The sequence below is a fragment of the Choloepus didactylus genome, chromosome 20 (assembly GCF_015220235.1).
Source record: "Choloepus didactylus isolate mChoDid1 chromosome 20, mChoDid1.pri, whole genome shotgun sequence".
Classification (NCBI taxonomy): Eukaryota; Metazoa; Chordata; class Mammalia; order Pilosa; family Megalonychidae; genus Choloepus; species Choloepus didactylus.
The window spans coordinates 14,554,336-14,698,514 of NC_051326.1; the positions used below are offsets into that span (position 1 = coordinate 14,554,336).

Consider the following 144,179-nt stretch of genomic DNA (forward strand, 5'->3'; position numbering starts at 1 on the left):
ACAACCCAGGGACCTTTACAATAAGGCTTCCCCTGATAACCTGTGCTCTAAAATTAAATTCTCAGAGTTTACACATTATAGTTAGTCCCTATTAGTGGGGCATTTGTTCTGGTTTGCTAGTGCTACCATTATGCAAAATACCAGAAATGAATTGGCTTTTATAAAGGGGGTTTATTTGGCTACACAGTTACAGTCCCAAGGCATTAAAGTGTCCAACCTAAGGCACCAACAAGAGGACACCTTCACTGAAGAAAGGCTGATGTCATCTGGAACACGTCTATTGGCTGGGAAGGTTCGTGTCTGTGTCCCAGGTTGTGTTTCAGCTCCTCTCTCTTTCAGCTCCTGTGTGTCCTTCTGTCTCAGCCTCTCTAGGGCAAACTCTGGGCTTCATCTCTTAGCTTAGCATCTCCAAACATCCTTCTATCTGCATCTCCAAGCATCTCTAAGTGTCAGCTTTCAATAGCTGTTTCCAAAATGTCTCTGTCAGCTTCTCTTGAGGTGTTTTGTCCTCTCTGCTCTCTGTGTGAGCTCCCTTGAAAGGATTCCAGTGATCTACTTGAGACCAACCCTGAATGGGTGAGATCCACACCTCCATGGAAAAAACCCAATCGAATGTCTCACCCACAGTTGGGTGAGTCAAATCACCATGGAAACAATCAAAAGTTTCTACTCAACAAGATTGGATTAAAAGATCATGGCTCTTCTGGGGTCCATAATAGTCTCAAACCAACACAATTTTACTATTATCTCTACTTTTGTTTACATTTAGAATTTCCTGAAATAAAAAGTTAAATACATATTCCCTAGAATTCTCAGTGGTGTTAACCCTGTAACCCAAATGTGCCCTGGGCTCTCCCATCACCTGTCGTTTAGACAGGGTGGGTCAGGGTTCTCTCACACATAACCCAAGCTGCTGTGGCAGCTTTCACCATCTTTCCTCTCCACTGATCACTCCGTCCCACTCATGGGCAGCTTGGCCAACCCCACTGCAGCCAACCGCTGGGCCACCCATGGCCTCAGCCAGGGCTTTGACCCCTCCCTGTCTTTTCCTTTGGATATTGGCCTCTCTTGTCTCCTCCTGCCCGGGCAGTAAGGAACTACCTCCTATATATCACCACCCACCCTGTCAGAGGTTGAACCAGCCACAGAGCAGCTGGGCTCCCAGTGAGCCATGTCCCAGTTCGCTAGAGCTGCCATTATACTGGGAAGGCACATGCCTGGCATCTGCTGGTCCTTTGCTCCCGGATTCTGGTTTCAAAATGGCTTTCTCCAAAATGTCTCTGGGCTTCTGTTTCTCTTACCTTCTCTCCCTCAGCTCCTGTGCATCTTTGCTTGTTCTCCCAGGGCATTTCTCTCTAAGCATCTGGGGGTCCTCCCTTAGCTTCTCTGGGGCAAACTCTGGGCTTCATCTCTTAGCATCTCCAAATGTCTTTCTGTCTGCCCCTCCAAGCATCTGGGTCTGTGTCAGTCCTTAGCTTCTCCCAGGGGCAAACTCGGGATTACATATCTTAGCTTCTCTCCAAAATGTGTCTCTTAGCTTCTCTGAGCTGTCTCTGTATGTGAGCTCTCTTAAGACTCCAGTGAACTAATCAAGACACACCCTCAATGAGCAGGGTCACACCTCCATGGAAATCATCTAATCAAAAGGTCTCGCCCACAGTTGGGTGGGTCACATCTCCAGGGAAACAACCTAATCAAAAGATCCCACCCATAATAAGTCTGCCCCCCACAAGATTGCATTAAAGAACATGGCTTTTCTGGGGGACACAATAGATTCAAACCAGCACAACCCAGCTCTTTCCTCTGCTCCCCAGACCTCCCTTTCCCCCCATGTGCTGTCAGAGTGCTGAGCTCAGACGCAGCCCCACACACCACTTCAGCCCACTGGCTCTCTCACTTCCACACCCAGCTGCTGAGTTCGGCCTCTCTGCAGACCATCTTCCTCCCTCCCAGTGCTCGCCGGGCTCTCCTTCCTGCCAGCCTTCTTCCAGCAATCTCAAGGAAAGATCAAAGCATTTCTTACTCCCATCGAAGCCGAGTTCCTTCCTACAGGGCTCCTGAGTCCTCAACAAATCAAGGGATGTGTCTGGGCACTTGTGTCAGGTCCCAGGGGATTCACCAACAGTTTAAGAAGCCTTGGGAAGGCTTCTGGAACATTCCACAAGAGTTAGGAGTTGAGTCTGTCTAGTTAGGCAGATCTACCTTCCACATGTGTTGCCCCTGACTCAGCTGAAACCCAGGATTCCAGGGCTCTGGATACAAAATATGAAGCTTGGCCTGGAGGAAGGAGGATATGATGGGGAACTGAAGCAGGGCTGGGGCATCCACATGACACATGGTGGAAAAAGAATTGCCAGGACTTGGGGCTAGTTGGGTGTAAGGGTCAGAGAGAAGATTCCCAGGTTGGGGGACCAGGTGAAAGGTGATGTCCTCAGCTGGGATAGAAAATACAGGAAGTCCAAGCTTAGTTGTGACAAGTGATGGTGCAATGGAAGTGTCTGTGGATGCCTTGGGGGAGGGTCACACAGCTGGAAGTTGAGATCCAGAGCTGAGAGTAGCTGGCAGTGCTGAGCTGGAGAAGCCAGCGTCAACGTGGTGGGCGAGGAGGTGAGGGTGCTGGGCCGGCGAGGGGAGCTAGCACTGCCTTCTCGTCCTGGCTCCCCTTCTTTCCTGCTCTGTGACCTTCGACCATGTCTTGTCTTGAGGTCTCAGTTTCTTCCTCTGAAAAAGATGGGGAAATGATCTGAAATGTTCCCACTTCTTATCTTGTGCCACTTCTCTTGGAGGAGGGGAGTTCAGATCGGATGACGCCAGAAGTGAGTCACCGAGGAAGGGCGGGTTTGGGGTGTATATGTGTGCAGGCCCCTCGGGGTACCGAGGCTGAGGCTAAGGCCAAACTGGAGCCCTTTAAGGCTGAGGCCACCGCGCCCTCCCCTGGCCGCGACAGCCCTGCACCAGCCCCTGGTCACCTGCAGAGGGCGAGACACACACACACACACACACACACACACACACACACACACACACACTCTGAGGGCGAAGCGGGGGACGAGGCCGGGTTCCGACACACACACACACACACACACACACACACACACTCTGAGGGCGAAGCGGGGGACGAGGCCGGGTTCGGGGCGACGCGGCCGAGGACCCCGCAGCTTCCAAAGCTTCAGCGGAGGGTTTCCCAAAGGGAACACGGGAGCCGACAGCGGTTGGAAGAAGGAGCAGTCAAGGAGAGCAGAAAGGGAAAAGGTGAGAAGGGACCCGGGCTCGGGTAAAGCGTCTGAGAGAAGGACCCCACCGCGGGTCCGTACAAAACGGGAGCCATGGCCCCCGTTAGCCGGGTCACTGCTGCAGCTCTCGGGTTCCTAGGAGTGTTGCCCAAAACCCAGTAAGAAGGCGCTGGAACGCGGTTAAAGGGCTCCACAATAGGGTTGCGGGCGGGGCGGGGTCGTGCTGGCTTGCGGCGACCCGGGCTCGAGCACTGCCTGCCCCTCGACCTCCCGGGCCTCAGTTTGCACATCAGTGAAGTGGGGCGCCCTGCCCGCCCAGAGGCTGGATCCCCGGCGGGAGCTTGGGGGAAGCCGAGCCGGAACCCGGGGCGGGTGGGCGGTGGCTCCGAGGGGCGCGCAGGGGCCGGGACACACTCGGCGGGGAAGAGGCGGCTGCCCCCACCCCACCCCACCCCACGACCCCGCAGATGCGCCCCGGGTCCTCGTTTCCCTCCCACCGGCTGTCACCTGGACCCTCGGGGAGAGGGAGGCCGGCGGGAGGCGGGACTTGGCGGCGGCGGGCCGCGCGGGCCGGGGGTGGGGCGTGGGGCGGGGGCGGGCGGAGGGGGCGGGGGCGCGCCCCGCGGCCGAGCCGGCCCACGTGACGCCCGCAGCCCGGACCCGGCGGCACCAGGAGGAGGCGCGCGGGCGCGGGAGCCCGGGCCGCGCGGGACTGGCCCGTCGGGGCCCGCGCCGGCGGCCCCGGGGGCGCCCATGCCATGGAGAAGCTGGCGGCCGGACTGGCGGGCTTGCGCTGGAGCATGGGCGCCTTCCCGCTCGACCTCATCGTCAGCCGCTGCCGCCTGCCCACGCTCGCCTGCCTCGGGCCAGGTACCCGGGGTGCTGGGGAGGGGAGCTGGGGGGCGCTCAGTGGGGAAATCGAGGACTCTCCAAGCAGGTGCTGGCGGGACCGTGAGGATGCGGCTCCCGCCTCCCCACTCTCCCTCGCTGCTCCCAGCGCGCTTCCCGGGGAGAGCCGGGGCCCACGAGCCCGGGTTCGTCTCCTCCTGGGCCCCGCACACCGGCACAGGGACAGAAACCGGGGACCGGGCCGGGGCTGGGCCCGAGACGGAGTTTTACCGGCCCCTACCGGAGCCCGGAGCACAACCGAGCCAGCGCCCGCCCCGTCGGCGCACCCCTGTCCCCGGCGCCCCAAAGGCCATTCGCCGCGGCCGCGCCCCCCATGCCGTCCCTTTGTCTCCGGCCTTTCACCTCGATCCTCCCGCATCCCTTGGGCATCAGACTGTGTCTTCCCGCCGCCGCCACCCCCAGTCCCCGCTCCAGCTCCTCTTGAGACCCTCCCAACACCCTCCCTTCGCGTCCCGGGTTGCAACTCCGGGTCCTCGGGGGCGGGCAGGGCCACCTCCGGAAGAGGCCCGAATGAGAGCCCCCTGCCGCCGGGGCGCGCCCCCCCGCGGTTCCCCGGCCCTCTCTCACGCCTCTCTCCACTTCTTGGGCCCCCTGGTCCCGGCCGCTGTGCTGAGGGGACAGTGCATGGGGGCCCAAGAGAGGACTCCTGGGGGCCGAACGGGGAGAGGGGACCGTTTGGGGAAAGGGGGGTGCTGCTCAGCTGGGGGAGGGGCAGGAGCCAGGGCTGGCAGCCAGGCCGGGGGTTTTTGTGTTGAGAGAAGAATAGGGGTTTGGGCCCGCGTTGGCACACTCGCTTCCCGGAATGCTTAATGGGGGCCGGCGGTTCCTCTCCGCTCATCTCTGCTGCGCAGGGCCCGGCAGCCCCTCCTCCGACCCGCGGCCTTGCGGCAGAGGAGTGGGCAGCAGCGGGCTCCGGCGTGTCCCGGGAGCGGGTCCGTGGGAACGTCCAGGTCCCGGCCGTGCGGCAGGGGTCCCCGGCGGCCCCACGACTCGCATCCCGGGGCGTCACCGCGTCGTCAGCGTGTGGTGCGGTGCCTGTCGGTGTCAGCAGCAGGCTGTGTGTGTCTGAGTGTGCCTGGCCACTTCCCACGCCTCCTCTTTGGCGCCTGCCCCTCTCGGGGGTCCTTGGGCCCCCTTGACTCCCGCCTCCCCCCCATGGCTCCTCTGGCTTGTCTTCTACTCTGTGCCCCCTTGTAATGGTCAGTTTATTGTCTTCCCCCTGGGCCGCAGGCAAAGATGGATGGATTGAAGGAAGGAAGGAATGAGTGAAGGAAGGAAGAAAGGAATGAGTGAATGAGCGGCTGGTTTGATACCCTGGCTGTCTGTCTATGACAGTGCATGGCTATGACTGTGGTCACCATCAGAGTGGGAGTGTGGTCAAAAGTGGAGGTCCCTCTGTGGCTGTGCATTTGGGAGGAGATCCTTGGTAGGTCTGAGCTGTGTCCGTGGGGGTGACAAGGAGTGTCACGGTGGGCCAGATGGCTGTGGTGGCTCAACTGTTAGTGACCATGACCCCTGCCTGTTGAAGTGTGCCAGTGTGGCTGTGTCTTGTGCTCCCGTGGAAGGGTGGGCTGAGGCTTAGGTGAGCTCTACGAGGAGGTGGCAGAGTTGGTGGAGCTTTGCTTGTCTGCTCCAGGAAGTGGGGGGCTCAGATATCCCACCACCACCAGAGCCCCAGGGGGAGCCAGGGCCCCCCAGCAGGCGCTGAACCCCCCCCCACACACACACACACTATGCACACACACAGACACACACTCCCCACATACACAGACACAACAGACACAGAAGCTGTCAGGGTGAAAAACCGTTTCCCATTTGGTTGGGGCAGGAATCTAGTGATTTGTGTCTGAGGGGGCTGGGAAGGAGGTGTCCCCACCCCCACCCTGTCCACCAGCTGCAGCTAGGAGCCGGCCCCACCAGCCTCTGAAGCCAACCCTTACTGCTCCCCTGGAAACCGTTGCTGTGGCTGGGGTTGGAGCCTCCAGGGCGCAGGGCCCCTCCCGACACAACCTCTGCCCCAGCGCAGCTTCCCCCAGGACCCGGCTCCCCGCTCCTGCGTTCTCCAGACTCCCCCCCCCTCTCCAGCCATCATGGCTGTGTTTGTTTCCAGAGGCTGGGAGGATGGGGAGAGAGAGCCAGGAAGCAGCTTTTTCCCAGATGGGGGTGGGAGGTTTCAAGGCATCTCCCCGTCCTTTGAGGTCCCCTGAATGCAGGAGGTACTGTCACATGGCACTATGGTGACACGGAAGAAGCCACCCCGGGAGAGAGCTGAGCATCAGCGCCTTCTGAGCCCTGCCGTCCCCCTTACCCAAGAGTGGTCTGGGGGAGCCTTCACCCCTGGCCACCCACAATGGGTGCCCTTCACCACTCTCCCAGCAGGGCCCTCTTTGCTTGGCCTGGCACTGGCCTGGGGGCTGAGAATTCTGCTGGTGTGAGTTTCTGCTGGGCCTTTGGCCAGCCTAGGTGTCCCCTGCTCAGAAAAAGCCTCCCTGCCTCACCTCAGCCCTGGCCAGAGTCCACTGCTTCCCTCTGTGACTGGCCCACAGCCACCGTCCATCCCCAGACTTGCCCCGTATCCCCCGTCCCTGTCTCTCTCCACCTCGCCATGGGCCCAAGTGCTCACCTGAGAGCCCCTGCCCAGGAAAGAGGGGCTGCGGCAGGTGGAGCCGAGGCCACAGCTGGCAGCCCGCCTGCCCCCAGCAGTGCCCACTCGGGCAGGTTTCATGGGGAGCTTTCCCCGGGCAGGATCTCGGTGAGGAGATGAGGAGGTCACCCACCCCTTCTTTTGGCCCATCCTAACATCCTCCCTTCCTCTCCCAGGGGAATACGCCGAGGGCGTCAGCGAGCGGGACATCCTGCTCATCCACTCCTGCCGCCAGTGGACAACGGTGACAGCCCACACCCTGGAGGAGGGCCACTACGTCATCGGGCCCAAGATCGACATCCCCCTGCAGTACCCAGGTGGGGCAGAGAGCCTGAGGCCTGTGGGGGTGGGGGCGGGGAAGGCTGGGGGGGGGCTTTCGGGGCGCAGGCTTTTCTCACAGCCATGGGGATGAAGAGAACCAACTTGGCTCTGGAGCCCTGGGTTTCTGCAGAGGTGGCTCACCTTTGGTTCATGTTTTATTTTAAAGTAGATTAAAACTAATGATTTAAAAAAACCAAAACACCCACTCTCTCCAACAGCTACAAATCAAACCTTAACCCTAGTTAGAGACCTTCGGTGGCGGCCTTGGGGTGCCTCGTTAACCTGTTCCAGACACACCCTCAGGCGGAAGGCCCCTGCGAGGCACTCACCCAAACCAGAGCGGGCCAGAAACAAATGGAGGCTCAGGCTGTTTTGTATGGCTGCGCCTGACAGCTCTAATCCTCTTTTTCCCAATTTTTTTGTTAATCAAAAGGGTTCATTGTTTTCATTGATTGACTTTTAAAATTTCAGCCTTTTAAATAAGATTCTGCTTGAACATCTGTTTTGATCTGTTTTATGTATGATGTTGACATCTTACATAAGATTTTGTTTGAAGAAAGGATTCTCCTGCCCAAAAAGCAAGTTCAGATTTTGATTTTACAGATGGTCAAGCAGGGCCTGAGGAGGACAGTGACTTGCCTCCCAGGGCCTCCAGCTGGTAAGTGGCAGAGCCGGGGCCAGAACCCAGGTGTCCAGGAGTGCAGTGGCCACAGGGCTGGTGACCCTTGGGTGGGATGTATGGGAGCTTGGTGGCCCCTGTCCCAGAGATGCTGCCCTGTGACCCCAGGATCCCACAGCCACTGCACAGGGACACGTGCTGAATTCCAGCCTCTGGGCTGAGCCTTTTCCTCATTTCATCCTCATGGCAACCCTGTGAGAAAGTCTGATCGACTGCATTTAACTCACAAGGAATGGGAGGCTCCAGGGCCTCCAGTCGCTTGCTCAGTCTGGGTTCTTGCCTGCTGTAAACACTGTCCGCCCACCGCCAGGGCACACCACAAAAGCTAGGGACTCGGAAGTCTCCCTGTCCTGTACCAGCCAGTGAGAGAGGACTAAGCCTTTACTCAGGTCTCCTTTCTCTTCCACTCTTTACAACCTGGGAGGTTGGTACCACCTCATGCCCCCTGCCCTGGCCCCCCAATTTAAAAGATGAGGAAACAAGTGTCTTTCGGACCTGGGGACCTGTCTGGGCCTGGGAGTCTTGGGAGGATCTGCCCAGCCTGGGAGTCTGGCATGGGTCCAGGGACAGAAAAGTCCCTTTTTTAGAGAGGGAAACCAAGGCACGGGATCTCCTGGGGAACTAGGGGTCCGGAGGGCTTTTTAGCCCTTTACCTCCATCTCTTTTGGGCCCCCTGAGTGCCTGTGTATGTGGTGGTAATGTGGTGACAGCTGGTCTGCAGGGGCGTCGCGGGCCCAGCCCCGTCTTTGCGGGGGGCGGCCCCGGGCGGCCGGGGTGGGGGCGGGGCGGGGCCCGGCGGGTTAACGAGGCTCCGAGTGCAGCGCCCGGCGCCGCTTCCTCCTAATGAATTAATAATGGGGCTGGGCGGGAGCGGCGGCCGGTGCGGACCGCGGAGAGAGCCGCCGCGAAGGCAGGGGCAGGGGGAGGGGAGGGCGGTGCCCCGCGCCGAGAGGGGGGTGGGGGCGCCGCCCGAGGACCCGGGTCTCCAGGCTGCGACCCACCGCCCAGCCTCCCTCGGGGCATCGGGGAGACCCGGCTGCCCTGAGACCGTCCCCTGGCTTCTTCCCTTTGCGCAGTGCCGGAGCGTTGGCTCTGGGCCCCGGGAGCTAAGCACTAGGTCTCCATTTTGCAGATGGGCAAACTGAAGCCCAGAGAGGCCAAGTAATTTACCCAAGGCCACACAGCTGGTTGGTGGCAGAGCTGGCATTCGACCAGGTCTGTCCGGCTTCAAAGCCTGTGCTCTTACCCTCCCTTATTCACTGAGCGTCTCTTGTGGGCCAGGTGCTAGGAGAAGGGGGTGGGAATAAACAAGACCCTGCTCCTGCCTTCAAGGGCAGAAGGTGCAAGGGACGGCAGGGAAGCGCCCGTGCGTTCCCCCGGGGCCAGCTCAGGGAGGAGGGGCGGGTACCTGGAGCTGAAGGGCCTCGGGGTCGCCCAGAGCTGTTCCCGGCTGGACTGCGGGGCTGGGGGGAGGGAGGGGCTTCCAGGGCCCCGAGCATGGCTCCCGGGAGGGCTCCCTTCCTTCCTCCCTGCAGTGATGGCCGGCGCTGGGCTCCGGCTGCCGCGGAGGGGGGGTGGGTGCCATGGTTACATCGATCCTCCCGCCACATCCTCCCGGGGCTCCATCCCTGACCCGGCTCCCACTCTCCCCACAGGGGCAGGGGCATCTCTCCCCGCCTGGCTGCTGGTGGCCGGGGCCCCGCTCCTCTGCCTTCCCAGCCCATCTGGGAGGTGCTGGGGGTTTGTGTGTGGAGGGGGAGGAAGATGGGCCAGGAAGCGGGAGTACTGGTTGGCTGATGATGGCAGACCCCAAACTCCTATTTTCTGACTCCCAGCCCCCCTCTCCATTTTGGACGCACTGCCCCCTAGGGTGTGGCACCTCTGAGGCCTCTTCCCACGGGGATTCCAGGGTTCAGGGCAGGACTGGGGGCTCCCCGCTCAGCTTTCTCTGGGTGTTTCCCTACATATTTTCCCTTAGGTGTTGTGGCTCTTGTCTCACCTCTTGCTCCTAGATATTGATGCTGTTAGCTACCTTGCCCCATCTGGGTCCTGAGTTGGCCTTTGGGGGCTCCAGGAACCTCCAACATGTTCATGCTACCAGTACAGTGCCAACATATTGCTGGGAAGAGGGTTCCCAAAGGGTTAAGACCCTCTGCACTTCCCTTCCCTGAGCCAGCTTACCTGCAGCCAGCACCTGTGGGCAGGTGACTGTCTCTTCCTCCCACAGGCTCACCTGCCCCAGCACACGCCACCTCCCTGGGCCTCCCTGGGGTTTGCCCCACAGCTCATGTCTCCCGGGGGCCCAGTTTTGGTCCCATTTATCTCCATCCCTGACCAGGCTGGGAGCCTGAGCACATCATCCTCAGTCCGTTCCTTCCCCACCCAGGTCTGCTGAGTCTCCCTTCCAAGTCACTCTTGGTCTGTTCAGTTTGGCTCCTCCCTCCGTCACTGTCCTCTGTCTCCTCCAGGGATTATTTCCCTGGCTGGCCTCCCAGTCATCTTTATGGACATCAGCCTGAATCACGACATTTCCTTGCTCAGAACACTCCAGTGGGTCCCACTTCCTACAGAATCAAGTCCTCTGCCCTGGCACGGCATTCCAAGCCCTTCCTAACCCAGTTGCAGGCTGCTTCATGTACCTGTCATCCCTCTTTTTGACCCCATCCAGGAACTCACGGTCCTGTGTGTGCCGTCATCTGTCACAGCTCGTGGCCCTTCCCCGTGGGAGGCCCGCTCTGTAAAATCCCTTTCCTTCTTAAGGCGCAGCTCACCCATCCACTCTGGCTCCCCCAGGCAGGTTTCCTCCTCCTCAGCCATCCTCCAGCTCTTTTCCAGGAGGCTGTGGTAGCACCTGGGATGTCCTGTTGTCGTTGGGTACTCGCTGCCTCACCCACTGTATCTTGATTTCCTTGAGGACAGACTGTATTTTATTCCCTGGGGGGTCCTTGTGGGGTATCTGGCACATAGTAGGTGCTCCATAAATGTTTGTGGAATAAACAAGTGAATAAACTGTGACTGAAGCAACCCCAAGGATGACTACAGAAACTGGAGTCACATTCTCATGACCTGTTAGGCCCTCACCTACCCTAGACTCTCTTCCTTCTGTGCAAACCCTGAGAGGAGGCCACGCAGATGCCAGGGCAGTTCACAGCCTCGTGCGTGTGCTCGTGTCACGGGCACGTAAAAGGTGTGCAGAGGCTGGGTTGGGACCAGCATCCCCAACACCACACTGATACCTGTGGCCGAGTTTCAGAGGCCAGCTCTGTGCCCCAGTGTTTGGGGCCGGTGAGCAGTTGGGTTTCTCTGGGTAGGCAGCCACTAAGCTCGTCGCATACTCACAAGCTTTCCGGGGGTAGCAAGGGCTGGGCTCCAGTTACTGGGGATCTGTGTTCACCCCTGGGCTGAGCTTTAAGCCAGATGACCCCTCCACCCTGTGCTATTGCACACCTGCCTGCTGCCCACCTGAGTTCCAGAGGGGCCTGCTGAGGGGAGGGGAACAAGAAGGAGGAACCATGAAGGTGCCTGGGATGCAGACCAGGCTCCCAGCAGGCACGTCCATCCCAGCAGCTGGCGTTCCCACCTCTACAGGGAAGTTCAAGCTCCTGGAGCAGGCCCGAGATGTGCGGGAGCCAGTGAGGTACTTCAGCAGCGTGGAGGAGGTGGCCAGCGTCTTCCCGGACCGCATCTTTGTGATGGAAGCCATCACCTTCAGTGTCAAGGTCAGTCCTTCCTGCCCTGCTGCTCCCACCCCACCCCTTCCCTCAGGGCACCCTGACTCTGCTTGGAGGGGGGCCCTCAGGGTGCAGGAGGGGGAGAAGTGTGGCTCCTTGAAGGCCTTGGGCACAATCAGAGCAGGTCACAAGAGATGGGCATGTGGTCCAGTGGTCCAAGGAACTTCCACGAGAGGTGGTAAAGCAGGAGGAAGTGTGTGTGTATTTGTGTGCCTGATTCCGAGCCCTTTCAGCGCAGCCTGTACCAGTAGCACTGAGGACACAGTACAAACAACTCCCAGCGTGGGTACAGACAGCTCTTTGATGCTTGCAAACCTTGTTCTAATCTATCAATTCATTTCCCTCCACAGTAGCCTTGTAGGATGGGTGGGGCATGTAATTACATCATCCCAATTTTGAAGCCACTGATAATAAAAGTTGCCATTTATTGCATAATCACAAAGTATGTTACTTTACTGTATATTCAGCAATTTAATCCTTACAGCACCTCTTCCGTGTCAGAGTTTTCACGTGAGGTAACCAAGGCCCAGAAAGGCTGCCAATTTAAGGTGCCACGACTACCCTGCGACCTCTAGGGGATGGAACGTGGGTCCCCTGACCCCCGGTCCGTGCTCTGGGTCTGGTCTCCACCGGGAGAGGGGGGCTGCCCCCCCGGACGACCCCGGAGGTCCCGCCGAGCCGGCCGTGTGGCTCCTCAGGTCCCGCCCTGTTTCTGGGATCCCCAGGTGGTGTCGGGCGAGTTCAGCGAGGACAGCGAGGTGTACAACTTCACGCTGCACGCGGGCGACGAGCTCACGCTCATGGGCCAGGCGGAGATCCTGTGCGCCAAGACCACGAAGGAGCGCTCGCGCTTCACCACCCTCCTGCGCAAGCTGGGCCGGGCCGGGGCGCTGGCCGGGGCGGGCGGCGGGGCGGCGGGCGGCGGCGGCAGCGGGGGCGCCGGGCCCGGCCGGGGCAAGATGCCCTGCCTCATCTGCATGAACCACCGCACCAACGAGAGCCTGAGCCTGCCCTTCCAGTGCCAGGGCCGCTTCAGCACGCGCAGCCCGCTGGAGCTGCAGATGCAGGAGGGCGAGCACACGGTGCGCGCCATCATCGAGCGCGTGCGGCTCCCGGTGAACGTGCTGGTGCCCAGCCGGCCGCCGCGCAACCCCTACGACCTGCACCCGGTGCGCGAGGGCCACCGCTACCAGCTGGTCAGCATCATCTCCAAGACCGTGGTGCTGGGGCTGGCGCTGCGCCGCGAGGGCCCCGCGCCGCTGCACTTCCTGCTGCTCCCCGACACGCCGCGCTTCGCGCTACCGCAGGGGCTGCTGGCCGGCGACCCGCGCGTCGAGCGCCTGCTGCGCGACAGCGCCGCCTACTGCCGCGAGCGCTTCGACCCGGACGAGTACTCCACGGCCGTGCGCGAGGCGCCCGCCGAGCTCGCCGACGACGGCGCCAGCCCGCGCCGCGCGCGCCTCTGCCTGCCCGCGCCGCGCGCCCCCCGCGCCCCGCCCCGCTCGGCCAGGCCCCGGCGGCCGGCGACGGCGACCAGGAGTACGTGAGCCCCGACTGGGCCGGCGCGCCCGCCGACCTCCCCTACGAGGAGCTGTGGGCGCGCCCGGCGGCCGAGGGCCTCGCCGAGGCCAGGGCCAGGCCGCTCCCCGGGCCCGACCTCCTCTCCTTCGGGGCCGCCGGGCCGTCCCGTCCGGAGCCCGAGGCGCCGCCGCCCCCCGTGCCCCCCAAATCCGAGGCGGTGAGTGAGAGCGGTGGCGGCGGAGGAGGGCGGCGGCCGGGGGGCTGGGCTTCCCCGGCTCTCTATCCTCCAGGGGGGCTGCCCGTTCCCGGGGACCCGGCCTTGCACCCGGTCTGCAGACCCTGGGGCGCGTGCCAGAGCGGAGGAGGGGACGGGGCGGAGGAGCACAAAGGGGGCTGCGGAGACCAGGACGCCAGGGAACTCGAGCTGAGCCTGGAGCAGTGCTGCTCGGGAGGGTCCGCAGAACCGCTGGAGAGAGGCTCATGGCGAAAGGCGTTTGGAAAATGCGCAGGGTTGCCAGCCCTCTCCTTTCGCTTCCCTTTGGAGTCACAAAGCACTGGTGCCTTAAAGGCTCCCAGAAGTCCTGCCCGGGTGACACTTGGTGATCTCTGCAGAATTCCCCGAACTTATTTGTCCACAGGGTATTTCCTCTGCCACGTGCCACCTGTAACATTCCCTGGGAGAATTTTGACCTGTAAGGAAGGGATCCAAAATGACACTTTTCCTTGCCTTTTCTCCTTCTGTCACACCCTTTCCCTCTTCTTTCCTCTCCCTTACCTTGAGGAGTGACTACGTCTACTTGTCTGGTTGTTTCGGATCCACTTCTGTATTCTTTTTCTAACATCCCATCATGACTTCCCAAGGGAAGAGAAATGTGTGGGTGAGGCGGGCTCTTGGTGAGTGGAATAGGCTGGAAGGCTAGAAGGGGTGGGGGCAGCTGGGTGAGTTGTTGGGGTGTAGGGCAAGGCAGCCTCCTGGCACTGTGGGGTAAAATGTCAGCTGCAGACCTGCCGCCCCCCCCCCCAGCTGTGTGGGAAGGGGGAGCTCAGGAGTGCCAGCTGCCACCCTCTGCCTGCGTCACTGATCCCCCCTGCCCTCTGCATGCAGGTGAAGGAGGAGTGCCGCCTGCTCAATGCCCCACCTGTGCCACCCCGCGGGGGCAGTGGCAACGGCTGGCTCTCGGGCAGCCCCCCAGTGCCCCCACGCTTCCCCAAGCTGCAGACTGTGCACTCCCCTAGCTCCAGCCTTTCCTTCTACTCCTCTGGCCTCCAGGATGGGTGAGTGCCTTCCTTCTCTTGGTCCTGGATCCTTCTAGGGCAGGCTGGGGGTGGGGGTGAGGGTGGGGGCGGGGGGGGGCAGTGCTGAGGAAGAGGGAGGTGCAGGCCTGAGTGTCTGAGGGTGTCCCTGTGCAGCAGTCTCCAGGAGTACACGGCCCAGTGCCCTGCTCTGCCACCATCCTGCTTTAATCTACTTTTTTCTCTAAATGGGGAGGATTGGATGGGAACATTGCTCTGGTTCTCTGCAGACGGAGACTGTGTATGAGGGCAGGATGAGGTGTCCCTTACATTTTTATTTAATTCAGTTTAGTTTAATTTTTCCTCTGTGTTTTCTGACATGGGTTGGGGAATGCTGGAAAAAAGAAGAGAGTAAATCAGAGGGTCTCAGGCCTGGGGGGCTGGGGTAGGGCCAGTGGCGCTGAGAGCGAGCAGTGGCCCGACAGGGTGGTGGTTTGCTGTGTCGTGTGTGTGACCCTGTCCTGTTTCCGTCTTGCTCTGCCTGACCTCCTTGGCCCGTGTCTGTCTCTGCGCACAGGGCAGGCTCCCGCAGTGGCAGTGGCTCCCCGTCGCCGGATGCCTACTCCCTCTACTGCTATCCGTGCACCTGGGGGGACTGCAAGGCAGGCGAGTCCTCCAGCCGCCCGCCCCCAGGGCCCCTGCCCTCAACCACGCAGCCCGCCCAGGCCTCCCGGACCCACGCAGAGTCCTTGAGCAGTCGAGCTGCCTCCCTCTTGGGGGCCGACACCCCTGTCAAGACTTACCAGAGCTGCCCACCTCTGTTCAAGCCCTCGCACCCCCAGAAACGCTTTGCTCCGTTTGGAGCTCTCAACCCCTTTTCTGGGCCGGCCTACCCCTCGGGCCCTTCCACAGCCTCGTCTTCGGGGCCCGTGAGCACGGCGGGTCCCCTGGCTACTACCTCCTGCCCGGCGTATTCCCCTGGCCCAGCCTCCCCAGGCCAGGCCTACCCAGCTGCACCCACCTCCTCCTGCCCCACCTCTTCTTCCTCCTCCTCTGAGTGGCAGGAACCAGCCCCCGAGTCCTTTGATCCCTTCGAGCTGGGGCAGGGCAGCTCTCCAGAGCCGGAGCTGCTGCGCTACCAGGAGCCCAGAGCCGCAGGGGGGCCTGGGTCCAGAGCCTGCCTCTCACCACTCGGGCCCCGCAAGGTGTTTGAGCCTGAAGGTCTGCTCCTGCGGCAGGTCTCCACCCCACTGTCACCAGGAGCCCTGCAGGGGCCGGAGGCAGGTGGGACCTGCCTCTTCCTCACCCAGGGGCGCCCAGAAGGGCCTCCTGCCAGCCCCCGCGATGGGGCCACAGGCTGGGGTGGCCGGGACGCTTCCTGGCAGCCCCCCGCTGACCTGTCTGCGCTCTCCCTGGAGGAGGTCTCTCGCAGTCTGCGCTTCATCGGGCTCTCAGAGGACGTGGTGCGCTTCTTTGCCCGAGAACGCATTGACGGCAGCATCTTTGTGCAGCTCAGCGAGGACATCCTGGCAGATGACTTCCGTCTCACCAAGCTGCAGGTCAAGAAGATCATGCAGTTCATCAAAGGCTGGCGGCCCAAGATCTGAACTTCCTGGCTTGGACTGCCCAGCTGGGGTGCTGGCACGGAGCCTCTGGGGACCGGCCGTGGCTCTGCTGGGGGACAGCACTTCTTGAGAGGCGGGAACTCCTGCCCACAGGAAGTCTGTGCCAAGAGGAGGCGCCAGGCGGCCACTCAGAGCAAAGCCATGGGAGACTTGGAGATGTGGTCCTCTGGGATCAGACCTCAGCCTGAGAACGTCTTGCCTTCTGAGTGGGCAGAGCATGTGGAGAAGCGGCTGGAGGCCCCATGGGCCTGGTGAGGCACCAGCTGTGATTCCTGGAGGGGTCAGAAGCTGGCCTTCATGGGGCCCTGACACCTCCATGCCCTGCTGCAGAACTTCACAGACATCTTTGCTTCTCAGATTTGGAGGTTCAAGTTAAAGACAAAGTAAGGATGGTCCATAATTTAAGCACAAATTCCTCAAGTGTCCTCTCCTTTGTGCTCTGTGGGCTTTTGGCCTAAGCAGCCCTGGAGTCACAGGTGCCGATTTCTGTACCTCTCGGATGCCCCCTTGACCTTCCCTGCCTGGCCCTGAGCACAGTTCAGTCAGCACAGGTATCGCCTCTGGGTTCCGGTTTGTGGGTGATGAGTTTGGGAAGATGCAGCTCTGCCACTGACCCACCTATCTAGTGAGAGAGGCAGTTGTGCCCCAGATGTCCACGACGCCTTGGCTTCAGGGCTGAGCTCACTGTATCTTTTCATTCCTCCTGACAGCTTGGGTTCAGAGCCTTCAAAGAGTGACTCCATGGAAGAGCAGGTGGCCTTAGCGAAGCTGCAACTTGATTCTAGGGGGAGGTGGCTTTCAGTCACTCCCACCTTTGCCAGTTCCCTGCCCCCATCATGGTGGCCTTTCCTGTGTTTTTGTCACAGGGTATGTATGGTTGGGAGAGGGAGAACACAGTGGCTTGGGAAAACCCCTCTTTTCCCTTCCTTGTGGTGCTCAGTCCTTTGCATTTAGTCACAGGCTTCAAAGCAGGTCTTGGTGCCCCTGCCTCTTGAGGATGGGGCTCTATTGTGAACCCCAACCCCTGCCCCTGTGCCATTCCCCATCTCAGCTAACCAGGAGCACACCAAATTGCACTCCCATGTCTACTAGTGTTGGGGCCCAGGGCTGCCAGCCTTCTCTCTGCCTTATTTGCCTACCTATTTATTTCCTCAGTGTTTATATTCAGTAGCCAAGCCATGCTGGAAGCAGGCTGCCTCAGCTCAGAGGGGAGGGAAGCCAGGACGTGGGACACAGAAACAGTGTAGCTGTGACATCTGGGTTTCTTACAGATCGTTTAATGAATCCACATGGACTAGTGAAATAAATGCTAGCCCACTGAAAAAGAGTGCAAGTGGCATTCTGGGTTTCCTGCTGCTCTTTCTGCTTTTGGAGGGATGGGCGCGATGGGCACAGTGTACCTGCCCGTGGGCAGGGGAAGACTTGGGAATGGTGTGTGCATGCAGCCCGATCCCGTGTCCCAAGAAGCAGCTGGCAGTGCCAGCCCTCATTCCCCTCTGAAAGCCCCTCACCCTCCCCTAACCTTCAAGAACTCTCCAACTCCCACTAATATTTCAATATAGCCCACACCTGCCTAGGCTTGCTGAGTGGAAAGACCTGGACTTTAAAGCTCACTGCCACCAGCCAGGGCCAAAGGTAACTTCCTGGAACTGCCAGCATGCTGCCATGAGGTTCTCTGGCCTGCACATTAGGAGACTGCTAGCAGCCTTGATGCAGAGGATAGTTCTCTGCCTTCAACTGGCCATTTGAAAACCTCAGCTCAGAGATAACTTGGTTTTAGGTTCTGGTTTCCTAGCAACCAACTGTTAAGCAGAGCCAGAGCCAAGCTCCCTGCCTGCCAGTCCCAACAGCACAGCTGGGACCAGGAAACTATTATTTGAAGTACTGGCACTGGCACACAGGCAGGAGTAACTGGTAATATCTGCAAGTTTAGAATGCACCAAGTGTGACGGGACTTGACTTAGGATTCTGCACACATTCAGTGTGGATCCATCTGTCAGACCCAGTTAGGAGCTCTGACACTGTTTACTCAGACTGGGCCCTGCTTCTGCCAGAATGTGAGTATAGGAACTTTCTGCACCAGGGGAGGTGAGAAGAAGGGGCAGGTCACAGTATCCTTGTACTATTCACAGGCGTCATGGAGGCAGAGGTAGTAGGCCCATCTTCTGTGCTTCCAGGCAGCTGAGAGGTGTGGGGCATACCGAACAGCAGGGTAGGATCAATCTCCTCAGCTCTACTCCAGGGCACCCACAAACACCCCAGGTGCGTGCATACGTCAACTGTGAGTCGCATCAAGGAAAGAACTGGGTAAAATCATGCAATGAGGAAATCCAGTTAGGGGAAAGCAGTGTCTTTCACCTCTTGGCTTGCCATACCTGTTACATTCCTGCTGCTCTAGCTAACTGGGGCCACCGCCCCTCTGCAGGCAGAATGGGAATTAAACATGGCTTTAAGTGACTTTAGGCTCATAACGTTTCACTTTCTTTAACCACAGTCCCTCTCCTAACGGCTCTCCCAGCACAGTCTTACTCCAAAATCACAGGGCTTTATTCCAACTCGCTTCTCAAAGGAAAGGTTTAAACCAGAAGGGTAAAGACAGAAGAAAAAGGAACAGAGCAGGCAGAGAGGCTTGTAGAGCTTGGCTTTATTGTTACCAGGTGTTTGGCTGGATGCAGAATTGCCCTCGCTGCCAATGGCCTCCTGGGAAGGAACAGGCAGCGAAGATGGCCCCAGAGATGCCGCCACTTTGGCCTTGGGACTCATGATACCACGAGCACAGTGGGTTCCACCTTCCAAGATGAAGTGCAAAATCTGATTCACAGTCAGACTTCACCAGGATGGAAAGATGGTCATGGCTGAAGGCACTTTAATCAAGGAGCAAACCTGATGCCAGTGTTGGTTTTCCTTCTGGTGACTCAGAGATAACTAGATGCCACTATGATGGAGGCCCAGCGCTGTCTGCAGCCAGGGGTTAGTGCGCTTACTGAGCAAGGCACAAGGCCCGCTCACTGGTAAAACTTCTTGTTAGGGCTGTTAGCATGGTCAATTAGCAGCTGGCACGGGGTGAATTGGTTCCCATAGGCAGCCTCGTACTTCCTGAGCCGGTCCACAACCTTCTGAGCACCGTACAGATCCACAAAGCGGAAGGGCCCTAAATGGAGAAAGAGAACTTTGTGAAGGAGACAGCAACAAGAGTGCCAGGATGAAGCGAGCCAACTTCCCAATTTGCAAGACCAACCTCCAAGACAAGGGGGGAAGCCGAGCCCAAAGACTGCGCCAATGTCTCCTTCTGCAGGCGTGGCCAGGATCCCTTCCTGCAGGCACATGACTGCCTCGTTTACAAATCTTGTCACCAGGCGGAACTGGATGTCTTCATCAGAGGAGCTGCCGCCAGCAAGAGACATTAGGTAGAGGAAGAGTAAAACGGGAGGGACGTGGGGGCTGCAGGTGCAGCGTGTGTAGTGAGGGTTGGGGCTGATGGAGCTCCGAGGGGCAGTCTGTCCTGAACATCAGCTCTGCAGAAAAGCAGCTGCCTGGGAGTCCCAGCCTTTCCCTTGCAAGAAGATAGAGGGTACGTGCCCTAATTAACATGAAAATGAGCACCCAGAACAGAGCCTGGCACACAGTGCGTCATCATATATTTCTTGACTTTAGCGACGGTTACTCACAAATGATCATCTATCTGGGAGGGGGAGGGGGCAAGGACAATCTGTCTTCCCAGCTGTGAATCTGGACCCCTTGGTGCAGGCTGGAGTGGGGGTCTTGATGAGGCTGGGCCATGGTGCTCACCTGATGCCCGCCAGAGAGCGAGGTGGCACAGGGAAGGGCTCAAAAGTTAAAGTGCCACACCAGAAAATGGAAGAGGGGCTGAGAAGCTTTGAGCTACCAGAGAAATATGCTTCCAAGACACTAGCTACCCAAACTGACTTACACCTCAGACTTAGGAGGCATCTTCAGACTTGACAAAATACCATCCATTTCAGAATTCAAATTCCTTTTCTTCGTACCCTCTTGGTAGATATAAAAGCCCTTCCCAGACTTGCGACCTAAAAGAAGCAATAATAGGAAGTAACAAATATGCAGAGCCCAGTCAGAATTCTCTTCTCTGCTGGTCTGCTGTAAAGCTGTAGCCTCTCTTTCTATTCTTGAATCTGTATGTCTAGCTAACTCTAGAACTTTAGTCTTTGTCTTCAGAAGAGTGGTGGCAGAGATGGAGAAAAGAGCTGGTGCTTCCTGGAGCCTGGAAATCTGTATATCTGGATGAGAAAGGCAGCACTTGGGTGAGTTTTAATGTCCAGATACGCCACACCAGGCCCCAGGATGCCCAGGTCCTCTTTTTTTTTTTTTTTTTTTTGCTGCTACTTTCCCAAGAGCAAAAGCCATCTCCCTGGCGGGCCTCATTCTCTATATATACAGGTTTTACTCGGGCCACACAGGTAGCCAGACAACATGGTAAAGCTTGGACGCAGAGCTTGCACCTGCAGTATCACGAATGTATTAAAAGTCTTGGGCAGGATGAAAATGCCTGTAGTCTGGCACGACTTGGGCCAGGTGATGGCAGAGCCCAAGGTCAGAATTCTGCCTTTCGCCCAATCTAAGAGGAGGTTCTCATGAAATCATTTTGGAAATTCTCCATGACAGTGGCCTCTATGTCTAGGAAGTGTTGTCTTTCATACGGGCCTTCCATTGCTGTTTGGTCTCAGGAAATGGCTCAGAACTTTGTAACTAAGGGTGCTAGTTAGGCTTACTCACCCAGGAAGCCCTTGGATACCATCTGATGCAGCAGTTCTAGGCTTCCACCTCCAAACCGCTCCCCAAAGGCTTTGCCTAGATCTTCAGCTACATGTTTAGCTACATCCACACCAACTTCATCCACCAGGGTGGCAGCACCCACAGGAAACCCAAAACTTGTGGTGAGGAAATCCAGTTTCTTTGCGTCAGCTCCTTCCTGAATGGGGAGTGAAGTGGGGAGCTCAGAGGAGGCCACCCCAGATCCTGCCCACAAGGGCACACAGTGCTGCCCTTCTCACAGCCTTGTGCAAAACCCATTTCCTTTCTAGGTGTCAATTGGCCAGGCCCAGGACTGGGGACTGTTTCACTCAGGGAAGCCCAGAGGTTTAGGAATGACAAGTAATGCCTGATCCTTCCCTAGTTTACATCAGTTTAGAGATGAGCAGATTATTCATTTCCTTCTTGTTTTCCATTTTGAATCTCCTCATAACTTGGCTCTGTGGCCAATGGGCTCAGTTCCCATGGTTCAGAGTAGAAACACCAGCAAGGGGCTGTGGTGTAGAGCCCCATGACCCATGTGTCTGGCTCACCCCCTTTTCTGCCAGCAAGTGACCTGGATGGCACCAGGTCTGCGGGCGGCAGAAGCAGGTACAGCCCCAGTCAGACTACGTGGGCCCTGTTCTGGATGGTCTCTGCCTCAAAGCAGATGCAGAAACAACATTGAAAAGCATGTGAAGAGGCCTCTGGCTTAAGGGAGCAGAGTTTTTCTCCATTTCAGTGCAGCATCAGCCCCAGGACTTCCCACTACTGTGTGGAAATGGGAGGGCACCAAAGGGCCTTCCTGGAGAGAGTCAGGAGTTAATATTATTGAGAAGGAAGCTTGTTCCCCATCTTGCCATGAGAAGTTTGGTGGACTGATTTCAGGAGTGGAAAATGCCTCCAACATTCCAGAGCAATACCAACCTGGAGAATCCGGATGACTTCAGACATCATGGGGGCAAGACACCTGGTGGTATAGAAGCCAGGGCCGTCCTGCCAAGGGAGAGAACATGAGCTCATGGGGCCCTTCTGTCACTGGTACTACTCATGCCTGAAACCAGTCTCCCTTTCCCAGACATCACTTCAAAATTTAAGGTGACTTATAATCTCAATCAGAATCCTTGGCATTAAATTGCAGGGAAGTCATGCCTAGGGGCAGGATAGCTTGAATCAAACAGCACAGCATTGAGTTTCCTGGTGACCTGAGGTCTGGGAAGGCAAGGGGGTCCCTGCCATACCCAGACCCTCCCACGCCTATCCTGATTTGTTGCACGGGATTGACCCACTGTCTCTATTATAGACAACCTGGGGGGAAAGTCATATCAAAAGGTAGTATATATTTATCCCAGAATAGTTACACAGAACAGCTGTGAACGAGTCTGGTGGCATAAGGAGTCTTAATAGAACTTTTCAAAATCTGCCCATTATATAGCGCTTTACCTTAACCACAATGATGACCTTCCCCTGCTTGAGACCAACTGCTACAGCTGAAGCCGTTGTGTCCTTAGAAGTCTTTTCGGTTGTGATAATTTCCAGCAGCTGCATCTTGTCCACAGGAGAGAAGTAGTGCATGCCAATCACCTGGCAAGGGGAACAACAAGCCAATAGACTCGGGAATGGGAGGAAGAAAGCATTCCTTTTTGGCTAGGGAAAATGTTGGAGAGAAAGGCAGTTGTGATATAGAAACACTGCTTGATATATATAGTACAGTGGCTTGGTCCCATGGTTCTTTGATAAAAAGTTCAGTGTGTTCCGGGAGAGCTTATTAGAATCCTCCTCTTCCACATGCTTCCAGGGCTTTACACTAAGGGCCTCTGATCCTATTGACAGTTAAGTGTCAAAATCACAGGGAAAGGCCAACTAAGACTTGTCAGGGAAGAATGAATGAATGTTCCACTTATATTAATGATACTGGTGCTTAGGCAAGAGGGTCCACTATTTTGGGGGCAGTTTAGGTGGAGCAGGCAAAAGAATAAGTTAATATTCTGGACTGTCAGATGCATGGATTTTACTCAGATGGGTCTCACCACTAGGAAGCTTGGATACTTGGTCTAAATCACTCTTTCCAACACTCGGATACATTGAAGACTCATTAAACCAGTGATTCTCAAAGTGTGGTCCCTGCACCAGCAGCAGCTTCACCTGGCGATGTTAGAACTGCAAATTCTCAAGTCCACCCCAGATCTGCTGAATTGGGGCCTCAGGGTGGAGCCGAAAACTGTGTTTTAATCACCCCCATGTGATTCTGAGGCATGCTGAAGTTTGAGAACCACTTCATTAAAATAACAGTCTTTCTTCACAATAGAATTGTGAAAGAAGTCAAATGCATGAATTTGTAGTTTTGTTTTTTTTCTCCCCACTTTGGCTAAAGGGATAGCTGGTAATACCAACCATTTATTGAATTCTAACTATCTACCAGTTCCTTGGTAGACTTATCATTTATTCTTTACATTTAATCCATTATGCCCTGTGTACTGGTCTAATTATCCAGATGAGGAACAAAGGGATCAACAAGTTCAAATGAGTAGCTCACAGCCAGTTAGTAAATGACAGAGTGAGATTCCATCACAGGTCTCCCTGTCTCCAAAACCTTTCCACTTACCATTATGTAATTCACAAGTCACTTAAATATCACATAAACTTATCAATCCAAAAGTTGCCTCTGAACCCCCAATTTTTCTTTTACTCATGTCTAAAATATTTAAAAGGCAGGACCTGATTCAGACTCAGTACTCCCGAGCAGAAGGAATAAGGTTTTATTGACATAATTTATGTATAATAACATACTCAGATCTCAAACTGTTTAGTTTGATGAGTTCTGACAGTTGTACACACACCCATGTAATCACTGCACTAAATAAAGATTACATCATGCAAAGAAGTTACACCTGAGGTGTAACTCATCCTGGATTGCCTGGAACTTTCCCAGTTGCAGTACTGAAGGTCCCGTGTCCCAGGAAATCCCTTAGTTTTGGGCAAACAGAGATGGCTGGCCACCCTACTTGTGCCCCTTTGGTGTTCCTTCTTCTCTTTTGCCTTACTTTTACATGAATGACATAAGGCAAGCAGGTGACAAAAGCTACCCAAGACACCTGGAGACTTGTAACTCCAGCCTGATGCTTGGTCCACTCCACTGCGGCGACTTGAGAGGTCAGCGTCAAATGAACAACAGATTCCCCTTTACTGATTTTAAATGCTGCACCGTCAGCTGCCACTGCTCCCTAAGATCCTTTTCCTGCCATCATTGAGCCTGCCTCCATCAGGTCCCACATCACTTCTAATCTGCTATGTGCCAGGAAAGTAGATTACCCTGTATTAGCAAACCTGGATGAACAAAGAAGAATACATAGACTTCTGTGTTTTTTAACACATAAAGGTATTTTATATTTCTTGCTTGCCTTTAGCTGTGTTAATCAGTATCCTCCAAAGAAGTGAGGTGTTTTATTCTTCCTGGAATGATTGCACTTCCCCTAATTACTCTGGTAGATACCAGAAGCCCACAGACAAATTTCTAGGCATCATTCCAAATACTCACTGAAATTTCTTCTGCATCCACCCCTTTCATGTCCTCCAAGGAAAGTCTAAGTGAACCCTTGGGTGGAAACTTCCCACCACACCCCCTTGAGCCTCTGTTCTGGATGTGAAGTTGGACCATCTCAGACACTCACTAGAGTCTGCTGTGCAGCAGAAGCCATCTTCTGGAACATCCTTTCTTATTTTAGGGCTTATCTTTCAATGCCTGGTTATAGGACAAAGGTAGGTTTTACAGTCTGAACCTGAAAAATAACACCCATTAGGGGTGCAAATTCCTCTAAAGGTACGTGGTAGTTGTTCTTCCTAATTCCTACATCTCATGCTGGGCTTTTCTGTGCCTAGTTTTTGGGAATGCATCATCACCCCATCCACCTCACTTCATAATCCACACCAGCCCTTCACCACCATTCATGTTCTAAGCCTTCAGGAAGAGCCTGAGGAGTAGTAAGACCTTCCAGGATTTCCCTGTGTTCAGAATTTACCTTCTCAGGTCTTTTGCTGACAGCAGCAATTTCTCTGATTGGGAGAGCAGATGTGTTACTGGCAAAGATACAGTGATCTGGAATCACCTGCAGGGGTAAAACAAACAAACAAATAAAAACAAACATTTAAGAATGTGGCATGCAGGCCTAGGAGATGACCATAGGCTCAGTCCACCCTCAGATCTGCAGGTCACCCAGGGGTCTGGTGGTGAGTGCAATGTCTGACCCTGTCCTCTCTCCTGCTCCCTGGGCTCCTCTGGTTAGGGCCTATCTTAAGGTCACCTAAGGCTGACCTGGAGGCCTCAGCTCAGTGATTAAGATAAACACTGAAAAGTCGGCCTCTAGAGAGAATCAATAAAACCAAGAATTCGTTCACAACTGCCGAAAGATGGAAGCAACCCAAGTGTCCATCAACCAATGAATGGATAAACAAAATGTATATACACACAGTGGAATATTATTCAACTGTAAAAACAAATGGAAGTTCTGATAAATGCCACAACTTGGATGAACCATGAAGACAGCATGTTTTGAATGAAATAAGCCAGACACAAGAGGATAAATATTGTATGATCTCACCAATATGAAATAATGATGATAAGCAAACTCATGATGGAGTCAGAAACTAGAATATAGGTTACCAGGGCCAGGGTGAGGGTAGGAAATGGGGAGTTTATGCTTAATTGGTACAGAGTTTCGATTTGGGGTGATGAAAAAATTTTGGTAATGGATGGTGGTGATGGTAGCACAACACTGTGAATGTAATTAATAGCACTAATTATATATTTGACTATGCTCTATTCTTAGGCTGTATATATGTTACTAGAATAAAAATTCAAAAACCAGAACCAAAACCAAAAAACCATAGGATTGTAAACAGAAACAGGAAAGCCCAATGTAAACTATGGACTATTGTTAATAGTACAATTATAATAATATTCTTTCATCAATTGTAACAAAGGTACCACATTAATGAAAGGTATTAATGAGGGTGAATATGGGAACTCTGTATTTTTCTGTGAACGTACAACTTTTCTGAAAAAAAAAAATATATATACATATACACATATATACATATATATAAATACACACACGAACAGAATTTTAAATGTCTCAGTAATTTTTTATACTGATTACATGTTAAATAAAATATACTGTTAGAAAAAGGAAGACTCCCTCTTTTTACAGTGTTTCTAAAAAATTGTATAAACCCACATTACATCTATAGTACATGAATACTATCAACTATTAGCTTTATCAACCTGTAGGACAGTGTCTAATGCAGACTGTCTCAGCATTTTGACCAGGGTCCCAATTTATTCATGTTTCTATTCAGTTGTTTGGAGGAAAAATGTAGAAGGCACACTTGTTGAATCTGCACACATCTGGAACAATCTTAACATCAGAGAAAAGAATCAAGGTCAAGATACACTCAACACACTGAAAAGCTGAGTGTAAAATAAAATCAATAAAGATAAAGTACTGCATTAAGATTAAAAAATAAAGAAAGGGGGGAAGAAGAGAGCTGCATAGGCATGTGATGGGCAAGACCTGCCTGGCAGTACACTTGTGACAAAGATCACGTGATTTTAGTTAGTCAGAAGTGTCATGTGAGTCGACAGTACCACACGACTGTAAGAAGCTACCGCAGCCTCGAGTTGCACACACAGTGGTAGGGTGTCTAATGCTGGTGGCAAAACTCTAAGAGGGGCAAGACCAACGTCTCCATTTCTTTCCTTGTACATGCACGTCTTTCCGCCTATGCAGAGATGGAGTCTACTTCCCCTCCCCCTGAATCTGGGCTGGCTTTTGACTTGCTTTGACGAACAGAATGCAGCAGAAGTGACTCTGCCAGTTCTAGGCTCAGCCTTATGAAGCCTGGTAGCTTCTGTTTCTGCTCTTTTGGAAGTCAGGAGCCACAGTGCAGAGAAACTCCAGCTAGACTTCTGAGTGCCAATGGCTTCGTATGGAAGGAGGTCACATGGCGGAGCACTGAGGGGCCCCAATCAAGCTCCCAGCTGAGGGCAGTCACATGAGTGACCCCAGACTACGCCACAAGCCGTTCTCTGCTGAGGTCTGCCCAAACTGCCAGACGGTGAAAAAAATAAAGAGCTGTAGTATTAAGCCACTAAGTTTTATGATGGTAACAGAACACTGAGACATGACAAAGATATTGAAGAGGGCAACCACAACAGCGAGGGATCTAGAAACTGTGTCTTGTGAAGAGTGTCAAAGGAATGAGGTTTTCTTTAGTTCTGTGGAGAATAAGGGATGATTATTTTTAATCCTTGAAGGACTGTCATGTCAGATTCAACTTTAAACTCTTCTTATAAAGAAAGCAAAGGCCAGAGACTATCGAAGGAATTTATCACTAATGGAAGATGGACTTCAGGACGATAGACATCCCGAAGGTCTTTCAACTAAAATTCCCTTGGGACTTAGATTTGACCTTTATAAATACACAGTGGGTGTGGGCTCAAAGAAAAACTTGTGTTTGGAAATAGCTCTATAAAAATAACTATGAGTTCCTATCGCTCCTTTGAAAGCGCTCTGTCTCAGCATCTTCACTCACTGTGTTGGGATTCAGGCCAGGGAGGCCCCTTACTTACCGCTTCTACCTCCTTTAGCACTCGGTGCTTGAGGCTGAGATCCTCAAACACAGCTTCAATCACCATGTCTGCCTTTTCAAAACCCTGGTAATCGAGCTGTCCAGTCAAGTTGCTGAAATTGGAGTCCCTTTCAAATGATGTCAGCACTTTTTTCTTCACCTTATCATTCAATCTAGGTAAAACAAAACAAAACAAAACACACATACACTCTACTAGTCAGAGAAGAATAGGAAGCTAACATTTATTGAGCACCATGGGCCAGATGGTGTGCTACAAGGAAGTTTATTACCCCATTCGGAGGGAGCTGAGTTGCTCAGCTGGTCAAATAGCAAGCTGAGCTTATACAAGCTCCATCAACTCATAAAACACTTGAATTTGTCAAGAGAAGTAAATGACATGAGTACTAGAATGGCATAATAAGAGAGCAGCTCTAGTAATTCTCTTTCTACAATAGGGGAAACAGCCAATGGGTATCCTTGACCACAGGATTTAATACCTGCTTACATTCTGTAATTGTAATCTTCTAGAGATAGAGACCAAGTATTGCTTCTTATATTCTTAATCCACTTCCCACTCAGCACCTAGTAGCACACTGTACTGATTACATAAAATATTAACTTCAGGTTTCTTCTTTCCTTAGGGAGCTAAGGATTCCTGCTACTCTGAAATTTAACTGATTATTTTTTATTGCTAAGAAAAACAGGCTTTCTTAGGTTTCAATCAGATCACACATTCAGAATCAATGACCTAGAGATTTCCTCTGAATGAAGAATGATGCTAAACCCCATTCACTAATCTCCTTAATTGAAAGAAAAATTAAAGCCAACAAGGTAAGTTCAAAGAACCATTCAATTAAGGCCTTAAAAGTAAAGGTTCAAATTACTTGGTTTCAGATGACCATGTCAGCCATCAGCAAGCAAGATGCTTGTCAGAACTTAAAACATTTTTAATTGCTCTAATTCTCATGTCTAATTCAACAATTTCCAAGAGAGGATAGGAAACATGTTTGTCTCAAGTCAGCAGTATGGGAGGGGTATTTGAAGAGACTGATGTTTCTCAGGTGAAAAAGGGAAACCTGGCACAGCTGTATCCAAAGGAAGTCAAGGGGAGGAGGCTATTCCAGAGCAGCAATTTCTCATTTTGATGACTATGAAACGCTGTTTTGTGACACTTGGATGCTGGGCTCAGGGCAATGCCATTATTTAGCAACCAGCCTGTCCATTTATATTTGAACAGAGAACTTTCTGAAACCAATTCTCACTCCTTGCAAGGTTAAGATACAGAGGACTGCTGTTTTAGCATACCAAAACAATACCACAACTAAATGGAAGCTGTATCAAAATTCACAAACTTGAGAGGTCTAGTCTGATACCAAATGTAAGGTAAACAGCATTTTAAAATATGTAATAGATCAAGTTTCCCCTTTGTACTCAAAGACTATAAAGACTTCACAGATGTTGATGGTCTACAACATCTACAACAAAATGAGGTGAAAGAAGCAATTATTGTTTCTAAAAATCAAGAGAAACTTGGCTTAACTACAGAGTGTGGTTCAGGAAAAAGGAGCCTGTGAGGGTAAAATCAACAAAAACATTCTAACTCCTGGCAAAGGAGAGACAAGGCAGAGAGCAGGCTTACCCTTTGAACACCTGCTGCTGTCCTCGGCCCAGCGCGGCTAGTGTAGTATCCTTCAGGATGGTTGTTAACCCCTTATCCACGGAGACTTGGGCAATGCCGGCTCCCATCAGCCCTGCACCAAGAACAGCCAGATGTCTGAAAGGAAAAAGGATGGGACAACTTTTGGTAAACAACTCTTACCCATTTCAGGAAAAGCGGGAGATTGCCAAGCAATCATCCAATAAACCAACGAAAGCAAGCACAACAATAAGGTGTTTCAAAAGAATCTTTACCTATAAAAACACACCTTTAATGAATATTCATTTTCAAGTTAAATGCAAAAATCCATTAGGTCTAAAAGAACTGGTCTACCAAGATGACAGAATTATACTGCTCTTCAATCATGTCTGGAGATCACCAAAAACAAACCAGTTTATGCTTAAGTCAATACAACTATTTTTAATGTTCCAAACAAAAACTAACTTGCAGTAATATGCACAAAGACTAACCTCACCTCTCCCAACAGCTTATTTATTAGTGATTCTAACATTTTCTAGTCATCTTCGATTTCTACTGAAATGTGCTCTTTTCTTTTCTCCATCCTCTCAGTCACCAATCTAATCTGTACCTTTTATCAGCTCTCACTTGGATCAGTTCAAAAGCCTCTTGGATAGTCTTTGCTTCCAGACTTTAACCCTCCCTCAAATACCCCCCATATATACACCCACATTCCTAAGAATGCAAGGCACTGACCACCTTCTCATTTTATCTTCTACTTTGGACTATACTCTTATTAAAGGTGACGGGAAGGAGATGATGGAAACATTAACTGCTTCTCTTGAATCCCTCACAATGATTCAGCCAGAACAGGGATTCTCTGCCCCAGCACTACTGCCATTTTAGGCTGGACAGTTTTTGCCTGTGCCTTGCAGCACGCTTAGCACCTTCCCTGGCCTCTGTACTCACTAGATGCCAGTGGTATCTCCCCCTCTCCAGTTGTGACAACGAAAAATATATCCAGACAATGCCAGATGTCCCCTGGGGTGAGGCATGGGTGGCAGAATCTCCCAGGTTGAGAACCACTAAGCTAGAAGGTGAGTTTAAGGTCATTATTAAACTTAGGATGTGACAGAGCCATTTAGGCAGCATAACACTGAAAGGCTGGCTGAAGAGAACAGACATAAAACAGGCAAGAGGAATCTCAAAGGCTTAGGTTGTAAGCTAAAAGAAGGACAAGACTTAACAATTACAATTTGGCTTTATGTTATTTAATGAGGAAGAAGTGTGAATACCCAGGGATGGTATCTCATGTCACAGGGCTAGATAATGTCATTAAATGGTGCATACTTGTGTGTATTTATTTTAGGAAAACGGGGCTTAAACCAGACTTCTAAGACAGTGAGACAAGAAACAGCTTCTTTAGGATTAAGGGAATGGTCAGAATAGAAGAAATTCAGGGCAAGACTGAATTATTATTAATCTAGCCTTGTAGGTCTTCAAAAGCATCTATAAGCTACGCCACACTGTAAAATTCACAAGGGCTTCCCGGGTAGGTTTAACTTACTTAACATCCTTCTGAGGAGCTCCAAATTTATTCTTCTTGCACAGGACCTGGCCATAGTAAAGTCCCATCAAAGCCTTGGATTCTTTGGTCATTGCAAGCTCTCCAAATTGCTGAAAAGTAGAGGGGAACAAGAAAAGGCTGACCCTCCCCGTCTAGAAGAGGCAGACGGCTTTGGTTCTGTCTCTCTGCAGGGCACGGGCAACTCTGCGAAGGCTCGGCTGCTCCAAGGGCAGGGGTTGCCGGTGCTGCAGAAGCCTGTCCCCTGCTGACGGGCCTTTCCTTCTCCCAACTGCATCTGCAGCACTTTCAGACTACTGTTTTGGAACAGGTTCTGGATATAACTGAGCTCTCGGCTTCTCTACACGAAAAAAGGATCTGGGTTCCAAAGGTTCGTCTCTAGGCCCCAACAAGTAAGGAACATACTTTCCTACCAATCTATTTATTTTATCACAATGAAATCAGCCCATCTGCAGGACAAAAACATCCCCAAGTGAGTTCATTTTGAATTATAACTGCTCCAGTGATTTCTAGTTCTATCCTCATTATCATAAATGGCTATTTTCACTATTTGTCTTAACTGGGTCAAGATAAAATTTTTATACACAGTATTAGATCTTTGGTTCTCCAGTAATATAACTAATAATAAAAAATCAAAAGGAAATAACTTCACCTGAGATTCAGAGAGATAGCCAGCCTCATTTCCTTGTTCAATTCCAGTCTTTACGACCTAAAAGACATATAAAGCCCTTGTTCAATGTTGGAATAGGTTGGCAAAATGTACAATAATGCTGAATAAAATTGCTAGTGTTATTGACCTTTGAAGTGTTACGTCAAAAGTCTAGGCTGCAGTAAAAAAGAAAAGAGGACTGAGTGCCTGGTTGTTAAAACTGACTTAATTCTCCGACTCGGGGGATACTGCTAAACCCAGCAAACACTGGAAGTAGCAGGAGAACAGGAAAAGAACACAGAGGTTCCATAGCTCAAACACTATCTCCATATCCAATTCTGAATACTCTTTATATTGTCAGAGAAAGAGGGGTCATCACCCCTTTCGGAGCCTAACAGGTTTACCCTTTCCTCGTAAACACTTACCCTTCTGTGTAAATTACTCCTCCAGCTTCCCTTCTGTACTCCAAATGTAGGCAATCCCAGCCATTTACTCTCTCTATGCATTCTTCCTGGGACATATCTCGTAGTTTATCACACTAATCATTAGCTCTATGAAATTCAATTTATTTTTTGGAGTAAGTACTATCTTATGTACAATGGGAAATGTAAAAGACAAAGAAATGACCTTGCACTCAATCATCATAACTTCAGAGTATGACAAACAAAAACAAAAACAAACAAAAAGAATATACAGCTCTGTGTTCCTAATGTTGACTTCACTATTGTAACTACTGTTTCTTGAATTTCCTACAAAACCAAAACTCAACACTTCTGAAACTTAACATGTAATCTCTCTTTGGCAAATATCTTACTACCTCATATTTTCACTTTTATTATTACATCTCAGGTCTTATTCAAATTTCAAGCCTGAATTAGGAAAACAGCTTCCTAATTCATTGGTCAATGTTGTCTCTCTATCTAATCCATTTTTACACACTAACATGAAAACAACTCTCTATCATCTATACAGGACAAAGGTCAAAATCTCAATTCACTACTGACTGTCTTCTAAATCTAGCTTTGATATGCCTTTTTGCTGACTGACATTTCATTATTCCTCTACCAACACAGGGCTTGCTAAATGTTCCTTGAAGAAGCTTCCTGTTTTCCTGCTTCTGTGACTTTGCTCAAAATATCCACCTTACCTGGAACTATTTCCCCTTCCTCTAGTCTGTCCACATTCTTCAGGGCTCAGGTCAAATCCCTTGAGGCTCTTCCCGATCTCTTTGGCTCTTTGCAATTGTTTCCTCCTCTGAGCACTCAGCAAGTTTCCTCTGTCCCAATTATCTGCTCATTAATACTATGCTGCCTTATAATGTCTCTTATACTGTTGTCTGCCTTGCCATACATACATATGTATGGCAGATAGGGGAACACATTTCATATTTTATTTATTGTGGTATCTTCTACTCAAAAAATATATGACTTTTTGGTGATGAGCGCACAACTATATAATGGCACTGTGAACAACTGAATGTACGCTTTGTATGACTACATGGTATGTGAATATATCTCAATAAAAATGAATTAAAAAAATATATTTATGACTGACCCGTTCTCAATTTTGAAGTCTTTGATTCTATGCTTTCTTAATCTTGGACTTTCCAGACTGAAGAATTTTCAGTTTTAAAGTCTTACTTTTAGACAAGTTTCTTTGACCCTGTGATCATTTTAATTATTCTTCTTGATCTTTTTTAGAACTTCCCCATATCCATTACAGCTTTTTAATAATTAGATCAATGGAAAGTCCATGAGACACTGTAGCACTGACAATGGATTTGACTAAGGGCAGAAAACAGCCATAAGTTTTGTTTCAACTATCTCTTACCACCTAACATTTTACTGGCCTTGTTATACTGATATGACTTAGGTTACTTCCCTGGTTTATAACTGATAACCTTTGAACCCATCAACCAGTGAGTATGTCTATCATTAATTTTCCCCAAATATATCACTTTATATGACCTCTTATAATCTGCTATGCTTTTCTCATATTTTTTGATAAGTATTTTAATAAAATCAAGAACTTTAATACTGACATACATGGTCCAGAATAGCAACAAGGAATATTGCTCCATAGGAAGAGAAGAACTATGAGAAATGTGGGAATATGGGGTAAAGACTCACATCAATTATTTTCAGAGGTGCAGGATAAAGGCCTTTGGTCTGCTTTCGTACTTTTTCTTCCACCTTTTTGTAAATCTGTTGCCTGATAAATGGAATAGTCATCGCATACGATGTCAGTTCTGTAAAGTAAAATGCTTTCAGACACTGACTGGAAAGAGCCTAGCCTCCCTTGTTAACTTGTTCTGTAAACATCCTAAGATACAGTAATTCGAGCTATCTGAAAGAAGTGTTCTTTACTCTGATATACACAACTTAAATGTCAACCTAAACACTTCTTTAAACATGGTTTCCTTACTTGATAAATGTTAAAGCTACATAATAGGCATAAATGAGTGCTTATTACACTATTATATTATCAGACTTTTGAATTAATATTTAGAATTTTCTAAAACAAAAAGTTTTAAGATGATGGCTTTACCTCACCAGACTTAAGGTTCAGGACTTAACCCTAGAGCAGAGTTGTTATGCCTCTAAGGCTGACTTTAAGCACAGAGTAAGTAATGTATTTCTCTCTTCCTCATTTCCAATCTATAGCAAAAAAAATTAAATTCCCAGGAAAGAAGATTTGCCTTTGTTCTTTAAAGACGAGACTTACTTTCCATCAGTCCCTTGTCTCTCTTGGGAGAAATCTTCTTATCAGCTAGATCTTTCGCAAATGTAACTGCAACTTCTTCTAGGTATTCAATTGTCCGCTCCTCTGGAGGTTTTACTCCTGGTCCTGCACAAATGAACACAACAGAATGGAATGCTCATCAGGCTTAGATCAGTACCAGGTAGGTAAAAACAGGCACCCACTTTCAGCACAGCTTTCCATTTCAAACTAGAGACTGGAGGTGGACGAGTCAAGAATTATGGATTCAATCTTTTTTATTATTGCTAAAACAAACAAACAATTTTTCTTGTAGTAATCAATATGTTCAAGTGCTGATTGTGGTGATAAATGTACAACTTTATGATGATACCATGAACAACTGATTATACACTGTGGATAAATGTATGGTATATGAATATAACTCTATAAAATTGTAGGAAAAAAATATATAGGAGTAAAAGTGCTGGGGAAAGCATGGTGAGATGGATGTACCTATCTACTGTTGATGAGCAGGTAGAACAGTGTAGTCTTTCTGAAGGTCAGTGTGGTGGTTCCACAAAAAGTTAAGTATGTGGGGACCATAAGGTCCTGCAACCTCATTATGGGGTATGTCATTTGAAGATCTGAGAGCAGAGACATGAATGGACATTTGCAAACTGGTGTTCATGGGGGCAGTGATCATGATTTGCAATGGGTGGAGGTGACCTAAGGGTCCATAGACTGAGGAACAGAATGGTGAACCGTGGCGTATGCATACAATGGAATATTGAGCAACTACGAGAAGGAGTGAAGCTGTGAGACACATAACGAGGTGAATGGATCCTGTCCACAGTATGTGAGTGAAGTATGCCAGAAAAAAAGGCAAACACTATAATGCCTCACCAGTACAATGTGTAAACTCAGAATTGAATCTTAGAACATAGCCTAACGTGGAAATGATTATTGTAATGGTCCCCAGACTGTAAACTCTTACAGCAGTCAACTCTACTCCTGAATTGTAATGCCTATCTCTAAACTTTGAGATGCTGATCCCTTAGTGTATGACCTGATTGGTCTCTGGAACAATGCATATCTCTGAGACACCTGAGGCTCCGAGCTACAGCTCAGCAGATATGAATGTCAGTGTTAGTGCATACAGCAACTGTTAAAAAAAAAAAGCTGAAAAAGAGCCCAGATTTCAATTAGTGATATGAATGAAGTAGATCTGGTTAAGACTAGGGCAAACCAGGCCAAAGGGTAAAGGTCAAAACTGTGTTTTAAAACTTCAGCTTCCGTGTGAGACCAAGGGAAGAGATGTCTATTTGGTGCAGGGTCTATATTTTCTAAACAGTATAACTCTACAGGCGGTTTGTTCAAACACCACAATTACATGAAACTTTGAATAGGAAGTGAGATACGGTGGGTTAGTATAGGTTAGAGTGAAATAGTGACACATCCCAAAGTAGTTTGGGCAGAGAATAAAAAATATATTTACAGCCCTCCCCTCCCCCCGCCCCCGGCCCGAGGAGCTGGGGGAAGGTGCAGAAGTGTTAACTTCCTCACCTGGACTGCTATTGATGTTGTCACAAACATTGGGACTGGCGGTTTGATGTGCTGAGCCCTCTATCATGGGACCTGCCCTTATGAAGCTCGTTACTGCAAAGGAGAGGCTAAACTTGCATGTGGTTGTGCCTGGAAGTCTCCCCCTGGGTGCCTCTTTGTTGCTCGGATGTGGCTCTCTCTCTCTCTCTCTAACTGGGTCGCCTTGGCGGGTGGGCTTACTGCCCTCCCCCCTGCATGGGACCCGACTCCCAGGGGTGTGGATCTCCCTGGCAATGCAGGATGTGGCTCCCGGGGATGAGTCTGGACCCGGCATCATCAGATTGGGAATATCTTCTTGACCAAAGTGGGGATGCAAAATTAGACGGGGTAGTTTCAGTGGCTGGGCGATTTCAGGTGGAGTTGAGGGGTAGCTCTGGTGGACATTCTTATGCACCATATAGATAACACCTCTTGGGTTTTGGTGAGTTGTTGTAGCTGGAAGTAAATGTCTGAGGCTGCCGGGCTCCAGCCCAGTGGTCTGGACTCCTGAAGGTGACTGTGTGATAGTGTGAACTGCGGGGTGTGGTGGTGTGATTGTGGAGGGCTTGTGGGTCACGCTCCCTCTGTCTAGTGTGTGGGTGGGTAGGTAGAGGGATGGGGACAAAGAGTGGGTGACAGGTGGGGTGGGATGGGGGGGTGGTTTGGGTGTTCTTTTTTTGCTTTTGTTTTTTATTCTTATTCTGATTCTTTCTGGTGTGTGGAGGGTGTTTGGAGGTGGATTGTGGTGGTGAGTGCATGGCTATATGGTCGTGCTGTGGGCGGTTGGTTGTATACTGATGGATGATTGTGTGGTGTGTGAATGTATTTCAATAAAACTGAATTAAAAAAAAAAGAATTATGGATTCAAAGAAGGGGATAACACTGCATAAAGGTGCAACAACAGGCTCTAAGCAGAAAACAAGGTCTTAACCCATCTCAGTCTGGCTTCCACTTTTGAGTAGGTTATAGTGTATCTCATGAGGCCTGTACTCTAGCTGTAAAACTGGAAATAAATGAATAAATTCCAGAAATCACATTTTTAAAGGCACTGAAGAGCTGTGGAAGCAACAAGGACTAGATGAACTAAGATTCCAGAGTCAGAACAGCCTATGTGATGTGAACTGATGATTGCTGGTCATAGTTTCTTCCCTGGACATGCATACGTGATACTTTTGAGTGTGGGCTGAAGATTGGACTTGGCTCAAGTAGAAGGGGAAAGTGAAGCCATCGAAGCTTTTAGTGGTCGTGTATCAACAAATCAGAAGCTAGAAGAAACCAAACACAAGGCCAGTTTTCCCCACGGGACACCGTGGAGTTCCAAGGCAGTACAGAAGGCTAGAGGGGCTAGGCCAGAAAGGCAGAGGGAAATCTCTCCCAGTATCATATCTAGGACACACAGCACTTCTATAGAGGGGGGCATCGGCAACAATTAGCAACTGACTTCCAGCTCAAGGTATCTGCCATATTTAGAATCTGCTTGAGGTAGTAGACTAAAGAGCTAGACTCAAAAATACTAAAGAGCAGAATATGCAGGGCTGACCGGGCTCTCAGCCAAGTCTTGGAGGAGCCACAGAGAAGCGGAGGTAGCCGGGGTCAGAAAGGCCATCTTGCGGAGTCTTGCGGCGCTTAGGAGACAAAACTCCCATAGAGCGAGGTGCCTGCTACAAATACAAAACCAATCTCCCCCTTTAAAAATGTGCCCTATTTTGAACCTGTTGGGGTAGGAAGTCAAAGAACTAAGCCTGAAATCTCTGAATGGCAAAAGTGGAGAGGACCTATGAAAGTCATGATGCAGGTTTGCAGAAAGGCCAAAGCAACTGGACTTTGTGAGCTAGGAAACCAGAGGACAGTTTCTACATAGAGAGAGTGCCAGCAGTTTATAGAGGGGCCCTTCTAATTCTGGCTGAGTATTGCTTGGCACATGTATGAGTGAAAGCTACCTGAGGCCAGGGAAAGAACCACTATACAGGAGTAGGCTAGATACTTCCTAGGGATCACATATGTGGCAGCAGGAAGAAAAAGAGAATAAACAGATGAGACAAATAGAAAACAAGTAGCATGGTAGATCTAAACATAACTACATAGATATACATTGTGATGCTATTTTTTTTTCCCAATTTTTTTTTACTGGCTTTTTTGAAAACATAATTTTATTGAGATATATTCACACAGCATACAATCCATCCAAAGTACACAATCAATAGTTCACAGCATCATCACAAATTGTGTATTCAACACCATGATCATCTTTAGAACATTTGCATTACTCCAGAAAAAGAAATGAAAAAAGACCAGACCCCAAACATCCCATACCCCTCCCTCTTATTAATCACTAGTATGCACTCTACCCAATTTTAAGACTTACAATAGAGGCAGGTTAACTGAGATAGTGTAGTATTGTCAGAGATAGATATATAAATCAGTAGAACAGAACAAAACATTCAGAATTAGATCCATACAAACACAGGCATCTGTTTTTTCTTTTTTTTGCTCTATAGTTATATAATCATTATCAAAGATCAAGGCTGCTGGATTATAGTTCAACAACCTCAGGCGTTTCCTTCTGACTATTCTAAAACATTATACACTAAAAAAACTACTAGTCAGTATCTGCAGTCATTTGTTAAATCCTAATTTCTCAGTTACACCTCCTTCCTCTTATTTGATCTTTCTCTCAGTCTTCAGGGATATCTGGGCAATGACCATTTTAACTTCATGCTGGAAAGGGGTGTTGACCTTATGGGGTAGAGCCATGAAGCTGGCTGATGTTCTTGGAGAGACTGGTACCTTCAGACTTCAAAGGCTTATCTGGCATAGGATCGACATGATGGTATTTTGATGTGTAATCTTGGCCAAGTTACAGTCCCCAGTTATTCAATAAACACTAATCTAGGTGTCACTGGGAAGGTATTTTGGAGACATGATTAAAGTCCATAGTCAGTTGACTTTAAATAAGAGAGATTATCCTAGAAAATCTGGGTGGGTCTGATTTAATCAATTGAAAGTCCCTAACAGCAGAGCTGAGGCTTCCCTGATGAAGAAGAAATCCCACCCGTGGATAGCAGATTTCATCCATGCCTAAGAGTTCCATTTCTCCACATCTTCTCCAACTGTCTCTTACAATTTTTCTTTTTTTTTTAAATAGTGGCCATTCTAGTAGATGTGAAATGATACCTCATTGTGATTTTGATTTGTATTTCTCTAACACCTGGTGAAGCTGAGCATCTTTTCAGTGCTAATTTTTAGCCATATGTATTTCCTCTTTGGAAAAATGTCTATTCATGTCTTTTGTCCATTTTTAAATTGGGTTGTTTATCTTTTTATTGTTGAGTTGTAGGATTTCTTATATATTCTGGATATTAAACCCTTATTGGATATGTGGTTTCCAAATATTTTCTCCCATTGAGTACAGGCTGCCTTTTCATCTTCTTGACAAAGTCCTTTGAAGCACAAAAGTATTCCATTTTGAGAAGGTTTCATTTATCTATTTTTAATTTTGTTGCTTGTGCTTTGGGTGTAAAGTCTAAGAAACCACTGCCTACGCACAAGATCTTGAAGATGCTTCCTTAACATTTTCTTCTAGGAGTTTCATGGTCCTGGCTTTTATATTTAGGTCTTTGATCCATTTTGAATTAATTTTTGTATAAGGTGTGAAACAGGGGTTCTCTTTCATTGTTTTTTTATGGATATCCAGTTTTCCCAGCAGCATCTGTTGAAGAGATGGTTCGATCTCAGTTGAGTGGACTTGGTAGTCTTGTCAAAAATTAATTGACCATAAACGTGAGGATGTATTTCTGAACCCTCAGTTTGATTCCACTGACCAATCTGTCTATTCTTATACTAATACCATACTGTTTTGTAGCTTTGTAATATGCTTTGAAGTCAGGAAGTGTGAGTCCTCCAACTTTATTCTTCTTTTTCAAGATGTTTTTGGCTACTTGTGGCCCCTGATCTTTCCAAATAAATCTGATCAACTGGCTTTTCCATTCTGCAAAGTAGGCTGTTGGAATTTTGATTGGGATTCCATTGAATCTGTAAATCAATTTGGGTAGAACTGACTTCTTAATGATATTTAGTCTTCCAATCCATGAACAAGGATTGTCCTTCCATTTATTTAGGTCTTCTTTGATTTCTTTTAGCAATATTTTGTAATTTTCTGTGCCCAGGTTCTTTATATCCTTGGTGTGCCTGTTTGAATGTATTATGTCCCCTAAAATGCCATTATCTTTGACGCAATCTTGTGTGGGCAGATATATTAGTGTTGATTGTAATTCTTTGATTGAGTGTTTCCATGGAGATGTGACCCACCCAACAGTAGGTGATAACTCTGAATAGATAATTTCCATGGAGGTGTGGCCCTGCCCATTCAGCATGGGCCTTGATTAGTTTCCTAGAGCACTATATAAGCTCAGACAGAAGGAGCGCGCTTGCTACAGCCAAGAGGGACACTTTGAAGAACGCACAGGAGCTGTGAGAGGGCTGCAGCTTACAGAGCAACATTTTGGAGACAGTGTTTCAAAGCAGACTTTTGCTCTGGAGAAGCGAAGAGGATAAACACCCCAAGAGCAACTGAGAGTGACAGTTTTGAGGAGCTGCAGCCTAGAGAGGAACGTCCTGGGAGAAAGCCATTTTGAAACCAGAACTCTGGAGCAGTCTCCAGCCACGTGCCTTCCCAGCTAACAGAGGTTTTCCAGGCGCCACTGGCCATTGTCCAGTGGAAGTACCCGATTGTTGATGACTTACCTTGGACACTTTATGGCCCTAAGACTGTAACTTTTTAACCAAATAAACCCCCTTTATAAAAGCCAATCCATTTCTTGTGTTTTGCATTCTGGCAGCATTAGCAAACCAGAACACTTGGTTAAATTTATTCCTGTATATTTTATTTTTTTCCATTCTGTAATAGATTTTTTTCTTGATTTCTTCCTCAGCTTGCTCATTGTAGTGTATAAAATGCTACTGATTTTTGTCTGTTGATCTTGTATCCTGCCACTTTGCTGAACTCGTTTATTAGCTCTAGTAGTTTCGTTGTAAAATTTTCTGAACTTTCTAAATATAGGATCATGTCACCTGCAAATACTGAAAGTATTACTTCTTCCTTTCTGATCTGGATGCCTCATCTCTTTTCCTTGCTTAACTGCTCTACTAGAACTTGTAGTTCTAGCACATGTTGAATAACAGTAGTGACAGTGGGCATCCTTGTCTTGTTCCAGATCTTAGAGGGAAAGCTTTCAGTCTTTCATCATCGGGTATGATGTTAGCTGTGGGATTTTCATATATGCCCTTTATCGATATGTTGAGGAAGTTTCCTTCTATTCCTATCTTTCTTTGTTTTTTTTTTAACTTTTCTTTTTTCTTTTTTTTAACTTTTTATTTCAAAACACTTTTAAACTTTCAATACAGTTACAAAAATAATGCCCGTCCCATATAGATAACTCCAACATATTTCTAGATCCCCTGATACCCAGAATCCACCAGTTTTACATTTTGCCTCATTTGCTGTATCATCCTATCAATGAATATCTATTTGATATTTAATTATCATGAATATTTCCAAAGTAAAAGGATATTCACTTACGTAACCACCTTGAGTAATCAAGTTCAGGTTAACGTTTGTAGCAGGTTTATTTGGAATAACCCCAAACTAGAAACAACTAAAATGTCCATCATTTGGTAAATGGATAAACAAATTATGATACATCAACACATGGAATAACACTCAGCAATAAGAAGGAACAAATTGTTGATATATGCAGCAAAGTGGATGAATCTCAAAAGCATTATGCTAAATGAAAGAAGAAACAAAAAGCTACATAATGGAAATGTGCTATTTTATGATTGTGGTGGTATTTATACAACTATAAACGTTAGTCAAAACTCAAACTGTACATTTAAAATTGGTGTACTTATTATTATGTAAATGATATCTCAATAATGCCGATTTTTTTAAAATGCAAGAGTGATTAACACGTGATTCTGAATGTTGGTCTCCCTGATGTGGGGAGGCAAGGAAATTGTATAGGGGAAGTGGCAAATCAGTAGATGTCAATTATTAAGGTTTTAGTTCTTAAGTTGGTTGTTTCATACATGTTTATTATATTACCAAACTAGACACAGAAAACTGAAGTAGGTTTATGCATGGATAATGATATGGGTAAGTTAAGAACCAAGATTCAATTCTGTACTCCTGATATCCAAATTATAAATAAAATAAAATACAAATTAAGGTAACATTGAAAGTAGTTTAACATAAGCTATTTTAGAAAGTGTCACTTCCTAAATGGATTATAACTCATTTTTTAGAGTTCAAGTTTCACTCTATCCAATATTCCAGAGAATAACTCTTTAAGAAAATAAATAACTTTATATAGCCCAATTCCGAGCTTACACTTACCCAAGGGTTCCACCAATTGGTCAACTAGCCCCATTTTCTTTGCTCTGTCTGCACGAATATTTCTACCAGTCAGCATCATGTCAAAAGCAGCAGGCACACCCAACTAACATGCAAGCAAGGATCAGAGGATAGAGAAAAAAATCAGTGACAACTACAGTTTATAAATAATTAAAATGAGCAAAATAAATATTGAGACAAGCCAAAACAGATTTTTATGTTATTTATCAATAAGCCAAATTTTATATACCAATACACATATAAGTAAATTCTGGGATTGGAAACTTCCAACTGAAACGAAAATGTCTTTACCTCTTTTAATTCAATATATTGAACTTGTGTCTTAAAGAACTGATAAAGTGGAGAATTATTTTGATAAACTTCCTAAAATTGAACATTTATATCATTCTGAGTTTCCTCTCTATCATTTATAGAATATTTAAAATTCCTACATTGGAATGAACCACTGGAGACTTGGAGACACCTGAAACTTTTTTTTTAAACAGTAAATTTATTTATTTCGAGAGACAGGAATTGACCACCATTTGGGTCCTATAAACATCAGTTACATTATTCTTCTATGTACTTAGCAAACACCAGCTGTCACTGCTTTGACAGGAAAGGACATGACTGCTCAGAGCAGACTGTCAGGGAGCTACAGGGATTTTGGATGAATAGTCTTGACAGGGACATGATTTGCTGGATATTTTTAATATTTAAATCACTTTTAAAACAAGATAAATAGATATTACATATCTGGACCTACATAAGTCAATAATTAATAAAGTTTAAAGCACAACTAACAAAAATACACTATTGTGAGAGTTATATATTGCATAAGAAGCATAAGTCACATAATTTTCAGGACCAATAAACACAATGTGCTTTAAATAAAAAATAAATATTATTTTAATTGCACACTCATGGCCGAAATAAAATTTTGTACACCTGTCAATAAAATGCTAAATTGATGTATAAATTCTGTCTAGGCACAGCACAGTAAAAATGATATACCTTGGGTGTCTGGCGAAAACAGAATGCTTTATCAGGCATTGAGAAATGATCCACCCCAGAGCTTTGGAATCCCTGTCTAGGGAATGTTGCACAGAACCTTCTAGGGATCTCAGGCTGCAACTGACAATCTCCAAAGGTGTCCAGGTCTAGCCCATATCATCATGTAGGGCAAAAGTGACCAATATTTTGAAATCTCAGAGAAACACCAAGGAATAAGGGCCCAGTTTGGGCACCAATAGGCAACTTAAAAGGCTCTAAAATCTAGACATGTCTAATTACTAAAATCCTGCCTTATTTGGTCAAATGAGCAATTTAACATGAATAAAAAATTCTGATTTTAAATAGGTTCCTTGATTTAAAAAAATTCTTAAAGGATTTAACCTAAATTACCCCTACATACACAACAGGGTGGGTGGATTTCAAGACAGGTGTCTTCTACTCTACATGAGGGTCATTAATCCTTGACAATGTCTTTATACCACTTGGCCACCAGATGACACTATTGTATTATGTGGTTTTAAAATTTCACAGCACTGGAAAATTTTAACAAATCATATTACTTTCTAACTTAGGCCAATTCTTTCAACTAAAAAGAGTATGCCTTTTGAATAAGAAACCCAAAATGTGAACGTGTGAATAGAAAGAATCAACATTGACTCGACCACATTTACCATGTGGGCATTTCTAATATGAAGTCACTCCTAGTATGCTGCCCAAAGCCATGCCTACTTCTCAACAGCTTGCAGTGCCTTGATCTCAAGGACTTCTTTTCTTAATGCTTAAGGTGATCCAACGTGGTTAAGCTTACAGGAAGAAATCAAAACCGTCAAATTATGATGGCAAAAATCTGCTCCTGAAGGCAAACCAAGGTTTACTCTGTGGCTACTTCAAAATTAATACTAATGAAATACAAAGTTAGTGTTTCACTTAGAAACAGGACTAAAGAAACAAAAATGTTCACTACCTCATTTTTTTTTTTTTAAATAAAATTCATTGTTCAAGGAACTTCATATAATCACATGCGCTACTCTCCAGGTTGGTATTTTCAGGAATCATTCGGTTCCTGAAACAGCTACTGCTTCTTCTTTTGCAGTACTGCCCATTGGTCTTTTCAGGTTGACTGCTTTTTGTTTCTAGTTGTGCAAAGTTCTAACCCACTGGACTGAGAAGTTGCTGAGTCTTCTTATGGGTCCAATATGGATTAACTATTAGTGCAAGCAGGGCCAGTCCAACAAAGAAGAGTGTAAAATGAAACAGATACAGACCATCAATCAAACCATCCCAGTGCCAAAAACACACCCACCACATGTGGTAGGTCAGGATCATGCAGAAATGTAACATGTAAGTCATGAGCCACTGATTTAGCTTCCAAAACAGAGAATCTGTCCAGCCAGCCTTTAAGAACATCCAGGAAATGCAGGTAAAAAGGCTCATCTCTAAAAGCAATGTGGTGGTTATAGCTAGATAGTGGCCAGCTTTGGTAATGATCACTGAACCAAGAAATCCAAGAAAGGCAAAGAGATGGTGGACAACTGAAAACAAATCAGGTGAACGGCTACATTTTCAAAGAAAAAGAATCTAGTTGCTGTTGCGATGCTGAACCAATACCAGTTCTGCTGGTTGTGTAGTTTATCAGCATGAAGAACAGGGTCCACCAGCAGAGCCCAGACCTGCAACTGTACTCTGAACACCAAAGATTCCATAAAACCTTTTCTTTGGCCACCAAAGAACAGTATGTGGTGATCAGGGAGAAAGACAGCTGGTGGCAGACAACAAAAACACCCAGGTAAAAGAAAAAAACAGCTATCAATAATGTTAAGCAAATTTCCCACAAATCACAGTCCAAATCAAAAATGCTCTGATGTTGATCCACCACTTTCAGGATTCACTGTCCTAAATTTTATATCAAAGGAATCTCAGGGTAAACACAAGGCTTCTGGGACCTATACAGCATCTTCTCCAAGAAAACAAAGTCAGTGCAATTGTCCCTATGATCACATATCTGTCTTGAATAAGAACTCTACAAAGGATCTGGTGTCAGAGCTGGTTCTTTGCCATTTATACTCCCACAACGCCCCAATCCTGGGCAGCTGTTATCAGGGTGTAGTGACATGGCCCAGTGCCTTATCACTTCCTACTATCCCTTTCTAATCCCAGTGACCCCGTCATGGGCAACGGCCCTATCTGTAAAACCACACTGGGCTATGAAAAAAGGGCTCAGATGCTCATTCTGGATCTGAACAAGCCTTCTCTGTTCTGAGTCTTAGAAGCCACATCTCGGTCTGCATGCTTCCTAGCTCCTGGGCACACATCGTCCCACCCCTCGGGTCTCCCTGGGCCACAAACTGCAGGCCTACACACAGGCAGTCATCAAACTGCAGAACTGCAAGCTCATGATTTCACCCTGCACATCGGCAAAACACCAAAACGTGAAACTTCTGACAAAATCTTTAGAGAGAATTTTAGGCTTAACAAAAATAAGGGCATCTCATGAGGGGTATTAGAGGAATGACTTCTAGCAACATTCAAATACCAACTAGAGCAAAAAACCTCAGCAGATATTTTCTGCACATATATGTATTCATTCGCTTAATTTATTGATATTCCAATGAAAGCAAATAATTTATTATGAGAAAACTAACACCATAAACCTTCTTATTTTTCTGTGCCCAGGTCATATCAACTTCCCTTCAAAGAGTATTTCCACTGAACCTTGTTTTCACTGAGAAGTCCATAGCACTAGAAGCGATGGGGTTCAGTGGGCCCTTAAGCATGATAATAATATTGCTCTAAAGCCTCCCAGTCTGAAGTCCTCCCCTTCTCCTTAAGAATTCAAAAGGCTGATGGGCTTCTTTTTGCTCTGGATAAAACAGCAATGAGATGGTCCAAATCAGATAATGGGGGAAAGGGTCTGTTTCTGATATTTATCATGAACTATGACCCACAGATTTGAAAAACTGGTAAGATGGTACTGTGCAGAGAAGGAACAAATTAAACTATAAGCTTCAGAAGGGCAAGACATGTACCTTATCTTAATCCTTCTTCAACATCTGACAAAGGACCCTGGACAACAATTTTGTGGAATTGAAGAAACAAACAAATACCAGGAATAGATATGTCACTGATCCTATATACTTACAATATTATTTGGTTTCCAAATTCTACAATGAATACCCATTAAATACAAAAGAAATGGCTCTAAAGAGGCATACAGGTACAGTTCAAAAGGAGGTCTTAAACTCACCATTTTGGGGAGCCTTTGTGTGCCTCCTGCTCCTGGTAATATCCCCAGCAGAACTTCAGGAGAACCTAATACTGTTTTTCTATCTTTTGTTGCTATTCTGTATTGGCATGAAATGGCAAGCTTCAAACAAATGAAAGAAAATTAGAATGTTAGAAAATGTAACTTGGTAACACTTTAGGATCTGTGAGGGTCTAAAGATTATTTACAAAGCAGGAATGTGTTTTTAGGCTGGCATTTGATGCTTCCTACAATTTATCTTATCAGTCTTATTTCACACCTTCCCCCTAATTTATTAAAACCTCTTTTGGGATTTCAGGTCTCCTTAAAAATCTGATGAAAGCTAGGGAAGCAAGTAACATTTTATATGGCTCCCAGGTTCAGAAACCTTGTGCTCTAGACACTTTCCTTTCCAAACAGGAAGGTCTATTTATGGTGCACTAAGGACTGCTTATCCTTGCCTTTGCTTACATCATGCCAGACGCGGAACGCTGCCCATTTTTTAAGGCCAGGCACAGGTTTCCTTAATTGTGATGGTTAATTTATGTGTCAACTTGGCCAGGTTATATAGCCTGGTTGTTTGCTCAAACACTGGCCTGTCTGTTACTGTGAAGTTAGTTTGTAGGGGATTTGCACCGACAGCAGTTGATTGCATCTATAACAACAAAGGAGACTATAATCAGGAATGTGGGTCATCTCCTCATCCAATTAGTTGGCATTCCTAAAAGTGAGGGCTGAAGATTTCAGAGGTCAGAAAAATTTGTGCCTCAGCTTCAACACTGGCTCTTGCTGGAATTTCCAGTCGGCTGGCTTCCCTGGGGAGTTCAGACTAAGGACTTCAGCCTGTGGCCTGTCCTATGGAATTCGAACTTGCAAGCCTCCATGGTCATGTGAGCCATTTCCTTCTAGTGAATCTCTTAATACAAACACACACACATATAATGAGATGTATTACAGGAATTAGCTTATGTGAGTGTAGGGATTGGCAAGGCTGAATTCTGTAGGGCAGGTCACAAATTGGGAACGCCAGTGAAGGTTTCAATGAATTCCCCAGCCAGCTGGCTGAAGTAGAGGGAGAAATTATTTCTGACTGCTGAAATTATCAGTTCTCTCTTTAAGGCTTTCAATTTATTGGATGAGATTCCTCTCATTGCTGAAGGTGATCTCCTTTGTTGAATGTAGATGTAATCAGCTACACATGCAAACAAATGACTAATGATTTAAATCTGTGAAATACCGCCAGGTAACAATCAGGCCAGTGCTTACTTGACCAAACAAATGGAAGCCATAACCTAGCCAAGTTAACACACGAAATTAACCATCACACAGTTCAATACATGATGAATGCTCAATAAATGTTATTTTCTTTTCCCCTCTTTTCTTCTCACATGCTGCAGTCTAGTATCTCTTCTGTCAAATCCTTTATTATTTATCATCATTACTATTCACAAAACACTTAAATATGTATTATTTTTTGTGTGTCCCAACTAGACTTTACCTCAAGAGCATGGATCACTTCTGAATCTCTTCTCTGCAAACCTGATTCAGGTTTTTAATAACTGAAAGGGACCTTAGAGATTTAGTTCAAACCTTCTCGATTCATAAAGGAAAATATGTTTCAGGCAACTTGGTCACTTGCTCTGTGCCATATAGCTAGTTAGCAACAGAATAAAGATTAAAACTTATCCAGAAGTTTGACCACTAAAAAGAAAGCTCGTTCTCCTCTGAGAACTTTTCTCAAGCAAAAGAGGAGTCTTCAGGTTTACTGCTGATGAGTCCCACTTTGGAATAATCTGTACCTCAAGTCCTCCTCCAAAGCAGGTTCCACTGATGGCAGCCACAATAGGCTTTGTGGACTTCTCAAGTTTCTCAAACATTTTCTGTCCTTCCTGTGATAACTGTGTTACTTCTTGAGCGGTCTTGCAAGCGGCTAACATGCTGGAGTATCCATGAAAAGTAGGGAAAAGAAAAAAGCAAAGATGAAACTACAGCCTATTTTGTTCAATACCTCATCCACTATATACCTACCCTATCACATACCAATATTTGTTAGCAAATCTTCAAATACTCAGAAGTTTAAGAATGATTTTGCCCATATCAATAAGCACTAACATCAGCAACAACACCTCTATAAAGAACCTTAAGTTTCTGGAGCCAGAGAACATAAAACAAGTGTTCCATAATTTATTTTTGCTTTTAAAAAATCATTAGATTACAAAACTCTGTGCCTGAGAAAATTATCTTCTGATAAATATTTTCACTATCAGATTAAACATTTTCACTATCAGGTAGCTATAAGTTTAACAGTGATCGAAATAACAGCAAAAAATAACATAAACATAAGAGCTAAAAGTGTAAAGCTCTTAGAAGATAACATAGGGATAAATCTTTATGACCTTGGATTTGACAGTGGATTCTTATATTTGACATCAAAAGTATGAGCAACAAAAGAAAAAAACTGACAAACTAGACTTCATCAAAATGAAGAAGTTTTCTCTATCAAAGGACATTATCAAGAATGTGAAGACAACCTTCATAGTGGGAGAAAATATTTGACAATCATATATATATGATAGGGGTTTAATATCCAGAATATATAAAGAGCTCTCAGGATAAAAAGACAGACAACCTAATTAAAAACTGGGCAAAGTACTTGAGTAGACATTTCTCCACAGAACATACACAAATGGCCAATAAGCACATTTAACATCATTAGCCACTAGAGAAATGCAGATCAAAAGCACAGTAAGACACCACTTCATACCTACTAGGATGGCTTTAACCAAAAGATGGAAAATAAGTGTTAGTGAGAATAAAGAGAAACAGAAACCCTCATACATTGCTGGTGGAAATGTAAAATAGTGCAGCTGCTGTGGAAAACAGCTTATTGGTTCCCCCCAAAACCCATAAACATTTGTCCACACAGAAATGTGTACGTGAATGTTGATAGCAGTATTATTCTTAATAGTCAAAAAAGGTGCAAACAACCTTTGTGTCCCTCGATGGATGCACGGGTAAACAAATTATGTCATATCCACAGAATGGATAATTTTCAATAACAAAAAGGAATGAAGGACTGACACAAGCTACAACTTGAATGATCCTTGAAAACATTATGCCAAGTGAAAGACATCAGACATAAAAGGACACATATTGTATGATTCCTGTTACATGATATATCCAGAATAGGAAAATCCATAGCACAGAAAGCAGATTAAAGGTTACCAGGGGGTAGAGGGCAACAGAGAATGATTACTTAATGGATGCAGAGTATTTTTATGGGGTGATGAAAAGGCTTTGAAACTAAAGAGAGAACTGGTGGATGTACAACATTGTGAATACACCAAATGCCACTGAAGTGTACATTTTTAAAATGGTTAATTGCATCTTAGGTGAATTTCACCTCAATAAATTTTGAATTTTTTTCAATTAAAAAAAAATGATAGTAAAAAAAAGGTTCTCAAGTTGTTTAGAGGGCTCTCTCTAAACCTTTAAATATATCAATTCATGATCGAAAGGATTTCATACAATAATGTTTTTAAACACATTTAAACTTTGGCTTTTCTACTTTTGACCAAGGATAACAAGTATTTTCTGTCATTTTATACACTGGGAGTTGCTCAGCTTGCCTCACAGAAGCTGCCTAAGTTTTCCCATGGACACAGGCAACCACTGCTAGAGGCACTAGGGTCTTGCTAGGCTCAAATCACTGAGTTAGAAGAAGCAAAGCAAACAATAAATAAACAGAATCTTTAATTTCTAATTACTATACATAAACAAGAAAGGATACCCAATGTGGACAGAGGTTTTAAAAAACACAAGCATGCTCAGTACAAATTATTAAGCCTGCCTATAATGCTATCATTGCCTAAAGCAGAAAGAATGACAAATACCCATATTTTCACAGAATTAACAACTGTTAACATTTTAACCTGTTAAACTAATAATGAGATGTCATTTCCCTTCATTAAACATTCTTTAAAAATTTTAAATGTTACATATGCATACATCTTACTATTAAGAGTGAAAGAAACCATTTGCTCCCTCTCTAAAATTGCCTTTGATCACCTCCTCCAGTGCTACCTCCCACTTCATTTCCCCCAAAGCAACCATTTTTATGTTTCATATATTCATATGTTCATATTCTTCCAGACTAATTATATATATTTGATCCATAAATAATATAAAAATTATTTTATGTGTGGTATAAAAATGTTTATATAAATGATATGCTGTGTGAAAATTCTGCAACTAGCTTTTTTTAACTTAACGTTATGTTTTCAAGACCCAACAGTAGGTTGTGGAGCTAGTTATTTCAACTGTTTTGTAGTATTTTATCATGTGAATATTCTATATTTTAGAATATTATCCATTTCCCTACTGACATTTAACTTGTTTTAAGTTCTTCATTATTTAAAAATACAATGAACATCCTTAGACATGAGTCTTATGAACAAAGGATGAGATTTCTCTAGTTTATTATATACCTATAAGAAGTGTTGCTAGATCATATGATATATGCATTTTCAATTTTCCTAAATGTTGCCAAATAACTCTCCACAGTGGCTGCACCAATCGGCATTCCTACTAGTAATATATTAACTTCCTCATTTCTTCAAGTCCTTGCTAACAAATGGTATTTTCAGACTTTTAAATGTTAGCTGGTCTGATGGATAAATTGTTATCTCATTGTTAGTTTAATTCGATACTATTTTTTATTCTACTCAAATATTCTGCTCAATTTCTTCCTTGAGCTGCTTTCAATTTCTTTAAGGAAAGGCTGTTTGTATTACATGGTTTAAGCAACAAGCCCCTTTATTTTATCAACTTTATTATACCCATGAAGATAACTTTAAAAAAATAAGCTATCAGGGAATTTATTTCTACCTTCTTCTAAAAGGAGGAATTATTAAGCCTAAGAAACATCCTATTGGCCAAGGAAAAAGGTGGCTTCAAATTCCCTAAAACTTACTTGAGATCAGCACCTGCAATAAAGCAGCCTGGTTTTGATGAGATAACAACAGCGCTTCTGATTTGATCACTAGCCCAGATTTCATTCATCACTTCTACGAACTCTGACTGCAGTTCTCTATTCAGTGTATTTACCTGTAGAAGGGAAATACATATAAATAAATCTAAGGGTTCAAATTCAAAGTACCAGGGAGGTGGGGCAAGATGGTGGATTGGTGAGGTGTATGTTTTAGTTACTCCTCCAGGGAAGCAGGTAGAAAGCCAGGAACTGCGTGGACTGGACACCACAGAGCAATCTGACTTTCGGCATACTTCATACAACACTCATGAAAACATGGAACTGTTGAGACCAGCGAAATCTGTAAGTTTTTGCTGCCAGGGGACCCGCGCCCCTCCCTGCCAGGCTCAGTCCTGTGGGAGGAGGGGCTGTCAGCGCTGGGAAGGAGAAGGGAGAACTGCAGTGGCAACTCTTATTGGAAACTCATTCTACTGATCCAAACTCCAACCATAGATAGACTGAGACCAGAGAATCTGAGAGCAGTCAGCCCAGCAGAGAGGAGATAGGCATAGCAAAAAACAGCAAGACAAACTCAAAAACAAAAGCAGATGCTTTTTGGAGTTCTGGTGAACATAGGAAGGGGAAGGGCAGAGCTCAGGCCCGCAGGCTCATTTGCAAAACCCAAAGATAAACTGATCTCTCTGCCCCCTGGATCTTTCCTTAATAGCCCTAATTGGTTTGTCTCTTAGCATTTCAATAACGCATTAGATCTGCCAGGAGGGCCCTTTTTTTTTTCTTTTTTTCATTTTCTAAAACAATTACTCTAAGAAGCCCAATACAGAAAGCCTCAAAGACTTGCCATTTTGGCAGGTCAAGACAAGAGCAGAACTGAGAGCTCCGAGACAAAAGGCAATAATCCAGTGGCTGAGAAAATTCACTAAACACCACAACTTCCCAAGAAAAGGGGGGCGTCTGCTCACAGCCATCATCCTGGTGGACAGGAAACACTCCTGCCCATCACTGACCCCATAGCCCAGAGCTGCCCTAGACAACCGAATGTGACGGAAGTGCTTACAATAACACACATACACCACAAAATTGGGCATGGACATTAGCCTTCTCTGCACCCTCAGCTGGTTGTCCCAGACTTGGGAAGGTGGAGCAGTCGGAATTAACAAGCCCCATTCAGACATCATTTCAGCAGACTGGGGGCCTCCCTACACAGACCAGCAGCCCAGAACCACCCTGGGGGAAAGGCACTCACATGTGACATAGCACAGTCATCCCTCAACAGAGGACCAGGGGGTGCAAGGCCTGGAAGAGGGACCCATTCACAAGTCTCAGGGGCCACACGCCAATATCAAGGACTTGTGGGTCAGTGGCAGAGACAAACTGTGGCAGGACTGAACTGAAGGATTAGACTATTGAGGCAGCTTTAAAACTCCAGGAACACCAGGGAGATTTGGTTGTTAGAGCCGCCCCTCTCCCTGACCGCCCAGACACACGCCCCTTATACAGGGCAGGCAACACCAACTACACACGCAACCTTGGTACACCAACTGGACCCCACAAGACTTACTCCCCCACTCACCACAGAGGCAAAGCGGGGGAGAACTGGCTTGAGGGGAACAGGTGGCTCGCGGATGCCACCTGCTGGTTAGTCACAGAAAATGTACTCCACGAAGCTGTAGATCTGATAAATTAGAGACAAGGATTTCAATTGGTCTACAAATCCTAAAAGAACCCTACCAAGTTAAGCAAATGCCAAGAGGCCAAAAACAACAGAAAATTTTAAAGCATATGAATAAACCAGAAGATATGGATAACCCAAGCCCAAGCACCCAAATCAAAACATCAGAAGAAATACAGTATTTAGAGTAACTAATTAAAGAACTAAAGATGAACGATGAGACCATGGCACAGGATATAAAGGACATCAAGAAGAGCATGGAACAGGATATAAAGGACATCAAGAAGACCCCAGAAGAACATAAAGAAGACACTGCAAGACTAAATAAAAAAAAAGATGATCTTACGGAAATTAAAGAAACTGTTGACCAAATTAAAAAGATTCTGGATACTCACAGTACAAGACTAGAGGAAGCTGAACAACGAATCAGTGACTTGGAAGATGACAGAACGGAAAATGAAAGCACAAAAGAAAGAATGGGGAAAAAAGTCAAAAAAATTGAAATGGACCTCAGGGATATGATAGATAAAATAAAACGTCCAAATATAAGACTCATTGGTGTTCCAGAAGGAGAAGAAAAGGGTAAAGGTCTAGGAAGAGTATTCAAAGAAATTGTTGGGGAAAACTTCCCAAATCTTCTAAACACCATAAATACACAAATCATAAATGCCCAGCGAACTCCAAATAGAATAAATCCAAATAAACCCACTCCGAGCCATATTCTGATCAGACTCTCAAATACGGAAGAGAAGGAGCAAGTTCTGAAAGCAGCAAGAGAAAAGCAATTCACCACATACAAAGGAAACAGCATAAGACTAAGTAGTGACTACTCAGCAGCCACCATGGAGGCAAGAAGGCAGTGGCATGACATATTTAAATTTCTAAGTGAGAAAAATTTCCAACCAAGAATACTTTATACAGCAAAGATCTCCTTCAAATTTGAGGGAGAGCTTAAATTTTTCACAGACAAACAAATGCTGAGAGAATTTGCTAACAAGAGACCTGCCCTACTGGAGATACTAAAGGGAGCCTTACAGACAGAGAAACAAAGAAAGGAGAGAGAGACATAGAGAAAGGTTCAGTACTAAAGATATTCGGTATGGGTACATTAAAAGATACTAATAGAACAATGGGATTGGGAAAGCCATAAGGACCACACTCCACTTTGTCTAGTTTATGGATGGATGAGTAGAAAAATAGGGGAAGGAAACAAACAGACAAAGGTACTCAGTGTTCTTTTTTACTTCAATTGCTCTTTTTCACTCTAATTATTATTCTTGTTATTTTTGTGTGTATGCTAATGAAGGTGCCAGGGATTGATTTGGGTGATGAATGTACCACTATGTAATGGTACTGTAAACAATCGAAAGTATGATTCGTTTTGTATGACTGCGTGGTATGTGAATATATCTCAATAAAATGAAGATAAAAAAAAATAAATAGATGGAGAGATGCATATAAAAGTAATATACATAGACCTAAAAAAAAAAAAAAAGATACTAATAGAGAGAGGGAAAAATATATACAACAAACATAAACCAAAGGATAAGATGGCTGATTCAAGAAATGCCTTCACAGTTATAACGTTGAATGTAAATGGATTAAACTCCCCAATTAAAAGACATAGATTCGCAGAATGGATCAAAAAAAATGAACCATCAATATGTTGCATACAAGAGACTCATCTTAGACACAGGGACACAAAGAAACTGAAAGTGAAAGGATGGAAAAAATATTTCATGGAAGCTACAGCCAAAAGAAAGCAGGTGTAGCAATATTAATCTCAGATAAAATAGACTTCAAATGCAGGGATGTTTTCAGAGACAAAGAAGGCCACTACATACTAATAAAAGGGGCAATTCAACAAGAAGTAATAACAATCGTAAATGTCTATACACCCAATCAAGGTGCCACAAAATACATGAGAGAAACACTGGCAAAACTAAAGGAAGCAATTGATGTTTCCACAATAATTGTGGGAGACTTCAACACATCACTCTCTCCTATAGATAGATCAACCAGACAGAAGACCAATAAGGAAATTGAAAACCTAAACAATCTGATAAATGAATTAGATTTAACAGACATATACAGGACATTACATCCCAAATCACCAGGATACACATACTTTTCTAGTGCTCACGGAACTTTCTCCAGAATAGATCATATGCTGGGACATAAAACAAGCCTCAATAAATTTAAAAAGATTGAAATTATTCAAAGCACATTCTCTGACCACAATGGAATACAATTAGAAGTCAATAACCTTCAGAGACTTAGAAAATTCACAAATACCTGGAGGTTAAACAACACACTCCTAAACAATCAGTGGGTTAAAGAAGAAATAGCAAGAGAAATTGCTAAATATATAGAGACGAATGAAAATGAGAACACAACATACCAAAACCTATGGGATGCAGCAAAAGTGGTACTGAGGGGGAAATTTATAGCACTAAATGCATATATTAAAAAGGAAGAAAGAGCCAAAATCAAAGAACTAATGGATCAACTGAAAAAGCTAGAAAATGAACAGCAAACCAATCCTAAACCAAGTAGAAGAAAAGAAATAACAAGGATTAAAGCTGAAATAAATGACATAGAGAACAAAAAACAACAGAGAGGATAAATAACACCAAAAGTTGGTTCTTTGAGAAGATCAACAAGATTGACAAGCCCCTAGCTAGACTGACAAAATCAAAAAGAGAGAAGACCCATATAAACAAAATAATGAATGAGAAAGGTGACATTACTGCAGATCCCGAGGAAATTAAAAAAATTATAAGAGGGTACTATGAACAACTGTATGGCAACAAACTGGTAATGCAGAGGAAATGGACAATTTCCTGGAAACATATGAACAACCTAGACTGACCAGAGAAGAAACAGAAGACCTCAACCAACCAATCACAATCAAAGAGATCCAATCAGTCACCAAAAATCTTCCCACAAATAAATGCCCAGGGCCAGATGGCTTCACAGGAGAATTCTACCAAACTTTCCAAAAAGAACTGACACCAATCTTACTTAAACTCTTTCAAAACATTGAAGAAAATGGAACACTACCTAACTCATTTTATGAAGCTAACATCAATCTAATACCAAAACCAGGCAAAGATGCTACAAAAAAGGAAAACTACCGGCCAATCTCCCTAATGAATATAGATGCAAAAATCCTCAACAAAATACTTGCAAATCAAATCCAAAGACACATTCAGAAAATCATACACCATGACCAAGTGGGGTTCATTCCAGGCATGCAAAGATGGTTCAACATAAGAAAATCAATCAATGTATTATAACACATTAACAATTCGAAAGGGAAAAATCAAATGATCATCTCAATAGATGCTGAAAAAGCATTCGACAAAATCCAAAATCCCTTTTTGATAAAAACACTTCAAAAGGTAGGAATTGAAGGAAACTTCCTCAACATGATAAAGAGCATATATGAAAAACCCACAGCCAGCATAGTACTCAATGGTGAGAGACTGAAAGCCTTCCCCCTAAGATCAGGAACAAGACAAGGATGCCCGCTATCACCACTGTTATTCAACATTGTGCTAGAAGTGCTAGCCAGGGCAATCCGGCAAGACAAAGAAACAAAAGGCATCCAAATTGGAAAGGAAGAAGTAAAACTGTCATTGTTTGCAGATGATATGATCTTATATCTGGAAAACCCTGAGAAATCGATGATACAGCTACTAGAGCTAATAAACAAATTTAGCAAGGTAGCAGGATACAAGATTAATGCATATAATTCAGAAATGTTTCTATATGCTAGAAATGAACAAACTGAAGAGACACTCAAGAAAAAGATACCATTTTCAATAGCAACTAAAAAAACCAAATACCTAGGAATAAACTTAACCAAAGATGTAAAAGACCTATACAAAGAAAACTACATAACTCTATTAAAAGAAATAGAAGGGGACCTTAAAAGATGAAAAAATATTCCATGTTCATGGATAGGAAGGCTAAATGTCATTAAGATGTCAATTCTACCCAAACTCATCTACAGATTCAATGCAATCCCACTCAAAATTCCATCAACCTACTTTGCAGACTTGGAAAAGCTAGTTATCAAATTTATTTGGAAAGGGAAGATGCCTCGAATTGCTAAAGACACTCTAAAAAAGAAAAACGAAGTGGGAGGACTTACACTCCCTGACTTTGAAGCTTATTATAAAGCCACAGTTGTCAAAACAGCATGGTACTGGCACAAAGATAGACATACAGCTCAATGGAATCGAATTGAGAATTCGGAGATAGACCCCCAGATCTATGGCAGACTGATCTTTGATAAGGCCCCCAAAGTCACTGAACTGGGTCATAAAGGTCTTTTCAACAAATGGGGCTGGGAGAGTTGGATATCCATATCCAAAAGAATGAAAGAGGACCCCTACCTCACACCCTACACAAAAATTAACTCAAAATGGACCAAAGATCTCAATATAAAAGAAAGTACCATAAAACTCCTAGAAGATAACGCAGGAAAACATCTTCAAGACCTTGTATTAGGCGGCCACTTCCTAGACTTTACACCCAAAGCACAAGCAACAAAAGAAAAAAATTGATAAATGGGAACTCCTCAAGTTTAGAAGTTTCTGTACCTCAAAGGAATTTCTCAAAAAGGTAAAGAGGCAGCCAACTCAATGGGAAAAAATTTTTGGAAACCATGTATCTGACAAAAGACTGATATCTTGCATATATAAAGAAATCCTACAACTCAATGACAGTAGTACAGACAGCCCAATTATAAAATGGGCAAAAGATATGAAAAGACAGTTCTCTGAAGAGGAAATACAAATGGCCAAGAAACACAAGAAAAAATGTTCAGCTTCACTAGCTATTAGAGAGATGCAAATTAAGACCACAATGAGATACCATCTCACACCGATTAGAATGGCTGCCATTAAACAAACAGGAAACTACAAATGCTGGAGGGGATGTGGAGAAATTGGAACTCTTATTCATTGTTGGTGGGACTGTATAATGGTTCAGCTACTCTGGAAGTCAGTCTGGCAGTTCCTTAGAAAACTAGATATAGAGATACCCTTCGATCCAGCAATTGCACTTCTCGGTATATACCCGGAAGATCGGAGAGCAGTGACACAAACAGATATTTGCATGCCAATGTTCATAGCAGCATTATTCATAATTGCCAAGAGATCGAAACAACCCAAATGTCCTTCAACAGATGAGTGGATAAATAAAATGTGGTATATACATATGATGGAATACTACATGGCAGTTAAGAAGGAACGATCTCGTGAAACATATGACAACATGGATGAACCTTGAAGACATAATGCTGAGCGAAATAAGCCAGGCACAAAAAGAGAAATATTATATGCTACCACTAATGTGAACTTTGAAAAATGTAAAACAAATGGTTTATAATGTAGAATGTAGGGGAACTAACAATAGAGAGCAATTAAGGAAGGGGGAACAATAATCCAAGAAGAACAGATAAGCTACCATGAGTAAATTTAATGTTCTGGGAATGCCCAGGAATGACTATAGTCTGTTAATTTCTGATGGGTATAGTAGGACCAAGTTCACAGAAATGTTGCTATATTAGGTTACTTTCTTGGGGTAGAGTAAGAAAACATTGGAAGTAAAGTAGTTATCTTAGGTTAGTTGTCTTTTTCTTACTCCCTTGTTATGGTCTCTTTGAAATATTCTTTTATTGTATGTTTTTTTAAATTTTTTTTTTGTTTTTCATACAGTTGATTTAGAAAAGAAAAAAAAGTTAAAAAAAAAAAAAAAAAAAAAAAAACAAGGAAAAAAATATGCAGAGCCCCCTTGAGGAGCTGGTGGAGAATGCAGGGGTATTGGTCTGCCCTACCTCGATGGTTGCTAACATGCCCACAGACATAGGGGACTGGTGGTTTGATGGATTGAGCCCTCTACCACGGAATTTGCCCTTGGGAAGACGGTTGCTGCAAAGGAGAGGCTAGGCCTCCCTATAATTGGGCCTAAGAGCCTCCTCCCCAATGCCTCTTTGTTGCTCAGATGTGGCCCTCTCTCTCTGGCTAAGCCAACTTGAAAGGTGAAATCACTGCCCTCCCCCCTACATGGGATCAGACACCCAGGGGAGTGAATCTCCCTGGCAACATGGAATATGACTCCCAGGGAGGAATGTAGACCCGCATTGTGGGATGGAGAACATCTTCTTGACCAAAAGGGGGATGTGAAAGGAAATGAAATAAGCTTCAGTGGCAGAGAGATTCCAAAAGGAGCCGAGAGGTCACTCTGGTGGGCACTCTCATGCACAATATAGACAACCCTTTTTAGGTTCTAATGAATTGGGGTAGCTGGTGGTGGATACCTGAAACCATCAAACTACAACCCAGAACCCATGAATCTTGAAGACAATTGTATAAAAATGTGGCTTATGAGGGGGGACAGTGGGATTGGGGGGGGCCATAGGGATCACACTCCCGTTTGTCTAGTTTGTGGATGGATGAGTGGAAAGGTGGGGGAAGGAAACAAACAAACAAACAAAAGACAAGGGCGCCCAGTGTTCTTTTTTACTTTAGTTGCTCCTTTTCACTTTATTATTCTGGTTATTTTTGTGTGTGTGGTAATGAGGGTGTTGGGGATTGATTTTGGTAATGAATGTACAACTATGTAATGGTACTGTGAACAATCGAATGTACGATTTGTTTTGTATGACTGCGTGGTATGTGAATATATCTCAATAAAATGAATTAAAAAAAAAATTCAAAGTACCAGATGTACGTATCATCATCAATTGCCAATTTGATAGGAAGTATGTTTACCCACCAGAAACAGACTGTCAGAAGCAAAGAAAAAAGAGGGAGGGAAAAAACAAAAAACCTAGCAGCTTTTTGTTCAGGCAGCTTTGGCCAACTATAAGCATCCCTCACTTTAAAAATAGGTCGAGCCAAAGGAGGAATTCAGGGTCATATTCAAGAGTTTGAATCATATGCAGGCTATAAATAAGTCTACAGATGTTTATTGGCATGGAAAAACATTGCATAACATTAAGGAGGAAAAAAAGGAATCAAAATTAGACATACAGTATGATCTTAACTTTAAAAACATTACTTGTTGAAACTGGGTTAAGTGTTAACAGTGGTTATCTTTGGGTTTGGATTATGAATGATTGCTATTTCCTTCTTTAAAACTTTTTTTGGTTTTAACATTTCCCATCACAGGCATGTATTGTTTCTGTATTCAGGAAAAAATACTCAACTTAAAAAAGAATCTGAAAAAAATTCTTACATTTTAATCAGTGATGCTAGTTTTGTTGGAGTGAAAAGCAATGGCTCTTATTTTCCTTAGTTCATGATAGCTGTCATTTGCTGTCATCCAGGTCTTCCTGTTTTAACTTGGACTCCGGTTACAGGATTTCTGAGATGTCAAATTTTTATACCCATTTTAGATAGGGAGAAAAGTAAGAATCCCTGCAACAAAGCTCTTGGCAAAAAAGTGCATAATGCTGCATGCTTTCTGGAGGTTGCTAAAAACAACTGAAGTTCCACTTTGAAAAGAACTTCCAATATGTGACCTGCACTGAGTCATCCAGTTCCTTCAGGAAGCCTAAGAACCAACCTTTGGCATTTAAGCCAACCCATTTATTCACTATGAATAAACACCATGTTAAGCAAGTAAAGAAGAAAATGGATTTTATAACCTCATATATAAGACGGGAAGGCAAATTTTGATTCTTATAAACACAGCCTGTACTTCAGTTCTTACGTAACAAGTCACCTCCCCATTCTGCAGTGTAACAGGTTAGTTTTGTTAATCCTTGATTTTAATTTCACACCTAAGGGCCAACTAGAAAGAATTCTCTCATACACAAGAACCTCTGCTACAGAATTCTGCCTTCCTTGGGAAATTTGTTAAACCCTGCAATCAAACCTGTAAGCCCACATGATAAGAATACTGCCAGATAGGTGGATTTCTTTCCCATTCAGGACTGGATTCGTTAATGTAGTTGGCAAAAATAAATGTAGCAAGTTAAATTAGGTACCTTTGAATTGGGTGAGTTAATTCGAACAACTGCCACATCCCCTTTGACTCCATAGTTAATATGAGTCCTGCCTAGAGAGAGAAGGAAAATTTATTTGTAAACATGTTTATTGCTAATTAAATCTAAAAAGCATTGCAAGCATGTCAACAAGAAATTAAACTTACCCATCAAAGCAGGCGATCCTGTAAAGTTGCGGCAAAAATAACCTGTAAGAAAACGGTATTTCAAAATTAATTATTTTGCAAAATAGAATTTCTGTAGTACCTGTTAAAGATAACAAAGCCGGAATTATTTTAAAAAAATCAGAACCATTATTGTGACTACTACCATATCTTTTTTATTTTAACTATAAGGTCACATGATTATTTAGATACTAAATGTGGCAGGCAGAATAATGCCCTCTCCATCCTCCCCAAAGACATCCAAGTCCTAGTTTCAAGAACTTGTAAATATGTTAAGCTACATGGCAAAGGGGAATTAAGGTTGCAGATGGAATTAAGGGTGCTAATCAGAGGACTTTAATATAGGGAGATAAAAAATATATAAATAGGGAGATTATCCTGGATTATCCAGGTGGGCCCAACATAAGCACAAAGGGCAAGGAGGGAGGCAGAAGAGAACCAGAAAGATGGCAGTGAGATGGGACTCAGCCCAGTGTTGGTGGCTGTGAAGGAGGAGGAAGCAGGCAAAGAGACAAAGAATGGGGGCAGCCTCTAGAAACTGGAAAAAGCAAGGAAATGGATGGTCCCCTCAAGCATCCAGAAGGAACGCGGCCCTGCTGACACCCTGACTTCAGCCCAGTGAGACCCATGTCAGACTTCTAACCTACAGAACTGTAAGATAATAAATTTGTATTGTTTAAGACACTAAGTTTGTGGTAATTTTTTATGGCAGCAACAGGAAACTAATGCAATAAGTAATCTATAATGTCAGGTCTAAATGTATTCCAGATACATCCTGTGCTAGTTTGGATATATCATGTTCCACCAAAAGCCATATTCTTTGATGCAATCTTGTGGGGACAGATGTATTAGTGCTGATTAGATTGGAATCCTTTGAGTGTTTCCATGAAGATGTGACTCAATCAACTGTAGGCAAGATCTTTGATTGGATAATTTCCATGGAGGTGTTACCCCGCCGATTCAAGATGGGTATTAATGGGATCACTGGAGTTGTATAAAGGAATTCACAGACAGAAGGACTTCAGAGCAACTGAGGGTGACATTTTGAAGAGGAGCTGCAGTGTAGAGAGGAACGTCTTGTGAGAAAGCCATTTTGAAACCAGAACTCCGGAGCAGACGCCAGCCACGTGCCTTCCCACTATAACAGAGGATTTCCGGATGCCATTGGCCATCCTCCAGTGAAGGTACCAGATTGTTGAAACCCTGGACACTTTATGGCCTTAAGACTGTAACTTTGTAACCAATCCATTTCTGGTATTTTGCAAAAAGGCAGCATTAGCAAACCAGAACACATCCCAACTATCTTCTCTAGCCACGTCCTCTTGTATTTTTCTGGAGATGAACTTTCCAATGTTATAAAAAGTAAAATCAAGGAGTAATAATGGCTATTATTAATGAAACATTCCATGCCTCACTTTGTTATTTTAAAGTCAGGATTATATACAACTATCCATCAACTAAGGCTGGTCAAAGTGTAGGTAGTAGCTTTAACTTCCTTCGAAACATCTTATCTGCTATCTATTTCTAATAAGAGGCAGGACCAATGAAATCAGAATGAAGTTAAAACAGAAGCTGAAGTAATTTCAACCTCACAGTTCTAATTATTAAAACCCCGTAATATCCCTAAAACTGACTGGCAATCCCTGACTGTGTATGAAATATTGTATGTCAGGCCCCATGGGCTTACCCGTATCTCTGTGTGTATCTCCTGGCAGTTATGACTGGCTAACTGTGGACCTCATCCTTTCAAGTGCTGGGCTCTTTAAAACAGTCAAGAAGAAAAGAGAGAAAATGTTTTGAAGAAGGGTCAAACACAAGTATTTCCAACTGAAAAAGTCTATATTGCACTCCACCAAGAACACTCCTACTCCTTGCATCACAAAGACAACTACTCTCCTCCTGCTTCTCTAAATACTCCACTCCTTCAGGCTCACAGGCAGTACAGGAAAGAGACAGAACAAACTGTCACAAGAGAAGCCCCAGAAGAGGGTCTTTCAATTTGGACCCCGGGTAGAAGGTAAGGTACACTGGGGAATTCTAGTGCCTGCTTAACGTAGAAGAGTGTTTTTTGCTATTATTATTTAAGAATAAAAAAAAAAAGTTAAAATTCCTAGTTTTGTCTCAGTAGTTAGACCTTTTTACCAGCCTGTGACCACCTCTCTCTCTGTGTTTACACTGCATTCCCAAATCCCCTTCCTTCATCTAGTTCAGAAATTGGGAGATGTCAAATAAGACTCTAAGACTTTGCTCCAGCATGCAATATAATTCAGGAAGGAAAAAAAGCCAAACCATTTCAGTCATTTTATGTCATGGTGGATATTCTAAATGCATTTTTTTTTTAAATTCAGTTTTATTGATATATATTCACATACCATAAAATCATTCATGTGTACAATCAACTATTCACAGTACCTTCATATAGTTGTGCATTCATCACCCCAATCTACTTGAACATTTTCCTTCCACCAGAAAGAATAAAAATAGGAATAAAAAACAAAAGTAAAAAAAGAACACCCAATCATCCCCTCTATTCCACCCTATTTTTCATTTAGTTTTTGTCCCCATTCTTCTACTCATTCAGCCATACACTGGATAAAGGGAGTGTGATCCACAAGGTTTTCACAATCACAATGTCACCCCATGTAAGCTACATAGTTAAACAATTGCTGCAGTTTGATAGTTCCAGGTATTCACTTCTAGCTATTTTCTAATACACTAAAACCTAAAAAGGGATATCTATGTAGTACATAAGAATGCCCACCAGAGTGACCTCTTGACTCCATTTGAAATCTCTTAGCCACTGAAACTTTATTTTGTTTCTCTAAATGTAATTTTAAACATCAACTCTACCCAAAATACTTTCAACATGATTTAGAAACAAATATTGGAGTCATACTCAGTTCCAAATAGAGGGTGAACTATATTTGGCCAGGAGGTAGAGACCGTTCTGGAGCTGTGAATATTACATGTGGCCAAAGCTGAACCCAAGAGACTATCTAAAATATCCAGTTGGATTGGGATTCCTAGAGCAGAACCAAGTGATTCTAGAACACAGCTGGGTATTAGAAGCAGTTGAGGAGGTTCAAATACACTCACAAATTCCTGGGCCCAAACTAGAACCACAGAATCAGAATGTAAGAAGCTGGGCCTCAGAATCTGAATTTTTTAAAAGGTGACTCTGAAGTAATTAGTAAATAAATGGGCATTTTGGAAGCACTGATTTGATGGGGTGGGATACGGGAGGACCATCAACAATAGCAGCCAAGACTCTTGCTTCCTCCATCTTTTCTCTCTATCCCACAGTTCTTTAAGAGGAGATAAGAGCAGGCACAGAAAATAGCAGCTTTATACTGGTATGAAAGGAAACGCCACACAGTATTAAAAAAAGAAAAGGAATCTGTATAGACAGCATCAGAACCAGAAAGTGGTTATTTCAAGTTCTGTCTGCATTTCTTCTTTAAGCACTCCAAGTCAGCCCTCCTAGAGCAAAGACAAAGGATTTGAGAGTCAAAAGATTTGGGCAACAGGATAACCATGAGCAAGTAAATTAGTCTCTTAGGGAATTTCAAGTATTTTTATAAAGATAGACATAAAAGTGATGCAATGATTATAAAAGTACCTGTAAGTCAAAGTGCTACGCCAAAGTAAGATAGAAGACAGACACATTCTCAATCCCCACTGCTTCTACCTTACTAATAATATTCTTCTCTTCTTTGCTTTCTCATCACTTGAAAATCTGTTCCATTTGTATTTACTTACTATGCCATCTTTATTTACTTCCTTCTTTGTCTCTGTGTGCTGGTTTGAATCTGTTATGCACCCCATAAAAAATTACATTCTTTTAATCTACTCTTGTGGGGGTAGACCCATTGTGGGTAGGACCTTTTGATTAGGTTGTTTCCATGGAGATTTGACCCACCCAATTGCGGGTGTGACCCTTTTGATTAGATTATTTCCGTGGAGATGTGACCCCCACCCATTCAAGGTGGGTCTTAATTAGTTTACTGGAGTCCTTAAGAGAGTTCAGAGAGAGAGAGTCAGAGCCGACACAGACGCAGATGCTTGGATGTGCAGACAGACAGACATTTGGAGATGCTAAGCTAAGAGATGAAGCCCAGAGTTTGCCCCAAAGAAGCTAACAGAGGACCCCCAGATGGTTAGAGAGAAACACCCTGGGAGAAATAAGCAAGGATGGACAGGTGCTGAGAGAGAAGCGAAGACAGAAGCCCAGAGACATTTTGGAGAAAGCAACAGAAACCAGAAGCTAACCCCAGGAGAAGCCCAGAGGACTCTGGCCATGTGCCTTCCCATGTGACAGAGGAACCCCAGATGCCATCGGCCTTTCTTCAGAGAAGGTATCGTCTTATTGATACCTTAATTGGGAAGTTTTCATGGCCTGAGAACTGTAAATTTGTGAACTAATAAACCCCCATTGTAAAAGCCAATCCGTTTCTGGTATTTTGCATTCCAGGCAGCTTCAGCAAACTGGAACACTCTGTATCATGGCTCCAATTTTTTCCACAAAGCCTTTTCTTCAGATTCCAATCTACAACAATCTTTCCTTTCCTTGCCTGCATTTTTATCTTTATTATTTATTGTTTTGTTCTCTAATCTCTGTATCTGTAGCAGGTGTTTCCCCCAATTAAACTGTAATCTCTCTTCCAGTGTGTTCTCATAGTCAATCATTCAGCAAAAAAACTGTTGTGGCCCACCCTGTGCCATGCACTGTTTTAGGCACTAGGAAAGAATCAGAAGAGAAAAATCCCTGTCTTCATGGGACTTACTTTCTAGGCCAGGAAGGGATATGACATCTAGGGAGAATCAGTTCCTACTTAGTAGAAATAAATGAAGGGGGGAAAATAGATTTGGAAAAAAAGGAGGTTGCCAATAAAATAGTAGAAATTCCAGTGGGACTGCCCTCCCCTCTACGTGGGATCAGACACCCAGGGGAGTGAATCCCCCTGGCAACGTGGAATATGACTCTCGGGGAGGAATGTGGACCTGGCATTGTGGGACGGAGAACGTCTTCTTGACCAAAAGGGGGATGTGAAAGGAAATGAAATGGGTTTCAGTGGCAGAAAGATTCCAAAAGGAGCTGAGAGGTCACTCTGGTGGACACTCTTACGCACAATTTAGACAACCCTTTTTAGGTTCTGAAGAGTTGGGGTAGCTGGTGGTGGATACCTGAAACTATCAAACTACAACCCAGAACCCATGAATCTCGAAGACAATTGTATAAAAATGTAGCTTATGAGGGGTGACAATGGGATTGGGAAAGCCATAAGGACCACACTCCACTTTGTCTAGTTTATGGATGGATGAGTAGAAAAATAGGGGAAGGAAACAAACAAACAAACAGACAAAGGTACCCAGTGTTCTTTTTTACTTCAATTGCTCTTTTTCACGTTACTTATTATTCTTGTTATTTTTGTGTGTGTGCTAATGAAGGTGTCAGGGATTGATTTAGGTGATGAATGTACAACTATGTAATGGTACTGTGAACAATCGAATGTACGATTTGTTTTGTTTGACTGTGTGGTATGTGAATATATCTCAATAAAATGAAGATAAAAAAAAATTTCCAGTGGGAGGGGAGGCAGGGGATAGGTAATTCTAGGTAAAGAAGGGTAAGGTGGGTAACAGTGGGAAAAAACTGGGAAAAAAACAACCAAAACCAAACACCAAGAAACAATAGATATGTAAATAAATATGTTAGAAGACAAGTCCCTAACAAAGAAACTTGAGCAGGTATGGGGGTTTGGGCATGGGCTGCAATATTAAAGATCAAATATTGGAGACAACTGGTTGGTGCTCAATAGCCTACAGTTTAAACCATTTAAACTCTTACTGCTAAGTTATTCTTGCAGCCTAACATGCGCATACATGCACGCACAAACACACATACACAACTTCCTCTAAACCAACAGAGACAAAAATACAGAAAATCAGTAAATGTACAAACATATTTGGAAAAGAATTCCAAACTACCATAAACTAAATCAGCTTGAAGTACAAAGGAGCTTTGCTTTTGGAACCCAAATTGGCAGAGCTCACTTTATAGTGGCTCCGTGAACTTTAGCCTACATCTACTGTGCCAGACAGAGGGAGTAACCTTTGGCCTACTTTTTACTCATTTTTGTAATGTAGCTCAAGGAAATAACTACAAGGCATCATAAGACTACTGTCAGTGGAGACAGATGGATTATGCTAACACAAATGTCAAATTTGAAAATGTTACTTTGGTTCTAACAACCAAGAGCTTTTTTCAAAATTCAACCCCGAGAAAGGGATGGGATTAGGGAAGTCAGTCAAGTTTAAATATACACCATGTGTTAAGGACTAAGATATTTGCCTCTTATTTACATGACATTTCCTATTAAATTATTTTACCACTCACGTAATTAGGGATTTAGGCTGAGGATAGGAATGGGAATTAGACAAGATATTTTGGTCAAGATGTGATTTTCATCTGACAGTCAAGTTCAGAATTATAGTACTGGTAGAGCAGGAATATAATCCTTCAAGAATTACAAGTCTGGTTCATGAGAATTTAATCATTCTCCAATAAATGCTATGATCTCATGAAATGTTTGGCAATGCCTTGGCACAGACTTTAAAGGTGAGGAATCAATTTCTTAAGTCTAAATGGCAATCCAGGTGTGCAGGTAATTTTAAATTCACATTCTAAACAATTTTTCAAAATTTATAAATTGCTATCAAAAGGGTAGTAACCATAATAAGCCATACTTTCTTATTGGTGAAAACATAATGCAAAAAATGTATATATTTATATGTCTGTACCTACTTCCATACAGAAAATATAGCACAACTAAACTTATAATTTTTTATTATACATATATGAAATGTAGCAATTATTTTTTTAAAAAATCCCAGGTATATAGAATCACAGTTATTCAGAGTTGGAAAGAGTTAACAACAGCTAACATTTACTGAGCACTTACTCCATGAAAAACAGCTTTACACCTAAAAACTCTTTTAGATCTGTCAAATAACCCTATAAGGTGGCATTTTCCCACATTTTTACAGATGAGAAAACAGACAAATCAATTGCCCAAGATCAGGAGAGGGTAAATGGCAGACCCACATTCAAACCCAGAAGTCAGATCCAAATTTCATGCTTTTTTCTGTCATGCTCCTTCTCATGTCAAAGAAAATCCATAGTCTCAATCATTCAGTTTACAGATGAGGAAAATAGAGCCTGTGCAGGTTTAAGAAATTTGTCCAAAGTCACACAACTAATCAGTGAAAGGGTAGTGGCTAGAAATCAGGTGATCTACTAGTTCAGTGTTGCAACAGCTGCCAACCCATAAGAAGTATCTCAAAATCAATGCAGGGGCAACATCACAAACATAATTTGATTTTTTTAAAGTGTTAAAACAGAATGTAGAAAACAGAAAAAAAGATCTGTAAGAACAGAAAAAAAAATCTGTAAAGACAAAATGCTAACGGTAGGCATATGAGTAGTAGAGAACAGGTAATTTATGGCTGGTACACGCACATCAGTGAGAGTGCTCCTGTGGAGACTAAAAACAGCGGTAGAAATGAGAAAGCAGAAAAAAGATTCAATCATCCAAAATGAATCCCTTACAGTACAGGGAAACTCCAGGTACCCTTCTAAAAATGACAAGTTACTCCAATAGTTCAGGAGAAGGAAGAAGTGGTAATTTATATGACAATTTAACATTTTAGTTAAATAACTGGTATTAGGCACAACACACAATACAAAGTTAGTCACGTTTCACCTTTCAGATTTGAGATGGGAGAAAAATGCTTCGTTTCTACTATTAACTCACCTTAATCCTTCCACCGCCAGTTTGAAGGGGAACGATAACAGTTAATGCAGGCTGACCGGGAATTGTCACAAACAAGATTAGAAATAGCACCTAAAATTATCTAACACTTTATTTTCTAAGGTACAGAGAATTTGAGCATTTAAAAAAGTATTTTCCGGCAAGTTGCAGAACCTCCCATTCAAATTCAACATATCACACGTTTACACTGGGATTGATGGAACTGAGCAAGAGCTGGGCTCTACTGAAAACTGGTAATAGGTACAAAAGTGGCTTAGGGGCAAAGGAGAAGAGGGTGGTAGTATACTGCAAGACCGCTTACGGACAAGGTGCTGTGAAGACACAAAATGTGACAGACCGAGCGCCCGTCCTTCGGGAACCCGGATCTAGAAGGAAGGGTGGGAACCCAGAAGTGCGGCGCGGAAGACCTGCAGAAAATGCCAGCACCAGGGGGGAAGGACTCAGGAAGTCAGGGGGTAATGGAACCTGGAAGCGCCGTAGCGCTCGAAGTCGTAGGAAAGGAAGCGGCAGTCCCTTCGCAAAAAGACGCAGGGGGCAGCGACCTTCCCGAGCACTGAGTGCCGCACGCGGGGGCGGGGAGTAGCCCGCGAGCGGAAGACCAGGCTCCGGGGCAGCCTCCGTCCCCGCAGGAGCTCTGCCCCGGGCCGCGGGGCACCCTCCGCCAGGCCTCACCTGGGGAACGGAGAGTCCTAGAGGCAGTGAAGCGCCTGAGGCTGCCAATTGCCCGGGACGCCACCATCTTGAGCAGAAGACGAAAGTGGGAACCGCTTCAAGTGGGGACAGCCAAGAAAAGGACTTTTCTCCCTGCAGCCTGGTCTCTGCCAGGCGCCCGCCGTACTGCCTGACTAAAACCCAGATGCCGTGATGCCGTCGGTCAGTCAATCCCACCCTTCGCTTCTGGCCGACGGGGCGAAAAGGCTGCTCTCTCCGCCAGAAGGAGGCTCGTGAGGGAGGCGGCGGAGATCCACCCTTCCAGTCAGGCAGCCGGCGGGCAGCCCGCGCAGCCCGCGCAGTCCGTGGGCGGGGCGCGGAGGGGAGGGGGCCTTTTAGGCAGGGCCCGCCCCTTGGTCCCGCAGAGTCTTGACACTTGGGTCCGAACCTTTCCCCGAGCCGGAGTCTCACCAGGACGCGAGTTAAGGTGAGACGGTGCTTGCGTTCGGCCTTCCGCCTGGCCTTCTCCCCGGCGACAGCTGCAGTTCCTTTTCGCAGCGCTGGGACCTGTGGCCGCCGGCCAGAATCCACCCCAGGAGGCTCGTATTCGGGAGAGCGGAAGGAAGCGCCTCGGACCAGGTTTAGAGTATCGGGAGCGACTAGTACTGGGGCAGTAACTTGGCTATAACCTTCTAACTGTAGCCCTGAGCAACGGTGTCACTTGTGTCGTTTAATTTATCACCGCAAGTTAGCGAACACCTTGCTTACGTGTCAGCGTACAACCCTGGGCTCTTTTGGAGTGGTTTTTTTTTTTTTTTTTTTTTTTTTTTTTTCCCCTGTAGCCAGGTCAGCGGCCATAGAGCTTCTGAAAGGGGCCGCGGGTCTACCCCGATTTCAGCTATAAAGGGCGGAGCTCGGTCGTGTGGCCTTTCGGGACTTGAGTGCGGGAGGAGCTGAGACATTCCTCCCTCCTGCTCCGAGATCTAGGGTGCTGGGCAATTTTCAAATCCAGGCGAGATGTGGGTATCATCTGGTCATTCACTCTCTTCATTTTATCGATAAGGAAACTGAAGCCCCCAAATCAGACTGAGTCATTTTACCCAAGGTCACAGGTGGTAAAAATAGGACTAGAACCTAGGTCTACTAATTTCCAGTCAACTGGGGATTAACAATGTTTTAAATTCAAGCCAAAAGGAAGTGACTTTGAGGGCTTGTTGTGATCCATTCAATTTCATACCATCCCATTTAATCTTCACGAACCCAAATTTTTAATTATTATTTGCATTTTCTAGCTGAAGTATGGGAGGCTCAGAGAAGAGTAGGTAAATTTTCTGGTGGTGGTGGAGCCAGGATTCAGATGTAAGTCTGAGACTCACTGCTCACCAGATTGATGTCCACAAGAGAGGAAGCTAGAAGGGCCAATGGAAAGAATGGCAGGGAAATTGAGACTGAAATGAGTATAGAAAAGAAAGAGGAAAGGTTTTTGTTAAAACTCAAGTCAAATAGTGAGTCCCCCATCACCGTGAACACTTTAAGCAGAAACTAGATGATCAGTGATCACCTCTTAGGAAACTGCAAAGGATTCGTGATAACCAGCAAAGGCCCTCCAATGTAAAAGATTTTTACAATCCAAAACCTGCCTCCTGCCCACACAATGCTTTCTTCAGCACCTCATTACCTGCAGCTCTTATTATTTAGATGAGGGGTGGCAAACTTCTTTGAAGGGCCAGAAAGTAAATAGTTTAGGCTTTTCATGCCTGCAACAGTGTCTGTTACATATTCTTCTTCTGCAGCCCTTTAAAAATGTGAAAACAAACTGTTCTAAGCTAGAAGCCCATGGACTGTAGTTTGACAACTCCTGATTTTGCCTCTTGACTTTTTTGTGCCTTGCAACTCCCTTTTGCCTCTTGACTTTTTTGTGCCTTGCACTCTCAATAAAATCATAAGCTCCATCAGGGCGAAAATGTTATGTTTCTTTGATCATCAGTACTTTAGTAGAATGGTTTATATAGAGCAGGAACTAAGTATGTTTATATCACTATGAGTGGTTTATACAGAGCAGGAACTAAGTATGTTTGTATCACTATCACTGCCCACTAATAATAGCAAACCCAATAACCCTTATCAGGCATTGTTCTAAGTATATATATATACATATTTATAAACTTATATATGTTCTATATAAGTATATAAAATTTAATCTTCTAAATAACCCTATGAAGTAAGAACTGGAATTAATTAGATTAAATAACTTGCTAGGGTGGGTTCAGTATTTGAATTCAAGCAGTCTCGCTTCAGAGCCTGTGCTGTTAACCATTGGGTTGTGTCTTAATAGTTTTTGTAATTATAAATTGTTAGAGCCACCCCAACTTGCTTTCATAACTTGCCTAGCGCTTTCTTCCTTTCTGTGCTCTCATGTGCAGCAACATCATGCATCTTTCCACATAGTTCCACACCCTACAAAGCCTACCCTACCCTGGAGTTTCCATGCTTCAAAAATCCTTGAATCAAAACTTCTATTTCCTGAGGTTTAGAGCAAATGATAGTAATGGTCAGCCCTCCATAAGGAAGGTTGCTTTGTCCCTCTGACTTTTGAAATCTCTCTCTTTTGCTCTCTTTGTTGTTAATTATTAAAGGGAAACTACACAGACGTCTAAAGAAAATAAATACATTTGTAATTCGACCACTGTATTACTATTAACATGTTGTTATGATATTTCTGGACAATTTAAATGCATTTGTATATTTTTATATATACTTGTGTATCTTTATATATTAAAAATATTAATATATATGTAGATTTTTAATAAAGCTAGAATTATGCTGTACATAAAAAATATTCATTGTAAAAAGAAAAATAACACAGGAATATAAAATAAAAGCCCCTCTTTATCTGTTCTGTATACAGACCTGTTCACAGCTTTGTGAGTGTTCTTTTCTCTTTTTCTTTCTGTCACTAAATGGGGTCTTACTAGACATACTGTTCTGCAGCTTGCTTTTTTATTTAATATATATTGTGGATGTCTTTCCACTTCAGTGTGTTTGTGTGTATCATTATGTTGCATTATTATTTCTAAACTGCTGAACAGTGTTCCATGCTATGTTTGTATTATAATTCATTTAACTGTTTCTTATTGATGTGCATTTAGATTTGTTCTAGTTTTCCATTATACAGAGTTACCCATTTATCTTGAGTATTTCTATAGGATAGAGGCCTGTAAGAGGAGTTACTGGGCTCAGAGATTCACAATTCAAAATTCGATGGATAATTATAAATTGCCTTCCAAAAAGCCTATAGCAATTTGTGCTTCTATCAACTGTATATAAAAGTGCCTATATAATTAGAAACATTCTTACCAGAATTGGGGATTAATAATGTTTTAAATTTTTGCCAATCTGATAAGCCAAGAACGATACCTTGTTTTTAGTTTTTAAAATTTTTATTCTTGAGGTTGAGCATTCTAAATTTTGTTTCTTGGCCATTTTTATTTCTTCTGTGAATTGCTTGTTTCCTCAGTTTTCCTTTCAGTCATATATCAGAGTCATGTATCAGGAAGAAGACTTTCAGTTGCAAATAACAGAAATTCAACTCATATGGTTGTTAAAGGGGTTTCTTGGCTCACAGAGCTGAAAAGTACAGTGGTTGGATGGGTTTCACATGTGATTTGATCAGGGCTCTAGTTTCTTTTCCTGAATTCCTCAGCCTGTCCTATTTTGGTGTCAACTGTTTCTTTAGGCTTTCTTTCCTCATGTTTGCAAACTGCTGTAACAATGCCAAGCCTCAGAAGGAAAGATATGTGTCCCAGAATTCCAGGGAGAAGTCTTGGAGGCCACACTGAGTAGACCATTCCTCAGTCAATACAGGTGCACTGAGGGATTGGTTTAGGCCTCAGTTACCTGAACCAGGGATCTTGGCAAAGAATGAGATTATTCTGATTGGTTTAAATCCTGGGGTCAATCCCATGTAAAGCACATGGCAATTACACAGGGTGGAATGGCTATTAGGGTGATAGCCACAGATGTGGTTATAGAATGGCTCTTTTTTTCCTATTATTTGTAGTTCTCTATGGCTTATGAGTATTAACCCTTTATTTGTTTTACACGTTGTAAATATTTCCCCCAATCTAATATTTGCCATTTAGCTTTATTTACAGTAATTTTTGCTGTGTAGATGTTTTAAATGTTTGTATAATCAGATGTTATTTATAGAAAGTTTTGGTGTCACTTAGAGCAAGGTATCACTTTTTCTTTTTCAAAATGGTCTTGACTATTTTCATGAATTTTGTTTCAAGATGACCTTTACTTAAGGGAATTTGTATTCCAGACTCATGTGGAAGCATCAGTAGCTTCTGGAAACTGTGGCACCCATCTCATGGGCCTCTTTGTCTCCTTGGCTGGAGTCGCCTGAATACCTGTAGGCTGCTGAGCCTAGAACTTGGACTTCTCCATCTCTTTCCAATCCACATGTGTGGAACATGTGATTTTCTTTTCTTTCTTTGTTTTTTTTTTTTTCTCTTTTTGAGGTTGGTAGTTGTGTTCATAAGGCGGTTTTATTGAACTGTATTCACATACCATCCAGCCCATCCAATGTGCACAATCTGTGGCTTTTAGTGTAATCACAGAGTTGTGCATTCATCACCACAGTCAATTTTAGAACATTTTCAATACTCCAGAAAGAAAAACCTCATACCTCTCAGCAGTCACCTCTCAATCTCTAGCCTTCCCCAGCCCTACATAACCACTAATCTAATTCTCTCTATAGATTTATGTATATTTACATTTTATATAAATGGAATCATGAGATATGTAGTACTTTGTGTCTGGTTTCTTTCACTAAGCATAATTAAAATTTTTTTTTTTTTAATTAGAGAAGTTGCAGGTTTACAAAGAAGTCATGTAAAAAATACATTGTTCCCATATACCCCCCTATTGTTGACAGTTTGCATTAGTGTGGTACCTTTGTTATAATTGATGAAAGAATATTAAAATAGTACTAACTATAGTCCATAGTTTACCTTAGGTGTATTATTCCCCATATACCACCCTATTATTAACACTTTGTAATACTGTTGTACATTTATGAAATAATTTATGAAAGAACATTCTTATATTTGTACTATTAACCACAGTCCTCCATCTACAACAGGGTCCTTGTGCTACACAGTCCCACATTTTATCATCTAACTTTCTTTCTAGCAATATGCCCAACCCAAAACTTCCCCTTTCAACCAAATTCACAAACATAATTCAGTGCTGTTAATTATACTCACAATAATGTACTACCATCACCACCATCCATTACCAAACCTTTACAGTCTTTTATCAAGAAAAGATGCTGAATTTTGTCAAATGTCTTTTCCACAGCAATCAAAACGATTATGTGGTTTTTCCCATTCAATTTGTTAATGTGGTGTGTTACATTAATTGATTTTCCTGTGTTGAACCACTCTTGTATACCTAGAAGAAAACCCACTTGATCATGGTGTATAAATTTTCCTCTCAGCACTGCCTTCTCTACATCTCATAAGTTTTGGTATGTTGTGTTTTCATTCTCATTCATCTCAAGGTATTTACTGATTTCCTTTGAAATTTTGACCTACTGATTGTTGAAGAGAGTGTTATTTAACTTTCATATATTTGTGGATTTCCACTTCTCCACCTGTTATTGATTTGTAGCTTCATTCTATTATGGTCAGAGAAGATACTTTGTATGATTTCAATTGTTTTAAATTGATGGAGACTTGTTTTGTGACCAGACATAAGGTCTAACCTGGAGAATGATCGTGTGCACTTCAGAAGGTACATCTTGCTGTTTTGGGGTGCAGTGTTCTGTATGTCTGTTAGGTCTAGTTCCTTTAGCATTTTATTTAAGTTCTCTGTTTCCTTATTGATCCTTTGTCTAGATGGTCTACCTAGTGATGAGCAGTATGTTGAATTCTCCAACTATTATTGTTATTTCTCTTTAGTATTGTTTTCTGTATTTTGGGGCACCATGGTTAGATGCATAAAAATTTATGGTTACTATTTCTTCTTGGTGGATTTCCCCTTTTATTAATATATAGTGTCCTTCTCTGTCTCTTACAGTAGTTTTGGATTTAAAGTCTATTTTGTCCGGTGTTAGGATAGCTATCCCAGCTCTTTTTTGGTTACTGTTTGTGTGGAATATCTTTTTCCAACCATTCCCTTTCAACCTATTTGTGTCCTTGGGTCTAAGGTGAGTCTCTTGTAGACAAGATGTTAATAGATCATATTTTTTTTATCCAGTCTGCCAATCTGTGTCTTGATTGAGAAGTTTAATCTATTACTGTAAGGCTGTACTTACTTCAACCATTTTATCCTTTCGCTTTTTTTTTTTAAATTTCCATTTTATTTCATTCCTTTTATTTTTATTGTGGTGACATATATACAATTCAGAATTTCCTTTTAACCACATTCAGTATAGAATTCAATGGTTTTAATTACTTTCACAATGTTGTGCTATCATCACTTCCATCCATTACCAGAACTATTTCAACACCTGAAAGGAAATTTCCTCACCTTCCTCAGTTAACTGGTAATCTGTGATCTACTTTCTGTCTCAATTAATTTACTTATTCTAAGTATTTTATATAAGTAGACTCATAAAATATTTGTCCTTTTGTGTCTGGCTTATTTCACTTGACATGATGTCTTCAAGATTTATCCATTTTGTATCATGTATCAGAACTTCATTCTTTTTAACTGCTGAATAATATTCCATTCCTTGTGCATTTAACATTTTATTTATCCATTATCTGTTCCTGGACACTTAGGGAGTCACCACCTTTTGGCTATTGTGATTAATGCTGCTATGAATATTGGTGTACAGGTATCTGTTTGAGTCCCTGCTTTCAATTTTTTTGGCTATATACCTTGAAGTGGAACTACCAGGTCATATGGTAATTATATATTTAACATTGTGAGGAACTGCCAAACTGTTTTCCACAATGGCTGCACCATTTTACAGTCCCACCAACATTGTACAAGAGTTCCTTTTTTCTCTGTATCCTTACCAGAACATGTTATTTTCCATTTTAAAAATAATAGTCGTCTTAATGTGAAGTAGTATCTAATCGTGGCTTTGGTTTGCTTCCCTGATTGCTAATGATGTTGCGCATCTTTTCATGTGCATGTTGACTATTTGTGTGTCATCTTTGCAGAAATGTCTGTTCAAGTCCTTTGCCTGTTTTTTGATTGGGTTTGTCTTTTTGATGTTGAAATTTAGGAATTCTTTACATATTCTGGATATTAAACCCTTATCAGATACATGGTTTCCAAATATTTTCTTCCATTCTGTGGGTTGTTTTTTCATTCTCTTCATGATGTCATTTTATGTGCAAAGATTTTAACTCTCAATGAAGTCCAATTTATCTAAATTTTCTTTTGTTGCTCATATACTTGTATAAAATGTAAAAATGTTTTCTTCTGAGGGTTTTACAGTTTTTATCTCTAATATTTAGACCCTTGTTCTATTTAGAGTTAATTTTTGTATATCATGTGAGGTAGGGGTCCATCTTCATTTTTTTTGCATGTGGATATCCAGTTTTCCCAGTACCGTTTGTTGAAGAGACTGTTTTCCCCCATTATGTGGACTTCATACACTTGTCAAAAATGAATTAGCCAAAGGTGGGTGGGTTTGTTTCTGAACTCTCAATTCTATTCCATTGATCTATGTCTTTCCTTATGCCGATGCTACACTGCTTTGATTACTGTAGCTTTGTAATAAATTCTGAAATTAGAAAGTGTGAGTCCTCCAATTTGTTCTTCATTTTCAAAATGAATTTGGCTATTTAAGGCCCCTTGCCGTTTCATATGAATGTGATGATTGGCTTTTCCGTTTCTGCAAAAAAGGCCCTTGGAATTTTGTTAGAATTGTTGTCTTGATTTCATTTTTAGGTTGTTCATTGCTGGTGTATAAAAGCACAACTTACTTCTGTGTGTTGATCTTGTAACCCATCACTTTGATGAATTTACTTATTGGATCTAGTGGTTTTCTTGTAATTTCTTTGGGACTTCCTATAGCTATAGGATAATATAATCTGTAAATGAAGATAGTTTTACTTCTTCCTTTCCAGTTTGGATGCCTTTTATTTCTTTTTCTTGCCTAACTGCTCTAGCTAGAATTTCCATTACAATATTGAATAGCAGTGTTGAATATCCTTTGGCTTTTATATGTCATATCTTATTTGTGTCTCTCTATTTACACTTTTAGTTACTTTTACTGATAATCTTCATTTCTACATTCTATTCCAAGCCTCTCTCTCCTGTCTTTCCCTTTCAGCCTGCAGAACTCCCTTTAGTATTTCTTGTAGGTCAGGTCTTTTGTTAAGGAACTCTCAGTTTTTGTTTATCTGTGAGTATTTTAAACTCTCCCTCAGTTTTGCCAGATAAAGAATTCTTGGCTGGCAGTTTTTCTCTTTCAGTACTTTAAATATATCATTCCAGTGCCTTTGCATCTCCAGGGTTTCTTGAGAAGTTGATACTTAGTCTTATTGAGCATCCCTTGTATGTGATGAATTGCTTTTCTCTTGCTGCTTTCAGGATTCTCTCTTTATCTTTGGCATTTGACATTCTGATTAGTATGTTGTCTCAGTGTAGGTCAATTAGGATTTATTCTGTTTGGAGTATGTTGTGTTTCTTGGACATGTATTTTTATGTCTTTCATAAAAGTTGGGAAATTTTTGTCTATTATTTTCTCAAATAATCTTTCTGCCCCTTTACCCTTCTCTTCTTCTGGGATACCCATGATACATATGTTGGTGCACTTTCTGCTGTCATTCAAATTCCTGAGAGCCCTGCTCAATTTTTTCCATTCTTTTCTCTATCTGTCCTAAGATTTCGATGGTCTTGCCTTTTAGTTCACTGATTCTTTGTTCTGCCTGTTCAAATCTGCCGTTGTATACTTCTAGTGTATTTTTAATCTCTTCTGTTGTGCCTTTCATACCCATAATTTCTGTTATGCTTCTTTTTATACCTTCAAATTCTTCTTTATGCTCACTCATTGTCTTTTTAATATCCTTTACTCTTTAGCCATGTTTTCCTTTATCTCCTTGAACTCATTTAAGAGAACTGTTTGAACATCTTTGATTAGTTGTTTCAAATTCTGTGTATCCTCCGAGTTTTAAATTGTTCTCTTGACTGGGCCATATCTTCCTGCTTCTTAATATGGCTTACAATTTTTTGCTGATGTCTGGGCATCTGATAATGTTGATGAGTTTACTCTGAAGGTAAGTTTCTCTCTCTTTCCTAGGGTTTCGTTGTTTCTTTGGCTATGTGTTAAAGCTCTTCTTTGACACTTGGTTCAACTTATTTTAGACCTTCAGAATAGCCTGTGTTTAACTGATCAGATTTTTCCAGCTCTTCTTCATCTGATTCTTGCCTGGATACGTGGTACAGTTTTTAAGATTGCACTATTTATGCAATTGTTTCACCCCCAAGAGAAAGCTTCCTTTTCTCTGTTCCTTAGTCAGGAAACTTGATCTGTTCTGTTTGCTTTTTGTTTTGCCTCTTTAATTTTTGTTACAGTCCTTTCATTGCCTTTAGCTACTTTTTCCTGGAGGTCAAATTCTGGGAGGAGGGTCACCCTGGAGAAGACTTTCCCAAGTCAGTATTTCCCAGCCCAAACAGGGCCATGGACCTAGGAAAGGGGCGCAGAGCAGCTCCGAAGAGCCCTGGGAAGAGGGTCAGAGAAGATGCCAGAAGGCTTTTCGAAAGCTGTGCTTTCCTGGCCCACCCAGCAGATGACATTCTAAAACACACTGTTTCTGGCAGTCCTAAGGAGGCCTCTCTTTAAATCTCCAGTGCCAATGCTCCTGTCGGTTGCAGGGTTGAAACAATGGCTGCATCAATCCCTGTTTAGGATGGACTGAAATAGTTAAGAGCAGAGACCCAGCGATCAGAATTTGCTGATCAGAAGCCATGATCGGACTTGGCCTTGCCCCCACCCCCACCCCTCTTGGCAGCCAGCCAAAGACTGGACCCGAGGTGGCTTGCCTTGAGAGTGGGAGTGGGTGCTGGGAGCCTCTGCAGAGCAAGGTGCAGTTTTTTTTTTTTTTTTTTTTTTTTTTATCATCATTTTATTGAGATATATTCACATACCACGCAGTCATACAAAACAAATTGTACTTTCGATTGTTTACAGTACCATTACATAGTTGTACATTCATCACCTAAATCAATCCCTGACACCTTCATTAGCCCACACACAAAATAACAAGAATAATAATTAGAGTGAAAAAGAGCAATTGAAGTAAAAAAGAACACTGGGTACCTTTCTCTGTTTGTTTCCTTCCCCTACTTTTCTACACATCCATCCATAAACTAGACAAAGTGGAGTTTGGTCCTTATGGCATTCCCAATCCCATTGTCACCCCTCATAAGCTACATTTTTATGCAACTGTCTTCGAGATTCATGGGTTCTGGGTTGTAGTTTAATAGTTTCAGGTATCCACCACCAGCTACCCCAATTCTTTAGAACCTAAAAAGGGTTGTCTAAAGTGTGCGTAAGAGTGCCCACCAGAGTGATCTCTCGGCTCGTTTTGGAATCTCTCTGCCACTGAAGCTTATTTCATTTCCTTTCACATCCCCCTTTTGGTCAAGAAGATGTTCTCCATCCCACGATGCCGGGTCTACATTCCTCTCCGGGAGTCATATTCCACGTTGCCAGGGAGATTCACTCCCCTGGGTGTCTGGTCCCACGTAGGGGGGAGGGCAGTGATTTCACCTTTCAAGTTGGCTTAGCCAGAGAGAGAGGGCCACATCTGAGCAACAAAGAGGCATTCAGGAGGAGACTCTTAGGCACAAATATAGGGAGGCCTAGCCTCTCCTTTGCAGCAACCGTCTTCCCAAGGGTAAAACTTATGGTAGAGGGCTCAACCCATCAAACAAGGTGCAGTTTTTTACCACAGTTTCTCAGCCTCTTTCTCCTCCTCTTTTCTGGACACCATACCGTGCTCCCCTGGCCTGCAGAGCCCCAGAACAGTTTCTCAGACAGTTCCTGCCGGAACTAATGCTTAGAACAGTGGTTGATACAATGTATTATTAGAGGAAGGATAGTTGGTAATAGATTAAACTTTATAGTATTTTATAGTAGGCATAGGTGAAGTTACCAGAAATGACAGACTAGAATATAAACTATAAAATGTTCAGATAACCCAAAATATATTTTTCTTCTCTTTTTAGAGTTCAGAATGACTTCCTTCTTGACTTATACCTTTAAAAATCTTCCCACTACATCAAAATGTGCCCTCAGATTTTGTAAGTTTAATTTTTCCTTTCTTTTTTAAGATTAGATTTGAATTTATAAGCATCTTATACAGATATTGGATTGGATTGCTTTTTTGTAAAACAGTTTATTTTGTCTTCCAGCCATCAGACCTCTGAGCTGTTCCTCCCGGCTACAGGCTGCCCCAGGTACAGTGATTTATAAAATAAACAGTTTTAATTTAATTGTCGGATACCAGACTCTGTATTCATGAACTATAAATCAAAAACAAAACTAATTTACTGATTCTCCCCTTTTTGTGAACTTGAACCTCAGTATTGCCTTCAAATAAAAAGGATATAGAGTCAGTCATAATGATCCTACATGGTCTAGGATCAGGCATGGGGACGCTGACAGGAGGCTGCGTTCTGGGATTTGGAACCTGATGGAGTCATGGCAGTTCCATGAAACTCGCTGCTCAGTTTATTCACCTTCTGGCTGTCCATCCCAGAGACTATTAGTTGCAAACGCTCTTGAGACCATTTTTTGAGCCACAAGTTAACTTTTTATATTTGCAATTAGTGATAGGCTTCTCTTTTGATGAATATCTTCTTCTCCCATGTATAAGAGGACCCATTTCTGAAATGAAGGTGCCCTGGAGAACCCAGTTAATAAAAAGAAGGTCCTTTGCTTGGTCCACATTAATGAAAGAGTAAGGAAATTCCTGGATTTTAAAGAGTCATTTAGACCTTTGGTAGAACTTAATGAATTAGGCTTTTTAACTGTTGAATACATACTTTTGCAAACCTGTTGTAGGTATACATTTTTACTAGCCAGCTCTTGATAAATTCTTAGCACTTATTCTCCTTTTGTAGGTTTCTATAATGACTTATAACTTAAGATTTCTCTTATTCTGGTATTTCTACTTGTGTAATAAGTTAATGGAAAAAGCATCTTACAGTATCAGAAGAGCTGGTCTCTGTTCCAGTGCTACCTCTTTTCAGTAATGTGACCTCAAATTGGTCACTCTACTTCCCTGTGCTTTATTTTAGTATCGTCATCTAAGAGAGAAATATAATAAATCTAGTCTTGTTAACCTCATGTAATTATGAAGTTATCTAAAAGCACTTTGAATACTGTAAACTTAGTATGAATGCAGTGTGACATTTTCCTATTGTTTTATATATATAGTTTATTCTCAGAGGTCTGTTGCCTAATCACCACTAGAGAAGTTTCATGTTATCATGTAACAAGTATATTTCCTATGGCCTCTGAATTCTAAACAGAATATAGATTCCCATTAGCCTCATTCCATGTCATTTCACCTTTTCCCTAATTCTCATGTTCAACTAGGACTTTGCTTTGCAAAGTCACACAAATAGCCCTGATCCCTGCCGGTTGGCAGAAGGTCATTGAGTACAACCGGAGGGAAAGCACTCACCCGGCATTTGGAGTACTCTCTCTTAAAGCACTCTTGATTTGTTTCGTATGTTTCTATCTCCCCAATTATATTGCTAGCCCCTGAGAGTATTAAGCCTTTTTGTATTCCCCAAGTGTCTAACACAGTGTCCTACAAGTAATTGTGTTAACACTTGATGATAATGGTGATAAGGCACATGATAAGACAAAGAAATGTGACCAACTGATTTGAGGGAAGGGATTAATCGTGTGCCTGTACTGTGCAGGTTTTAGGTTGCAGTAATTTTATAACTCATTCCTCTTGAAGCTCACATGAATACCCCTGCTGACAGAGCTGTTAGGAAGGAGGAATTAGAATAGAAGGATAATGGATTTATTGATGTTTTCAATCATCTGGTGGACTGGAGATGCAAGTGTTTGATGGCAAGTTCTACTGATTAGATGATTAAGCGAGTGTGTATATGTGTGTTATCAGAGCAGCTAAAATAAAAGATGTTTCATGTATTTTATATGTATATATAATACAGTTGTATAATACCTGGCACATCTTTTATTTTACTTGCTTTGATTTTAATTGTATTTGTAGAATATAGAGTGTTTATCAGTCAGCCAGTCCCAGGTTTTGGAGTTGGGAGGAGTCTTTGAGGTCATCTAGTCCAGCTCCCATGTTTGCAAATGAGAAAGTTTTGGCAGAGCAGGAACTAGATCCCAGATATTTTAACTTCCAATTCAGGTTCTTATACTGCATTGCTACTGTGTGCCTATAGCACTATGGAATACATAAAAAGAAGCTTTATTATTTACGCTTGAGAAAATTCTGGTGTGGTTAGGAGCCATTGTGCACATAAAACAGAATAGGAGTCCTTTGGGTGATTGTTGAATGCATAATGAAAATGAATATTATTTTTTAAATGTGGCTAATACAATTAGTTGATTTACTTTATAATATGCTAACTGTTTACTTTATTATGCTAAATTTTTGCCTTAGAGGTGGCCATAGACGTTCAGAGGCAGGAAGTTCCAGATAACTGTAGTTTCTGAGGAAGGCTTTACTAGGAGGTGGAATGTGAGCTGGGCCCTGAGGGATAGGTAGGAATTAAGCAGACAGAAAGGCCACTCAGATGAATAAAGATAAGGAGATTGAAATGAGCAAGGCTGTGAGGGCCTGGGGGCTTGTTTGTCTGGGCCGATGGATTTGGAGTAGTAGAAAATGCCCTTGGACAGTTTAGGTGGAACCAAGTAAAGCATGGAACTAGTTAGAGAAGTTGGGAATTGGAGCCTTATCTGAAAGTGTATAAATGTAATGTGGTCCATTCTTAAATGGTGGCATAACCTGATGCCATGTCATCTGATGTTTCCTCCCATCACTTTATTTTCTCCCAGGCCAGTCATGAGCAGTCTGAAAGTCTTCAAATTTAGTGGCCTTGTTTCAGTCTGCATTCTCCTTGAATATTGAAACAATTGACCATCTTGTTCTTCTGGAAACTCTCCTGCCTTTGCTTGCATACACTGTTCCCTCTTGATGCTCCTAGTACTGCTTAAGTGTACCCTCTGTCTCCACATCTCTCTGCCCTCTAAATGTGGGGAATCTCAAGGCTGTATTTATTTATTGTGAGTAAAGGGATAAGAGAGCTCGTGTATTCCATCTGGGAAGGCGTTAGGAAGCAAGCAGCTCCAGGGGCCAGCTTCCTGGTACCTCTGTGTGCAGTGTGCTGTGTCCCTTCCCTGGCCTTTCTGCCTCTCTCTTTACACCCTGCTTCTCTCTGCTTGCTGGCTGCTCGGCTCACTTACAGTTGTTGCTGCCCTGTAACTCTGGCTTACAAATGGTTTTAGTTTACCGTTACCCTGGTGTCTTCATGGCATCCTTTCAGCTTCCACTCCCACTCCTGATTGGCATTTCTTTCCATGTTTCTTTGCTCAGATTCCCAAGAGAAGGAATCTTACTGGCCCAGCTTTTTACCTGTAGGTGGATGACCCAGGTTACTGGCTGCACACCCTAGGGAATGACTGGCTGGAGATGGGCCCAGTCCCACCCTGAATCTCAGCTCTGGTCGAGGGCTTAGAGACATGGCATTGCAAAATATGTCTAGTGCTTTACGTGTCCTTCCCTCTGCTTTTCTTCTATATTCTAAACTTCAGATATCTCATGATCCCTCGTCTACACTCACTTCTCTTGTGAGCTTTAGTCTTGTATTCCTAGCTTTCTAGCAAATGGACATCTCTACCTGGGTGTCTCTCCATCACCTGAAAGTTAACAGTATAAAAATGAACTCATCTTTTTTCCAAAACCAGTTTTCACTCTGTATAGGGTAGCCGTACTTTCTTAGTCTTTGAGCTTCCTTTATACTTCTCTTTTCTTTCTTCCTTTCTTTTCATGTGGAACATTGGTTACCAAAATGCCTAGTCTTTAGGTATAAAATCTCTTATATTGGTTCTTTCCTTTCCTTTCACATTGCTCCTGCCTTTGTCCTGGTCTTTAGCACCTCATGGTTGTATTTGCAGGTCTCCTCATTCACCTCCCTGTTGCCTTTATCTCCTTGGCCAGCACATCTCCCTTAGAGCTGCCAGGATATAATCTGTACCCCATTTTATCATGACTCCTAGCTCTGCCCACTAGTTCCTTCAAGTTGGTTCTAGAATGTACGTTGTTGCAACAGCATAGATATTTATCATAAATAGTTCTCTATGAGATCTTGGATGTGATAAGGTAATTGTTGAAATTTTATTCCCAGCAATTTAGGATTTTTCTCCATCTCTTATGATGGAGGGATGTTGGTAGGTGAATTCCAGCATAAACAAATTGGTTGAGAAAAGAATTAGATTTAGATATACTAACACAGATTGTGAAGCTATATTATTAAGTTACAAAAAGCAAATCAGAACAGTGTATATTACACAAAAGAATATGTATATACATACGTTAAGAGAAAAAAGATTTGGAAGTATATATACCAAATTGATGGTATTTATTTCTGGGAATGAAATAATGGAGGGGGGGCAAATGGGAGGGTGTAAAGAGGGAACTTTAGTTTTACTGTCCATATTTTAGTATTGTTTATATTTCCCTTTTTTTAACCACATGCATATAGTCTTGTGTTCTTTAATTTAAAAATTCAAGGAAGATTGCTCTTTTGAGGTTAGAAATGATTAGGCAACTTGAATCAAACAGAATCAGGAAGCATTCTAGGTTTTTGCAGAATTGCAATAATTATCAACTGCCTGGCCTTTCCTTTCTACACAGAAAGGCAAAAATGTCAAACTGTATGAAGAGTGAACAATTTCAGTCCCTGTGACTTCTAATATTTAGGGCAGACTTACACGTAAAATTTGTTGCGTTTAATGTAATAGGTTGCTAAACATTTGATAAAGATAAACAGTTTGGTTAATGGCATAAATACCCTCATCATCGGATAAAATATGTTTACACTGACTATTATTTGGAAACTTGTAAATGCTAGTCAGTTTCTTAGCCTTTCTTTTTAATATCAAAATAGTTTGGGAAGTGGCAAATGTAACTTGGCATTGAATGATACAATTTTTCTTAGAATGCCCCCCTTTAAAAGTTTAAGAAAACGTCTGAGAGAAGAGCAGCACTGACCTTGGTACGAGCGGGGAGTAGGCAGGAAAGAAGGACGTGGCATCTGGGGAGCACCCAGGCAGCCCCTGAGCTCAGGCTTCGCTCCTGGGAAAGGCAGGGGTACCTGTGGTGGGCAGCTCTCCACTAGCCAGGGGGTTCCGAGGTGGTGGTGAGGGTCGAACTACCCGAAGCAGGATGGCACATAAAGAGATGTTTGAAGATACCGTGGAGGAGCATGTCATCAATGAAGAATGTAAAATCTGGAGGAAGAGTACACCATTTCTGTATGACCTGGTTACGACCCATGCATGCTCTTCAGTGGCTTCCTGAAGTGACTAAACCAGAAGGAAAGGATAAGGCTCTTTATTGGCTAGTGCTGGGGACTCACACATCCGATAAGCAGAGTCATTTGGTAGTGGCTCGAGTACATATTCCGAATGATGATGCACAGTTTGATGTTTCCCATTGTGACAGTGACAAGGATGAATTTGGTGGCTTTGGTTCTGTAACAGGAAAAATTGAATGCGAGATTAAAATTAACCATGAAGGAGAAGTAAGCCATGCTCATTACATGCCACAGAAACCTCACATTATTGCTACAAAAACACTGTCTCTGACGTGTTGGTTTTTGCCTATACAAAGCACCCTGCTAAGGCAGACCCAAGCGGAGAGTGTAATCCTGATCTTAGGTTAAGAGGTCACCAAAAGGAAGGGTATGGTCTTTCCTGGAATTCTAATTTGAGTGGACATCTCCTAAGTGCATCTGACGACCATACTGTCTGTAGGGTGTAGGTGTGGGACCAAAGGAAGGCAAAATTGTGAATGCTAAAGCAATCTTTACCAGCCACTCCACTGTGGTAGAAGATGTGGCCTGGCATCTGCTCCATGAGTCACCATTTGGATCTGTTGCTGATGATCAGAAACTTATCAGGTTCAATACCACTTCCAAGTCAAGCCACTTGGGGGACGCTCACACAGCCGAGGTCAACTGTCGGTCATTCAGTCCCTACAGCAAGTTCATTCTAGCAACTGGCTCTGCAGATAAGATTGTAGCTTTATGGAATCTGTGTGTAATTTAAAATTAAAACTCCACACCTTTGAATCTCATAAAGATGAAATTTTCCAGGACCACTGGTCTCTGTGTATTGAAACTATTTTGGCTTCAGGTGTTACTGATTGCTGTCTCAGTGTGTGGGATTTAAGTTAAATTGGAGAAGAGCAATCAGTGGAAGATGTAGAAGACGGACCTCCAGAACTCACCACCAAGATATCAGATTTCATTTGGAACCCCAGTGAGCCTTGGGTTATTTGCTCAGTGTCCAAGACTACCGTCATGCAAATATAGCAGATGGCCAAAAATATTTACAGCGATGAAGAGTCAGACATCACAGCGTCGGAACTGGAGGGGCAAGGATCTTAAACCCAAAGTACGAGAGGGGTTTTCTGTTGAATGCAATGCCACATGAATGCTTGAGTTATCAAGTGCCCAAAAGGCATTGTATAATAGGAAATATAAGTGGGATGGCATATGACGTTCTTTACCCTCTGATTCTAGCACTTTCAAGTGAGCTGTTGCGTACTGTCTGTATCATATTGTAGCTATTAGGGAAGGAAGGAATGAATGTTGCTTAAGAAAGAACATGATTGTTTTAAACTACAAGTAGCAGGGTACTGCCTTTGATTCAACTGTTTTAAGCCCCCATTTTCTCCAACTAAGTTCTTGCTATTCCCAAATATGCAAGAATAACTTTTATCCCTTTTCCCTCCAACACCTCTTGATTGGCTTTGCAGAAATAAAATTAAAAAAAAAAAAAAAAAAACATCTGAATTCATATATTCTAATGAATAGTTCTTTGAACTTTATCTTAAAGCTGCCCAGACCAAATCGAAGAAGACCTTGGCCAAGCCCAACATAAGGAATGTCGTGGTGGTAGATGGTGTTCGCACCCCATTTTTGCTGTCAGGCACTTTGTAAGTATGAGACAGTTGTGGTATTTATTCCTTCTTTTAAAGCACTTTCAAAAGTGATCTTTGTAGATCTTCTCTTAGAAACATGCAACTTTTATTGCCTACCATCTTTTACAGGCAAGTCCCAGTTACAAACACAAGTTTAAACCACCACGAAATCTTTCAAAACAGTCTTGAAAAAACTCATTCTTATCTTCCCGTTATTACATTTGTAAATTTTGATGTCTGTAACATTTTTATGGTATTACTATCAAGCATTTCCCACTCTTGAAAAAAAAAGTGATCTTTGTAAATTAACCCAGTAAGTGATAATACTGTTAGTGGCCTAATGTGTGGATAGCACTTTCCTGAAACTGATGTAGAGTAAGTCAAGCAAACAGTGGAATAATATTGCAAAATTTGTTTTTTATCCTTTCTCATGGACAAGCCTGGTATAGTTTTAGTTTGAATGAGCACTGTTTGAAAGCCTAGTATGGGTCCAGATAGCTTACTTCTAACAGAGGTGTCCTTTATTTCTCTGGAGGTGACACCTTACTTCTTGTCTTCTCAGAAGTGTAAGTGCTGGGTCTGTGGGCCAGTGGGCATCTGAAGGACCTGGAATCCTTTGACCTCCTGGGAATGGGCAGAATTAAGTTGACATGGCTGGTCCAGAACCCTGGCATGGCACAATCCCAAGTGTATGGGACAAGAATCATCCTAATCCAGCCTGAAAATCCCCCAGAATTTTATGTTATCTAATTTATTCTTTGATAATTCGTATTTACATGAAGTTTGTGAGGTATTCAGCACATTAGTAAAGATCTGTTTTTCTTGTTGCTGTTGTTGTGTTTTAGTTTAATTCAAGATCCTGATGAGAAAACAGATAAAGTTCATAAGCAATTTAGTGGTACAGAGAAAAAGAAAAAAACTTTGAGTAATGTAAGAAATGATAGTTAATTGGGAAGAACGAATAAAAAGTATTTTAACGTAATATTTGTGTAAAGATAAAAATGACTAAAAAGGTATAGAGGGAAGAATTTATCAGAAAGACAAACACTTTAGTCATCGAAGTGGCAGATTTATGGGGAAAAAGATCTTTTCTGTTTAATTTGAAGAAGCTTTGCTTTCAACCTGAGGGTTATTTAAAAGACCAGGTGCTTAGAGGTTGGGGGCCTTTGGGAAGCATTCCTAGGAACAGACCAGCTGTGGAATTCAGGAGAACCAAGAAGTGAGTGTGAGACGGATACGGACACATGGGATTAAAGACTGTGAAATGATAAATAATTTATGGTTTGGGCATTTTAAAATTGACACACTACTTTTCCCCAAATTATTGTGTCATCATGTGAAGAAACTGGTTTTACCTATGAGAAATTTGGAAAACTATTGATGATTCTTCTGTGACTCAGAATGAAAAAAAATGTTTTTGGATTTGTCTTAATTTCCAGGAACTTAAGGGGTTTTTCAAATAGAATAAAAAATGTTTTTTTAAAGCTTTTGGTTTAAGCTATTTGTTTTCTTTCCCTAGATATAAAGACTTGATGCCCCATGATTTGGCTAGAGCAGCGCTTAGGTAAGTAAATGCAGTTTCATTGTAGTTCTTATTTCATTAAAGGCATTTTTCTCCAGTGTTTACACTTAAAATAGCATCTTTAATAAAATTTCCGTATGTAGGATATATATATAAACTTTTATGTGGTGAAGAAAAACACTGATTAGCTTTTCCAAGATTCATTTGTTCTTCCTTTTAACCATATGTCCTCTTCAAATTCAAGCAGTTGGTGAATATCAGTGATCTTTATTTTGCAGGCTTAACAAAAAAAATCTCTTGACATGACAGTGTGTTTAGTGAGTAACCTAGCCAGATGTATTTCAGTGACAGTGTAGACTAGATTGATCAACCTAAACACAATTCATATATTTAATGATTGCTTAGACATGAACTTAATTACTGTCAAGGGTAGCTAAACAGACTATGCAGATATTAATCTAGAAGGAAGCCTGCAGAGAAACCAGGAGATTCATGTGCAAACCAATTAAAAATATAAAATTAGACATGGTAAATGAGGTTGAGATGGATGAATAATTTGGCGAGTCATGAAATGTGTGGCTGTTTCCGTGGTGGAAGTAACATGTAAGGCATCATCTCATTTTCTTTCCATTGACATCTTGCCCTAGGTCTTTCCTAGCTTGAAAAAGCCCTTTAGTTGATGTTTCTGCCCGTTCCACTCTGGTTCGTTTCTTCTCTTTCTGCCTGACTTTAAGAATGAGTGAAGTTGGCTCTCTTTCCTTCCTATCCATTTACTCTCCTTAATCTCATAATAATCCAGTTTCCATTCCCATGGCTCTACAGTAACCATGCTTAGAAGCATTTCTTAGTAATGACTGAAATCATTAAATGTACCAGTCTTTTCTCAGGCATCAGTCTCTGTCCTTTATAGCATTTGACACTCTCAGCCCTACTTGAAACAGTCTTCCCTTGACTTCATACTATTGTGCCTTTATGATTTTTCTCCCATCTCCCTATTTCTCCTCTGCCTTTTTTTTTTTTTTAATACTGAATCTCTTCCTCATTCTCCTTTTTAAAGGTATTCTGCAAGTTTCAGTTTTTGCTTTTCTCTGTATGCACACTTTCCCTTAAAAATCTCATCTAGTTTTTGAATTGTGGTAACATATGTAACACAACACTTCGCATTTTGAACATTTTTAAGTATATACTTTAGTGGTGTTAATTATATTCACAATGTTGTGCTACCATCATCACTAATTCATTGATTTGTTAACAAGACTTTCCCAAATGGAAACTCTGTACCTATTAAGCAATAACTCCCCATTCTTCTCTCTCCTTAGCCCCTAGTAACCTCTAATCTATTTTTTTCTCTATTAATTTGCTTCTTAAAAAAATCTCATTTATTTAACCTTTTTTTAAAAATTTTAAGTTGAGGCCTCCCAAATCCTACTTTTGACTTCTTTCTTCGACACCTCAAGCCCAGGATGTCAAAAATCAAAATTATCTTTTCCCAAAGCCAGCTTATCTTCCTATTTCTAATAATGGTGCTAGTGTGACCCCAGACTGGAAGTTTACAAGTTTTGTTGTTATTTGTTTTTGTTTATTGTGTTCCATATGGGAAAAAAAATGTGTCTTCAACTTCTTATTTTGAAAAATATTAAGTGTTTAATAAAATCGAAAGAATACTACAAAGAACATCTAAATAAACTCTATTACAATCCCATAGTTGTTGCCTTTTTGCCATATTTGCTGTATTTATATGGTTTGGACCATTTGATAGTGAGTTGCAGACACTGCAGCCCTAGATCTTCCGGCATTTATCCCCTAAGAGTAAGAACCTCTCATGCGAACGAGACCTTCATCACAGCCAGGATAATGATGATTTCAGGATAATCCCTACTATCCAGTTCATATTCAAATCCCCCCAGTTGTTCCAGGAGTATCTTTTTGTGTGTGTGATAGTTTTTTTTTCAATCCAGGATACAATCACGGTTCTCTTTAGTCTCTTTTAATTTAGAACATTTTCTTTCTGTTTTTCCCCCATGACATTGACTTTTTGAAAAGTTCAGGCCAGCAGTCCTCGAGAATGTTCCACGTTCTAGATGTTTCCTCTTGATGATATTTTACTTTCCTCTTCTCTGATTTTCCTGTAAACTGAAAGTGAGGTCTAGAGGCTTGATTAGATTTAGGTTAGAGATTTTTTGGCAAGAATGCTTGATGCGTGAATCAGAGTACTTCATAGTGTATTATACCAAGAGGCACGTGATGTTTGTGCTAGATCTGACCTCTGGTTCAAGGCGGTCAGACTGTCAGAGCTTTGGATTGTTAAGTTACATTTTTCCCTTTGCAATAGTAAGTAACCTGTAAAAGAAATACCTTAGTTCTATGCAAATATCTCGATCCTCCAAAACCTTTCACCAAATCATTTTACCATCCATTGATAATTTTGCCTGAATCAGTTATTGCATTAGAGATTGCAAATTTGTGGTTTTTCTAATTTTATTATTTCTCCTACACTTACTGACTGACATTTTTCTGTAAAGCACAACTTTCCTTTTGTTTTTTTCTTTCTTATTTTCATGATAGCGTCATACAGATTTTTATTTTTTCATTGCGTTACAACCAAGTTTAAACTTTAGTTATTTTTTTTGAAGCTCACATTTTGTCAGCGGGAGCTCTTTCAAGCTGGCTCCTGTATTCCTTTTGGGTTTTAATGCAATATATATACATTTTTGGCTATAGTTTACTACAATAAATTGCATAGATTTTACATGTATTTTTGATGAGTTTTGACAAGTGTGCTCACCTGTGTCCTGTTTCTGGTATGGCCCCATTAATCTTTGAGCTCTTCCTTACTTTCTGGCACGAAAAGATGAACAAGGTTTACTTTGTACTTTCTCTGCCACAAACCCAGTATTAGTTATTTTTTTTAAGCCCTGTTTCCTTTCATGGTGAATGGCCTTTAGAAACTGAGTCTAGGAGCAAGTTGTGCTCATTCTTCTTGGAGCATTGTTGTTTCTAGTCTCTCTCAGAGGGCAGAATTTGAAAAATAAAGTTATTATTTACAGCATGTTAAAAAAGTTTATATTGATATTTCAGATTTAAATTGGATGGACATAACTGAGATTTTACTTCATTTCTTTGATTTTATATTCACTCTTTTCTCTTTTTACTGAAAACTTTGGTTCCTACTGACATGAACATGTTTACTATTTTTTTTATCCTAGTCAAAATTTCTTTTGATTCCACCTCACTAAATTTTCTTTGCCAGTTGAGTAGCAAATATTGACTTTTAAAATCACTCACTCATTTCTTTTTTGATACAATTGCAAAACTGTGGAATTAAAGAAATGATACTATCTCTACCCTTTTAAATTCAAGGCCAATCCTTTTTTAAAAGTGTAATTTTTATGTGATGATCTATGTAGTACTGCCTGAGATGTGAAATATTCCTTTGCTTTGGATTTCTGCTCTCAGGGGATTGCTTCATCGGACCAGTGTCCCAAAGGAAACTATTGATTATATCGTCTTTGGTACAGTGATTCAGGAGGTGAAAACAAGCAATGTGGCCAGAGAGGTGAGTAAAGCAAACTTCGTATTGCTGTAAAAGACTGAGAGGAGAATCAATGTGAATTTCAGCCTATAGAATTTACTTTTTAAAATCCATTAAGTAAAGTTTCATTTGACTTAATACCTGATCTTAAAATTTGCATGGTATATAAGAGTCTCCATCGACTCTCTGGCCTGCCGTGGGTTGATGCAGTGGCATGCAGCTTCGTCGTTGGTGTGAGAACCACATGGGGAGCAAGGAGGCTTTTCTCCTTTGCTTTCTTGTTTGCTTTGCCCATACTTATCCAAATCAAACTAGTTTTTTAGCCTCTGAATCCATATACAAAAATTGAATAATGGATATGATTTAATATTTTAAAGAATTCTATATCAAATGACCTATTATTTGAGCTGGTTTGGGAAATGTTCATTTGACTGCCTCTGGTGTGAGGAAAATAGAGATTTTGGGGAAATGTGGCTGATGTTACTCTTAACAAGGGCTTTTAATGACATCTATAATTTAAATTTTCAAGATTGTGCAAAGAACATATTTCATAACTTGGATTTTGTTAGTTGGAGGGAGTCTTATTCACTTGTTCCCGCTGACAAGATTACATGTAAAGCAGTTTTAAAAAAAATAAAACTATTTCACAGAGATTTACCTTCGCCCTAGTTGGCACAGTTCCATGGAATGCTTGTTGGGCAACCCAGATAATGACAGGCCTTGAAATTTATGTGCCATGTCTACAGGCATTTCACAAAAAATAGTCCAAACTCTTCTGCTAGTCCTTGTTTCAGTTTGAAAGTGATTATTTGGATAAAGTGGGCTTCAAAGCACATTTCAGTATGCAAAGCATTTTCCTTGTTTCCAGTCTGTGCTTGTATAGTGTTCTGTTCATTACAGTTGTGAGGGTGATAACTTCCATCCTTCAGCCAAGAAAGAAGGAAAAATGAGCGGAACTGAAAGTACATGTTCTGTCCCACCTTTATACCTGCCAATAAGTGTTAAAAGTACCAAGGCATGGCATTACTGAAACCCGCAAAAATCAACTGTATTTTGTTGGGGGGTGGGGGCGGGGGGCAAGACAGAATTCATTAAGAACAGGAAGAAGCTTTTCCTCCCCCAATTTTTTGTTTTGTTTTCTTTTTTCTCTGGACCTTCACATTTCTAGAGGTATGGAACATGGCAGTTATGAGCACATCCAGCTGTTAATACAGTTGCAGCTTTTACATTCTGAAAAGAACAAAGTGACACACATTAGCGCACTTAAAGAGTAAATATTAAATGTTTCTATTTTCTCCATATTTCTTTTCTTCTCTCTTAAATCTAAAGCCATAATGTTTTCCTTAAATTTTTTTTCTGGAAAAGTTATATCCTATATGTACATCCTAGCTAAGATTGACACGAGGCAAAATCCCTCTCCTTGGCCAGTTGTATGAGCTCTGGGTAATTTTTTTTTTTTTTTTTTGTATTTATATATTTATTCAACAAATATTTTTGAGGATCCCTTCTGTGCATGTCACTGTTTTAGGTGCTAGGGTGATATCAGTGCACAAGACAAAGAATCCTGCATTTCTAGAAGTTACATTTTAGTGGGAGGGGACAGCTTATAAATAAACATCAAGAATAAGTAGATCCCATAGTGTAGTAGAAGGTGATAAGTACTATGGAAAAAGGACAGAAGTAGAGAAGGGTAAGGAGGATTGGAAATGGAGAGGCAGGGGGCTATTTTCAATTTTAAATAGGGTGTTCAGGGTATTAGTTGGGATTCGCCAGAAAAAAGAATACACGCACAGACACACATACATATTAAGAGATTAAGAGACCTGTTATAGGAATTGGCTAACGTGACTGTTGGGATTGGTAGTTCTGAATTCTATGGGGCAGTCCGTGAGCTGGAAACTCTGATGAGGTTGAAGTTGTATTCTCCAGGAGAAGTTGTCTGGCTGAAGAAAAGGCTGAAATTCTTCTTTCTGACTTCTGAAACCCTCAGTTCTTGCTTTAATGCTCCAATTGATTGGATGAGAGGGCTGGCCTCATTGCTGAGGGAAAGCTCCTTTGTTGATTGTAGATGCAATTGGCTGTAGATGCAGTCCACTGACTCATGATGCAAATCCACCTGTGAAAATATCCTCACAGTAACAATCAGACCAGTGCTTGCTCAACCAAACAACTGGACACCATAACTGAGCCAAGTTGACACATGAAGTTAACCATCACGGCAGGCTTTGTTGAGAAGGTTAGATTTGAAAAAACACTTTAATGAAGTGAGGGAGTGAATCACGCAGGATCTGGGGGAAGAGCATTCCAGGAAGCAGCCAGTGCCCTAAGATGGGAGTGTGCCTCGCATGTTAGAGGAAGAACAAGGAGGCAGGTGGGACTTGTGCAGAGTGAGGGGTTCAAGGGGTAACAGGAATCTAGATAGTTTGGGACCTTGTGGGCCACCCTAAAAACTGGGTTTACTCTGTCTAAAATGGGAAGCCACTGTAGATTTGTTTTTCTTAATACAAATACTCTTTACAAGGTTGAATTCTAGATTTGAATAAGAACAAACTACTTGAGGCTGAATCCAGATTTGATGTAGCTGATATTATTAAATGTGAGGACACACACACACATACACACACATAAAACAACAAAACACCAGTCCCAGGTCAATGTGAACTCATAAATATGGTATTGAATGTGCAAGTGCTGGTATATTTTGGATCTTAGCCAATGAAGTGCTGTAATTAGTGCCTGTTACCTTTGTTTTTTTTTTTTTTTATTCATTTTATTGAGTTACATTCAAATACCACACAGTCATACAAAACAAAGCATACATTCAATTGTTCTCAGTACCACCACATAGTTGTGCATTCATCACCAAAATCAATCCCTGACACCTTCATTACCAAACACACAAAAATAACAAGAATAAAAATTAAAATGAAAAAGAGCAATTAAAGTAAAAAAGAACACTGGGTGCCTTTTTGTTTGTTTTTTTTGTTTTTTTCCTTCCCCCATTTTTCTGCTCATCCATCCATAAACTAGACAGAGGGGAGTGTGGTCCATATGGCTTTCTCAATCACATCGTCACCCTTCATAAGCTACATTTTTATACAATCATCTTCAAGATTCATGGGTTCTGGGTGTAGTTTGATAGTTTCAGGTATTTACTGCAAGCTGTTCCAATTCACTAGAACCTAAAAAGCGTTGTCTATATTGTGCATAAGAGTGCCCACCAGAGTGACCTCTCAGCTCCTTTTGGAACCTCTCAGCCACTGAAGCTTATTTCTCCTTTCACATCCCCCTTTTGGTCAAGAAGATGTTCTCCGTCCCATGATGCTGGGTCTAGATTCATCCTCGGAGTCATATTCCACGTTGCCAGGGAGATTCACTCCCCTGGGTATCTGATCCCATGTAGGGGGGACGGCATTGATTTCAACTGCCAAGTTGGCTTCGCTAGAAAGAGAGGGCCACATCTGAGCAACAAAGAGGCATCCAGGAGGAGGGTCTTAGGCACAATTATAGGGAGGCCTAGCCTCTCCTTTGCAGTAACCGTCTTCCCAAGGGCAAGTCCTGTGGTAGAGGGCTCAGCCCATCAAACCACCAGTCCCTTATGTCTGTGGGCATGTCAGCAACCATCGAGGTTGTGAAGCCCAACACCCCTGCCTTCTCCACTAGCTCCTCAAGGGGGCTCTGCATGTTTTTTTCATTGTTTGTTTTTTTTTTTTAATTAACTTTTTTTTTTAAATCAACTATATAAAAAAAAGTACAATAAAAAAACATTTCAAACAAACCATAACAAGAGAGTAAGAAAAAGACAACTAACCTAACTACTTTACTTCCAACATGTTCCTACTCTACCCCAAGAAAATAACCTAATATAGCAACATTTCTGTGAACTTGTTCCTACCACACCCACCAGAAATTAACAGACCATAGTCATTCCTGGGCATTCCCAGAACGTTAAATTTATCCACAATAGCTTATCTGTTCTTATTGGGTTATCATTCCCCTTTCCTTAATTGCTCTCTATCACTATTTCCCCTACATTCTACATTATAAAGCTCCGGGTAATTTTTACAGGGGCTGCAGGGAGAGGTGGGGTTGAGGAGGTATGAAAATGTAGTTCTGAGGTTGCCTTGTGGCCTAAAAGCTGACGTCATTGCCGAGGGCCTGTCATCTGTGTTGATGTTCGTTTGAGATCCTGAAAGGCATCTGGTGCTGAGTTTCCATGAACCTTACGTTCCCAAAGGCCTCAGCATATTTCCCTGCTCTCTGGCTTAATAAGAGGCCTCTTCCACCTTTCCCCTTCATGTGCCATACAGAGCTATCCCAGCTTTAAATAGAAGTGTGTGGACAAGAGTCACCAGCAAGCACTGCTATTTAAAGCTCCTTCAGCCCTGAGAATCAGTTGGGGCCAAGGATAACAAGGGCAAGGAAGGACCTTGGGAAGATCAGGCCAGTGAGGCGTCAGCATGCCCCTGCACCTGCCCTGCTGCAGAGCTCTCATCCCCTGCCCTCCCAGGATGTCCCTTCCCTCCTTGTGAATGGGTTTAGGTGGAGAGGCTGACGTGCAGTTGTTGGGGGTAGTTTTCAGCAAACTGTCTCTATAAAGCTTAGGTGGGGCACTTAATATCAGGCCTATCTAGCAAGAGCAGAATATGGTCAGGTTGCATGTACACTACTATAACATATTTATATTTCTATAGAGAATGGTAAGTAGTCTAAAAATGGTTACATGTAATGAAAAAATACCAGTTACAGAACATTGAATCTCCTTATTTCATATTTTGACAACATTTTATTTTACCAAATTACAGGAAAACCTTGTTATCTGAGGATAATTAAATAGTTTCAGAAAAAGCCACTGAAAATGAATTTCCCTTAATGGGAACCAGAATTTCATAGTAAATAGGAGAAAAAGTTGGGAGCTTTATTTTAAAAGTGAAACTTAAGTATTATAAGTATTTTATAATTGCACCCATGCATTAATTCTTTACGTAAACACAAATGGAATCAGTCATGGACTGTTTTGTTTGTTTTTTTGATAGCATAATTTTCCAGATAAATAGTATAATAAAATAATAGGTATCCTTATTTCACGTTTGACTCTTACTGTGCCATCCTAATAGAGACCACATTTGCAAGAGTAATGGAGGGCCTCCGCTATCTCAAGGCCTCTCTAATTACTCTCTTTTGAAGCCCCTATTGTATCTTTATCCTGGCCAGTTTTCTCTTTGCCAGTTGTTAACTGGTCTAACTTTTATTAGTCAGTGGCTTACTGTGGCTCACGTGATTTTCAGAGTTACTTTCCTGGACTTGAGATCCTGCATGTTTGGCAAGCTTTCCAATTCGACTGCCATTGCATCGACCTCATGTTGTCTGAAATATCAGGCAGTCTGTGGAGAGAGAGACTAACTGGCAGGGAGGATGGACGCTAGGATAAGGCAGAATGAGTACCTGAGTGGGAACTCTGTTTATAACTTGATCAGTTCTTGGGAGATTATTTTCAGGTTTGCTTTACTACTCAGACTTCAACTGCAGGGACACAGGGCATGAGGCCCTTGCCCCATAATGTATTTCATTAGTCCATGAACTGTATTTAGCAGGTTTTACTTGGTTTATTTGAAAATTAAAACAGGCTAAAATCAATATAGATTGTTATGCTTGAGAGTTTTGCAGTCTTACATCCCACATACGAAATAGGGGGCTGGTAATTTTGTATACTGCCTCTTGGTTAATGGCTCCATGAAACATGAGTAAACCTTTTTTTTTTTGCACTGGGCTTAATTTTATTTTCAAAATACTCTGTAGAATATTGAGCTGAACCCTTCTCTGATTCACTACATGGAGAAGGAGTGCTCAGAGCCTCACTTACAGGTAGCACTTCCTTTATAAGTGATCACGCTCTGTGTTTCCTGAAGGCTGCCCTCGGAGCCGGCTTCTCCGACAAGACTCCTGCCCACACCGTCACCATGGCCTGCATCTCTGCCAACCAAGCCATGACCACAGGTAGGTTTACTTGAAAGCAGAAGGGACACATTAATTCACCACCTTTGTCTTTTACGTGATCAGAAATAAAAGTCCATTTTTCACAGAAGTTAAATATTTAGCACAAATCTCTGAATTAGTGTTTTTTTTTTTAAATAAGGTTACATTTTAAAAATTTGGTTTTTGACAGTTGTTCTCAACCTTCTTCTTACTCTCCATACCTGAGGAACACAGCCACTCACATAGTTTCCCCACCAGTGACGTGACTGCTGGAGCAGGGACAGTCACGTGCTGCAGCACGTCCCTAGGAGGCTGCTGCAGAACGCGAGGCGTGAATAGTTTAAAGTCTGCTCCCTGTGTGATTCTAATACGATCCTCCCTGATGGAGATGGTGGTGCCTGGCTCCCTCACCATCCCCATAGTTCTCAGTCACCGCTTGAGGTGGTAGATTCCTTACTGTGTCCCCATGTCCTTGGCATTTTTGTAATTTGTTACAAATTCTCCAACAAACTAGCAAAATTATGGGACATTTTGTAGCACCAGCAATTAGTGTGAAAAGACAGGAAACCTGAAAGGACTGGCGATCAGACGCTCTCTTAGTGATATCAAGGCCAGGGTGGCAGCCTGCCCACTTCATGGTGCCAGTGGGTGATGCCAGAGGCTGCGGTGGGGGCTTCTCCACCCTCTGCAGCGGGTGGTCCACTCCCAGGTGTAGCCACAGGCGCCTTGCCAGTGCTACTGGCAAGGGAGCGGGGCCGCTTCACATCTTAAATGCTAGAATTTCTCTGAGGGACATAAGTGAAAATTGTAGTTGAAGTTAAAATTCCCTTTCTAGGAAAAAAAAAAAAATCTTTCCAAAAACCAAAGTCGGGGGCATATGAAATGTGCAAAATGTTCCCTGGTTTAGAATGTGATTTGTTTGAGAGTTGGTCTGTTGGGTATTTCCAGAAGTTGGAATCCATGTGGCCTGAATGAAACTTGTTTTTCTCTGGCATGTACAATGTATTTTTAGTCATTTTAAAAAATTATATCTTAATCCCTCAGAAAAAAAGGAAAATTTTAATTACAGATTTGTACAATGCTGATAACTGTTGTACAACTTTTTAATCAAAAAGCAGAAAGCACCAACAGTACATTATTTTCTGCAAAAGATGTTAATATACATCTGACTCGTGCCCCGTAGGTGTTGGCTTAATTGCTTCCGGCCAGTGTGACGCGGTCGTGGCCGGCGGTGTGGAGTTAATGTCTGATGTCCCTATTCGTCATTCAAGGAAAATGAGGAAGATGATGCTCGATCTCAATAAGGCCAAGACTCTGGGTCAGCGCCTGTCTTTAATCTCTCAATTCAGATTGAATTTTCTATCACCCGAGGTAAGACTTATGAGCTCGTACAAAGAAACTTGTGTTTCCAAAGCATCTCTCTGCAGAGCTTTAGAATTAGGTGGGACAGTGTGGGCTCAGGTCTGCTCTAATAGTTGTAGATTCTTTTAGTTACAGGGAAGCCTTAAGTATTTGGTCAAGATGCAGAAAAGAGAAAACATATACATAGTGGTCAGAGAACTTAAAATTTATAAGGCCTCCTTAGAGACTTTCTGCTCACCAGGAACTTCCCTTGTCTCGATCTTGATTGATAGATTGAAAACAAGCAGTAGCTCTGACCTTCCCCACATGACGCAGGGCAGCCCTGGACACGGGGCAGCCCTGGTGACTGCTCCCCACCCTCCCGGGCCTCCTTCCCCAGCTCCCTGCCGTGGCCGAGTTCTCCACCAGCGAAACTATGGGCCACTCCGCAGACCGACTGGCTGCTGCCTTTGCCGTGCCCCGACGGGAACAGGACGAGTACGCGCTGCGCTCCCACAGTCTGGCCAAGAAGGCACAGGATGAAGGGCTCCTGTCAGACGTGGTGCCCTTCAAAGTGCCAGGTATGATGGTTCCCCAGCTTTGTAAAGGGGATACTTGGCGGGGAGTTCTGAGTTGGTCCTAGAACTCACAGACCCACACATGCCTTTTCAAGTCTGTGTGTCTGTCCCCAAAATACTTAGCCTTCACTCTACACATGGGCTCAAGTTTCCATTTATATCGTTACAATAAGTAAGTGTTTTAAAAAGAAAAGTTTCAATGAGTCTCCTTTTAGATCTTCCTGATATATTTCAGTTCTTATGTACATGTCTGTTTTTAAAATTCCTGACTCAAATGACTGCTGTATAGAACAGCCAAATGTGAATGAATGCCTTAAGAAAATAGCATGTCCTTTTTCCCTGACAAATCGTTTAGATGATTTCCCAAATGTCCCAAGTGTTTCAATTTTGATAGTATCTTGAGAACTCTAAAAGGCTTCCTTCCTAGTGAATAGGTATGTTTTACATATTACTTGTTCTTGTAATTTTGAAGGCATATTTCTCTGGAGATGATATTTAATGCTTGTAGTTCCATAGAGTTAAAAGGTCTGTGTTTTTATAGGAAAAGATACAGTTACCAAAGATAATGGCATTCGTCCTTCCTCCCTGGAGCAGATGGCCAAGCTGAGGCCCGCATTCATCAAGCCCTATGGCACAGTGACGGCTGCAAATTCTTCATTCCTGGTATCACTGCTATTTGCATTTAGTCGTGACTTTTATGTTTGCTTTTTCTCAAGAGAAAGGCCTAACGTAGATTTATCTGTGTGTATCATGAATAGAGGCTTAAAGAATATAGGTATTCATTATAAAGATAATGTTAAAATAGGATCATAAAAAACAAAAGCACCATCGTTTTAAAGCCTTACAAGTCACCTGCCCCAGCCGCCATTTAGATGCAGAATGCTGTTCATTTATTGCCTGTGCTGGGCACCGGAGACAGAAAGGACAGACAAGTGTGATACGGTGAGAGAGTGCTGAGACAGATGGAAGCATAGGCTATGGGGAAAATACATAGATGACCCCTGACCCAAACTGGGGGAGTCAGAGACGCTCCTCAGTGGAGGGAACACTTGAACAGCAAGTCTTGAAGGAATAGTAGAAGTCAACTCAAGTGGTGTGAAAAGGGCCTTCTGGGCAAAAGGAGGTGTGGGAGCAAGGGCCTTTTTGGGAATTGTTCGGCTGGAGCACAGGGTATGAGCTGGGGAATGGTGTAAGACATGGAAAAGGAGGCAGAAAGAATAACAGGACACTTCTAGGTCTGATTCTTAGGAAATGATGCTTTATACTGACCCCAAAATTACTTTTCTAAAAGGATCAAAATTACTTTTCTTTTTTTTTTTTTAATGCAATTTTATTGAGATATATTCACATACCCATTTCTTTTTTACTTATTTGGCATGTAGCTGTCATATCCTTCTTTGCTTTTTCGGCTCCTCAGTAAACATCCCTGTTGGTTCTGCTGCTCATAAGATGTGACTTCTCATCTCTTACTACCTATATGGTCTTCTGGAAATAGGTCCATGTTTCTTTTGTAAGATAACTCCTCTAACTGATCACAGTCCCTGAGATGTTCTCTGATTAGCCCCAGAGATAATGTCTTCCCCGCAGTGGAAGGCAGAGCTCAAGCAGGTAGGATTAGACCAGTTTTGTTGGTTGTGTTGCTCCTTCTTACCTGCTGATTCTCATCCCTTCATGGTTGTAGGAGTCATTTGTGTGTTTCACAGAGATTTTATTCCTTCACATTTCTCCCAAAAACATTTAAATTTTTACTTGAGGATATTATGTTCCATTTTCATTTTTTTCCTTATTTTAAACTAAAAATATAGGTATTAATCTGACTTACATACTTCAGGGACATCAGATGACAGAATATTAATCTCTCTCAGAGATCCTGTAGAGAATATCCATTGTGCATTTATCCACCATGTTCTTAGATTGAAGTTTTCCGGAGCACTTAAGTATATTAGAAAAAGGTAAACAAATTATGTCAACAATGTCAGGAAAGGAAGAACACTGTTTCCACAACACAGAAAATAAAATAAAAGGACCATTAATCTGTTGTAAATTCACTGACTCACAGATGGAAAATGGAATTTCACTGACAACTCCTGGGAATTCACTTTTCATTTACCTCAAGCAAATAAGTATTTGTCATGTATTCAGCTTTTTTTTTTTGGGGGGGGGGTGAAGAAAATATTGGGTGGTGGTGAGTGCTGCACAACTTTGTCATATACTAAAAACCACAGAACCGTCCACTTCAAAGGGGTGATTTTTATGATATGTGAATCATGTGTCAATAAAGCTGTTATAATTTTTAAAATTTTTACGATAAAGGTCTAACAAGAAGATTGCCAAATCCTAGCCAATGCCCGTTTATTTGAATCTGAATTCAGTATAACTTTGGAGTTAGTCGAAATGGGATTTGGTTTGTGTTTATGAGGTGGCTGTAAAGACTGGAAACAAGCAAATGCTTGATGTATTGGATGGTGGTAAGTGATCAATCAATGCCTGGTGTTGGTGGGCTGGAGGAAGGGTCCCCAGAATGTTTCCAGCAGGATGCTGCAGCACCCCAGTAAGCCAGAGTGGGTGCAGGACTGGTTGGATGATAATTTCCAAAACTGGACTGGATGCTATGGCATGTTACACGGGCTACACTCTGGCTGGATCTGAACTCCCTTGATTACTGCCTCTGGAGTGTACTAAAGGTACAGGTTTATTCAGTGAAAATCACAGACACAAATTGTCTGAGGCCACATGACACATTTCAGAAATGCATGAATGTACACGTTCATTGCATATCTGCACAATGGCATGTTAAACATTGTAGCATAATGTCCACAAACCATTTGTTATGTGCATTCACCTGTTTCCAGACTTTCTGGCCACCCTACTGGTGGCTGCATAGTCTCTTCAGAGTCATTGATTTATAAACATATGATAGAATGTGGTAGAAATTGTTTTGAATTTGCTAACTATACAGAGTAGGTTCCTTTCCTTTGGAATTTGGGCTTTTTCAGAGCTCTTTCTTTTTTTTTATGCAGTTGTATTGATATATTCACATACCATACAGTCATCCAAAGGGCACAATCAGTTGTTCATAGTATCATATAGTTGTGCATTCATCACCACAATCAATTTTTTGAACATTTTCATTAGTCCAAAAAATAAAAATAATAATAATTTAAAAAAATAAGGAACACGCAAAACATCTCATACTCCCTATTATTCATTTACTTTTTGCCCCGTTTTTTCTACTCATCTGTCCTTACACCAGATAAAGGGAATGTGAGCCACAAGGTTTTCACAATCACACAGTCACACCATATAAGCTATATAGTCATCTTCAAGAATCAGGGATACTGGATTGCAGTTCAGCAGTTCCAGGTATTTCCTTCTAGCTATTCTAATACCCCCAAAACTAAAAAGGGATATCTATATAATGCCGAAGAATAACCTCCAGAATGACCTCTTGACACTATTTGAAATCTTTCAGCCACTGAAACTTTATTTTGTTTAATATCTCTTCCCTTTTTTGGTCAGGAAGTCTTTCTCAATCCCATGCTGCTGGGTCAAGGCTCATCTCTGGGAGTTATGTCCTGCATTGCCAGGGAGATTTACACCCCTGGGAGTTATGTACCACATAGCGGGGAGGGCAATGAGTTTACCAGCCGAGTGGGCTTAGAGAGAGACAGGCCACATCTGCAGAGCTCTTTCGAAGTGATGGTGAAGTACTTTTTCTCAGTGGTACCTCTTTGTACCCTAACTTCTCGATTGGCATCCGGAAAAAGCATGTGGGATGTGTCTGAAGAGGGAAGATAGTGCTTCTAATACTCTAGGCTGCCTGCCTGTTTCTTCTCCCATTGGAGGCAGCTGAGAAACAGCACAGAAAATATGACCAATAAATAGCTAAGATGGATAGATTAAATATATTAGATAACTGGGTTAGGTAGGTAATTAGATAGTTTGATGCTAGGTCATTTTAATTCATAAAGTTCTTCATATTCTGGCCCCGAAGCAAAAAATGTTTGGTTTAAGTTTATGATGATATGTATTTCTAAAGTTATCTATTTTCTTTATCCATTTTGATGATTGTGCCACTTTTTGAACAGGCCCCTCTACCCCCTTCCTTCAAAACTGTGTCAGTGTGTGTGCCAGTTTGAATGTATTGTGTCCCCCAAATGCCATTATCTTTGATGTAGTCTTGTGGGGCAGACGTTTTGGTGCTGATTAGATTTGCTTGGAATGTGCCCCACCCAGCTGTGGGTGATGACTCTGATGAGATATTCCCATGGAGGCATGGCCCCACCCATTCAGGGTGGGACTTAATCAGTGGAGCCATATAAATGAGCTGACTCAAAGAGAAGGAACTCAGTGCAGCTGTGAGTGACGTTTTGAAGAGGAGCAAGCTTGCTAGGAGGAACGTTCTGGAAGAAAGCCATTTTGAAACCAGAACTTTGGAGCAGATGCCAGCCACGTGCTTTCCCAGCTAACAGAGGTTTTCCAGACACCATTGGCCTTCCTCCAGTGAAGGTACCCGATTACTGATGTGTTACCTTGGACACTTTATGGCCTTAAGACTTGACTGTGTAGCCAAATAAACTCCCCTTTTTATAAAAGCCAATCCGGAGGCGGGGCAAGATGGCAGACTGGTGAGCTGTATGTTTTAGTTACTCCTCCAGGAAAGTAGGTAGAAAGCCAGGAACTGCGTGGACTGGACACCACAGAGCAATCTGACTTTGGGCATACTTCATACAACACTCATGAAAACGTGGAACTGCTGAGATCAGCGAAATCTGTAAGTTTTTGCGGCCAGGGGACCTGCGCCCCTCCCTGCCAGGCTCAGTCCCGGGAGAGGAGGGGCTGTCAGCTCCGGGAAGGAGAAGGGAGAACTGCAGTGGCAGCCCTTATCGGAAACTCATTCTACTGATTCAAACTCCAACCATAGATAGACTGAGACCAGACACCAGAGAATCTGAGAGCAGCCAGCCCAGCAGAGAAGAGACAGGCATAGAAAAAAAAACAACACGAAAAACTCCAAAATAAAAGCGGAGGATTTTTGGAGTTCTGGTGAACATAGAAAGGGGAAGGGCCCTGAGGCACATTTGCAAATCCTGAAGAAAAGCTGATCTCTCTGCCCTGTGGACCTTTCCATAATGGCCCTGGTTGCTTTGTCTCTTAGCATTTCAATAACCCATTAGATCTCTGAGGAGGGCCCGTTTTTTTTTGTTGTTGTTGTTTTTTTTTTTTGTTTTTTTTTAATCCTTTTTTCTTTTTCTAAAACAATTACTCTAAGAAGCCCAATACAGAAAGCTTCAAAGACTTGCTATTTCGGCAGGTCAAGTCAAGAGCAGAACTAGGAGAGCTCTGAGACAAAACGCAATAATCCAGTGGCTGAGAAAATTCACTAAACACCACAACTTCCCAAGAAAAGGGGGGTGTCCGCTCACAGCCATCATCCTGGTGGACAGGAAACACTCCTGCCCATCGCCAGCCCCATAGCCCAGAACTTCCCCAGACAACCCAGTGTGACGGAAGTGCTTCAAATAACAGGCACACACCACAAAACTGGGCGTGGACATTAGCCTTCCCTGCAACCTCAGCTGATTGTCCCAGAGTTGGGAAGGTGGAGCAGTGTGAATTAACAAAGCCCCATTCAGCCATCATTTGAGCAGACTGGGAGCCTCCCTACACAGCCCAGCAGCCCAGAACTGCCCTGGGGGGACGGCACTCACCTGTGACATAGCACAGTCATCCCTCAACAGAGGACCCAGGGTGCACGGCCTGGAAGAGGGGCCCACTTGCAAGTCTCAGGAGCCATACGCCAATACCAAGGACTTGTGGGTCAGTGGCAGAGACAAACTGTGGCAGGACTGAACTGAAGGATTAGACTATTGCAGCAGCTTTAAAACTCTAGGATCACCAGGGAGATTTGATTGTTAGAGCCACCCCCCCCCTCCCTGACTGCCCAGAAACACACCCCATATACAGGGCAGGCAACACCAACTACACACGCAAGCTTGGTACACCAATTGGACCCCACAAGACTCACTCCCCCACTCACCAAAAAGGCTAAGCAGGGGAGAACTGGCTTGTGGAGAACAGGTGGCTCGTGGACACCACCTGCTGGTTAGTTAGAGAAAGTGTACTCCACGAAGCTGTAGATCTGATAAATTAGAGATAAGGACTTCAATTGGTCTACAAATCCTAAAAGAACCCTATCAAGTTCAGCAAATGCCACGAGGCCAAAAACAACAGAAAATTATAAAGCATATGAAAAAACCAGACGATATGGATAACCCAAGCCCAAGCACCCAAATCAAAAGACCAGAAGAGACACAGCACCTAGAGCAACTACTCAAAGAACTAAAGATGAACAATGAGACCATAGTACGGGAGATAAAGGAAATCAAGAAGACACTAGAAGAGCATAAAGAAGACATTGCAAGACTAAATAAAAAAATGGATGATCTTATGGAAATTAAAGAAACTGTTGACCAAATTAAAAAGATTCTGGACACTCATAGTACAAGACTAGAGGAAGTTGAACAACGAATCAGTGACCTGGAAGATGACAGAATGGAAAATGAAAGCATAAAAGAAAGAATGGGGAAAAAAATTGAAAAAATCGAAATGGACCTCAGGGATATGATAGATAATATGAACGTCCAAATATAAGACTCATTGGTGTCCCAGAAGGGGAAGAAAAGGGTAAAGGTCTAGGAAGAGTATTCAAAGAAATTGTTGGGGAAAACTTCCCAAATCTTCTAAACAACATAAATACACAAATCATAAATCCTTAGCGAACTCCAAATAGAATAAATCCAAATAAACCCACTCCGAGACATATACTGATCACACTGTCAAACATAGAAGAGAAGGAGCAAGTTCTGAAAGCAGCAAGAGAAAAGCAATTCACCACATACAAAGGAAACAGCATAAGACTAAGTAGTGACTACTCAGCAGCCACCATGGAGGCAAGAAGGCAGTGGCACGATATTTTAAAATTCTGAGTGAGAAAAATTTCCAGCCAAGAATACTTTATCCAGCAAAGCTCTCCTTCAAATTTGAGGGAGAGCTTAAATTTTTCACAGACAAACAAATGCTGAGAGAATTTGCTAACAAGAGACCTGCCCTACTGGAGATACTCAAGGGAGCCCTACAGACAGAGAAACAAAGACAGGACAGAGAGACTTGGAGAAAGGTTCAGTACTAAACAGATTCGGTATGGGTACAATAAAGGATATTAATAGACAGAGGGGAAAAATATGACAAACATAAACCAAAGGATAAGATGGCTGATTCAAGAAATGCCTTCACGGTTATAACGTTGAATGTAAATGGATTAAACTCCCCAATTAAAAGATATAGATTCGCAGAATGGATCAAAAAAACGAACCATCAATATGTTGCATACAAGAGACTCATCTTAGACACAGGGACACAAAGAAACTGAAAGTGAAAGGATGGAAAAAAATATTTCATGCAAGCTACAGCCAAAAGAAAGCAGGTGTAGCAATATTAATCTCAGATAAAATAGACTTCAAATGCAGGGATGTTTTGAGAGACAAAGAAGGCCACTACGTACTAATAAAAGGGGCAATTCAGCAAGAAGAAATAACAATCGTAAATGTCTATGCACCCAACCAAGGTGCCACAAAATACATGAGAGAAACACTGGCAAAACTAAAGGAAGCAATTGATGTTTCCACAATAATTGTGGGAGACTTCAACACATCACTCTCTCCTATAGATAGATCAACCAGACAGAAGACCAATAAGGAAATTGAAAACCTAAACAATCTGATAAATGAATTAGATTTAACAGACATATACAGGACATTACATCCCAAATCAGCAGGATACACATACTTTTCTAGTGCTCATGGAACTTTCTCCAGAATAGATCATATGCTGGGACATAAAACAAGCCTCAATAAATTTAAAAAGATTGAAATTATTCAAAGCACATTCTCTGACCACAATGGAATACAATTAGAAGTCAATAACCATCAGAGACTTAGAAAATTCACAAATACCTGGAGGTTAAACAACACACTCCTAAACAATCAGTAGGTTAAAGAAGAAATAGCAAGAGAAATTGCTAAATATATAGAGACGAATGAAAATGAGAACACAACATACCAAAACCTATGGGATGCAGCAAAAGCAGTGCTAAGGGGGAAATTTATAGCCCTAAACGCATATATTAAAAAGGAAGAAAGAGCCAAAATCAAAGAACTAATGGATCAACTGAAGAAGCTAGAAAATGAACAGCAAACCAATCCTAAACCAAGTACAAGAAAAGAAATAACAAGGATTAAAGCAGAAATAAATGACATAGAGAACAAAAAAACAATAGAGAGGATAAATATCACCAAACGTTGGTTCTTTGAGAAGATCAACAAGATTGACAAGCCCCTAGCTAGACTGACAAAATCAAAAAGAGAGAAGACCCATATAAACAAAATAATGAATGAAAAAGGTGACATAACTGCAGATCCTGAAGAAATTAAAAAAAATTATAAGAGGATACTATGAACAACTGTATGGCAACAAACTGGATAATGTAGAGGAAATGGACAATTTCCTGGAAACATATGAACAACCTAGACTGACCAGAGAAGAAATAGAAGACCTCAACCAACCCATCACAAGCAAAGAGATCCAATCAGTCATCAAAAATCTTCCCACAAATAAATGCCCAGGGCCAGATGGCTTCACAGGGGAATTCTACCAAACTTTCCAGAAAGAACTGACACCAATCTTACTCAAACTCTTTCAAAACATTGAAGAAAATGGAACACTACCTAGCTCATTTTATGATCTAACATCAATCTAATACCAAAACCAGGCAAAGATGCTACAAAAAAGGAAAACTACCAGCCAATCTCCCTAATGAATATAGATGCAAAAATCCTCAACAAAATACTTGCAAATCGAATCCAAAGACACATTAAAAAAATCATACATCATGACCAAGTGGGGTTTATTCCAGGCATGCAAGGATGGTTCAACATAAGAAAATCAATCAATGTATTACAACACATTAACAAGTCAAAAGGGAAAAATCAATTGATCATCTCAATAGATGCTGAAAAAGCATTTGACAAAATCCAACATCCGTTTTTGATAAAAACACTTCAAAAGGTAGGAATGGAAGGAAACTTCCTCAACATGATAAAGAGCATATATGAAAAACCCACAGCCAGCATAGTACTCAGTGGTGAGAGACTGAAAGCCTTCCCTCTAAGATCAGGAACAAGACAAGGATGCCCGCTGTCACCACTGTTATTCAACATTGTGCTGGAAGTGCTAGCCAGGGCAATGCGGCAAGACAAAGAAATAAAAGGCATCCAAATTGGAAAAGAAGAAGTAAAACTGTCATTGTTTGCAGATGATATGATCTTATATCTAGAAAACCCTGAGAAATCAACGATACAGCTACTAGAGCTAATAAACAAATTTAGCAAAGTAGCGGGATACAAGGTTAATGCACATAAGTCAGTAATGTTTCTATATGCTAGAAATGAACAAACTGAAGAGACACTCAAGAAAAAGATACCATTTTCAATAGCAACTAAAAAAATCAAGTACCTAGGAATAAACTTAACCGAAGATGTAAAAGACCTATACAAAGAAAACTACGTAACTCTACTAAAAGAAATAGAAGGGGACCTTAAAAGATGGAAAAATATTCCATGTTCATGGATAGGAAGACTAAATGTCATTAAGATGTCAATTCTACCCAAACTCATCTACAGATTCAATGCAATCCCAATCAAAATTCCAACAACCTACTTTGCAGACTTGGAAAAGCTAGTTATCAAATTTACTTGGAAAGGGAAGATGCCTCGAATTGCTAAAGACACTCTAAAAAAGAAAAACGAAGTGGGAGGACTTACACTCCCTGACTTTGAAGCTTATTATAAAGCCACAGTTGCCAAAACAGCATGGTACTGGCACAAAGATAGACATATAGATCAATGGAATCGAATTGAGAATTCGGAGATAGACCCTCAGATCTATGGCAGACTGATCTTTGATAAGGCCCCCAAAGTCACTGAACTGAGTCATAATGGTCTTTTCAACAAATGGGGCTGGGAGAGTTGGATATCCATATCCAAAAGAATGAAAGAGGACCCCTACCTCACCCCCTACACAAAAATTAACTCAAAATGGACGAAAGATCTCAATATAAAAGAAAGTACCATAAAACTCCTAGAAGATAATGTAGGAAAACATCTTCAAGACCTTGTATTAGGCGGCCACTTCCTAGACTTTACACCCAAAGCACAAGCAACAAAAGAGAAAATAGATAAATGGGAACTCCTCAAGCTTAGAAGTTTCTGCACCTCAAAGGAATTTCTCAAAAAGGTAAAGAGGCAGCCAACTCAATGGGAAAAAATTTTTGGAAACCATGTATCTGACAAAAGACTGATATCTTGCATATACAAGAAATCCTACAACTCAATGACAATAGTACAGACAGCCCAATTATAAAATGGGCAAAAGATATGAAAAGACAGTTCTCTGAAGAGGAAATACAAATGGCCAAGAAACACATGAAAAAATGTTCAGCTTCACTAGCTATTAGAGAGATGCAAATTAAGACCACAATGAGATACCATCTAACACCGGTTAGAATGGCTGCCATTAAACAAACAGGAAACTACAAATGCTGGAGGGGATGTGGAGAAATTGGAACTCTTATTCATTGTTGGTGGGACTGTATAATGGTTCAGCCACTCTGGAAGTCAGTCTGGCAGTTCCTTAGAAAACTAGATACAGAGTTACCATTCGATCCAGTGATTGCACTTCTCGGTATATACCCGGAAGATCGGAAAGCAGTGACACGAACAGATATCTGCACGCCAATGTTCATAGCAGCATTATTCACAATTGCCAAAAGATGGAAACAACCCAAATGTCCTTCAACAGATGAGTGGATAAATAAAATGTGGTATATACACACGATGGAATACTACGCGGCAGTAAGAAGGAACGATCTCGTGAAACATACGACAACATGGATGAACCTTGAGGACATAATGCTAAGCGAAATAAGCCAGGCACAAAAAGAGAAATATTATATGCTACCACTAATGTGAACTTTGAAAAATGTAAAACAAATGGCTTATAATGTAGAATGTAGGGAAACTAGCAATAGAGAGCAATTAAGGAAGGGGGAACAATAATCCAAGAAGAACAGATAAGGTATTTAACGTTCTGGGGATGCCCAGGAATGACTATGGTCTGTTAATTTCTGATGGATATAGTAGGAGCAAGTTCACAGAAATGTTGCTATATTAGGTAACTTTCTTGGGGTAAAGTAGGAACATGTTGGAAGTTAAGCAGTTATCTTAGGTTAGTTGTCTTTTTCTTACTCCCTTGTTATGGTCTCTTTGAAATGTTCTTTTATTGTATGTTTGTTTTCTTTTTAACTTTTTTTTCATACAGTTGATTTAAAAAAGAAGGGAAAGTTAAAAAAAAAAAAAAAAGGAAAAAAAAAAGATGTAGTGCCCCCTTGAGGAGCCTGTGGAGAATGCAGGGGTATTCGCCTACCCCACCTCCATGGTTGCTAACATGACCACAGACATAGGGGACTGGTGGTTTGATGGGTTGGGCCCTCTACCACAGGTTTTACCCTTGGGAAGACGGTTGCTGCAAAGGAAAGGCTAGGCCTCCCTATGGTTGTGCCTAAGACCCTCCTCCCGAATGCCTCTTTTTTGCTCAGATGTGGCCCTGTCTCTCTAGCTAAGCCAACTTGAAAGGTGAAATCACTGCCCTCCCCCCTACGTGGGATCAGACACCCAGGGGAGTGAATCCCCCTGGCAACGTGGAATATGACTCCCGGGGAGGAAGGTAGACCTGGCATCGTGGGACGGAGAACATCTTCTTGACCAAAAGGGGGATGTGAAAGGAAATGAAATAAGCTTCAGTGGCAGAGAGAATCCAAAAGGAGCTGAGAGGTCACTCTGGTGGGCACTCTTATGCACACTTTAGACAACCCTTTTTAGGTTCTAAAGAATTGGGGTAGCTGGTGGTGGATACCTGAAACTATCAAACTACAACCCAGAACCCATGAATCTCGAAGACAGTTGTATAAAAATGTAGCTTATGCGGGGTGACAATGGGATTGGGAAAGCCATAAGGACCACACTCCACTTTGTCTAGTTTATGGATGGATGAGTAGAAAAATAGGGGAAGGAAACAAACAGACAAAGGTACCCAGTGTTCTTTTTTACTTCAATTGCTCTTTTTCACTCTAATTATTATTCTTGTTATTCTTGTGTGTGTGCTAATGAAGGTGTCAGGGATTGATTTGGGTGATGAATGTACAACTATGTAATGGTACTGTGAACAATCAAAAGTATGATTTGTTTTGTATGACTGCATGGTATATGAATATATCTCAATAAAATGAAGATTAAAAAAAAAAAAAAAAAAAAGACATAATGCTGAGCAAAATAAGCCAGGCACAAAAAGAGAGATATTGTATGTTACCACTAATGTGAATTCTGTGAAAAATGTACAATGTTTTATACTGTAGAATGTAGGGGACCTAGAGATTACCAATTAGTGGAGGGGGAATGATAATCTAATAAGAACAGATAAACTATGGAGGGTAATCTCAAGGTTATGGGAATGCTCAGGAATGATTATGGTTTGTAAACTTACTTGAATATAGTAAGATCATGTTGGAAGCAATAGAGTTATTTTAGGTTTTTTTTTTCTCTTATTCCATTGTTTTCTTAGGGGTTGTTAATTTTCTTGGGGTATGGTAGGAACATGTTGGAAGCAATGTAGTTATTTTAGATTATTTGTTTTTCTTACTCCTCTGTTTGGACATGGTTTATTAATTTTCTTGGGGTATGGTAGGAACATATTGGAAGCAAAGTAGTTATTTTAGGTTATTTGTTTTCCTTAATCCATTGCTTTGTTTGAAATGTTGTGGGGTTTTTTTGGTTGTTGTTTGCCTGTTTGTTTTTAATTTTTTGATAAACAAAGTTAAAAAATTGAAAAAAAAATCAGTAGAAAAATGGGAGTAAAAACTAAATGACAAATAGGGTGGGAAGGGGGGATGGTTTGGGTATTCTCTTTTCACTTTTATTTTTTATTCTTATTCTGATTCTTTCTGATGTAAGGAAAATGTTCAGAAATAGATTGTGGTGATGAACGCATAACTATATGATCATACTGTGAACAGTTGATTGTATACAATGGATGACTGTATGGTTTATGAATATATTTCAATAAAACTGAATTAAAAAAAAAAATCCAATCCATCTCTGGTATTTTGCATTCCACAGCATTAGCGAACTAGAACAGATTTTGGTACCAGAAGTGGGGTGCTCTTGCTGCTGAGTTTGCAAATACCAAACATGTTGGAATGGCTTTTTAAATGGATAATGGGGAGTTTCTGGAAGAATTGTGAGGAGCTTGATAGAAAAGGCCTAAACTGCTTTAAAGAGACTGTTTATGGAAGTATGGACTCTAAAGATACTTCTGATGAGGACTTGAGCAGAAATAATGAATGTGTTGTTGCAAACTGGAAGAAAGGTGATCTTTGTTTTAAAGTGGCAGAGAATTTGGCAAAATTGAGTCCTGGTGTTGGATGGAAGGAACAATTTGAAAGTGACAACCTGGAATACTTAGCTAAGGACATCTCCAGACTACATGTGGAGGATGTACCCTGGCTTCTCCTTGCAGCTTATAGTAAAACGCGAGCAGAGAGAGATAAACTTAGAACTGAACTCTTGGGTTCAAAGAAACCAGAAGCTGATGGCTTGGAAAATTACGAGCTTCCAGGGGGTGGAATCCCAGAAGCTACAGCCCAACGTGAGGATGTTACCAAACATGGAACCCAGCCACCATTTCATTACAAGCCAAGATTGGAGATGGAATTATCCAGAAAGGATTTGTGGAAAGTCCTATTGTCTGACGGCTTTGACCCCTGTATGCTTCATGTGAAGCCAACAGAATTTTTGTGAGATCTTTACAGACAGAGCCATTACCAGTCTGGACTGGAGAAGACAAACAAGGAACAAACTGAAGGAAAAATTTCTTCAAAGACAGAGCCATGGAGGTTGAGGTCTGGAGTCAAGAGGTCTTGGGCTGGGAGAGCAGAGCAGCCCTCACACATGGAAAGGATGAGTTTGCCGTGGAGGTCGAGGGCAGGCCTTCCGCCTCGATGCTCAGGAAATGTCTTGCCTCCCCAAGCCCCAAAGAGGGTGGAGCACATTCCCAGGGAATTGGGGAGAGCCTGGCTGCCACCACACTGTTCTGAAGGGGTTGAGCATGTGTCCTGGAGATGGAAGGGAATCCAGGAGCTGCCCCGATGTTTGAGGAGGGTGGGGCCGAGAAGGTGGTCTCCCCAATGTGTGGATATGTTGGAGCACTCACCTAAGCATTTGGAGAGGAAAGGGCTGCCACAAAGGCCCTTAGGAAGGGTTAGACTCTCGCTCTCTCAAGCCCCAAGGATGCAACATTGTTCTGTAAATGACTCTCAGACTTTGAAATCTAATGGAGTTTGTCCAGTGGGTTTTAGGAACTGTTTTGGTCCTGTTAACCCTGTTTTCCTTACTCTTTCTCCTTATGGCAATGGGAAAGTTTATTCTATGAATGTCCCTCCTTTGTATATTGGAAGCATATAACTTGTTCTAAGTCCACAGATCCAAAGCTAAAGGAGAATTATGCCTTAGGACCCACCACGCCTGTAATTGATTTTGATAGGATCTTGTACTTAACTTTTGTTACTGAAATGATTTAAGTTTTTGTGATATTGTGATGGAATGAATGTATTTTGTACTTGGAAAGATAATGTTATTTTGGGTTCCAGGGGGTGGAATGTGCCAGTTTGAATGTATTGTGTCCCCCAAACGCCATTATCTTTGATGTAGTCTTGTGGGGCAGACGTTTTGGTGCTGATTAGATTTGCTTGGAATGTGCCCCACCCAGCTGTGGGTGATGACTCTGATGAGATATTCCCATGGAGGCACGGCCCCACCCATTCAGGGTGGGCCTTGATCAGTGGAGCCATATAAATGAGCTGACTTAAAGCAAAGGAACTCAGTGTGCAGCTGTGAGTGACCTTCTGAAGAGGAGCAAGCTTGCTAGAGAGGAACGTTCTGGAAGAAAGCCATTTTGAAACCAGAACTTTGGAGCAGATGCCAGCCACGTGCTTTCCCAGCTAACAGAGGTTTTCCGGACGCCATTGGCCATCCTCCAGTGAAGGTACCCGATTACTGATGTGTTACCTTGGACACTTTATGGCCTTAAGACTGTGACTGTGTAGCCAAATAAACCCCCTTTTTATAAAAGCCAATCCATCTCTGGTATTTTGCATTCTGCAGCATTAGCAGACTAGAACAGTGTGTGTGTTTGAATTGTGATTTAATGATGGATAAAATGAAATAAGTTGTTATATTGAACCGCCGTATAATTAGTTGGTAGATTCATGAACAGAATTTTAGAAAATGGCTGTAGAAAGACCTCTAAACAGGTTAAAGAATTTAACAGGCTTGTTCTGGTGCACATTTCAGACTGATGGTGCCTCTGCCGTGCTGATGATGGCCGAGGAAAAGGCTCTGGCCATGGGGTACAAGCCCAAGGCCTATCTGAGGTAAAGTCAGCTGTTCAAATGAATGTCCTCTGATTTCTATATTTTGTTGCTGAAGCTAACCCCTCTGTTTTCCCCTAGGGATTTTGTATATGTATCTCAGGATCCAAAAGATCAACTTTTACTTGGGTAGGTAGCAGTATATATCCTTGGACTATACTCAGAAAGTATTTATGCTGCTAGATTACCCACATTTATTACATAAATGTTAAAGAACATGGAGCCCTGAGTTCATAATTGGGTTGTTTCGTTGTTATAATAATAATGATCCTTTGTGCTGATTTATTGTTTTATAGTTTGGGGTTATTTTTTTCCTTTACATTTTTACTTACAGTTGTACACATGTGCAGCTTTATATTCTACTTTTTTCATGAAGATGTCATAAGCATTTTCACATACTGCTACATAATCTGCTACACAATCTTCTTGACAGCCTTGTATAATATTTAGGCCGTCTCCCTCTCTCCCGCAAGGCTCTAGCCTCCCTGGCCTCCATTATGTCCTCAAAGCACCAGTCCTTCTCCTGGGCATTCCCCCTTGAACTCTGCTTTCTTCTTAGCTCTTCACATGTTTAACTGGTCCTTATCCTTCAGGTACCAGATTGAATTCCATCTAAAAGAGGCCTCCCTCAGTTATTCTCCGTCTCATTTCCTCGTGACACTGATGAACCCAGTCTGCACGTACCTTGTTTATTTGTTTACCTGTTTATTATTGTTTCCCTGACTCTAGAATCTAAACTTCCTAAGGGCAGAGGCCATGTCTGTTCAATTCACTGCTGTATCCCCAGCACTTAATTATTCGTACAGCGGCTTCATTGAATGAATAAATGAATGCAGGACATTATAATATTAACCTCTGTAAAACTCAGTTCAGGGAATATGAAGAAGTTCTTAGGTCAAAAATTAAAGTTTTACATTATTTCTTATTTTTTTCTTTGCAGACCAACATATGCTACTCCAAAAGTTCTAGAGAGAGCAGGATTAACAATGAATGATGTTGATGCTTTTGAATTTCACGAAGCTTTCTCCGTAAGTTGTTTTAGAGACACGTATCAGAGAACTGTAATTAGTCATAAACAGTTCGTTTGTGGGAGAGCAAGGCATGGCTTGTAACATGAGTAAAACAGAGTGGAACTTTGTCTTTCAGCATAACCGATCTCCAGGGGATACAAGGGGAGGGAGTCAAGGGCACCAGTGATAGGGCTAGAAGACACTGGGAGGGCAGCTCCTAGAGGCCCTTCAAAAGTATCAAATCATTTCTTGAGGAAATCTCTTCTGAAAACTGATTTAAAGATTTGCTCAAATCTAAAATTAGACAAACCCCTGGCGAAAAGAAAGCCGAGAGAGAGACTCATAGCAAGGTCCTCACTGAATTATTTTCCTCTCTAGGGTCAGATTTTGGCTAATTTTAAAGCCATGGATTCTGATTGGTTTGCGCAAAACTACATGGGCAGAAAAACCAAGGTAGGTTTCTGATTATAAATATGTTTGAATTCCCAAAGCACATTAATATTGGAGCTTAGTTACCTCTAGTGAGACTAGGAAGGGGGTAGCTTCTCCTTCTTATGAAGAATTATTTCATTAAAATATACTGATTTCTAGTTTAAAAATGGTTGCTAGAAATTCTTTAGCAAAATTCTAAGCATAACTCTATGCTGTCTTTTGTTCTTCCCATTCTGGTGCTAGATGTAAAATAGAGCCTTGGCTTTCAGAATTGACCTAGAGTTTCTTTTGTAATAGCCTTATTTGTGATGTTTCTGGTTAGTAACCTCCCTCTCTCTTTCTTGCTTGCTATTCCTAAGAGCCTGGCCTGGTTGTTCCCTTAAGGAAACTCATATTTACATTTGTGTGTTTACTTTTGTGGGCGCCAGGTTGGCCTGCCTCCCATGGAGAAGTTTAACACCTGGGGCGGATCGCTGTCCCTGGGGCACCCGTTTGGAGCCACTGGCTGCCGGCTGGTCATGGCCGCTGCCAACAGGTTACGGAAGGAAGGCGGCCAGTATGGCCTGGTGGCCGCCTGCGCGGCCGGAGGGCAGGTAGGTCACGGCAGCTTCGGAGGAGCTCCTCCAAAGTCACTTTTTTGGAAATGAAAGCTCATTTCAAGAGTGTTCAATTCAGTTTGGTTTGGAACATTCTTAAAAGTAATATTTCTGATGACAGGCAGCTAGGGGGGGAAAAAGCAGCCTGTTTATTCATTTGGTACAACTGAATTTTTTTTCCTAAAATAATGTTTACTTTTTTGTTTATGAAAGTAATATATCAGTACTTGTTATGGGAATTCCAGAAAACATTAAAAATATATAGAAAAAAAAATTAAATCACCTGTAATCTCACCAGACACTATAATTGTTAACATCTTGATATATTTTATTCTTTAATAAAATTTTATTTCATTTATGTAGTAATCGTGAGACCTTATCTGTAAAATGTCTTCAAGAGGTAAATTGTCTTTCTAGAGAAATGAACTATACCTTAATTGGGAAAGTAATTTTTTTTTGGATAAGTTATTGCTGTTCAGCCAGAGAAATTATGTTGTTCTGACAGATTTTTCTCCCATGTTGCCTCAGTGGAAGTACAGACACAATTTCCTATCTGCTACAGCTTTTCATTCTGGGAGTAAAAATCCGAAAGGAAGACTAGACGTAGTCTATATTTTGCTTTTTTGTTTCCTGATTTTTTTTTTCTTGAACACAGAAGCTTTTTGAATAAGAGCTAGAAAAGCATAAACGTCTTACTTTTAAAAGCCTTTATTTATGGCTTTTCCTCAGAGACGTTGAAGAAACAAGGGGCTAGTTATTCATGGGTTAAACATTTTAGATTTTGTAATTAGACTTTTTTACTTTGTGTAACCCCATCTACTCCACCTACAGAGGAGCGGCGTCAGCGGGCCTCAGGCCTCCCTCCCGTCCTTCTCTGCCAGGTTGAAAGTAGGGAGACAACGCACATACAGCACTGTCCCAAGTGCCGGGTGAACACAACCTACATAGGTTCATGTTCTTTGGTTTTGAGTGTTTGTTTCCTATTTTTTTTTATCTAGCACAGTGAGTATAAATAACATAGTACTGGACACTTTTGTGGATGAACAAAGAATAAGATCCAGTTCCTTGCTTCTAGAAGCTTACACTATAGTGAGGAGAGAGGACTTGCTCCATCTGAGAAGCTAGAGTAAACCTGGCGTTGTTTCATCAAGAGCCAAACGCATGATACAAACTAATCGGGATGAGAGGATTCGATCATTGTGGATCTCAAGCAGGGTTTCTCAGCCCTGGCACCACTGACATTTTGGGCTGGATAATTCTTTCAGGAGTGGGCTGTTCTGTGCCCTGTAGAAATTTCAGCAGCACCCCTAGCCTCTACCCACAAGATGCCAATAAAAATATCTCTAGATATTACAAATGTCCCCTGGAAGGCATCTTCCCCACCCCCACCCCCCTAGTCCCCTAGAGCAGGGGAAGGTGTTGGAATGGGAAAACAGTGCATTTTAGATAGAGCTGGAGAAGGGGTATTCTGCTTTCTTAGGGGCTTTTCCGAGACAACCTCCACATGAGTCAAACCTTCTCATCCCTGTTTGTTTGTTTGCTTGTGCCCTTATCAAAATACGGTTTACAATATAGTGTATACAAGATGGGGGACAGGAAATGTAGCAAATCTTGATACCCACACACTGTCCACCTTGGTGACTTATATATAATATTTACTTAATAAGTATTTGTGGGGATTGAATTAAATGTAGAGACAAGGATTAGTTAGGCAGTTAACTAGTTTGAGGACAGTGACAAGATGAATGTGATTCTTAGGTAGGATTTAGAGTCATGGGATCATAAATTGACACACCTTTAGGGCCCCTCAGATTATCTTCTTAACTTGTGTCAAATAGTGAAGAAGGTAAAGGCCCAGGCTTTGGAATTATCTAGACTTTGTTTCAAATCCTGGCCATGGTACGTCATAACTGAGATTTGGGTGAATTACTTACTCTTTCAAAGCCTCAGTTTTCTCATCAAGAAATCTACCTTTGTTGGCATTTGCTGTATCATGTTTATTTTTGTATAGCAAAAAAAGCCACTGTGATTTCTCATTTTAATAACCATTTATGGAGTATCTATTAGGAATTACACTGTCTACTAGGCACTTTATATATAGTATGTTATTTAATTTAGTACTCACAAAAACTCCATGAGCTCCATTTTGTAAACAGGGAAATTGAGGTTTGGATGACTAGTAACTTTCCCAGGATCACACAGCGATTGAACAGCAGGACCAGGATCAAACCCCACAAAGCCTGTACTTACCCCATCGTTCTCTGCTGCCTCCTTAATCGTGTTATGCTCACTGTCTGAATTTGTCGCCTTTCATTGCCCTAACTGAACTTTCTTTTTTTTTCCCTTTACAGGGCCATGCTATGATAGTGGAAGCTTATCCAAAATAATAAATCAAGAAGAGGTGACCTGAAATTTTTGTGAAACACTCACACTAGGCAATGCCATTTCAATGCATTACTAAGTGACATCTATAGTTCCCAGCTTCTCTTAAGAAAGCAAAATTTGTGGCCTTCTGTTAAATATTTTCCAGTTAAGCCTTGCCAGTGTTCTGAGCTTTGCAGTAATCATGGCTTACTGCTCTTTCAGGGATTTCTTAGTCACCAGAATCTTACCCATTGATACACTCAAGCTTCTTCTCTTTCTTCTTCTTTTTTTTTTTCTTCTCTATTTTCATTAATGACTAAATGAGCAGTTGCAATTTGGGAAAGAAGTTGGCTAAGATTTGGAATCATCTTTTATAACATTTGCAAATTATACTCAGTCCTATTTGTGTCCTAAAGATAAGTGTTTTCTATAAAATACAAACCAATGTGCCTAAATTAACTTAAAATAGAAAGATAATTCAGAATCTAAACCACACTGAAAACTAACAGTAAATGTATAGCTATATAAATGTCATCTCAGTCAACTTCAATAAAGTGGAGAAGTATAAGAGAACTATTTATTTTTTATTAGGGGATGGGGAATGGTTCTTTTGGCTTAAGGGCAATTTCACCTTTAATTACTCATTTGGATGTTCTAACCTCTAACCATTCTAATCAACCACAAGGCTGCTAGGAACATAAAGAGGGTCCTGCTTTAGAATAACACCTTTTTTTTCATTACTCAGTTGAAATAATTTTATTTCACCCTTTGGAAATGTTTTGATTAACCAAGATTTAAATGAAGTGTAAAAAGGTTTTTTATTTTGATCTACATACTGTACATTCTCTCAGTTTTTTGACAAACTATGCTAAATAACATGTATGCTAGTGCTTCGAAGAAACAAAAGGCTCAATTTGCACCCACTTGTGTGGATATGGCTTAGACGTATGAAGTTACTGACCATCGGAATCACCTTCTAGTTCAGGGACAGGATGGGCAAAGCATCTAGTGCTAACCTCTGAAAAGTGTATTTGAGTATCTCAGCATCATTTTCCCCATGGTTTCATTGGTATTTTGACATAACATGGGCTTTTAATACTGAAAAACACTATATATCCTATAACTATACATTTAAAAATCCACTCTTAGATGAAGTAAATTAAATGTAAATGGGAGAGAAGCTAAGATGGCGGCTAGGTGAGACAGGGCAAAAAAACACCTCTGTGAAAAACACTAGATAAAAACCAGAAAGTGACCCAGAATACCAGTTACAGCGATGCGCCAGCTGGACGAGGTCTGCTAGTACCACAGGGGCCGTATACTTGGTGAAACCGGGAGTCTGCATTCTGAAACGAGTGAGTAAGCTGGCTAGAAGACCCGCAGCCACGCGGCGGTGTGGAGAAGCCAGGGGTTGGCGTTTGGAGACTGACTGGTTCTTTAAAAAAAAAAAAAAAAAAAGGGAAAAACCCAGGAGCGGCTGCAGTTGTGACAGTGGGAACCACACAGTAAAACACAGCAAGAGGGTGCTGGGCTGGCCTCTCAGTGTCTGGCCTGGAGGATAGTCTGCTGCAGATACCCTCGGGGCCGGGGGAATGGAGGGGAGACCCGGAAGCTGAAAGAAACCCCACGGCTCGCAGCTGGCTCCCTGGAGGGCTGGATAAACTCCTGCCTGGGGCCATGTCCACAGCCCAGAGCCCTGCCAGTTGTCCCGGAGCTGGGAAGGAGGAACTGTGCGAGGGGGGGGGGTGTTGAGATGCCCCGTTCGGCCATCTTTGCATCAGGCTGAGAGCGCCCCTGCATGGCCTGGCGGCCCGGGGCTTCCCTTGAGGGACGGCATGCACTGGTGACGTAGCACGGCATTCCCTCAGCAGAGGTCCTGGAGGATCGCGGCTGGAAGGGGGGACCCGCTTGGAGAACCCAGGGACACTACGCCAAGTCCAGTGGTTTGTGGGACAGCGAGAGAGAGGGTCTGGGGCTGAACTGAAGTGAAGGCTTAGACTCTTGCAGTGGCCTTGAATCTCCGGGAACTTGGGGGATTTGAATATTAAAGCTGCCCTTCCTCCGTGGCCACCCGGACACACGCCCACATTCAGGGCGGATTGCTCCAGCAACACACCCAAACTGAGTTCTTCAGCTGAACCCCACAAGAATCATCTCCCCACACACCGCTGGGACAAGGTTGAGAACTGACTTGAGGGGTGTAGGTGACTCACAGACGCCATCTGCCGGTTAGTTAGAGAAAGTGTACGCTACCAAACTGTTTCTGAAAAATTAGATTGGTATCTTTTTTTTTTTTACGACTTAAAGAACCCTATCAAGCAAAGCAAATGCCAAGAGGCCAAAAACAACAGAAAATCTTAATGCATATGATAAAACCAGATGATATGGAGAATCCAACTCCAAACACACAAATCAAGATATCAGAAGAAACACTGTACCTCGCACAATTAATCAAAGAACTACAATCGAGGAACGAAAACATGGCAAAGGATTTAAAGGACATCAAGAAGACCATGGCCCAGGATATAAGCGACATAAAGAAGACCCTAGAAGAGCATAAAGAAATTGCAAGAGTAAATAAAAAAATAGAAGATCTTATGGAAATAAAAGAAACTGTTGGCCAAATTAAAAAGACTCTGGATACTCACAATACAAGATTAGAGGAAGCTGAACAACGACTCAGTGTCCTAGAAGTTCACAGAACAGAAAATGAAAGAAAAAAGAATGGAGAAAAAAATAAAAAAAATCGAAATGGATCTCAGGGATACGATAGATAAAATAAAACGTCCAAACTTAAGACTCATTGGTGTTCCAGAAGGGGAAGAGATGGGTAAAGGTCTAGAAAGAGTATTCAAAGAAATTAATTGTTGGGGAAAACTTCCCAAACCTTCTACACAATATAAATATACAAAGTATAAATGCCCAGCAAACTCCAAATAGAATAAATCCAAATAAACCCACTCCGAGACATATTCTGATCAGACTCTCAAATACTGAAGAGAAGGAGCAAGTTCTGAAAGCAGCAAGAGAAGAGCAATTCACCACATACAAAGGAAATAACATAAGACTAAGTAGTGACTACTCAGTGGCCACCATGGAGGTGAGAAGGCAGTGGCATGACATATTTAAAATTCTGAGAGAGAAAAATTTCCAACCAAGAATACTTTATCCAGCAAAACTCTCCTTCAAATTTGAGGGAGAGCTTAAATTTTTCACAAACAAATGCTGAGAGAATTTGCCAATAAAAGACCTGCCCTACTTCAGATACTAAAGGGAGCCCTACCAACAGAGAAACAAGGAAAGGAGAAAGAGATATAGAGAATTTTAACAGACATATATAGAACCTTACATCCCAAATCACCAGGACACTCATTTTTCTCTAGTGATCATGGATCTTTCTCCAGAAGGGACTATAAGCTGGGACATAAAACAAGCCTCAATAAAAAAAAAAAAAAAATTTGAATATACTTGAAGCACATTCTCCAACCACAATGGAATACAAATAGAAGTCAATAATTTTTGAATTGTAACTCCACTATTTACTTCCTACATGATATAAAATACTCAAACTCTAATGACAAATCAGTGGTTTTGAACTCAATGTAAAATATGTAATTTTAGACAACTACATAAAGGTGGGGGAAAGGAGGAGTATAGGAACATAGTTTATATGTCCTATTGAAGTGAAGGTGGTATCAAAGAAAAAGATGATTGTTACGGACTTAAGTTAATTTTAAGCCCCACAGTAAATACAAATTATCAGAGAATATGACCATAGAGATGAAAAGTAGAGTATGGGTTAAGAGAAATGTGGGAAGGGGCAATGGGGAGTTAAAAAATGAGTGTAGGGTTGCTGTTTGAGGTGAAGGGAAATTTCTAGTAATGGATGGTGGGAAAGAGCATTACAACATTCTAAATGTGATTAATCCCACTAATGGAATGCTAGGGAGGGGGTGGAATGGAAAGATTTAGGCTGTATGTATGTTTCCCCAATTGAAAAAAAAAAAAAAGTCTAAATAGATGACAATTGAATGCCAAGGATGAACCTGGATGGGATTGGAGGATGGAGGATGGAAGGCTCAAAGGGACACAGTTGAGACATAAGGAAAAGGAAATATAGAATGTAAGCTTTGTATCATTGTTGAATCTTTTGTACTTCTTAGCTGTGCTTAATGGGATTGCATAAAAGAATGTTCTTGTTCATGGGAAGTGTATAAGTGAATTATAGTGTTTGTTCAAGGATGTGTGCAGCTAGCTCTCATATGTTCAGAAGACAGAGCAATAGATGATGGATGATAGGGCGGGAGGGAGGGAGGGAAAGAAATAACGATGTGACTGCATGTTAAAGTTGGTGGATTGGGCTATTGGGGGAGGGGGGTCAGGGTATGATGGAGTTCTGTGTATGGGGTTAGCATTGTTTTTGCAACTGTTCCTATAACTTTGAATTTATTTCAAATTAAAAAAAAAAAACAAAACTGTCACCAAAGAAAATGTTAGCCTTGCAAAGTCAACCACAAGCTGAAATGCAAAAAGAAATGAGAACTAAGCAATTTAGGATGTGAAAAATCTTTAGGCTGTTAAAATTTTTTTTGAGATGATTGATTTTCTGAACTTAAGTGTTGTTATAACTCTTAATGGGTGCCCATTCTAAAGGAGATTGATAAAGTTGTTATTTTCTCACCTGAAAAAAAATATATAAATGGTAAAAAACTTGAAACATTTAAGAAAAAAATATCACCATGATCTTAGGATAAGGCGGATTTCTTAAATAAGAACTTTTGTTCTCTGTGTGATCAGATAGGCAAACTGGGCAAATATTTTTGCAATCCAAATATCTTGCAAGGGATCTGAGATACAAAAAGAACTCCTACAAATCAGTGAAGAAAAACAACAGACAACTCAGTAGGAAAAATGGATGAAAGATATTAACAGCTATTTTTTAGAAAACGATACACAAATGGAGAATAAGCACAAGAAGTTACTCATTAGTAAGTAGGAAAACCCAAAACTGAAATCATAATGAAAGAACATTTTACACCCACAAAAGCTAACCAGGTTGAGAATCCCATGTGTTTGGTGGAAATGTGGAGCAACGGGAACTCTTACATAGTGCCGGTGAGACTGCAAATTGGTACAGCCCCTTTGGAAAGCAGTCTGGCAGGGATCTGGTACATTTGAATGTACACGGGCTATGACCCAGGATTTCCACTCCTACGTATAATCCCTAAAGAACCTTTTGCACCTGCGTACCTGAAGAACACACAAGACTGTTCATAGCAGCAATGCTCTCAACAGCAAAATATCGTAAATAACTAATGTCTATTGACAGGAAAGGTTCAAAAACAAGCAAAAATAAGTACATTTCTAGGATGACTATGGATGAGGTAAAAATATTTTCTAAAAAATTGAGGGAAGGGAGAAGAGACAACTCTTCTTTACAGAAGAATTCTAAAGAAAATATGTAGGTATGGGCTGGGCTTAGTGACTTGCTTCCTGTGAAGAGATTCTGGAAAGGGGAAATGGGCATCCTAATGGTGGAGAAGCTGGGTGAGCACCGTCCCAGCCGAGTGATCCAGGGTAACGTCCCTCGGTTACATCAGGTGAGTGTCATATAGCTCCTGAGATGATGTGATGAAAAGAACACCACCTCTGTGGTCGTCTTTCCGGTCTGACCCCAGACGAACGACGAGACACTTCAGACACACCCACATTGAAGGACGTTCTACAAAATACTGGACCAGTACTCAAAACTATCATGATCATAAAAAAAAGAGAAGACTGAGAAACGGTCACAGACCAGAGACATGACAATTAAATGTAACATGGGGTCCTGGATGGGGTTCTGACACAGAAAAAAGATGTTAATAGAAACACTGGTGAAAGTATGGCATTTTTAGTTAAAATAAATAGGTAAGGGAAACATATTCAGGATAGAGGTTATCTCTACTGATGGGAGTAGGGGATGGAAGTGAAATTGGGCTGGAGAGGAGCACAAAGGCAGCTTTAGTGGTGTTGCTAAACTTCTAGTTTTGAGGTTGGATCATAGGTTCAGCCAAGTTTGTGTAAGTCATATACTACTTTAAAACATTCTATATATGTAAGAGAAGGTCAAGTTATTTTCATTTGCATGACTGCTACAGCAATTAGAGGTACCTTCTCTGATGTAGCCCTTAATGTTCATTCTTAGACATCTGGTTGTGCTATTAAGTGTCTCTCTTTTCATGTAAAACTTCAGTTAGACCCTCTGTTTCCCCAACCAACCATTTGGAAGCGGAGCCTTTTATTTGCCCTCATCTCATTCAAACTTCAGATGCTGCCCGCCCACACCCCAGCTGTTTGCTTCTGATGGGCTCTGACTCAAGTGGAAGCTCACAGTTCTTCCTTTGGTCTAGATATTTCATTTATTGAACCAATATTTTTTGAGTGCTTGTTATGTGTCAGGCACTATTCTAGATGCTCAGGCTACAGCAGGCAATAAGAGACAAGAAATCCTGGCCTTCCTTACTTTCCAGAGAGAAGAGCCCTATCTCTTTTTGGCTCGTCTTCTCTTATCCTTTCTCAGTTTTGTTCATTTTCTTTAGGCTTCTTAAATTCTGGCCTTTCTCAAGGAGTGAAAGGCAACAGCAGGGGCTTCCAGTCTCTTTCTCCAGCTTTGATGGAAGGCTCAGAGGTTCTCTGCATGTATCTACCGTGGTTTATTTGGGGCTCTGAACTGGTGTATTCTACCTTTCCAATAAAGAGGGATCATTGATTGAGAGGAAATGGGAGGAGGCAGGGATGGGAGGAAAAAAATAGTAGAGATACTATTCTGCAAGGACATACACTCTCGTTAAAGATGAAGCATTTAGACATGTTGGCAATGTTTGTAGCTGCAGCGAAAGAGATCAGGAACCATTTTTTCCTTCCATGCTTAAAGGACCGTCAGTGATCAAACAGAATTGATTCCCAGAGCAGAACTGCAAAGGGGGTTCAAAGCTTTCTCAGGATCCCCTAATGTCATCTACCCTTCCATGCACATCTACATTCACGGGGATAGTTTTTTTGTTACGTTTATATTTTAAATATGCAAAATGTTCAGAATTGTTTCAAAATTATTTTTTTCTGATATAAAAATATATGCTCATTGTAAAAAGGAATTAAAACAATAGAGTAGGAAGAAAATTAAAAATCAAGATAATTTTGATATCTCTTTCAATACACATGTATTTCTATGGACATATGGACCAAAATGCATAATATGTTCCTCACCCTTTTTGTTTTTTTTTTTTTACTTAGCTATATAACCTAAACACTTTTCCTGAAGAGTATTTTAAATCACCACATAATATTCCTTTGTGTGGATATATTGTAATTTATTTTACCAAGTGTTTCTTGATTCCCAGTTTTTTGATAATGTTAACACTCTGGAATGGGCATCCTTTGTACATTTATCTGTTCCCTTGTCAACTTATTTTTTTAAGCCATCTTTCTAGAAATGGAATTGGTGTTAACTGTCTGTTTCTTATCTTCACTTCCAGAGCTTCTTTTTCAGTCCTTTTAACTTTTTTTTTTATGGTGGGAGCCAAGTGAACAAAGGCTTATTGTCATTTCCTCCATCACTTCTAAATGTGTTTTTATCAGCAGAGCATGCACTGAGTATGTGCAATCATTTGAGAAGGAAAATGAGAATAAAAACATCACAGAAGCATAGAGAAGGAATCTGTTCCTCCTAAAGAGTGTGTTGTTTGAATTTGTGACCAAAAATTCTGGCTCTTACAATACAAAAAAATTAAAACTGTAAATATTAATAAAGTGTAGGTCAAATGAAGTGGAACTGAGATGGGGAACATCACCAAGAAGAGCCTTTACCGTTCCGAGAGCCGCCTGCCTTCTCTGGCGGTGGAGCAAGGATGAGGGAATAGAAACATGACGGTTGCCCTGATAAGGTGGTGTTTTCTATTTGAGAGAATGATCGAATCCATTTAGAGAAATGTCAGGGCCAGTTTTTACACAAAGAAAATATTCACACATTAAATGAAGGTATGATGTTTGTAAAAATATATTTTCAATGGTATGTGGTAGCATATTCAGTTTTATTTTAACAGAAAATTTCCCCATTCCATTTTATAAAAAGTATCAAAGAATTTTTAACAGACTGCTTCATGAGAACTTTTCATTTATTTTGTTTAAAAATTTTCACAATCCTGTCATCTCTTCTTTGGAATTCCATGAGTTAATTCAGCCAGACATCTTGGTGTCCTCTATAGGCTTTCCTTAAGTCTGTATTCTTTATAGTTAGTCCTAGCTTGATCCTGTTGCTTTTAATTTTTGGTGTTTGAAAACTTTTCCCTTAATCCTTGGCAGTCCGTGGTACATTTCTCTCTGCTTTGGAATTTTAAAACACATTCTTGCGAATGTGTTCATATCAGAGCCTCTGTATACAGGCATATGGCTACAAAACTTACATTTTATTTTAATATATTTTTTAAGATTAAAGAGGAACATATTAACTTCACTTTTTCCTAGACTTGGACAAGAAACAAACTTTGCCTCCAGTGTCTGGAAAATCACAGTTCCTGTCAATTAAGTTGTCTTTTCTTCGTAACTATTAAGAAAAAAATAATCAGAAATCACTCAACAGTAAAACTATTTCACCACATATATATGTAACATGTCCGGTTGCATAAGTTAAAAACGGGTTGAAACAGTTTTACTTGCAATTATTTTGAACTTGGGTATCTGTTGATTATTTTTACAGAAAAGGCAGGCTTATTCGTGAGGTGCCTTTCTCTAGTTTTTCATGCAATTCTTGCTTGGGTGGTTTAGGGGTGGGGGTAGGTAAGTGCCAAGAGAAAGGAGCCTGACTAATGGAAACAGAAGCCCACTTCTCCCAAGGGCTGAGCTCTGGGAGGCAGGGAGCGATGGACGCGGCTCCTAAAGGTGGATTCAAGTGCACGGCCTTGGCTCCTGTGCAGGGACATGGGCTCTGCGTGTGGTTCGCTCAGAAGCGTCTGCCCTCCCTGGGACAGTCCTTGTCCTGAAGCTGTTGGGCTGGTGAAAGGAGACCAACCCAACCTCTGCAAGCCGTCTCCCCTCTGACACCAAGCCCACGACTGACAACTCCTCCAAGGCAAGAATCTCCCTAGGGTTTTCAGGATAATTGAGAACATGCTAGTGCAAAAGGCCTTTTCAGAGGGAAGAGTCTAGGGTTGTTGGTGGTGAAACTCCCTCCAGCTTTCTGGGAAAGCTCGCTGTTCCATGAGGCCTCTGCCTTCTCCAGCCCATTTAGGAATGTCTACCCGGAAAAGCCCGTTTCCCTCCCTCTGTGCTGGCACAGGTATGAGAAGAGGAGCCTCTGTCCAGAGCTTTTCCAGGAAGCTCTGCAACACGCATCACTGCTTCACACTGCTGACATCGCTCCCAAGAAAGCTTAACTCTCACCTGGCATTTTCACTTCTTTGTTTGCTGTGTTCCAAGACAGAGGTTTCATTTGTGGCCTACAAAGGGACAGAAAGGCCTGATTGTGGGGTGATTATTATGATAGTCAACTCTCATTTAAAAGATGGTACCTATTTTTACATTCCCACTGCCCTGCCGGGGCTACAGTGATCCCAGAAACTGCTCTCAGCTAGAGTAACTCCATGTGTATCGAGTCTAGCTCTTCCTTTCAAATGCTAACCAGGAAGCAGACTTTTAGATCAGGAACCCCAGGAGCAGGAGAGTCCCCAGGAGTCCAAGTTGTGATCAGGAACCCAAGAATCTGATTCCGACCGCTCTGACTGGGCTGCTCCGTCCATCATGGAAAGCTCTAACCCGAAATATGTCCATTCTAAAAAACAACCCCAATTTTCTCTCAGCTTTTGGCTGTTGCCATCTCCTCTGGGAAAGGATGTGGAACCCCTGCTTCTGACCTGCTCTTGGGAGACAACTGAGAATCTGAAGCTAGCAACTCACCAGGGAGATGGCGGAGTTGGGGGGTAGGGTGCGGCGGAAGCGTCTGAGCAAAGCCTCTCGGACCTGCGGAAGAGACGGGAGCCCCGTTCACACCAGCGAAGTCCTGGCCTTTGGCCTGCGAGGCGGGCAGGAGGGGAGGGAGGAAGACTCACCTTCTTGTCTGTGAGGCAACCAAACAGTAAGATGAAGACACCCTGAGAGGATAAACATGGGAATAAGCTGGTCAAGGAGGAAGGAATCAACCCAAGTCAACTTGTTCCCTTCCCCTCCTCCCTTATCCTGCGTCCTGCTAAGTCACACCCTGGGGCTTTCTGTTTTGCTTTCTCTGTGCGTTAGCACCACTCAGTGCAGAGGCTCCATTTCTGGTGCTTTCCTTCCTGTTTTCTTCCTGCCCTGGTCTCGAGGGGTTTATCAAAGAGTTGAGCACTGACAGCCCCCGGCTTCTCTCTGAGGGTGTAGTGAAGGGCACGGGCTGGAATCACCCTGGTTCTGGGTCCACTCTGTCACTGCCTAACTGCAACCAGGAGCAGATTCTATAACCTCTCTGTGCTTGTTTCCTCACATGCAATGGGGGAATAAGAACAGCATCTGGTTCACAAGATTGTGGGAAGGATTCAACGAGATCATGGCACATGGTAAGGACTCAGTGTACGGCATTCGTGAGTACCATTCTCCTTCCTAGATCTCACCCTAGAGTGGGCTCTAAGGTAAAGAAATGTTGATGTGAATGATTATGATCTCATTTATCCTTTCAACTGTACTGGAGACAGAGCTCTTTTATAGACAGGGAAGACAAGGATGAATGAGCATGTTTCAGATTAGCGCTTTCCCAAGATGGCGAGAGCAGCCCAGTCAGAGCGGTCAGAATCAGATTCCTGGGCTCCTGACTACAACCTGGGGACTCCTGGGGACTCTCCGGACCCTTGGTTTTCCCTTCTAAAAATCTGCCTTTAACATCTGAAGGGAAGAGGTAGCATCAGGACACACAGGACTTCCTGCAGCTAAGAGCAAATTTGCTCAGAGGGCGACAATGAAGAAAGAATAATGCCGGTGGAAGTCTGAAGTCAAAGAGGTGCAGGTGCTCCAGATCCCAGAAAGATGCTCTCCCTTGGGCAGCCTCACCCCAGCGGGGTTTGAGGGAAGTCACTGCTCTCTTTGAAGAACATAGAGTCCTCTGGGCAGGAGAAGGGTGGGTGGGAAGGAGGAGAAATGGGGGGTGGGGAGCTAAGCTGAGTGCCTAAGACTGTTGATAGGGCCGGTCCAGAGCCCGGAGCCATTCTCGGCCTCTCCCTTTCTCCCTTTCAGCTCTGTGCATCTGAGCTGCTTCTTAATTCCAGCTCAAGGACTCGGAGTTCACAAGCCTTTTGCACTCACAACCGGGAAAGCCAGCAGGGCAGGTACTGCTGCCATTTCTGTTCCACAGAGAAGAAAACTAAAGCTCAGAGAGGTTACCTATCTGGTCAGTGGAGGACCTGGGGTCCAAACCCAAGCCTTCTGAAATTCCCAAGCCTAGATTTCTTCTACTCCACCATGATGCTTCCTTGAGAAGGGACTGGAAATGACTAAGACTATCTCAAAGGGCAAAAACCCAGCCACCGCCACCACCTTATCACCCACCTGGGAGGAGTTGAGAATGGTGAAGACGTAGTGAGGGACCACGGAGACTTCCTCTAACAGAGTGGCCAGGCCCAGCCCCCAGGTGAGGCCGAAGACAGGCGTGAGAAAGAGCAAGGCTTTGAAAACCCCGAGAAGGGCTTGGAGCTTCTCCACCTGGGGCCCTTCTGACAGTGACGGTCTCAGCAACTTCAGCACAACTACGGTTAGTACCAGCCCATTCACCCCCACGATGGCCAGCACTGGCCCCACGAAGGAGTAGAGCGCCCCTCCCTTGCCATTCAGCCAGCAGGCTCCCTCCCCCAGGTACTGCCCCTGGGGTAGGTAGAGGCCCAAGGTGACACCCGCAAATCCCAGTGGGCACAGGTAGCCGAGGAGCACCATCAGGGGGAGTACCCGGTGCTTGGATAGCTGATGGAAGACAAAGAACAGCTGGTGAGCCAACACCAGGGCCTGCGCCAGCATCCAGCAAAAGGAGGCCAGGTAGAGGAAGTGGCAGAGGAAGGCAGCAGCCAGGCAGAGGGGGCTGTGGGGCCCTGGAGGAAGCAGTGGGGCTCCCAGGAAGCAGGTGTCTGCGGCCAGCAGGCAGAGCACCATGTTGATCAGGGCCAGGTGGCGGAAGTAGGCGACTTTGTTCCGTATCACAACTCTCCAAACCAGGCTGTACACGCCCAGGCACACAAGCAGGGCCAGGATGGAGGCCCCCAAGCCCACCTGGCTCAGCAGCTCCAGGCTAAGGCTGTCTGGAGCAGGATGTCGTGACATGAGGACAGAGAAGGCAGTGAGATGCCCACAGAGACAGTGAACGGAGGGGCGGGCCCTGCCTTTCTGGGCCTGGCACCCTTCATCCGACCAGCCCCCACTGCCTTGGAAGAGGTCGTGGTCCCAGAAAACACAGTGGGGGGTGCCCTCTCTGGCCCCAAAGTCCATGGTGACTTGTCCCTGGTTAAAGGGCTGACCACCTACCATCATGGTGATGGAGAGGACCAGGCCAGGAGTGGCATACAGGGAGCCTCCCAGCCCCGGTCCGTAGTTGGAGGGTAGAAGGTGGTCCATTTTGCACAGCAACAGGCTGGTAATATGCACGTCAGTTCCATGATGGACCAGCGGGGCCAGTGAATACCTGGGAATATGTACCTGCAGTCGGGGCTGGGTGGAGAGGGAGATTCTGTAGTCACCAGGAAACGTGGGGCTGAGGAGCTGGGTCTGCAGCTGCACATTGGAAGAGCTGAAGGAGAAGGGGTGATCCTGTGGGCGCAGGGTGCGGGTCAGGTTCTCCACAGCCAGCAGGAGAGCTGAGGCTGTCATGGGCTCCTGGGAGCAGGCTGGCATCCACAAAGAACTGGTGTCCAAGTCTAGAACCTTGTCTATGGTTCTCAGGAGGTTCTGCAACAGCCAACAGAAAAATGAGCACTACTGGCTGGAGCCCACGGCATGGAGTCGGGGCACTGGGCAGGAGAGACCCCAAAATCGAGCCTTCCTAATCCAGTGCAATCCCTAATCCCGAGGTTGGGGAGAGAAGTGGGAGAGGAAGACAGGCTTGTGAAGGGAAGACTTGCCAGATGGGAAGAATGGGGAGCTGTCAGCCAACCGCCTGGGGCCGCCACAGGCAGCAGGTTGCCACAGCCAGCGCCTCTGAGAGCCCTCCTTCCCCCTCATGCTTGCAGCACCCAGGTCCTAAGAGGGCCCCTCTCCAATTCCTTGACCCCTGAAGGTCTGTAAAGCCAGGGATGGTGCCCATGGTAGCAGACACAATGTCCTGAACTGGGGGCCCTGTGCACGTCTCCATGTCCACATGGGTGTGATGATGTCATTGCCTCTGGCTACTCCGTTGGCTGCAGCTCAAGTCACCAACTGATGCCCATTCTGAGGGGGTGATTTAGGTGAATCCAACAAACCCCAGTGTACTTAAGTCTCTCCAAGTAGGTACCCATGGGGGGAGGGGAGGAGGGAGGTCACATCACAACCATGTCTGCATCAGCACGACTGCACGTGTCCTCATGTCTCAGTGCTCCTTCCCACCTGCCCCCAGCACCAGGGTTTCTTATACCCCAAGGCCTTGGAGACTGGTGTCCAGGGGGAGAAATGGACTAGGGGGGCAGATGCTTGGAGAGTGCTGCTGCCTGATAATAGCCCATGGTGATGTCAGAGGGACAGAAATGCCACAGGAGAAGAGCCTCTGGCCCCCGCTGCCCAGCTGGCCCCGCCAAGGCTCAGAGCTCTCACCTGTAGGGCACTGCGGTCAAGCTGCATTCTGGCCTCTGTCACCACCTCGGCCAGGAACCTCACAGTATCCAGCAGTGCCAACAGGTCGGAGGCTGAGCTCACCCTTGCCACCTGCCCTGGCAGCTGGGCCAGGATCCAGGGTACCTCATCAGCTGGCCAGCCCTGGCCTGCCTGCAGCAGCTGAGACACACGAGAGCAGGCCGGGGAGACGGGTGGGAGAGCCTTCCTGAGGGAAGGACCACCTCCTCTTCCTGCCTCCACCCCACCCCCATACCTCACACCTCTTCCTGGGGGAGTAGGAAGCAGAGAGGGGCTTGAGCCACGTGGAAGGAATGGATACCAATTTTAGTGGCAGGGACACTTGGTGGGATTGTGGTGTGAGCCTCATGGGGGGATTGAGCCCCCATGTAGAGCACTGGCCTCTTTAAGGCACCCCCCACCCCCACCTATTTCCTGGCTCTGCTAGTTCTCCAGTTCAGAGAAACTCAATAACCTTCCAGCTGGGACTCTGGGTGAAAGGGTCATAGCACTGGAAAGCCTGTGAGTCCTCAGTGAGGAAGGGAGTGGCCACGAAGGGTGGGGCATGGGGGCAGCAGGGCCGAAACCTTACCTGGGTTCTCTGAAGCCCAGCCAGGAGCCCTGTGTCTGTGCAGCTGCTGTGGGTGGGCCCCCAAACACCATTGGGCCCGCAGGGCCTCGTTACCACTCCCATTCTGTTTATGGGACATGGGGCCTGTGCCACGTGGCCGGCCTTGGTGACATTCCAGGCAACAGCTGAGTGGTCCTCAGGGCAGGTGATGTCTCCATCTGAAGGATGACAATCAGGAGCACACAGCAATCACAGCCTACTTGGAACCTTTCCTTGGGCAGAAGCCGCCAGCTCCAGAGCCTGGCTGTGTGGCCCAGGACAGGGACACCCCAAGGAAGAGAACATAGGTTGGCCAGAGTCCCACATACCCTGGATGATGGTGACGGAGATGGGGATCCTGAGAGGGGCCAGTTCCGGGCTCTGCAGCTCACAGGTATATGTGGTATCCCCTGGGGGACAGCTCCGAGTTGCCAGCACGAAGCAGTGGGAACCAGACACGCTGAATACGGAGGCTGAAGGAGAGATGAGCGAAGGGGACTGTCACTGGACCTGGACGGAGATAGAAACCAGCAGTCCCAGAGATGCGATTTCAGTCTTTCCAGTAATTTCAGAAGGAGATGCAGCAAGCGGTTTGTGGGCAGAACGTGGCATGGATTTTGATGAAAGGGACCTGGAATTGAGTCCTTGGTGTCTCTAACTAGCTCTAGGATTCAAAGCCATGTTTCCCTCATAAAATGGGACTGTCATCAAATTAACTTCACAGAATTTATTGTGAGAGTTAAAAGATTATGAGTAAAATCATTTTGCAAAATGTTATCTGTACACATGTGGTGATTATCCCATCAGTAGAACTGGGATGGCTCTGTTGGGGTAAAACATGCTGAGAATTTGCAGGTGAGCTGAAGACCCAGCTTCCTGCAGGAGACTGGCTTCTCCCTTGCCCCTGCCAACCAGGCCCCTTTTCATACCGTGGCTGCCCTCCCCGGGGCTCCAGGAAGCAGTGTAGGCCAGGTGTGTGCTCTCGGGGAGGCAGCAGCTCAGCTGGAAGCCAGGGGAGGTGGTGCAGGAGATGGAGAGCTGATCTGGAAGTCGAGCCACGTCTGTCACCTGCAAGGGCACCCTCACCTCCTGGTGCAGTGACCACCTGAAGCCTTGGGCCTCAAAGGAGCAACTGTACTCACCTGCAGACACACATCTTCTGCACCGCCTGGGTCCTCCGGCCCCTACCCACACCACAGGATCTGCGTTGCTCTCCGAGCCGCAGTCCAGGGCAGCCTTAAGTTCCCTTCCTGTGCTCCCCCTCCCTCCCACCCCAGTGCTTAACCCCAGTCAGGAAGATCCCAGGATGGACTGTTCAGAGGACATTCCCTGCCCTCAAAAGGAAGAAGGAACCTGCAGAAGAGGCTCTTTATCGGCCTGCAGACATGAATTCTAATGGGACCCTCTCTCTCTTCCTGCACTGGCCCCTGCCATTTTCCCATCTTGAAGAAAAACATGGCTCTGAAATTGAAACCATATTTCCAGCATTCCCCATTCCCTACCTCACAATTTTTCACATCAATAGGTTGCTTAGCTTTTGTTTCCCAGAGGGCATAAAAGCAAAGATGAAAAAAGAAAAAGAGAAGAAGGAAGGAAGGTGGGGGAGAGAGGAGTAGGAGGAAGAGGTAAAGGGATACACAGAAGGAAGGGGAGGAAAAAGAGAAGGGGAAGAAGAAGAAAGAGGAGAAGAGAGACGAGGAGAGGACAGGCCGGCTACCTGCCCAGGGCTGGGACATGTTGAGGATGCTGAGGGCAGCCTGGCCCAGGCTAGAGGAGAGGGACACCTGTGTCCCCGGCTGCAGGATGATGGGTTGGGGGCTCCCTGTACGCCACAGGAACCAGCTCAGATGGGTGACCTCATGGCTCACGAGCAGGGTCAGGTTCAGTGTGTTGCCAGGGATCTGCAGCCAGTTCAGGCTCAGGGTCCCAGGGACTGCAGGGAGGCAGGAGACAGGGCAGCCCTGGAGGAACTCATGGCCCTTGGGTGCAGCTAAGCTCTCACTCCCCCTCCCCCTCCTCCACCCCCCTTCCCACAGACTGCTTTTTGGTCCCTGGGTGGGCATTTGGGTGTGGCTGCTCAGCCCTATCTGTCATCGGGAACAAAAGGGCAGGCCCTTTTGACCCTATGACTTTCCTTCCTGTGGGTAGCTTGGGGCTGCTGGGACCTCTTCCTGGCCTCCTAGGGTCAAAAGCAAGGCCACCCTAGCACTTTCTCCTCTCGTCCAGGGTCGCTGGTCCCTGTTGTCCATTCATCTCACTCTTCAGGCACTGTGACCTGCTCTGATAGCTGGGATTTTCTTTCAGCTCAAGGAGCAGCTGGCTTGAGCCAGCTGGCAGAAATATGGTGTTCACAGACAGGAAAAACCACCGATGGCATTTCCTTCACTTGGGGCCATTGTTTTCCAAATTCCCAATCCTCCTTACCAGGTGGCAGCAACTGGCAGTACCCAGGCTCAGGATGGCTGAAGACAAGACAGCTACAAGGCTGGTGGCTGGGGGTGGGTCGGCAGGGACGGTGATGTGAGCAGATGCTGGCATTCCACTGGTACCCAGAGAGGCACTCACAGTAGACATGCCCATCTTGGTTGGCATTACACTCTGCAATAGCAGGGAGGGAACACGCAATGGACAGGTTGTCTGAGAAAGCCACATAGGCACGACTGACAACTGCTGGATGCCCAAGAGGGTCTAGGGCTGTGTATCTGCAGTAATTTCAAAGTCACAGGCACCTCAGGCAAGCACATCCGTCAAGAACTGTGTCTTCAGCCAAGGCTCAAAGCAGCTGAGTTCATACTGGGCAAAGACATCAGGGGAGGGAGTGGAGAAGTCTGGCCTGCAACCCTCTGCCCCCTGGGCTCCCTGCAAGGGCACAGAGCAGGAAAGGAAGGCTCTGTCTTGTGTGTGGGGGGGTGGGTGGGTGAGGGGGTAAGGAAGGAGCTGGGCTAGAGAGAAACATGGACTCTCCTGGAAATAGGGAGAGGCTCCCAGCATCTCTGGCAAGCTGGTCGCGGAAGAGCAAGGAAGCCTGTGCTCCATTCACTCTGAGCCTGTGCTCCATTCACTCTGAGTCCTCTTCCCAAGCAGGCAGTGACACCGAGAGGCAGGGTCATAGATCTCCCTTCCTACCTGTCGTGAGGTTGAGGCCTGTAAGAGTTCTTGAGGAAGAGGAAGCAGAGGCAGTGGGGAGAGTCAGGGTTCCAGAGAGTGCTGGTGGCCAGATCTTGTTTGAAAAGTCCAGATGTATGTAGACGGAGACCAGGACTGACTCTATAGGAACAGACGGGCAGCTGGAGAGCAGAGGCAGCGAGGCCACGGGGCAGCCTCCCATTTGCTCCCTGCCACTATCTGGGCATTCCCAGGAACATGGAGTGGCCCCCAGCTCCCATAGCCTTTCTAGGCGCACAGACAGGACTCAGGAGGACAACTCCCCACCTAGCTATGAGACATTGGATCCATGGTTTCATGTCATCGTCCCGACCACCCCCACTTTACAAATGAGGCTCCCAAAGACACATGTTTTTCTCAAGGCCGTACAGCTAGCGAACCAGCAGGACTGGCACCAGGTCCAGTCCTCTTTCTCCACCCTGATAGCTCAGTCCTTTCTCCCTCCTCTGTCCACCCACTCACCTGCTGCTCCAGTCTCTCTGTCTAGTTGGTGCCCAGACTCCCCACTAGCCTGACTCTGTCCCTGCAACAGAGCACAGAGAAAAGGCCTTTGAGGGAAGGCTGACCCCCCATTTCTCCCGGGGACACCTGGCTCCTCTGGCATGACTTGGTCTCTTTGAAGCGCCGCGTTTTACCTGAATTCTAGCAAGCACCTCAGGTGGGGGAGGTAGGTATCTGGTGGGAGGTGCCAGGGACAAGCCCCAGGGACCCCACCTGAAACCAGGAACCAGGCACACCCCGGAGAGTCAACGTGCTTTGTTTAATTCCTTCCTGAATTTACCTGTCCCTGGGCCTCTAGGCTAATTGAAATGGCTGGGTCTAGAGCGGGGAGGCCCCTGGCAGAGCTGGCTGAGGCCCAGCGGCCTGGAGACTTCTATTCCCTCCATAGGATTCACCACAAGGGTGAGCAGAAGGCAGCATCTTCCCTTAGTCTCTGGTTCCTATAAATTATTTCCTCACCAGCTCCTTCCTCTCTCAAAATTGCCTGGACATGTGGACATTAATCTACCTGTAGATAGGGGTATGGATATGGATAGATAGATAGAGATAGAGGTGGTAGAAGTGGAGGTGGAGGTGGAGATAAGAGATAGATATCCCCATGGGAGAAAACAGAACTTGAAAAGCACTAATCTAGACTCTTTCTGCCTTTCCTTAGACTCTCTCCTGTCCTCTAGGCCAATGGTTCCCAAATCTGAAAAGTTTTTCTTTTTTTTCATTTCTAAATGGCAGGCCTGACCTGAAGAGCATTTGCCAGCATCATTAGAGTTCACAAGGACTCACATAAATTAACAAAAACTATCCCCACACCCTGGAAAATAAAACTGAACTCGCGGACATCCTGTAACAAACCAGCCTCTTTCTTTACATACTTTGCCTCCTTCAGGCCTTTCCCCTCCTCCCCGCCCCCACCACCTGACCTTGCTGGCTCTCACACCCAGAGGCCCCTTTCGTCAGCTCTGCAGGCCTCGCCTGGTCCTCGCCACAGTCTCACTTACAGATTGGACAGCTGGTGACCCCAGAGTCATGGCCAGGAGCAGCAGCGGGGCACCCAAGCAGACCATGGCTCAGTGGAGCAGTTCCCAAGAGCCCTCCCGCTGCTGCATGATGCAAATTTCCCCCAGGAGAGCTAGCAGAGCACAGATGGGGTGGAAGGGAAGAGTGGAAGGGAGCCAGGGCCAAATTTACAGAGGAAGTGCTACAGCCCGTGACTGAGTCAAATGGGCATCCAGGTCACTGCAGGGCCACCTGGAACCCACATGCCCAAGGTGAGAGTGGCCTGACCAGGCTCCCTTTGGGGTCTGGACCACAAGGACTCAGTGAGCAGAAGAGGATATAGGGGGGAGGGGTCAAAGTTCACAACTGGTAATGTGCCAATAAGCCAGGTCTGGTCTGTTCCCAAAGAATATGGAAAATTTGGATTGTTCTGGGACCTTCAGGAAGCTGGATCATTGACCAAAGAGCCAAGGTTAGAAACAAACAAAGAAACACAAAATTAGAGCTGATTGTTACTCTAAAATAATTTCTAGGTAGATTAGAGTCTTCAATGCAAAAAAGACTCTGAAGAATACTAGAAGAAATTTTCAGGTAATTTCACAAAATAATTCTGAAGTGAGAAAGGCTTTTCAAACAAGACATAAACCTAGAAGCCAGAAAAGAAGTAAATTTGACATGAAAAGAATGCATTAGTGTTAAAGGCAAAAGACAACTATTTGTAACACTGAGATCAAACAGAGGGCTAATTTTCTTAATATAAGAATTTTCTATCTTACTCATCAGTAAAACACAAAATGAACAGAAGATGGGAAAAGGCAGTACACTGAAAAATAAATACAAATAGTTGATAAACATATAAAAACATTCAACTTCACACATAAAAATGCAAATTGAAATAAGATACTATTTATCACTTACCAAATATCAAGAGGCAAAATATTGATTATATTTAGTGTTAACAAAAATGTAATTGTACATACGTGCAAAAATACGTGTATGAGGATGCTCAGGCAGAATTGTTGGTGATAACCAATGAGTTAAACAATTGAAACGTCCATTAAAATGGGAAACAAATAAATTATGGGATTTCCAAACAACAGAACACTATAAAGTTGTGGGAAAAAAGTGAAGTAGCTGTCTTTTGGAGTAATCTTCAATAGAGGTGGTGAAGTTTAAAGTGTATATTATGTATAAATGTGTACATTATGCTCCTATTTATGTAAAAAATGTGATCTATATTAGATACTCAGGCTTATATAAACCTAAGAATATTTCTGAATGGTTGTTGCCTCTGGGAAGGGGGCAAGAGATCTGGATGGGTCTGTGCACTGTTTGATTTTTGTTTTTTAACCATAGGCATGCATTTTTTGTTTACTTAAAAAAATAAGTTTATTTAAAAACACACACAGACACACACAATACCCACAGTAGAAATCTATCCCAAATATATCTCCATTTCCATCACCCCCTTAAATACCCCTTTGCCAGAACTGCTGTTAAGGGAGGAACACCCACACAGAGCAAACAGATGCATGGGTGCAAAGACTTCCTGAAAATAACAGATTTCAGAAAACATGAAAATGGTGAAGAATTGGGTTTGAGAACCAGAGAGAGAAGTGAAAGAGAAGAGACACGCAGGAGCTTGAGGAGGGACGCTACCAGCATGTTGGAAACTGTCACCTGCAGGTTGTCTCAGGTGGTCCAAGGGAACATGGGCATTAACAGCATGTGCCACAGTAACCAAATGCAGTCAAGCAAAGCACAGACTGCTCCTGGGCAATGCTCAGCAGGGCCCCTTGGGGACCAGGAACTGCAGAAGAGAGACGTGGAACTGAGTCCCATTCAAGAGTGGTTGTGTTCTGTTTGCTAAAGCTGCCAAAATGCAAAATACCAGAAATGGATTGGCTTTTACAAAGGGGGTTTATTAGGTCACAAATTTACAGTTCTAAGGCCATGAAAGGGTCCAAACTAAGGCATCAACAAGAGTATATCTTCACGGAAGAAAGGCCGAGGGCATCTGGGGTTCCTCTGTCACACAGGAAGGCACATGGCGACACCTGCTGGTCCTTCTTTCCTGGGCTCTGGTTTCAAAATGGCTTTCTCCAAAATGTCTCTGGGCATTTCCTCTCTAATTGTCTCTTGGTTCTCACTTAGCTTTTCTGGGGCAAACTTCAGGCCTCATCTCTTAGCTTAGCATCTCCAAATGTCTGGGTCGTATTGGCTCTGAACTCTCCTAAGGACTCTAATAAACTAATTGAGACCCACCTTGAATGGGCTAGGCCACATCTCCATGGAAAGAACCTAATCAAAATGCCCCACCCACAATGGGTCTGCCCCCACAAGATTGGATTTAAAAAAAAAAAAAACTCCTCCTGAATGCCTCTCTGTTGCTCAGATGTGGCCTTCTCTCCCTGGCTAAGCCAACTTGAAAGGTGAAATCACTGCCCTCCCCCCTAAGATCAGACACCCAGGGGAGTGAATCTCCCTGGCAACGTGGAATATGACTCCCGGGGAATATGACTCCCGGGAAGGAATGTAGACCCGGCATCGTGGGATGGAGAACATCTTCTTGACCAAAACGGGGATGTGAAAGGAAATGAAATAAGCTTCAGTGGCAGAGAGATTCCAAAACGAGCCGAGAGGTCACTCTGGTGGGCACTCTTACGCACACTTTAGACAACCCTTTTTAGGTTCTAATGAATTGGGGTAGCTGATGGTGGATACCTGAAACTATCAAACTACAACCCAGAACCCATGAATCTTGAAGACAATTGTATAAAAATGTGGCTTATGAGGGGGGACAGTGGGATTGGGGGGGCCATGGGGATCACACTCCTGTTTGTCTAGTTTGTGGATGGATGAGTGGAAAGGTGGGGGAAGGAAACAAACAAACAGACAAGGGCGCCCAGTGTTCTTTTTTACTTTAGTTGCTCTTTTTCACTTTAATTATTATTCTGATCATTTTTGTGTGTGTAGTAATGAGGGTGTTGGGAATTGATTTAGGTGATGAATGTACAACTATGTAATGGTACTGTGAACAATCGGATGTACAATTTGTTTTGTATGACTGCGTGGTATGTGAATGTATCTCAATAAAATGAATATTAAAAAAACAAAAACAAAAAAAAAAAACCACGGCTTTTCTGGGGGGCATAAAAAATCCAAACCAGCACAGGTTGTTCCCGTGCTGAGTGAAGACTGAAGGACTGCAGCCCCTAGTTGTCAGGAGAGGCAAGGACAGATTCCTGTAGAGAGAAGACTTTCCATCTAGAAGAATTAACACTGAAGGAACAGGTGACTCTGAGAACATTAGAAAATTGATGGAGGTATAAGGACCCATAAGGAATCCACCTCAAAAATACAATTTCCTCTCATTTTATCCACTTTGAGTTCATGGCTATAAGTGGGAATAACAAGGAGGAGAGCAACATACTCCAAGTTCAATTAAAACCAAAATGAAATGTCCAAGGTGTATAAAACTATTGTTAGAACTAAGGAAGTGAGATTGTTTAAAACAATAATTAAAGATAAAGTATTTAGAACTGTTCCTGTAACTTGAAAGAAGTTTGAAATATTTGTGCAGGTATGAAAAATGTCTAGGAAAAGACTGGAAGGAAATGCTACAGGTTCCCAAGCGTCTGTTTAATATCCCCCAAGGCCTAGCACCATGCTTAGCATATTGGAGGACTTAAGTAAACACTTATGAAATGAATCAATCCATAAATGAAATACACCATGACATTAAGAGTAGTTATAACTAAATGGTAGGATGTGACATGATTTCTGATTTTCTATATTTTTCAATTTTATATTCCATAATGGAAAAAAAATATTTTTTAAAAAATAAATCTTACAGCTTCAACTTCTTTCTTATGGACCTATCAGGTTCAGAGCCCTCCAGGTTTGCCCAGGTGCTGTGCATGGTGAGGAAGAGCCCACTGGCTGTCAGGAAGAGAAGCCTAAGGTGGAATTCAGAAAAGAGGCATTTATTGCTGCAACCTACTCCCAAGTTCAAGGTCAGCCATATGGCTATTGGCCTTTAACCCTTTCTCTACATAATGATATCTGAAACCAACAAGTTTTTCCCCTACTGGCAGCTCCTCGGTGCTCCTAAGTTGGACCCTTGGCTAAAGAAGGTCACTTTGTTACTTTATGCTTTGATCTTTCCAGGCCATACCAGCTTCATCTTTCTAACAAAGATTTTAGTCCAGGATTTCTCTTATCTGTATCCAAACAGGTTATCTTATAACCTCTGTTACTTAGGAAAGTAAACTACTAAGTAGCTAGGTAGCCTTCGACCTTTAACCCATGTAAATCCTAACGTCTTATTTTCCTCCCACCCTCAGTGCATCGATCAAGAGTCTAGGACCTGAAATTAACTACATGATTAGAAACATTAAATGATAGATTGTTAGAGTGGAAAGAAACCTAAAATATCATCTACTTCAACTCCCTCACTCTACAGATAAGGAAAAGAAAGTCAAGGGGGGAAAAGTGGACAGCAGAGCCAAAGCTTAAAGCCAGGTCTTCTGACTTTGAATCCAAGTGTCTGACTAGATAGAGGGAATTAGGTAAGATTAATTTAAATGTAGAATAATAGTA

The 144,179-nt window shown here is 43.3% G+C and overlaps 4 protein-coding genes and 1 pseudogene across 8 annotated transcripts; 3 read left to right on the forward strand and 2 right to left on the reverse strand.

Moving 5' to 3' along the window:
• Positions 1-3,944: 3,944 nt before the first annotated feature.
• GAREM2 (GRB2 associated regulator of MAPK1 subtype 2) lies at positions 3,945-20,221 on the forward strand. Its single transcript, XM_037812523.1, is given in 7 exon segments — positions 3,945-4,103; positions 6,963-7,103; positions 11,375-11,505; positions 12,243-13,002; positions 13,005-13,255; positions 14,144-14,313; positions 14,849-20,221. Coding segments are annotated over 7 exon segments (2,595 nt in total). The 5' UTR covers positions 3,945-3,991; the 3' UTR covers positions 15,879-20,221.
• HADHA (hydroxyacyl-CoA dehydrogenase trifunctional multienzyme complex subunit alpha) lies at positions 18,521-69,658 on the reverse strand. Its single transcript, XM_037812524.1, has 20 exons — positions 69,417-69,658; positions 60,895-60,936; positions 60,731-60,801; positions 51,039-51,172; positions 47,866-48,004; positions 46,070-46,189; positions 41,815-41,917; positions 33,864-33,986; positions 33,269-33,387; positions 31,143-31,199; positions 30,473-30,582; positions 28,930-29,064; positions 27,292-27,463; positions 24,683-24,769; positions 22,107-22,247; positions 21,591-21,659; positions 20,649-20,844; positions 19,828-19,942; positions 19,135-19,280; positions 18,521-19,047 (listed from the first exon to the last, which is right to left on the reverse strand). Exons 1-20 carry the CDS (start codon positions 69,481-69,483, stop codon positions 18,902-18,904), a joined length of 2,292 nt encoding a protein of 763 aa, XP_037668452.1. The 5' UTR covers positions 69,484-69,658; the 3' UTR covers positions 18,521-18,901.
• Positions 69,334-121,090, forward strand: HADHB (hydroxyacyl-CoA dehydrogenase trifunctional multienzyme complex subunit beta). Its single transcript, XM_037812525.1, has 16 exons — positions 69,334-69,882; positions 80,595-80,669; positions 80,781-80,825; positions 87,484-87,583; positions 89,088-89,132; positions 92,547-92,646; positions 98,532-98,619; positions 99,782-99,969; positions 100,340-100,520; positions 101,059-101,180; positions 116,039-116,118; positions 116,197-116,244; positions 117,056-117,143; positions 117,504-117,578; positions 117,986-118,150; positions 120,505-121,090. Exons 2-16 carry the CDS (start codon positions 80,603-80,605, stop codon positions 120,538-120,540), a joined length of 1,428 nt encoding a protein of 475 aa, XP_037668453.1. The 5' UTR covers positions 69,334-69,882; positions 80,595-80,602; the 3' UTR covers positions 120,541-121,090.
• LOC119516284 lies at positions 85,808-87,032 on the forward strand (annotated as a pseudogene).
• A 7,441-nt stretch (positions 121,091-128,531) lies between the features above and the next one.
• On the reverse strand, positions 128,532-139,645 carry ADGRF3 (adhesion G protein-coupled receptor F3). 5 transcript variants are annotated; one of them, XM_037813008.1, is made up of 14 exons: positions 139,580-139,645; positions 138,546-138,606; positions 138,045-138,185; positions 137,343-137,516; positions 136,636-136,851; positions 135,848-136,060; positions 135,248-135,391; positions 134,901-135,097; positions 134,291-134,470; positions 133,202-133,450; positions 130,603-130,644; positions 130,451-130,513; positions 129,938-129,993; positions 128,532-129,101 (listed from the first exon to the last, which is right to left on the reverse strand). In XM_037813008.1, exons 1-14 carry the CDS (start codon positions 139,643-139,645, stop codon positions 129,080-129,082), a joined length of 1,824 nt encoding a protein of 607 aa, XP_037668936.1. In that variant the 3' UTR covers positions 128,532-129,079. The 5 variants fall into 5 exon arrangements, with proteins under 5 accessions (XP_037668936.1, XP_037668934.1, XP_037668931.1 ...); XM_037813006.1 differs by having other exon boundaries at positions 130,603-130,610; positions 132,068-133,450; XM_037813003.1 differs by having other exon boundaries at positions 132,068-133,450.
• Between the last annotated feature and the right edge of the window lie 4,534 nt (positions 139,646-144,179).

Bases quoted from the DNA above. Each gene is read 5' to 3' on its own strand.
- HADHA (XM_037812524.1), bottom strand. From the start codon at position 69,483: ATGGTGGCGTCCCGGGCAATTGGCAGCCTCAGGCGCTTCACTGCCTCT. The intron at 33,388-33,863 runs GTAAGTCTCGTC...TTTACTTTACAG, and splicing joins AGACAAGGGACTGATGGAAA to AACTGACATCGTATGCGATG. The intron at 29,065-30,472 runs GTAAGTTAAACC...TTTTCCTTTCAG, and splicing joins GCTCCTCAGAAGGATGTTAA to ACATCTGGCTGTTCTTGGTG.
- HADHB (XM_037812525.1), top strand. From the start codon at position 80,603: ATGACTTCCTTCTTGACTTATACCTTTAAAAATCTTCCCACTACATCA. The intron at 89,133-92,546 runs GTAAGTAAATGC...TTCTGCTCTCAG, and splicing joins TTGGCTAGAGCAGCGCTTAG to GGGATTGCTTCATCGGACCA. The intron at 117,579-117,985 runs GTAGGTTTCTGA...TGTGGGCGCCAG, and splicing joins ACATGGGCAGAAAAACCAAG to GTTGGCCTGCCTCCCATGGA.
- ADGRF3 (XM_037813003.1), bottom strand. From the start codon at position 139,645: ATGGTCTGCTTGGGTGCCCCGCTGCTGCTCCTGGCCATGACTCTGGGG. The intron at 130,514-130,602 runs GTGAGTCTTCCT...TCTCTTCCGCAG, and splicing joins GTTGCCTCACAGACAAGAAG to GTCCGAGAGGCTTTGCTCAG. The intron at 129,994-130,450 runs GTGAGTTGCTAG...GTCCCTTTGTAG, and splicing joins CCAACTCCGCCATCTCCCTG to GCCACAAATGAAACCTCTGT.